This window comes from Desmodus rotundus, chromosome 6, assembly GCF_022682495.2.
Source record: "Desmodus rotundus isolate HL8 chromosome 6, HLdesRot8A.1, whole genome shotgun sequence".
Classification (NCBI taxonomy): Eukaryota; Metazoa; Chordata; class Mammalia; order Chiroptera; family Phyllostomidae; genus Desmodus; species Desmodus rotundus.
Window position 1 is genome coordinate 135672013 of NC_071392.1, and position 135546 is coordinate 135807558.

General features: G+C 42.2%; 1 protein-coding gene and 1 long non-coding RNA gene across 2 annotated transcripts; one reads left to right on the forward strand and one right to left on the reverse strand.

Annotated features, from left to right (window-relative positions):
* Positions 1 to 9640: 9640 nt before the first annotated feature.
* Positions 9641 to 92691, reverse strand: LOC123479656 (uncharacterized). The gene is made up of 4 exons (XR_006655338.3): positions 92334 to 92691; positions 13211 to 13332; positions 12768 to 12876; positions 9641 to 10597 (listed from the first exon to the last, which is right to left on the reverse strand). It is a non-coding gene; the product is annotated as an uncharacterized lncRNA (long non-coding RNA).
* Positions 92692 to 92880: 189 nt separating this feature from the next.
* On the forward strand, positions 92881 to 96183 carry NXT1 (nuclear transport factor 2 like export factor 1). The gene is made up of 2 exons (XM_024559532.3): positions 92881 to 93208; positions 95436 to 96183. The coding sequence occupies exon 2, from the start codon at positions 95496 to 95498 to the stop codon at positions 95916 to 95918; it is 423 nt and encodes a 140-aa protein (XP_024415300.1). The 5' UTR covers positions 92881 to 93208; positions 95436 to 95495; the 3' UTR covers positions 95919 to 96183.
* The last annotated feature ends 39363 nt before the right edge of the window (positions 96184 to 135546 follow it).

Consider the following 135546-nt stretch of genomic DNA (forward strand, 5'->3'; position numbering starts at 1 on the left):
TACATCTGAGCCATGATGTCTTGTACTACTTGCTTCAGTCCCACTCATGGGCAGTCTGAAGACCTCGCTAAGCCATAGGGGTTTGAGAGAAGATAGTGTTGACTTCAAGGAGTTCACAGGTTGAACAAATCAGAACAGAGCTTGAAAGATATAATAAGAGAAAAATTGAACTAGAGTCTGGGGGAGGGAGGAAAGGAGGCATGTCAGGAAAAACCTTGGGGCCTTAGATCTGAGCTGGTTTTGAAGGGCAATCTGGTCACTGAGCAGGTTCAGAATAAGCAAAGGCTCCTGTCTTATTCAGAACAAAGAACATGACAGATTCAGAACCCAGGCTTCATCTTGGAGTAGACATGGGGTAGAGCCAGATAGACTCATTTATGTTCCTCTCAAATTCAAACTTGCCCCAATGCCCCAGCAGGAAGCTGTAGGTGCATGGTTGCATATAAGGAGCAAAGGCAGAACCCAGGCATGGGCACTGGGACTTTGGTCCTGAGAGGTGGGCTTCCTGCACTCAGCTTCCAGCTCTGGACACATGTAATTGGCCATCCTGCCTGCTCATCAGGGGCCTTTTATTTGCTGAAAGACTGCTGACTTTTCTCTTCTTGAAAGCTGCTCACCTACCATGTAATCCAAGAAGACTGTACTTTCACCAACGGGAACACTAATGCAAATGGCAAGGTTTTCCAGAAGTGGTCCTCGTGTCCATGTCCAAGGACAGGAACCAATGATTCAGTTTCCTGTGAACTCACTTTAGCATGGCTCCGAGAACAAAGAGATCTAGAGGGCCTTTCCAGAGGTGTAGGTGGCAGTGGCTTCTGTTTAATCTGAGGGCCTCAGCTGTCCACCAGTTTATGTTGGGCTCCTTTAGGTGCCCCCTTCCTCTGACAGTGAGGGGTCCTATTGGCAAAGTGTTGTAGTGACTGTTGGTGGCCATGTGTTCCTTATATACATTCTTTAAAATCACCAAATTTTTAGAAGTTGAATATGAATATAGGTATGTGATTTGAAGTTCTAGCCTTATTTAGGAGGATACAATGCAATTAGTTCCCTTCCTTTTCCAGAGCTCCAGACTTCCTCTCAGAGGCTCCCCACAGAGAGAATGCCTAGTACATCCTTCCACAGTTCTCTTCAAATATAAACATATCCATATATTTGCAGTCCTGTCGAGCCCATACTTTGTCACTCAGAATTATGTCTTAGAGCTTGTCACTTAGTCCCATAGCTCTGGTGCTTTTCCCCTCTGCATTCAATGATCTAGCCTAGCATATTCCTTTAACTAGACCCTGTGAAGTGGTTTTATTTTGGTGGGGGAGTGGGGCAGGGGTGAGGGTGTCTATTTTCCTATTAAGATTTTGGTGTTTTTCTTACTGAAATGTAAAGCATATTTATAAAAGTAATCCTTTGTGAGGGGTGTGTGTGTGTGTGTGTGGTCACTTGCATTCTTTTTTCTCAGTTTGTCCTTTGCTTTTTGACTTAATCTATGGTATTTATTTTTATCTCCAGAAAATTCTAATTTTTATCTAACTAAATTTATTACCCAAGTCCTTTATGGCTTTTGAGTTTGTATTTTGCTTAGAAAGGGCTTTTCTTACTCAATACTCATTAAAAATGCTTCCATATTTTCAATAGTTTAACAGAGTTGTTTTTACTTAATTTTTTTGGTTACATCTTAGAGTATATTTTGAATGATGATGTTAGTTAGAAATCAGTTTCTACCTGATTTAATAATCTTAGTCCAAATGGTTATCTAGTTGCCTGACTTTTTTAAATAACCAAATCTCATACTGTAATGATTTTAAATGCCATCTGTATTATAAACTTAATTCTGTAGTTTCTGATACACTCTGTACTTTGTTTTCTTCACTGGCCTGTGTGTTTATTCACAGCCCAAATGCTGCATCATTTATGCCTCTGCAGATTACAGTTTTTCAGTACATCTGAATCTTATGTATCTGAATCTACTCTTGATCTGAATTATTCTGGCTATCTATTTACCTCATTCTTCTTTTTTTTGTAAGAACTTCCCATAGATAAAAATAAACTTATCTAGTTGAAACCAAACTATCTTTCTATTTTTATTTTAAAAATAAATATAGATTAATTGGAGAAGGGTTTCAAATTCATAATGTAGAGCTTTTCAACCCAAGAAGAAATTGTACTTTTCCATGTAGTCCTGTCTCAAAGACCACCTCCCCTTCCAGCTCAAGCCCATAGATCTTATAGTGATAGGAAAGGGAGGGCTTTGTTTTCTATCCAATTAGCTTTCTAGCTTTAGATGAACTCTGGGTGTTATCCATTCATCTTTCCAGCTTCCATGGGCTGGGGTTTTATCCACGCATCTTGCTAGCTTTTGGCATGTGTGGGTCCTGTCCATTCATCTTTCTAACTTTTAATGAGCACAGTGTAAGAACCTCCCCCTGCCACCATCTTGGCCAGTTGGGGAGGCTCCTCTGTGCTCCAATTGTCTATGGTAACAATATCACTTCTGGTAAGAAGACTGGTGCCTTGAGAGGCAAGGGGAAAATTGCACTGTGTAAATCAACTGAAGCTCCTTTATGAGTCCTAGAAAATATATTGCACAGAATTGTACCATTAAAACTAAAGGACGAGGCTTCACAGGCTGCTTTCAAAGGAAAGACTATACCAATTCTATATTGGCAAATGACTACACACAAACAAAGCTCTAAGGATGAATCGACCTTTGTTTTGTCCCATCCCTACTGTAATAGTGGTCCCTCTCTTTTAGGAAATTCATTCTGGCTTTCTTGTTCCCTTTTTTAAAATGACTACTTTTCAGCCTAGTGTCTTAATAGAGTGCAATGCACCTTTTTCTGCAGGTCTCTTCTTATGTGTGAGAGAAATCCAGCAGTTAACAGTTAACATATTTCTCCACAAGACTTTCATAGTAAAGTTGTTCTGCCTCACATTAGTTAACTCCCAAAGGAGTCAGTGATAAAATAATTCTAATCAGTCTAGCTAAATTCATATCTTTTCATTGGAACTAAAGTTGCAACACTCAATGAAACAGTCACATTTATTTCATTCCTTCATGCCTCACATTTTAGGAATGTTCACTCTTGGGCATATTATGTCAGAGGTTCTTTATATTAATGTGCATCAGAATGACATAGGGTTCCTTCTAGAAGCAGATGCCTTACCTCCACCTCACACCTAAAAGAGCCAATGCCAGGCAGCTGGAGCAGGTACACCTGTCCATCTAATTAGAGCCACAGGTGATTCTGGTTGAAGCCTCTGTGAACTCTAACAGGGAAAGGCATTGGGACAGTGGCACTCACAGGGTTTATGTAGCATTCAGAGGGAGGTAGTGGAGGGGAGTTTGGGGGTCAAAAATCAATGTTCTTGAAATAAGGTGAAAGGGAAAATTTGCACTGAATTCTTTTTTTTGATATATTTATTGATTATGCTATTACAGTTGTCCCATTTCCGCCCCTTCACTCAACTCCATCCTGCCCCCCCCTCCCACATTCCCCCCCTATAGTTCATGTCCATGGGTCATACTTATAAGTTCTTTAGCTTCTACATTTCCTACACTATTCTTACCCTCGCCCTGTCTATTTTCCACCTATCATTTATGCTATTCATTCTCTGTACCTTTCCCCCCTCTCTCCCCCTCCCACTCCCCTGTTGATAACCCTCCATGTGATCTCCATTTCTGTGATTCTGTTTCTGTTCTAGTCGTTTGCTTAGTTTTCTTTTGTTTTGGTTTTAGGTGTGGTTGTTTATAACTGTGAGTTTGCTGTCATTTTTACTGTTTATATTTTTTATCTTCTTTTTCTTAGATAAGTCCCTTTAACATTTCATATAATAATGGCTTGGTAATGATGAACTCCTTTAACTTGACCTTATCTGAGAAGCACTTTATCTGCCCTTCCATTCTAAATGATAGCTTTGCTGGATACAGTAATCTTGGATGTAGGCCCTTGCCTTTCATGACTTGGAATACTTCTTGCCAGTCCCTTCTTGCCTGTAAGGTCTCTTTGGAGAAATCAGCTGACAGTCTTATGGGAACCCTTTTGTAGGTAACTGTGTCCTTTTCTCTTGCTGCTTCTAAGATTCTCTCCTTCTGCTTAATCTTGGGGAATGTAATTATGATGTGCCTTGGTGTGTTCCTCCTTGGGTCCAGCTTCTTTGGGACTCTCTGAGCTTCCTGGACTTCCTGGAAGTCTATTTCCTTTGCCAGACTGGGGAAGTTCTCCTTCATTATTTGTTCAAATAAGTTTCCAATTTTTTGTTCTTCCTCTTCTCCTTCTGGCACCCCTATAATTCAGATGTTGGAACGTTTCAAGATGTCCTGGAGGTTCCTAAGCCTCTCCTCATTTTTCCGAATTCTTGTTTCTTCATTCTTTTCTGGTTGGATGTTTCTTTCTTCCTTCTGGTCCACACCGTTGATTTGAGTCCCAGTTTCCTTCGCATCACTATTGGTTCCCTGTACATTTTCCTTTGTTTCTCTTGGCATCGGCTTCATTTTTTCATCTACTTTTCAAACAAATTCAACCAATTCTGTGCGTGTCTTAATAACCAGTGTTTTGAACTGTGCATCTGATAGGTTGGCTATCTCTTCCTCGCTTAGTTGTATTTTTTCTGGAGCTTTGAAGTGTTCTGTCATTTGGGCCTTTTTTTTTTTTGTCCTGGTGTGTCTGTTACTTAAAGGGACGGAGCCTTAGGTGTTGCTGGGGTGGGGCCGGGTAATGCTGGTCGCTGTGCTGTGATGCTAATACATGGGGGAAGGAGCCGAGAGGGAGCAATGGCGCCTGGTCCACTCTCCACCAGATTTCAGTCTTTCACTCCGCTACCCACAATCAAATTGGGCCCCTATGGTGCTGGTTCCCGAGTGGGTGGGCTTGTGCATACTCTAGGCCCCTGTGGGTCTCTCCAACACCCTCTCCTGTGAGGCTGGGAGTCTCTCCTGCTGCCGCCCCAACCCCCACGGGTGTTTTCAATCAGAGGTTTGAGGCTTTATTTCCCTGTGCTGGAGCCATGGGTTAAGCGGTCTTCTTAGCTCCCCGCCGTTCGTCCCAGTTTATCTGTGGGTGAATGTGGGGCCGCGGGGTGCTACCCACCCCTATGCCTGCCCCATTCTCTGCCACTCTGAGTCTGGCCCTCTCGGTTTATCTGTGCACGAATGTGGGGCCACAGGGTCTGCTAGTAGTCAGACTGCCTGCCCCGTTAGTCCCACACTCCACCAGTCTTGCTCCCGCCATGGCCACACGAGTCCTCTCCACCCCGGTGCCCGTGTCCGCCCCTCCTACCAGTCTGGATGTATGTTTCTTTTTTATCTACTTGGTGTCGGACTTCCTTGCCATTCGATTTTCTGTCAGTTCTGGTTGTGCAAGGAGGTGCAGTGTGTCTACCTACGCCGCCATCTTGGTTCTGTCTGCACTGAATTCTTTAGTCAAAAAGTAAGCATAAAATAAAAACATCAAAAATGTTTAAGTCTAACTGTCTCAGTTCATAATCATACTAAAAACAAACTAAAAAAATAAAGCAAAATTATTAGACATAGGTGAAGAGATCCCACGGAGGCCCCTGGAGTCTCTTCCTCCTGGAGTCAGACCCTTCGTCTTCTAATCACAGTAAGTGAATTCTTCCAACAGTCTGAGTGAGCTTAGAAGCAGATTCTTCCACAATCGAGCCTCTCTCTAGATGAGGCTGCCATCCCAGTGACACATTGACCACAGCCTGTAAGACTATGAGCAGAGGAGCAGATAAGCAGAGGAGTAGAGGATCCACTGTGTAGATGTGGTCAGACTCCTGGCCACAGAAACTGTGAAATAATAAATGTGTGTTGCTGTAAGCTGCTAAATTTGTGGTCATATGTTACCCAGCAATAAATAACTTATGCTCTCACCTTTGAAGAATTCTAGAGGAATGCCTCCACATTTAAAAAAAAAGTGAATAAGAGAATAGAACCAAGTGTTTATCTTGTCTTTCCTAGAGTACCTTGGGGCAACACAACAGGTGATGAAACAGATTTTCTCCATATGAAAGTATTCCAGCTAAGAAATGAGAGTAGTAACACATATAAAATATCACTCTTTTACTGCCCCCCTAATCAAGTAATGACAATGATCATCAATGTCTGCTCACAAAGCAAAAAGAGAGACAAGTGGACATTCTGGGCCACCTGACAAAAGTGCCCCATGTCTCTTGTGAAGTGGCATTGAAAATAACCAAACAAACAAACAAACTCATTCCTGAAGTGTATCAAGGTTGTAGAGCCAATTTTCAGACAATACATAAGATAGGAGAACATGGTTAAAAAACAAAACACTATGAAGATGCAATCAGCAAAATTCAGACTATAAAAAAATCTACAGAACAAATAATAGCTTTTTTAACCAAGGTGTGGGAAAAGAGAGAGAGAGAAACAGGAGATGCTACACATGTCATCCTAATTCAAACAAGTTGAAAAAAACTGATCATAGAAAAATTAGTGTAACAGGAACCTAATTGGATATTTGATGATGATTATAATAGTTGGGTAAGTCTATTGAATTACATATTTTTTAAAATTCTTTATCTTTTAGAGATATTTTCCAAAATATTTGCAGATGAATTATTATCCTGTGTAGAATTTGATTCAAAGAATTGGCTGGGGGGATGGATAGGGTACAAATGAAATGAGATTGGCTGTGCAATGAACTTATTGAAGGTGGTGATAAGTACATGGAAGTCATTAAATTATGAGTCATTATTATCTGATTCCTTTCACTTTTATATGTAATTTAAAATGTCCATAATAAAAGGTTAAAATTGCAAAGAAAATTGGCAAAGGCACTGGCTGTCTTATAGGACTACAGTTTAAGGTACTAATTATTTCTTTCCATGAAAATTTTCTCCTCCATGTAAACATAGAAATAAGTGGAGAAATTAGATTTGCTCTGAAGAAAAAAAAATCTGGCCAATTGCACTGGACCACATTTATTACATAAAATAAGGAATGACTGAATAATAGTCTTAGCATGAAATTAGGAATCAATTGTGAAAAAGGTTTTCTCTCTTCCCAGACTGCTTGTAAGTCATCAGTTTTCTCTGTATTTAATTATTTTAACTTTTATATCAGCCTCTTGGTTAATAGCACATCTCTGCAAAATCTTACTTCACAATAAGGGAGATTTTATTGAAACAAAAAGGTGTTTTACAAACATTATGCTTGTTTTGGTGAAGCTATGCTGATTCAGGTGCCCAATTATTTGCCAGTTTCCAGTGGACAGAAATGATCAGATACAGGGCTGCCCAAGGAGGAAGGTGACTGTGAGATGAGGTCAGGGTCTGCAAATTGAGGGTGGAGGGTAAAAGGTAGGGGGTGAAGAAATAATGCAGAATGAGGGTCTGTGCTGATTTGGCTCTAGAGTTCATGGCCTGTGATCAGCATCATTAGGATTTGTGGTATAATTTGATTGACACTTCACCTCTCGAGTTTTCTGATCAAATAACTTTTGCTTTATATGATCCAGGCTTACTGAATTCTACTTTGGATGCCAAATTCAAAGAGCTTCTCTGTATTCTACTTTATTTCTGTCCACTGCTCAACTAAGCAACACCCCTGCAGTGCACTTTACCTGTCTGGACCCCCTAGGTTCGCTCACCTCCAGCATTGCTTATCACATCTGTGGAAGCCAGGTAAGGCAGCCCTGGTAAGGGGAACCAAGGCACCAATAAGACCAACCATGACTACTTTCGCCATTTCCTTCTCATGCTTTTTATCTTCATAACAACCTTGGGAGAGAGTCCTAAATTGTCCTATTTACAGACAAGGAGACTGAGGATGGTAAGTGGGAACAAGTTTACTTTACCAAGGTCATGGCCGAGGAGGGTTTTAAACACCAGGCCCTTTGCCTCTCCTATGCTGCCTGGTCCATGACTCCTGGAGCAGAAGGTCCAGGGAGAGGCAGAATGAGCCAGAGACACCAAGCTGAAATGGTCACCACCCTGGTAGAGATGACTCTGCAAGTATCTCAACTCAGCACTTCCCTCAGAGATGCCCAACAAGTTCTTCCACATTAACAAATTTCACAGAAAGCTTGCAAGTGTTTCTCTGGAGGAAACTGTGGGAAATGCCTGACCTTCAAGTGCCCAGCACTGTGCTGGGTGCTGTAAGGCATAGCAGTGACCTGTGAGCAGTCTCATGGAGGAATCGTGGTACATTACTAACTACTTGCTCTCCAGGAAAAATAAAAAGCCCCTACTGGTAGTGTTTGCCTCTCTCCATGGTGTAAACACCACTCTGGTGGAAATTTCACACTGCCAGATGACATCCCTAAGCCTGGAGTAAGGAGGGGACACAAGTAGCACACATACAGTATTTCCACCATTCAGACACCATAGGTGTAATAAATAACATCAAAAGCCCAAGTTGTGGTAAAAATAGTCAGCAGGTCATAAGTTTTAAATATTTATTGCTGTTGTTTTTATATAATTTATTTAATTATGTTTACATAGTTTATTTTTAATAATGGCTGTATGTAACAACTAGTTTGTTCAACTTCCTAAACTTTTTCAATCAGCTTTCACAAGTAAGTGGGAGCCAGTGCAGGCTCCAGCACACTGCGAATGAAGCACATGACTGAAAATTTCATTGGCAGAGAAGGTAGCATATGAAACAGAGATCCATTAAGGTTTAAACCTTAATGGTGTTGAGTGATAGAGGGATAGCATGAATGTGGTAGAGTGATTGAATCTTTTTAATTAAATTTATTGGGGTGACATTGGTTAGCAAAACCATACCGGTTTCAAGTGTACAACTCAATAAATCAATAAAACAAAACATCATCTGCACACTCCATTGTCTGCCTATTTCCCTAAGCAAAGTATTTTTCCGCCCCCTTTTTCCCCTCCTTTGCTCACCTCCACCTAACCCACCCCCAGTCCCCTTTCCCTCTGTCTAGATACATGTTTTGTTTTGTTTGGTTTGGTTGCTTAATTCCTTCACCTTCTTTCATCCAGTCCCTGAAACCCCCACCACTCTGACAGTTATCAGTCTATTCCATGTATCTATACCTCTGTTTCTGTTTTGTAGTTAGTTGATTTTGTTCATGTAAGTGAGATCATATGGTATTTGTCTTTCTCTGACCGACTTATTCAATTTACCATCATCATCTCCAGGTCCATCAATGCTGTCACAAAAGGTAAGATTTCTTTTTTTTTTAATTTTTGTTGTTATTCAGTTACAGTTGTATGCCTTTTCTCCCCATCCCTCCACCCCACCTCCACCCTCCCCCTTGATTTTGTCCATGTGTCCTTTATAGTACTTCCTGTAATCCCCTCTCCTCACTGCCCCTTCCCCACTCTCCCCTGGCTATTGTTAGATTGTTCTTAACTTCAGTGTCTCTGGTTATATTTTGTTTGTTTTTTTCTTCTGTTGATTATGTTCCAGCTAAAGGTGAGATCATATGGTATTTGTCCCTCACTGTCTGGCTTATTTTAATTAGCATAATGCCCTCCAGTTCCATCCATGCTGTTGCAAAGGGTAAGATTTCTTTCTCTCTTTCTCTCTTTCTTTCTTTCTCCCTTCCTTCCTTCTTTTCTCCCTCTCTTCCTCCCTTCCTTTCTTTCCTTCCTCCCTCCCTCCCTCCCTTCTCTTTCTTTCTTTTTTTTTTCTTTCTTTCTTTCACCCCTGAGTTGAATTTCATTGTGTAAATGTACAATTTTTTTATCCTCTCATCTATTGATGGGCACTTGGATGTTCTCAGATCTTCATTACTATAAATAATGCTGCAATGAACATAGGGATTGTATATATTCTTTCAAATTAGTGTTTCCAGTTTCTTAGAATATATTCCCAGAAATGGAATCATTGAGACATAAGGCAGTTCCAATTTTAGTTTTGTGAGGAAACTCCATGCTGCTTTCCACAGTGGCTGCACCAGTCTGCATTCCCACCAACAGTGCACTAGGGTTCCCATTTCTCTACATCCTCTACAACACTTGTTTGTTGATTTGTTTATGATGGCCATTCTCTCCGGTGTGAAGTGGTATCTCACTGTGGTTTTAATTTGCATCTCTCTGATGGCTAGTGATGTTGAGCATCCTTTTATATGTCTATGGGCCCTCTGTATGTCCTCTTTGGAGAAGTCTTTCTTCAGGTACTTTGTCCACTTTTTTTTTAAATTTTTTTTTGTTATTCAATACTTTGTCCACTTTTTAATTGGGTTGTTTATCTTCCTGGTGTTGAGTTGTGTAAGTTCTTTTTATATTTTGGAAATTAACCCCTTATCAGATGTATCATTGGCAAATATGTTCTCCCATTCAGTGGGTTTCCTTTTTATTTTGTTGTTGGTTAAATCTTTGTGTGAGGCAATCATGCAGTCCAATGCCTGCAGACAAAAGTGGATAAGAAATCTTGTTTGTCCAGCTCATAGGCTGAGTATGGTTCATACCTTATAGAGATGTCCAAGGTTTTCCTTTGCAGGAAGCTTGTCCAATTGTTCATTCGATTAGAACCAAGGGACCGGAAACAATGTCAACTTTGCCCATTAGCTGTTGTTTATGGCACACAAAACCTGTCTCTCAGCTTGTCTGCCAGGGTTCTCCTGTTTGTGGATCACTTCTGACCACCCAAGCAATTGAACAGAGGCTGTGGTAGAAAGTGGTGACAAGGGCTTATTAGAAAAACTGGAGACAACACGTGCTCTGAAGCAGAGTGGTTGTAGTGTGTGGTGGTGGTGAGGACAGTCTGTGGCTCAGTGTGAGTGCTGTGGCCCATGCCGGGCCTCTGGATGCCTATACTGCCCTAACTTAGGGCTTCCTTCTTTCTGCCTAATTGTAGTCTCATCAAACATTACTTCTTAAAAATCTGCTTTTAGAAAGACCACTATCTTTGGAAGCAGAAATGCCAGTTTATCACCAAGCTGGTGGCAATTTTAAAACTTTGAGATAGGCTTGCTTTCACTCTGAGCCTGAGTTTGCAATAATACCCAGTTAAGTTGTCAATAAGATTTAACTCCCTGATGCTATAAGAGTAAACTAGCAAGATGTAGACAGTTTTTGAATTCAGTTGTATTAACATCTGTTAGTTATTCTCAACCTCACTACCGAGCACAACTACTTCATCTGCTTTTGACCTGGAGAGGATTTATTGAATATCCTGGAACTTCAGTTGTGGCACCTGACCTAGTGATACCCCATCATTTGGGAAAACTTTTGTGGGTTTCATCAGTTTTCAGCAACATACCAATGTTAGGAGACTCAGCTCTGCAGTGATAGTAAGCATGGCCCTGAGCTCCCAGTGCTATAAGCAGGAGATGGCCTAGCCCTCAACACACAGAGCTGACTGCAGGTAAACAAGACAGCCAGGTAGAGATTAAATGTCAGGCCCCAGGGAAGACTTCGGGAGCTATAAGGGTCCAGAATTTGGAGGGGTTGCTCTCCTAGAGCAACCTCAACTCTCCCAGATGTCCCTGGAACTGGGCTCCCTGCCCTGCAGCTGGTCAGTGAGGCTCCCACTATCCCAAATCCACAACCAAACAAGTCTACTAATACTTTGTAGCTTCTGTACATTATTCATGATTTAAACTGTTAATTTCTCTACCAAGTTTAAAGTGAGGAGCCTACAGAATTTTCAATAACTCTTTCCTTCCTGACCCTCATGAAAATGTTGAGTCAAAAGAGAATGAAAATGAGGCATAAACCATTGAAATGACCTTCAGCATTTCATGCTGTGCCAGCAGTAGTACATCTGTTTCAAACCCTCCTCTCCAGGATGGTCAGTGTCACAAATGCTCACTGTCTATAGAAAAGGGAGGTTTAGAAAGGTCAGACCAGGCCCAAGTTGGTCTTCTACACTAAGAATGTGTGCTAGAACTGGGCTTTTCATTTGCTTATACTTTAGTTGTGATTTTCAAAGCCACTGCCTTTCCCATACCCATGGTCCTCAACATGAACTTGAGGAAAGCATGGGCACTGCTTTGGAAAGTCCAAAAAGAGGCAACAAGGCTGAGGTCACATAATGGGGAGCGCAGGCTGGTGGCTTTGTTATTTTCTAACTAAAAAAATCAGACAAAAACTAAAATAAGACAAAAACAATGTGTAAGTTATTAACAAATACACATTTACTGAAAGTACATAGAAGAAAGTGTTTTAGGTAAAGGAGCTTACTAAGAAACCCTCAAAGATCAAACGTGCAGATATACAGTTATATGCATTTTTTAAGGTCTACCATGGAAAGAGTTATGTGAACTCAGGTAGAGGGAACCCAGAGGTAATTTGATCTGATCTCTCATTTTACAAATGCAAAGAAACAGATCTAGCAAGATTAAGAGACTTGACTAAGCTGAACTATCCAGTTAGCAGCATAATCCAAAATAGAATCCAAGGGGGGTGGTGTGCATGCCTGTGTATCTGTGAGAATGTGTCAATGTGAGTGTATGTGTTTATGAGAATGTGTTTATAAGGGTTCACATGTGTGCACATGTGTACAGGTATATGTTCATGTTTAAACAGTTACGCTTTTTTATATATTGTTGCTCTAAGGGAATCTATCCTAAGGGAGTAAGTTGAATGATAAAATTAGTGTTCCTCATTAATACCATGGAACTATTTTTGAAATAAAAAAATAAGGTCTTATACCAATCCAACAATAATAGAATAGTTAAGTAAACTATTATGCATGATGTATTTTACACAAATTAAATTATGTTCACAAAAAGTTTGTACACATATACAGAAATGTTTATTTTTTAACTTTCAAGGTTTGAAACTACAAAGTAACCTTAATTATGCCTGAAACTGCACAGAAATCCACTAACCTTCCAGTAGTGACCTTCTCTGGGTGGTGGCATAAGGATGACTTTGTCCCAAATACTCCTCTGTCCATTCCAACTTTCTACAATAAGTATACATAGTACTTTCTTAAAACTGGAAAAGAAATGAGAATTTGTAACTGGAAACTTGCATCACAGCCTTCTGACCTGGAATAGTGTGGGCAATCCTGCTTGTGTCCAGCTTCTCTTTAGCCTGCAGATGCTCCTGGGTACACAGAGGCAGAAAGTGGGGCACCTGCCTGACCTGGGTCTTTCTTAGAAAGTCCACAGTTTTTGTTCTGAATCTAACACGTGTTTGTATACAGCGATGGTTCTGGAATTGAAAGTCTCACTTTTCTGAGATAGAAAATCCCATTTTCTCAACTTCCTTTGATGAACTCCCCTGGACATACATGGTGGACATCGCAGATCCCCAGGCAAATACTTACCTGTGCCTCAGGAGAGACATTTGACTTTGAATTCATCTTTGTTTATATCCTAAAGCATCCTGAGAATTCACAAGCTTCACAGTTCTTGTTGTGATCTCCAGTGATCTTAGAAGTACAGGGCACTGGAGAAGGGAGTAGAAAGAAGGAGTGAGTCAGGTGGTCCCCACCCTTGGCCTCAGGTATGCAGGAAAACTTGGTTTTCTTCCCTTTCCTCCTTCATGGGACATAAGTTTTGTGCCTGATAGAAAGTCATAAGTTTTATTCTGTGTCCACCTGCTGAGTAAAAACTGGGTCCTTTACTGAGGTCTGGGTGGGCCATAGGAAAGTTGAGTTTTGTCAGTTAACTGCAGTCTCTGCTCTTCACTTTCATAACTTGGAGAGACTTTCTCTGGGCAAGCAATGGGCCCAAGTCATTTATTAGTCATCACAACATGTTCCCTGGTGGGCTCAGGTGGTTGCTGGAAGGCAAGCTGAAAGCCCCTTCTCTACTAAATTTACAACTCTGCCCAAGACACACAAGGACTCTGCAATGAATAACAAACCCTCCCACTGTAGACTAAGTAGAGATGGGAGGGATCAGAAATGGAGCTACTTTTAAGCCCCAGGGAAGTTACTTGAAACAACCTTGACCTGAAATACTCTAGGAATATGTGTTCACCATGTATTGTGGTACCAGTGAACAGCCAGACAACAGTTGGACACACAATTTTTTATTTTCTCTCCTACTGATTCCAGAAACACTGATGAGTTTCCAGGATGCACCAGATGCTCTGCCATGTAAATTGGCACCAGTGAGATTCCAGATGAAAGGGGAGACAGATGTGTGGAGTGTAAGTGTGGCACGTGTGGCAAATGTGGCAATGGCTGCACTCAGCAGGTTCCTGACAGCATAGACCATGAAGCCTAGGGTGAGAGGAGACACAGGCATGCATTCTCAGAGGGTGATAACTAGGTTGAATTTAAATGTCAAGTTGGAGCATTTCAGATTAGGGAGGAAGGATTTGCAGGCAGAGGAGAGAGTGTGTGCATGTGCACAGAGGGTGAGCCACCAAGGGCCTGTGTTTCTAAAGAGGGCTAAGGGGAGGAAGTGTCTGATGGACAGGCAGCCAGCTGCATGCATGGAGTTGAAGACGTGCCTGGATGAAGATTCTCTCCCTGTGCATGTGTGCAGTGATTAGGGATGACCTGACCTGACCTGACCTGACCTGGGTCAGTGCTCATCAAAGTGACGTCTGACCAGCTGCATCAACATCACCTGGAACTGTGTTAGAAACACAAATTCTAACCCCTCTGCATTTGATTCCAGTGGCAGCCATAACAAAGTACCACAAACTGGGTGACTCAATGTAACATCAATTTATTCTCTCATAATTCTGGAGTCTGGAAGTATGAAATCAAGATGTTGGCAGAACTGTGCTCTCTTCCCAACTCTGAGAGAATCCTTTCTCTCCTCTTCTAGCTTCTGTCAGCCTCAGATGTCCCTTGGCTCTCTGTCTTCAGATGACCTTCTTCTCCCCCTGTGTCTCTGTCTTCACATAGTGTGTTCCTCTTCTTGTAAGGACTCCAGTCACACTGAATTAGGGTTCACCCTAATGATCTCAAAAAACCTATGTCCAAACAAGATCACATTTACAAGCACTGGGGGCTAGGCCTTTTTTTCTTTAGAGGCTTAAAAAAAAAAAAGACCACCAAACTTTCCTTCCACCTTCTAAGTTCCTCCAATTGGGCTAATAATCAAATTAACAGACAGATTAACAGGACAAAAATCAAATTTTAATACATGCACTGCAGAATTCACATATGCATGAAAATTCCACAGACAATGAGGTAACTGGTATTTATGACACTTTGGGACAAAGGAGAGAGGAGAAATGGGGTATTAGATTTCAGAACTGAGAATAGGCCATCTACAGGTAGTTAAGGAAGAGCAGAATGTACAAGGCAACAAATTCTTGCTAGGCAAATTTGAAACAATGGGACACGGTGGGCATCTAGCTAATAGGCTTGGAGTCTTCCTGACTAATGCTAGGGTGAAAATCCTTAAGGTTATTGTGCCAAAGCTCCCTTCCTAAAGCAGGTTTCTCTGTCTGAATCTCTTGGACTGGTAAGGGGGGAGGGTCAAAGTTCTTCCCAAGTTGCTCGTTTCTTAATAAACAGCATAAAATCAATATCCCAAAAGCAGCTTCAGGGTGGAAAATTTTAGTTCCCTTCAACTTCAATAAATCCTTTCAGGGAACACAATTCAACCCATAACACCTTCCATCCACAGAATCAGAATATCAGATTTTAGCAAGCCCTCCAGTTTGAGAAGTGTTGGTCTTAATAGGTAGAAAATGTACTTATATCTTCCCAGTAAATGTCTTGAGCCCAAAGCAATCAAACAGCATGTCTGTGGTTTGCATCCTACAAGGTTACACAGATTTAGGCTTGGTACCAGCAAGAGTTGGGTTCAGGAAGTTATTGTGTTTGATCATAATAATAGTCATAACCTTCGCTCTGCCATTTCCAATGCACAAAGTTCTTGCACACCATTACTTGTTATGGACCCCCCAAAAGTGGACCTTGAGAAAACCTGGATGCAGGTGTTTTATCTGGGACATGAGGGGTTAGGAAAGTAAGTCAGGAGGGGAGAAGCCAGTGTAGGGACATCACTGACACTATAATCTACAGACAAAGGGAGCAACCTCCCTCCACAACTTTGTCCTAATGAAATTGTTGCTGATGAAAATGTGGCTCTTTCAGGGAATCTGGGGAAAAGCATTTCATAGACCCATGCATGAGAGATTTTGGTGTGGCAAGATTTATTCAGGTGGAAATAAAATGTTGTAGATTTAAGATTCATATTAAAGCTTAGTCCTTTGGAGCCCACAGGCAGCTGCTAAGTGGTCTCAGTTCCCACCCAGGCAGCTTAGTGCTGTTCCCAGCAGCACTGCTGTACCCAGGCTCCTGCTAGACTCGCATGGTCACTATGGGGAGGATGTGCAAATAATCAGGCTGAGCATGTGTTCCTGAGAATAAAAGAGAGCTTTTTTGTTGAGCTGGGTTATATTATCTTGTGCTTAGGATGGAACAGGCACTTTTTCAAAATAATTTCCCAAGTTTTCACAGGCTTCTAATGGGTCCGTCCCCTGACCAATTGATCCCTTTTCCAGGTTAAACTGACAGGGCTCTCTGGTCTCCATTTTGACTCTTATTGAACATGTGCTTTTTTTCCCTCCATAGTCTGGGCAAGTGGACCAGGGAGATTGAAAGGCCAGTCATTCTTCACTGTACAGAGGAGAGAGGGTTATTAGTCCCCTTTGTGGGGCAATGCTGCAATCCCTTGGAGTAGGTACAGATAGGCAAACTGGCTTATGCTCCCTAGTTGATTGTGCTCAACAGTGTCTGATTCTCTTTGCTTCCTTCCTTTATTAATAACTAGCTACAGCAACAAAATCAGATTCTGTACAAGCAGAGGCAGCCTTGAAGAAGAAATGATGGTCCCAGAACTCAGGTTAGCCTCCAGCTATGTGCCAGGTGTTGCCTTTTGGACCCAGATCACCTAATCTGTGCCAGAGGCCACACACCACTCACTTTTGTGGTGTTATTACATTCTTACAACCAACTGGTCAATGCGCTTTATTATTATTATTTTAATCCCCATGTTATAGATGAAGAAACTAAGGCTTAGATAGTGAAAGGGATTTCCTTGTCCATAGTCTCACAGCTAGTAACTAGCAGAGCTAAAGGACGACCCAGCTTCTTTCAGCTCCAAACCAGCTCTTTCTCCTCTGTTTTTCTAGAAGCCATTCTGGAAACTCTCCTGGAAGCTACTTACCACCTCTTACCCTCGAGCACATGTTCTGAGGTCCACACACTTTCTCTGGTTCCTAGAGTTAAGAAAGCACCATGTTTCCTAGTTCAGTGTGTGCAGGGACCGAGGGGAGAAAGCTTAACACTCCCTTTTGTGGAATTGCTCTTCATCCATTCCCACATAATTATTTGGGACATGAGGGGATGGCAAAGAAAGGCAAGGAAGGGAGAAGAACCAGGCTGCAGTGTTCCTTCAAGGAGGTCCTGATCCCAGGTGCTGGCCAATCGTTTCAAGCAGGGGCCACTGACCCAACCTAGGCCATTTAATCCTTGAACAAAGAACTTTTTTTTCTTTCTGAATCTGAGAGGGCAAGCTCTTTTTGAGCCACTGAGATGTATCCAGTAATGTTTGAGCTTTTAAGGCCATGTTTCCCACCATAGTACTTCAGTAGAGAAGTACTGTAGTTCTAGAAAAGCAGGTGTCATCACTGTACAGTTTAACTCTCATGTAACTACTAAACCAAAACATTTACAAATAGGTTTATAAGCAAGACTCAAAATTCAAAGTGGTCTCATTTAATAACATTGATTTAATGTAATAATAGAAGATTGTCATTACTGAAACTAATCTCAACTAACAAGGTGCCTGAAGAAATTTCCCTTCAATTTTGGGTTTGGTGCCCCTGCCCCATTTAAATTACTGGAAACCCTCATTTATCAGCACGTAGCTGTGGCCCCACGTGTCCCTCACTTGAAGAAGAGGTAACCTGTAACCTGAAGGACTGTTTCTGTTTTTTTTTCTGCCACAAAGAAAGCAGTCTTGTTTGGCCCCTACAAAAATAAAATGGGCTGCCCTTACATGGGCTGTGGCAGTTCTGAGCTGCAGCCTCCAGTTCATTCTTATTCCTACTGCTGTGTTATTAGAGAGAAAAAAAAAGATCCATAACTAAAACATTTCTGCAGAAAGTGAATTATCTCTGAATCTAAGATTGAGATCTATGAGACACTGATCTAAACTTTGATTTCTTGCTACTTTTGAAGTTTTCACTTCCAACTTTGGGAAAATTATTTTTAATACAAGAAAAAAATCAAACCAAAAACAGTAACTTATCTGAATTAATTTTCACATGAAAATAAGTCTATTAAAATTGATAACTTATTCTTCAGTAAGTTACTTACTTACTGAAGAATAATCTCATTAATTTGACCAGAACTCAGCTTTCTTTGGAAAATGGCTATGTCTTTACTGTTGTGTGAGAGTGATTGACTAAAGTCATTTCCCCAAAAGTTTTTCCCAGAATAAACATCAAAAGCCCAAAGTAAATAAAATGTAGTTGTTATCTTGGCTATGGGTAACTTACAATGGGGGCCATGGCATTTCTGGGCACTTACATGAATATTGCAGCTCTAAATTCAAGAGAGAATGTGACATCTTACAGGCAGTAGCCCCAGTTTCATTGACCCCTGTTTATACTGTGTAGTGTACAAAGAATCAAAGGCTCAAAGAGGTCAAGCAAGCTGCCTAAGGTCACATAACAAATTGATTGCTAGGTCAGGATTCCAGTTTCCTGATTCCCAGTGTCATGTTTCTGCCTGGGCTAATATAGAGGCTGGGCTTACAGAAAAAAGAAGTGTATTAAGCAAGCAGCTGTCATCATTCCCAAAATCATGTTGTGCTGGATCATCTGGGTACACACAGGAGAGGGCAGCTGGTGACTCAGTGCCCACCAGACTCCCCATGGTCAACTCCATATGCTGATTATAGTCATACCTGTTTTCTCTAGCATCATGTGTCTTCGGCAACTTTCTCTACTTATTTACATGTGCATTCTAGGGGAACGTTATCCCCAGAAAATGGCAAACAGTGTGGACACCATGGCCCAATGATCTGATTCAAATCCTGTTTCTGCCTCCTGAGAGCTGTGTGATGTCAGGCAACTGGCTCAAAGTGAATACCAGGAAAGTTTTGGGGGCTGTGCTGATCCCAGCCAAGTGGTCCTCAGCCTTGCTTAAGAAGACTCCCATGTGTCCTCTGATGAAAGTGGCTTGGATGCAGTTCCCCCAATTGCAGATTCAAGTGACTGGAGGTTATTTAGAGGTGATTTTAGAGACATTGTTGAGAGCCTGGGGAAGTGAGACAGGGAAAGGAGGAACCAACACAGATGAGCTGATAAACTGCTACCATGGGCAGAAGGCTCACTCTTTCTGGGCACCTCTGAGCATGGTGTGAAACAGGCCTCAGAGTTATCCAGTGAGCCAGACCACTTCAAGTTAGGCTGCTGTGTTTGTGTGTTGCCTCACTCACTAGCACCATGTCTCTTGATCTAGATGTTGGCCTCCAGAGCCTTCATCTCTCCTTCCTGTCCATGCACCAGTCACTAAGATAAGGAATGCTAGGCTTACAGGAAACTGGTGACTTTGAACTGGAGACTTCCTATCTGGGCCAATTTTCCGCAGAAATAAAGGAGTTGGCCAAGATGATCCTCTGACTCTAAGAACTACGAAGCCCACTTTTCATTCAAATTCTATGGCTTTTCTCATGTGGAGTGATGGCCCACCTCTCTCCAATAGTGAGGGTCATCACTGACTTTAAAAACTGTGCTTATATAGGGTGTGGCAAACTTGGCTCACACTCTGAGATCATGTTACATTCAAGCCAGTTGGTGGAAGTGTCACTCCTTGGAGACACCTGCCCCAAGAATGTGCACAGTGGATTTATTGGGGCACAGATCACAGACATGTATGCCTCCCATGTTTCCTCATCATTTCATTCCAAGCATTTTCTTTTTCAAGTTTGGCTTCCTAGACTTCCTAAGAGAGAGGGGTCATAATCACAAACATATTGGTGTTTGAGGAAAACAGTCTTGTTTTAGCAATGGTCCTAGGGAGGGTTGCTAAAACCACAAGTGAAGGCTTGCATTTGGTGTCTTTCTGAGGCAAAGTAGAAAGGCCTTTGCCACTCGTGTTGGGACTGTGGGTCGTGAGTTCAAGGGTATTGCCATGGAAGAATATGGTATTTTATAGGCACAGCCTTGTTGATATGCAGGTGCCATATGACAATATTTACCCTACATTGAGCATGAGCACAACCCCTTGGAGTAGAGGCTGCAGCAAAGGTCTGGCCCACTGCAGAGAGTTCTGGGGTAAGGGTCTCAGGGGAAGGGAGGTGTGAGATGGGGAGCATTCAGGACTTGGAATAGCAGCTATGAGCCCACCAACACAGCAGCACTGATGCTTGCTAAAGCACCCTAGCCTGGCTTTCACTGGTTGCAGTCCTTGACTTCTAATGGAATATTCTAACCATGCCTGGGTCTCTGTCAGGCTGCAATTTAAAGAAATGTTGCCTAGCAGTGGTTGCATTCCATGGCGTGGTGACTCAACTTGACTGACATGGTGGAAGAGTGCAGGGTTTGCCCTGGCTTGGGGTTTGTCTGCTTTAGGGCTGACACCTTCCAGTGAGGTCCTGGGGAGACCTACATAGGGCACCCTGGGGCTATGTTAGGTGTGAAGGTTGGTGGGCAGGTGTGAGCCAGGTATGGTAAGAATGGCAGTTTATTCCAGAAATCCAAAGCAAAAAGTTTGAAACAAATACACTGTCTTTCTGAAGGAGACAGCAAAGAGGGAGATTCACATGACAGCAGGCCCATGGAGGGAACCTCAGTAAGAGGCCAGTGAGCAGGGATGCTCAGGAAGGCTGGTCCCTGAACCTGTGGGGTGTGAAGTGTTTTCAGAAAAACTGTGCCTTGGAACTGGGTAAGAGGGAATTCCAATGGTGCTGAATGAGAGCTTCAGAGAAGCTTTCCCATCGAAGGGGCCCTGGCTTTGACCAAACCAGGGACACTTCCCGGACCAGCCTAGAAAATATTGGGAAGGGTAAAAAACAATGTTTAGGTCTATCACACTTTATCCTTGAGATCCCTATTATCACAAAAACCATGGGCTCCTCATACTCTCTCCAGGTACCCAGGGCCCCTGCTTTCAAAAGAACACTCCACTTAGTTATACTAAAATGTAAATGATTGGTTACAGCTTTGGGAAAATAGGGCCAGATTAACAAAATGTCCCAGCCCAGTGAAAAAAACTATACAAGTTACAATGAACATACCAGCAAAAACCAGTTAAGATAATATTTTGACAGCAGAGAACCCCCCTCATTTTTCAAATCATCCACCACACATAGGTGGAAAGTTGGTTTGAGAAAGAAATATTCCATGTTGGCACATAAGAAAGCCACTTATGATCATGCCTTTAACTGATATCCCTTTGTTTCTGTCAGGCATTGCTGTCAAACAAACCTCCCCAAGTTTCAAATATATAAACAGCAGCATTTATTTTGCTCAATTACAGAATCTGGACATGCTTAGTGGGGATATCTCGTGTCTCTCCACTCAGTGACAGCTGGAGCTGGGCTGGAGTTATCAGAAGGCTCCTGGCTCCTTTGTCTGGAGCCTAGGCTTGCAGCAGGGTGAGGGGTGGGGGGATGGGGAGCATGGTTCATCAGCAGGAACTTCTCAGGTATCTTTCTGTATCTCCATGTTGTCTCTCCACAAAGTTTATGCAGCATAGAAGCCTAGCGGAAGCTGGACTTCCTACTATCACCTAGGGCTGTCACCCAAGGTACATGACCCATGAGATCTAGACAGCAGTTTCATGTCTTTTACAACCTAGTCTGGGAAGTCACACAGCATTACTTCTAACACATTTTGTTCATTAAGGTGGCACAAAGGTTCACTTGGAGTGCAAAGGGCAGGGTCATAGACTCTAACAAAGTGTGGGAAGAGTATAGAACTAGAAATTTGCTGGGGCAAATTTTGGAAATTACCATGAGCTTTGCTCTGCATTGCCAAAATAAAATTATGGTGCTGTGGTCTACATATATCTCCCAAGTTTCAAATGTTGAAACCTAAGGCCCAATGTGAGCATGTTAGGAGGTGGGGCTTTTGGGAGACAGTTAGGTCATAAGCGTGGAGTCCTTAGGAATGGAACTAATAAAGAAGGCACCAGAGACCCCTGGCTGGTATAGCTCAGTAGATTGAGTACTGGCCTGCAAAAAAAAGGGTCACTGGTTCAATTCCCGGTCAGGGCACATGCCTAAGTTGCAGGCCAGTCCCCAGGTAGGGGCACTTGAGAGGCTACTGCACATTGATGTTTCTCTCTCTCTTTCTCCCTTCTTTCCACTCTCTCTAAAAATAAATAAAATCTTAAAAAAAAAAAAAGACACCAGAGAGATTCCTAGTCCTTCTACCATGTGAGTATACAACAAAAAGTCAGCTGTCGGCAACCCTGACCATTCCAGCACCTTGATCTGGAGCTTTCAGCCTCCAGAACTGTGAAAAATTCCTGTTGTTTGTAAGCCCCTAGGCTGTGGTGTGTTGCTATAGCAGCCCCAACAGACTAGGGCAGTCAGACTCCCACATCCCAACTCTCCTTTTGGTAAGAAAATGTATAGTAATTTTTCAAGATCTTTTTTATTGAGTACCCTCTATGTGCAAACACCTGGAGTGTCTGATATCTTAATACAACACCCTGATTCTATAATAACCCCATAAGGTGGTTATTACTGTGCACATATTAAAGATGAGCACAGTTCACTCTAGAAAGAGGTAACTTATTGCAGGTCACACAGCCAGTGAAGGTCTGACTTCCAGCTGGTGTGACACCAAAGCCACATTCTTTCCATCACACTGCTCTTTAATTTTTTCTGTACAAAGGAAAGGGCAGGGGAGAGGTCTGGGTGACCCAGGAGACTGGGTGCATTGAAGGCCCACAAACCCTCCACTGGGAAGAAGCAACACAGTCCATGCCTGTCACTCAGATATTACATCCACTGTGAATTTTGTGGGGACACAATTTAACCTATACCTTGGCAATCCCTTCTTGGTGTCTGCTTCTCAGAGAAACAGACTTGATTCAGATGCCATAATTAAACTAACATATATTATTTCCGATAACTCATACAGTCTTAAATCTGGAGTAAAGCACCAAGCCTCATAGGTTTTTAGCGATCATTGCCACAGAGCAGCGGGTAGATCCACATTAGGGAGCAGAAGTGTAGGTCCCAAATCAGTTACCCAGTGGACCACAGGGGAGGTGCCCCAGGCTGGAGCCTGGGACAGAAAAAGAGATTGAGGCAGGCCAAGGCAGATGAGGAGCCCAAGAAGGAAGAAGCCTGGATTCAACTCAGGCATCAGGCTGAGCCAGGTGCCTGCCATGCTGGGGGACATGATGGGGCAGACAGAGCCCAACCTGCCAGGCCCCACTGAGAGCTGTGACCTGGATGGGCCCACATTCTTATCTGTAAATGAAGCATCGCCAGCATCACTTCCGATTGAGAGTGGTTGTGGACATCATCTCCTAGGCTAGGGTGAGTGGGGTCTGTGCCTGCTCAGTCAGAGGACAAAAACCAGAGCCAAGGGGAGGAGGAGGCATTGATGGCTCCTGGCCACTGCCCCTAGGCTCTCCATGGTTTCTCTGCCTGGACTCTCTGGTCAGGGAAGAGGTTTCACACACTAGTCCTTCATTTAGTCCGTAAATGCCTTTGGACTGCTCACTGGGCTCCAAGCTCTTCTCGGGAATGAGGCAGGCACAGCCCCCACCCCTCCCTCACAAGTCATTGGAGGAGGGTGGGATTAGAAACAGAAAGAGAGTCAATCAGTCACACCCTATCCCCAAAGGAGAACAGTGGGACAAGAAGAGGGGGCAAAGTGGGTAGATGCCAGCAGGCAGTCTCCTTGGTACAATAACACCCTTCCTTCCTGTGTCTGGAACAATAAAGCCATCCTGTACTGAATATACAAGTTGGGAAAGCCTATTTGTCACAGGGCTGAGTTACAGAAACTGTGGACTTGTCAAGAATGAGATCTGCTGCTTAGCACAAACATATAATAGGATCTGCCCCTCATCCCCAGTGTCCTCAGCAGAAGTTGATGCCTCTCCCTGCACACATCACTGCCCACTTCACAGCCCTGGGCAGGCTTAGCTGACAGTCCAGCTCTCCATGTCCACAGAGATGCACATGAAACAAGAAGACATTCAATCTGACCTCTAGCTGTGACCTCCCATAGCTCTCTGTCCACTTCCATGTCCCATGGCTCTCTCATCTCTGTGTAGTTTGGCTACCCAAGCTTGTTGTTCTCTCCACACCCACCCCATCAGTAAATTCTAGTGCTTCAGTCCCCAAATGTCCTCTTCTCACCACCAACACTGCTCCCACCCTACCTCAGTCTTCTGGCCCCAGACCAGACTATGGTTGCAGATAATTAAGTGGTCTCCCCCTCTCCCTGCCTGGAAGCTTTTTTCCTCAGCAGCAGGCAGAGTGATTCTTTCAAAGTGCATCTCAGACAGTGACACACCCAAACCAAACTTGCCCAGCTTCTCTCATACTTGGGATGTAATCCCATGTCCTTCCATGGATCACCCTCAGTTCCTTCCTTACTCTCTGCCTCCCTCTGCCCCAAACATGCATATAGTCTCTGCACTGTTCTAGAAGCAGCAAGGTCTTGCCTCGCTGGCTCCTCTTCTCCCAGACACATTAGCTCAGCACCTGCTCAGAAGCCCACCTACCACCTTCTTCACAGGAGTTTGTTACCCCTCCCCGCCAGTCTCCTCTGTTTTTATTCATAGGCATATTTTCTCTCTTTACTGTCTGTCCTGTCCTAGAGTGAAGACCCTGCAAGGCAGAGATGCTTGTCCCTACTGTGATATCCCCAGCAGGGTAGGTGCTTCATCAGTGCTGTCAGATAGCGGAATGCATAAATAAATTTTCTGGGTTAAAAAGCTAAAGAAATACAATCCCTTCAGCCTTTGCCCCTGGATGCTCCCCTGGTAGTGTTGTAGAAGGCATAGCCATCTCTCTGTCCCTGGAGCCCCTGGACTGTTTGGAAGGAGCTTGAGAGCTCACCTGCCCCACAGCCTTGATGACCATGTATTCCAGAGCAGTCACCATGGGGGCTTGGCCCTAAGGTCCTCCTCCCCCTGGGAGTCTGTCTGACACTGTGATGGAGGCAGGAGCTGGCCTCCCTGGGGCCCTCAATCTCAGCTTCCTCCTGAGGCCTTGCTCAGTCTCTGGTATGGCAAGCAGAGGTACTTAATCCCCAAAGACACCTGTCAAACAATGGCTGGGTTCAATGAAGACTTCCCATTGCTGAGACTACTCTCAGATACATCCCACACAATTACCCAGAAGGACCCATGGCACTCAGCCTAGGGGTCCAGGAGTAACTCACACATTAATATACCATCGTCCACTTTTCCAGTCTCACTTCTCACTGACCCCTCACTGTGCATCCGGGGACCACCACCCACTAAATCACTTGTGTTCTTATCTCAGGGTTTGCTTCTCAGGGGGTGGGTTGTGTGGGGTACTAACTAAAAGGAGTTCTGAGCAGGAGACTATACACAGAGCAGAGCCCCAGGATTCCTTCTGGCCTCAGGCTCCTGGCCACTCTAACATGAGCCCTCTCCTATCTTAGGACACTTGCTGCCAAGCTGCCATGTTTTGGGACTGGCTGTTGAAGAAAAAGTTTTCCAAAGGCTTTCCCACCCCTTTCCACATAGCAGGGAGAAGTAGCATTGAGGGTTAACAAACTGAGGGTTAACAAGCATGTGCTCAGCCAGCGCCCCTCAGCTGGGAGCTCACAAGCTGGTTTTGTTCTCTGCTCTGCACTGGGCAGCAGGTACAAAGGCTGGCAGAGACTTGACTTCCAGGGCCTGCTCCTGGTTTTCTTCCCATTCACTGGAGCCCCCTCTCCATTCTTAAAGCTGCTCCTCATTTTGTAGAATGAGGGGATGACCTGAGAGATCAACTAATGGAGAAACAGACATGTGAAAACTTGCCTCAAAGCCAAAAGGCCAAACTTCCCTTTCAAATCTATCAGTGCAAGGAGTGACCACCTCAGCATGGGTTGAGGTTCTAATGTTGGTCCAAGTGGCCTAGATGCTGCCCTGCAGACAGGGTTTGGAAAGGCTGCACTCAGAGACAGTGAGAGGTAAAAACTCACAGTTCCATGTGGCCCTGCACACATCAAAATGGACCTGCCCTACCGATGGTCAGTTGGTTGTGTCCCTTCTTCCTGGGCTAAACACACAGGCTCCCCAATCCTGTGCCTGCAGAACCATTGCTCTCCTCCCACCACTTCACTCCACCCCTGTGTTCTCTCCTACATGCTTTCAAGAGCAACTCCAAAGATTCTTCCTCCATGATTTCTGAACTCAGTGGCATGTCTATTCCTCTGGAAACACATGGCACTGTTCATTTTCTCCCCCATAATACAATTGCACATAGCAATGTCTTATACCCTGGTATGTCAGTCAGCAGTGGCTGTGTAACCAACCACCTCAAAACTCAAATAGTACTCATATTTAATTATGGCCTACATGTCTGAGGAGCAGATGGGCACTGGCCAGTCTTAGCTGGGCTCACTCATGCTTGCAAAGGGGTAGGACCTCTGCTCCAGGCTGACTTGGCTGAGACCAAACCCAGTGCATATATCCAATCTGTGCCTCTGCCACATCATAATTACTAATGTACTGTTGACAGAGCCAGTCTAATGGGCCAACTCAGGGTGGGGAATCAGGGCAATCACTCTGCCCACAATGAGAGGGCACAGCAAGGCCAGCTGGCAAAGAGCAGGGGCCCAGCCATGGAGGAGAATAGAATTGGACCAGTAATGCAACCACCATGTCTATGAAGCTATAGTTTCCTTGAAGGGTGGAGACAGCTACAGCTGTTCTGCACACAGTTTTGACACTTCACACTGGACATTCACAAGATTGCTGTCAAGGTAGGGTATTTTGTTACTTCATTCTGGTCTGGTTTGCATTTGGTTTCTTGTTTTGTTTATCCATTTTACAGAAGAAGCCACTCAGACCTAGAGAGGAAAGGTGGCCTGACCAAGGTCTGTAGCAGGGAGTAAAGGGGCCTCAGAATTTGGTCAGGAGCCCAACCTGGCTCCCGTATCATCAGATCATATTGATGTGTCTGACATGCTTTGGGAACTTGCTAGATATTGCAGTGTGGTTTTTGAACCAGTGACCCACAGCTGCCTCAATGTTGGAGTTTACTGCCAGTTACAAATTGCAAGTAAACCTTTTGACATTATAAGCTACAATGAGGGAAAATCGTCTGTGTTTTTATGATGAAAGCCAAAGATTTAAATATTTTATCTAATCTGATTTTTGTTAACTTCACCCTTAAAATTGACCTGAAGAAGTAAAGCTGTGGAAAACTACATTGTGAGACAACTGGAATATTTATAGATGGCTGATACCTGTGATTTCAGTTGTGTAACGTGTGTGTAACTCTACAAGGAAATATTGTGTAACTTGGTTCCCTTGCTAAGCTCCAGTGCCTAGCACATGTGGACTGCAGGCCACTTCTGTCCACTGCCCACGTGATGCCCTGTTGGAGAAGTCATTGAAGTGTGTTGAAGATCAGGCAAGGGCTATGGTATGGCAAGGGCTGCATGGAGTGTATGAGAGGCCTGCAGCCATTTTCAAGGGGAAAAACTAAATAGCTCTAACAGTTGTGCATGTCATAAAGACATGCACTCATTTGTTTTCCAACCATCTGGGTAGCCTCAGGTGGGATACAAGGTGTATTGTAAACTGTAAAGAAACTGCTAATGGTTTTCCAAAGTGGCTGCAGAGCCTCGGCAACACTTGGTATGGAGAGTCTTCTAATTCTAGGTGTGCTGGTAACTATGTAGAGCAACTCATTGTGAATTTCAATTTGTATTCAGGAATAAAAAGAAACAAACCACATATCTTCAGCAAACTTTAGTTCATTTGGGCTACAGAAACAAAATACCATAGACTGGCTGGATTATAAATGGCAGAAATGTATTTCTCACAGTTCTGGAGTCAGAAGTCTGAGATCAGGAAGCCAGCATGTTTAGGTGAGGGCCCTTCTCCAAGTCACAGGCTTTTCCTTGTGTCCTCATATGATGGAATGGGTTGGGGTATCTCCAGAACCTCTCTTATGAGGCACTAATAAGCTCCAATTACAGTGCTGAATCCTCATGACCTAAGCACCTCCCAAAGGCCCTACCTCCTGATACCTCCAACACATTGGGAGTTAGGATTTCAACATATGAATTTGAGTGTAGCAGCTCTGGTGCATACAACAATTTGAATCTCAGAATGGTTATACTGAGTAACGTAAGTCAGACACAAGAGTCCATATGTGATTCCATTTACAGAGAGTGCAAACTAATTTCTAATAACTAAAGCAGGCCAGTGATTGTCTAGGTCCAGGAATAAAAAAAGGGCATGATCTGCAAAGGATCACAGAAATATTTTGGAGATAATGGGAATGTTCAGTATCCTGAGTGTGATGTTGGTTCCACAAGTGTATAAAATCATCAAAATTCCTTGAATTGTACATTTTAAATAAACACTTTATATGGATGTAGCTTATTACCCATAAATTACCCCTCAGTAAAGTCCATAAGAGGCCTAATATTAGTAATAACAATAATGGTAAAAATTGCTAAAAGCTAAGAAGTACTTACTTTGCACCAGGGATGGTCCTCTGTTGTCATTCCCAAATTACAAATGGAAAAGGGAGGCACAGAGACTTTGAGTGACTTACCCAACACCACAGGCTACTTAGCATCAGAGCCAGGATTCAAACCCCAGCGATCAAGCTCCAAACTATGACTGCTCAATAATTTGGGAGGGGGGCGGGGCAAGTAATCAAGTCCAGAGACGTGGAAACCAAGGTGGATTCCACCCTTGAAAGTACTTCTCCATGTTTAGACTCCATCTCTGGCACTGTCTGGGGTGAGTTCTCCCTTCAGAAAAGCAGGTTTCCTGGTGCAGGTGGACACTTTGTTCATCTCTCCACTCTTCTCTCAGTGAACTGATCAGGAGAGGAGAATGGACAGAAAAACACAGGGGTCATTCGCCCACCAACATGTGGCTGACTGTTGCTATCACTTGGACAGGGAGGATGGGGATCACTGGGGATGTGGGGGCATCTTCCCTTTTCCTGTGGGATGGCCTTGGGGGAAATCTGGGAGTTGAAGGTCTGGACCACCTTGGACTTGAGTACAACCTCGATGTGGAGAGGTGGGTTTGAAAGGTGAAGGAGGGACACTTTCCAGAGGAGAGTCCTATATGGAATTAAACACCATGCCCTCTGGTCATGCTGCAATACAAGGCCCACCCCATTACATCACGCAAAGACAATGCAACCAGTGCCTCCCCTACTGCACAGGCTCCAGCTGCTCCATCTCCTCATCCAGTTTCAATTCTCTGCAAACCATGAGCACTTGTTTGAGAAACTTTTCTTCCCTACTTTTATAAAATACATCTTGGAGGTCATAAAGGAACAATTCTCACAGTGTAGTTTGACTAAAAAACAACCAGGCTCTAGTTAAGAGCACAGATCTCTATACCCATTCCTGATCCACACCTGATCTGATTTGAAGGGGGCCCAGAAGGTAGCCTTTGTAAGAGCTTCTGGGGTTTTTCTGTTCATGGTCTCAGGCCAAGCTCCGGAGATATACTTGGACCACTAGGACTGGAAGGGATGACACAGGCTGGCCAGTCAGGGGTTTTCAGCTGTGCCTCTCAGACCCTGTAGTGCCTGCCCCTTGGGAGGGGTGAGAGTGTGTTGGTAGGTCAAGGCCTTTTCTCAACAACCAGATCCACTTTACATTTACATGTTTTTGTATCAGGGCTGCTGCAACCCTCAGGTTGAAAAAGAATTTCAGTGCTTAAAAAATCAAATGGAAAATTATAATCTGTCCCAACAGTATCACTTTGAGTCAAGGCACCAAGGCCCAGATGGCAGGTGGTGGAGTGTCTGCAAGACCCTGGGCCTGGCAGATCAGACCATTGTCAGGTAGATGGGCTAAATCCAGGGACATTGGCTCCCTTCCCTTGTCCAGGACATGCAGGTAGCCACTCCCTTGTTTCTTGGCCCATGCTCAGTCCTGTGAGCACTGTGGGAGGGCAAGAGGCAGCTGAAAACTCATTCTGTTCCCTCAAGACATTTTTGGTATAACTCAGTGAGAATAGATTGCTTGACCCCTCTTCAGGCCACATAGCAGAGAGGCCACTGAGGACGGGGTGATAACAGGCTTCCTGAGCATGGTGAACTTGGGGCCAGTCTGGGAAGACAGGTGAGACATGGAGCCTGGGAGGCAGCAGCAACCAGTAAGAGGAGTTTGGAAGCAGGGATGTTTCTTGTGGGTGTTTTGAGTGAGGTTTAAGCTGGTGTATGGAGAGGAGGGGTTTATAAGGCTAGACAATACTGTGAGTGACCAGTGACCGAGAAACTCTGATCTAAAAATGCTGGATAACTGTCACTTCAGGCTCCATATGCAGGCCCTTGTCACTCCCACTCCTGACAACCCTGGGATTCCTGGGCCAACATCAGCATCTCCCCCAGGGCAAAGAACCTGGCAGCCAACATTCCTGGCAGCAGGTGCTAGCCAGTGAGAGATGAGGCTGGAGGAGGAACACCATGCTCTGCCCATTAATATGCCCTGTCTGAGTTCTTTTTACCCCATTTCATTGTCTCACTTCTAAACTGACATTTCTGGGATTCATCTTCCAAACACATTTATCTCAGGGACAGCTTATGGGGTCCCAACCTGAGATTCAGGTGCCCTGTAAGTCAGCTCACCCTGAGCCTAAGGATGGAAGTGGGTCCATGTGTAGGATTCAGGGACTGAGGCCCCCCAGTTCACATGCTTGTAATCATCAACCTAAGTAAAAAGAGCTAGGAAGGCAAAATTGTAGGCCAAAACTTACATCAGGCTTCTAAAGCCCTATGGTTCCTTTTGTTTATCCAGCAGTTTTGGCTTCCTGTGATATGCTTTCCCAGAAGCCCTAGAACAGCAGAAAAGCTGAGGGCAAAAGAGGCCCTATCCTCAGGTGGCCCAGCATCTCAGGCTTCCCACTTCACAGGCTTGGAAAACTGTAGTCTGGGCATGAGTTTTCTAAATAGTGTACAAATGCATTAGAGAAGTCAAAGGACATAAATCCTAACATAACTTCCTTTGACTCCATTTCCTTGACAAGGATTTAAATGAAACAAAATAAATCAGGCTTACAAACAGTACAACTAAGTGTGAAATCATTTTTTTTATCTTTTCCTAGCTGTAAACTGTTGTCCTTGAATCCTATATTTTCCACAATAAGTCAACAGATATTCCATAAAAATGAAAAAGACTGAGTTTTGTCAAATGAATTTAAGTACAGCTGTATATTCACCTCCTCTGGATGGTTATATACATATTAACATATTAAAGCAACAACAACTCCTAAATAAAGAAAACTGTTTTACTTTAAAGTAGTGTTTTCCCAACTCAGTAGACCTTGGAAATTTTTTTTAAAAGATAACAGTTATTAATTCCTTTAGGACACTTGTGTTCCAAGAAATACAGATTGATTAGGGAACACTGATCCTCACAGATCATGCTATGGATTTGATCAACAAATTCTGCATTGAGGGCCAGTGTGATCCACACATGGTTCGCTCTGTTTAACTAAAGCAATCTGGAATGTTCTTATTCCAGTCTTAATCCAGATGTTTGGCATTTGAGAAGCATAGAGAAGCCAATTCTTGTGTTTGTGCTATTGGTGGTGGAGGGGTAGCGGCTTCCAGTTACCTCTTGAAGGCATTCCTAAAGCAAACTAAAGAATAGCCCCACTTTATATTTTCCTACAAATTGGTATTTATTCCTGCAGTAACACAAGGATTCAAGCCATATGAGCGAGCATTGCTTGTTTTTCTGCAGTGGGCAATTGTCATATTTGTCAGATTGATGTGGTATCCTCCAGCTGAAATTGACCTTAAACTTCAAGAACCTGATAATCTGACCTCAAGTTGGAAACACAATCAACAATGTCTTTACCACATGAAATGATTGGTCAGGCCTTCTAAGAATCACAAAGAACTTTAAGTGACCCCCTGCCTGCTTAGACAAGCAACAGATAATGTTACCATGGCCCTTTCCCTTTGCCTGGTCAGTCCCACTACTTTTCGTCATATTGTCAACACAATTACTATTTGTTTTCTGGTTGTGTGAATCATACACTATTTAATTTTCTGGCTCTTATCTTTTTTTTCTCACACCCAAGAAAAATAGCTCATACATCAAGTCAGCCTCAGCATGGATTTATTCTGCCTGGAAGGTGGATTCCAGTGAACTCGCACAGAGCTCATACAATGACAAGTGTGCTGCATTTGGGTCATGAAGTTCAGTCTAGTCTGAGATGTAATCCTCTCATTTAGTCCCCAAGGAGTTGCTAAAGTCTCCAGCTCATCTTCCAGGGGAGGAGCAGTGACCTGAGTGGTTTGTGAATTGCTTTTGCAGCAACAGCTATAGCTCAGACCTAGGGCTAAGTCCACAGCTCATCCTTCCTGCTCATATTTGCACATGCCTCAAGGATAGCATTTATTAAGTACCATGAACCCAGGAGAGAAAAGACTAGTTCCTAATTGCCAGCAGAAGTGCCTCCTACTCCATGTTCCAAGAAGATCCAAAAACTTTTCTTTCAAAGCATTAGTAGCAAGCAGTTCTGAGACAGTGGAAAGCTGGGCCCATCCCCTCCATGTGGAACCAGTCCTTACCCCATTCCATGGTGAGAAAAAATTTGACTCGGAGCTGGGAAAGTGAGGCTTTCTCCTGGTCCTCTAACAGGGGCACTTGGGCCTGACAGGCTGAACCAAAGCGGGAGGTTGTGGGAGCAAGAGAGTTCACTCACCAACACCAGCTCCATGCTGCCACCAGCCCCAACTCAGAGAATATTTTTGAAGTGAATGAAGAATTGCAAGACACTACTCACAGGGAACCAGTGCAAAACAGAAGGAAAAAAATCCATTTGAAATTAACCACAATAACAAGGTGGTTAAGAGCTTTGGCCTCATGCACAGGCTTCCTTCTTCATTTGCTGAGATAAGCCTGGTAGACAGAGACTTCCCAATATGCTGGCTGTGGTGTCACTGGGCCATGCTCAGAGCCCCTGTATTTGATTTAATGCCCTGCTGTTGCTGTCTTAAAATTCCTAATGATTTGTGAACAAGGACCTTGGAGAGGACAAGACTGGTCCTGGGTGGGCAGCTACCTCACACCTTATTTGCCCATGGTAAAATGGGGGTAATAAGCAATGGCTGTCTCACAGGTTACTCCCAAAATAAAGTGAGGAAATTGAAAGTCAAGTCCTTTGCACAATGTCAGGTACATAATGAGAGCTGGAAAGTTGCTGGCTTTTAATACTTCTTTTATGCTTCCTTTCTGTTTTCTCCATTTCTGGGTTTCATATTGAAAAATGGGTGGCTTTTTAATGAGGTATATAGTACCCTAACTTGAATGTTTCCCTTTGAAGGGCTTGGGGCCAAGAACCAGAGAATAATCTATATCTGTAGGACCTGGGATGCTTTCACATTTTGGGAACCACAACCAGCAGAAGGAGACAATTTAAGCCTCCTTTGGGCCCCAGGAGTGGTGGGTAACAAATCCCCATAGTCAGGCCAACCTCTTTCTTTCTCAGTGCACAAGCAGCAGCTCCAATGGTCCCAGCCATCCTCAGATTTCAAATGGTATTTTCCTAACAATTTCAGGAACAGAGAAGTCAATGGGGGAGGTCATGTTTGGAGTATGGTCACCAGCTTTGCTCCATTAGTGTGGCTGCAGACAAGGATCCTCCTTTACCAAGCTTCTATGCCCACACAGTCTGCCTTTGGGGCTTCTGTTTCAGGATGCAGAGTTTAGAGAATCAGGGGAGATGATAGGACTGACAATGGAGAGTGGGCCTTCTCCACACCCGGAAACTACTGCCTTTGCCCTGGAGATAAGGCCTCTAAGAACATAGGCCATGTGAGGAGCCCACATTCAATGACAGCAAAAGCATCACCCTCATTGCCCAGGATGAGTGTCATATGCAGCTTCTGGGTCAGTTATCTATCATTTTTGTAGATGGAGAGGATGTGGCTTTTTTCTAAGGGGCCACAATGTGATTTCAGCCAAGGTTTTTCCTAACACGTTTTTTTTTTTTTATCAATACAGTTCATTCCAACTAAAGCCTGAAAGAAACTGGCCAAGATTTAGAAAGTATTAGAATCAGTTTATTTTATTTGCTTTTATAGGCATAATTGATACAGTGCAGACTCATTTTTGAATATCAATAGTCATCGGCAGCTGTAGATATTAAGCTTTCAACACCTTTTATTGGAAGGCATAGATGCTGAGCAGGGTGGAAGAGAACTGGAGCTAAAACCCTCTTCTGTGACACGGTTCTGTATGGAAGCAGTGGATTTCTCTGGGTTTGAGTCCCTTTCTATGGAAAAGTCTGAGCCCTGAATCGGGGCCTAAATCAAGGTCTCTTCCAGCTGTGCAAAATCAGGGTTCTAAGATCTTACAGATATAGCTGAGTTATACTGTCCAGGCCTACCTCCATGCCCATTCACACAGAACATGCTAACAATGAATAATCTAAAAAGGAAATTATTAAAACAATTCCATTTGCAATAACATCAGAGAGAATAAAATACTTAGAATACACTTAGCCAAGGAGGTGAAAGACTTGTACACTGAAAGCTATAAAACACTGATGACAAATTAAAGAAGACACAAATATAACAAAGTTGAAGGATGGACCTTTTCTGATTTCAAAACTTACTACAAAACTACATTCATCAAAACAGGTGATTCTGGCATAAAGACAGACCTATAGGCCAATAGAACATAATTGAGAGCCCAGAAACAAGCCCTCACATATATGGTAAATGATATTTTAAAAGGGTGCCAAGATCACTCAATAGGGAAAGGATTTTCCCTATTGTGTTTTCAACAAGTGACGTTGGGAAAATTAGATATCCACACACAGAAGAATGAAGATTCTTCTTACTTTAAACTATATATAAAAATTGTTTCAAAATGGATCAAAGATCTAAGAATAAAAAATGCTTAGAAGAGCCCTGGCTGGTGTGGCTCAGTGGCCAAGTGCCAGCCTGGGAATCAAAGGGTCACTAGTTCAATTCCCAGTCTAGGGCACACGCCTGGATTACAGGCCAAGTCTCCAGTTGGGGGCACATGAGAGGCAACCATACAATGATGTTTCTCTCCCTCTCTTTCTCCCTCCCTTCCCCTCTCTAAAAATGAAATATATAAAATATTTTTTTTAAATGCTTAGAAGAAAACAGGGGGAATGTTCATGACATGATTTCTTAGATATGACACCAAAAGCAACAGCAACAAAAGTAAAAATAGATAAATTGGAGTACATCAAAATTTTAAAAATTTGTATGTCAAAGGATACAATCAATGGAGTGAAAAGACAATGTATAGAATGGAAGAAAATATTTGCAAATCTTATATCTGATAAAGCAGTGGTCCCCAAAATTTTTGGCACCAGGGACTGGTTTCATGGAAGATTTTTCCATGGACAGTGGGGACAGGAGTCAGGGAGACAGGAGGCAGAGCTCAGGTGGTAATGTGAGCAAAGCTTTGCTCCCTTGCCTGCTGCTCACCTCCTGCTGTGTGGCCTGGTTGCTAACAGGCCACGGACCAGTACCAGTCCACAGCCCACAGCCCTGAGATTGGGGACCCTTGTGATAAGGGATTAACATTCAGACTATATAAAGAATTCCTACAACTCAACAACAACAACAAAACAATTTTAAAATGGGCAAAAAAGCTTGTATAGCCATTTCTCCAAAGAATATATACAAATTGACAAAAAGTATATGAAAAGATGTTCAACATCACTGATCATTGAGGAAATGCAAATCAAAACCGTAATAAGATACCACTTCACACCCATTAGGATAGATACTATCCAAAATAACAAACAAAAGCAATTAAAAAAATAGAATATAACAAGTGTTAGAGAATATGCGGAGAAATTAGAAATTGGTTCATTGTTTCTGGATATGTAACATTGTGCAGCTGATGTATAAAACAGTATAACCATTCCCCCCAAAATTAAAAGTTAAATTACCAAATATTTCAACAATTCCATCTGTGTATGAACCCAAAAGAATTGAAAGCAGGGTCTCAAAGAGATATTTGTATACCCATGTTAATAGCAGCATTATTCACAACAGCTAAAAGGTGAAATCAACCCAAGTGTCTATCAACAGATGAATATATAAACAATACTATGTTATATATTATATATAATATGTATAAACATAATATTATATTGTATATTATGTTGTATATTATATATGTACACACACAATGGAATGTTATTCAACCTTAAAAAAGAAGGGAATTCTAACAGGTGCTACTACACTGATGAAACTGGAGGACATCATACTAAGTAAAATAAGCAAGTCACAAAAGGACAAATACTGTTTGACTTCCTTATATGAGTTACCTATAGTAGTCCAATTCATAGAGACAGAAAATAGTATGATGATTGTGAGGGGCTGTAGGAATGATGAATGAGATCTTACTGTTTAATGGAAACACGGCCTCAGTTTTGCAAGAGGAAAGGATTTCTGGAGATTGATTTCACAACAATATAAAATGTACTAAACACCACCTAACTATACACTTAAAAATGGTTGATGTTGAGCTCTGGTTGGGTATGTCAGTTGGCTGGAACATTGTCCTGATACACCAAGATTGTGGGTTTGATCCTTGGTCAGGGCACATAGAAGAGGCAACCAATTGGTCAATGTTTCTCTCTCTGTCTCTCTCCCCGTTCCTCTCTCTCTAAAATCAATAAACATATAAAAAAAGCATTATGTTAAGTGAAATAAGCCAGACGGTGAGGGACAAATACCATATGATCTCACCTTTAACTGGAACATAATAAATAGAAGAAAAAAGGAAACAAAATATAACCAGAGACATTGAAGTTAAGAACAATCTAACAATGGGCAGGGGGGAGTGGGGAGGGGACAGTGAGGAGAGGGGATTACAGGAACTACTATAAAGGACACATGGACCAAATCAAGGGGGAGGATGGAGGAGGGGGAGGGAGGGGGGTTCAGCTGCGGTGGGGTGGAGGGATGGGGAGAAAAGGCATACAACTGTAATTGAATAACAAAAAATTAAAAAATAAAAATAAAAATAAATAAAAAAGGAAAAAACTCATAAAGAGAAAAATGTAACTCAAGTGACAAAAATTACATTCACATTTATTATGTTTTAGAAATGTTTTCATAGTATAATGGTTTGTTGGGAAGAGTAGATTAAAGCAACTAATTTGACAGTGAAAAAAATAATTTTAAAAATGGTTAATGGTGAGTTTTATATTATGTATATTTATCAGAATTTGAAAAATAAAAACTATAAATACAAAAAAAATCCACACAGTAACACTGCTGCTTAAGAATATACACCCATTGGGCCCTGGCTTGTGTGGCTCAGTGGACTGAGTGCCAGCTTACAAACCAAGGGGTCTCTGGTTCGATTCCCAGTTGGGGCATGGGCCTGGGTTGCAGGTCAGGTCCCCAGTTGGGGCATGTGAGAGGCAACCACACATTGGCATTTCTCCCCCTCTTTATCCCTCCTTTATTTTCTCTCTGGAAATACATAAATAAATTCTTTTTTTAAAAAAGGAAATACACCCATTAAGCTGTGAGTCAAACTTGGGCTCATGTTCCTCATACCTCAGTGGACCATGTCCTCAGTAGTTCCAGAAGTAGCTGAGGGCATTAGTGTGAAGGGAGGGCCTCCTTGCTCTCAGCTGGGGCCCACTGCTTCAGTGAAGCAAACTGACCTTCCCTGCAGGATAAGTAGATGCTTTCTTATGCCCAGGGTAAGGGAAAGAGTGTGGTTCACACACATGACATATTCACCTGGAGCTCCACTAACTGGACTACTAGTTAGCTCCACTAACACTGGACTCTCTAACTTCTAAATAGTCTGATTTATCTAAGAGAAAGCCAGTTTGTAGGAATAGAAGTGCTCCTAACTCCATGTTCACTGCCTGTTTATTATGTGAACATAAATGACAGCAATAGCAATTTGGCATTTACTCTAATGTCCAGAATTCTGTGTTGAACTATATTATCTCCATTCTACAGACTGGGAAGTTGAGACTTCAAAGGGTTAAGAAACTTGGTCAAGGTTACACAAGCAGCAAGCAGCAGAGGTAAGATGGACCTGGCTATTGGACTCTGTTGGGGTTAATACTTACTGTTTAACAGACCACCCCAAATCTTAGTGGCTTAAAACAATACCCATTTTGTCATCTCTCTGGGTTGCTAGGGTTCTTGAACTCAGCTGGGCATGGCTCCTTCTGATATCTCTGGGGTATCCCATGTCGTTGTAAGTCCATGCTACAGGGATCTAGAGGTCTGATTGGGAGAGAAGGGCCACTCTCCCTCTCCACATATTCTCACGGCTCATCTCCACGTGGCCTCTCTGCACGGGCTCTTGAGTGGTTTCACTAGCAGGGTAGCTGGGGAGTCCCAAGAGAGTCTTTCAAGCTGCTTTGCTGCTAGAAGGCAGGACTGGCACCAGCAGAACATCATTTCTGCTGCATTCTATTGGTTAGAGTGGGTCAGAACCCAGTCCATATTCCATATGGAAAGGACCACACCAGGGTGTGAACTGTGGGAAGCCTGCTTCACTGGGGCCCTCTTTGGAAACTAGCAGTCCTGTAAGCACCAGCCCAGAGTCTAAACCACATTGTACCCTGTCAAAGGGAGAAGTGCCAGCCAGCACCTTTTCCCCGTGTACTGGACTGGGGGGTGCCTACACCTGTGGTCTCTGGGAGCAGGGAGGCTATACTTATGACCACCCACCTCACACTGGCTCCCTCACTTACTCTGGTTGACTCACAGGATGGTAACAGGAGAGGTCACTCTTCTGATCAGCCTGCGGTTGTTCCATTATTTTCTCCATTTACACTGATGAGTAGACAGCCAGGAAGCAGGAACAGGACCTATCTAAGGTCATGAGAAGCATGCAAACCTCACCTGCTAAGGCATCTTATTCCTCTTTTCATCATGTGTCACTATCAAAGGGCCACAGGGGAACCATGAAGATTATCCTGAGTAGGGCAGAGTGCCAGCTCCCTGGATATTTAACAGTGCCTCTCAGGGAGGTCTGTCTCTATTAGGAAGGTGGATCCGGCAGCACGGCAGCACAGAAAGAGTAGTGACAAGCAATACATAAGAAGATGCGTGGGATGTGTCTGGCCTTAGCCCAACAGGGATTCCAAGGAAAGACTGAGCAGATTTGGGGAGTGGGAAGGACACTGTGCAGAGCAGGATCCGTCTCTGTGAGGAGAGAAGACATTCCCAGAGGAAGGGTGAATAAAGAATAAATGAAAAGAATGCCTAAAGTGGTGGAAGAAAAGATATTTGTTGTTGAATCTTGTGAAGAACTTTGAATATTGAGCAAATCCATTCAGATCAATGAAAACATTTTCCCACTGTTCTTCACATTCTACTGGAAGGCTGAAGAAGGCTTACTCGAGTCTTCCCTTAGTCTGTTCTCTCCTTGTCACAGGCTCTACAACCAGTATAAGTGATCCCTGTGTTTCCTGGGGGAGGCTCTCAGCTGCTGAGGACAGCTACTGGTGGGGTGGAAGCATACAGGTTTTCTGTCTCATTCGTGTCTCACTCATTATATGTCCCATCTGTCACCCCAGCACCTTTGCATAAGTATTCTGGCCTTACCCTGCATTTGAGGTCAAGTTTGGATTCTCAGAATCATATTTCTTTCTTTAGTAGACAAAAATCATCATCTGCCTTAGAGTTGGACTAATTAGACCTACTGCCATTTTTCTGAGCTAACCAAATAATAGTAATAATTTGCAAAAAAAAAAAAATCTTAGGAATCCAGATAGGGCAACTTACAAAAGCAGTATTAAAAATGTCAGAGCAGGTTTGAAAATCTACATTATAAATATTTCTTTCATCTGTCTGATCCACCAAAGGTTTCCATCTGCAGACACACCTGGCGTTTCCTGGCTCACCTCAAGTCTCCAAGTTTCCCATTTAATTCTTGAATTTCTCCAGCTCTTCAGTACCCCCAGCTGAGACTGACAGCCGGCCTCCCTTCACTCCATCCCCAGGTGAGGAGGGAGAGAGACAGGCTGAGAGACATCTACAGAGGAGTTGCATAGGTATTTCTTGGTAAGTGCACATTGGCTTGAATGGGATAAAGGCCTGGCTGCTACAAAGTTGCTCTATGTCTGAAAGCTGTCTGATTCAGGATTCCCCAAAGTATGGAGTCTTGGACAATAGAGGAGCAGAAGTCAAGCTGAGGAGAGGGGATGTGCAAAGCCCTGGAACACTTGTGGGATGCCAAGCATGCCCTCCTCATGTGGCTGCCTGCAGGGTGGCACCTCAAATAATAGATTATTCCGTTAACCAGAAGCTGAAGTACATGTTTGGTCACCTTGTGTGTGTACTACCATAACATCAGCAGGATGTTATTGGGAGTGTGCTAGAGAGTAAGACTATTTTCTTAAAATAACTATGCCAGTGCTACCTGCTATAGTGTTCTCATAACTAGGCGTGGACTTGGTGTTTCAGAATTTGGAAGGCAACCTCCTCAGCCACAATGGCTCTTTGGCTCTTTTGTATGCACACAGAAGCACAGACAAAAAAGCATTCAGCTTTTAATGATATCTTTTCAACCCCAGGATTCAGTGTAGTGATCTCTAAAGTGTTCAGTGTAGTATTAGGAGTTCACAAGATTGTTTATTTGAAAGAAAAATAAAAAATATACTTTAAAAATTGTTTAACTGGGAAGCATGGGACATAACAGCATAAATCAAATGACCTAATGTTATTAGCTAAAGCTGGGAGGTGTCCTCAGGGTCAGCTTTTCCAGGAAACAGCATGGGCCTGGCCTTCCCCTACTCACTCAGGAGGACAAACCAGGGACCTCATGAATGTCACAGGGTGTGGACATCTGGGGCACGTCCCTCCACTGAGCTCAATAACCTCTCAGCACCCAGCCTGGGGACTCTGGGTCAGCCTGAGAAAGCTTTGTCACAGAGCTGTCTTATAGCTTTTGGAAGCGTGTAAGGGAAGAATGTAGGAACATTGTGTTAAACCAAGGCCTTGCCCTTCAAGGAGGGTTGTGTTTCAGTAAATGAATCCCAGGCTAAAAAGTTCTCAAGAACAGCTGTCCTGGGGAGAGACCTTCCCTTCCTCCCATCCTGCCTCCAGTTTTTGGCCACCAGCTCTTGTTCAGGGACATGAGCCTATGGACACTTATTAAACATCTGTGTCCTGGACATGGGGTTACAAGCAAAATGATACCTGGTCCTGACCTCACAGTGTTTTGAGAGCAGACACTTATGTAAAGTGACTAAAAGACAGGTACAGTACTGTGGGGATACTGACAAGACCTTGAGTCTGCTTTCAAGGGAAACTGAGGGGAGGATCTGGAATCTGAGCTAAGGCTTAAGGGCCCAGTAGGCAGATGACCAGTCATTTGGAATGAAAGTGGGGCTCTGCTGCCTCTTGCCCCCATATCCTGGGACCACAGCTTGTCCCACTTCCCAGTAACCCCTGCTGGAATCCTTTGAGACAGGATACTAGACAAAAGTGTTCACATGGCCAGCTCAAGCACCTGTAAGAACTTCGGTCCTCCTTTCCTCCAAGTTGGGAGCAAAGGAAGGGACCCATTTGGAATGATGGGTTTAGTTACACCCCTTCCTGTGGGGAAAACAATAAACAAGCAAGGCCACTCCCCTTGCTCAGGGTTCACCCACTAGTGGGCAGCAGTCAACAGGCAACTAGACATGGTGATGGGGTCAGGTAGGTAAATGCTATAAACAAAAATCCAAAAAGGCAGGGAGCTCTAAAGGGATGGGCCATGATGTTTTGGGCAGGGTGGTCACAGAAGGTCTGAGGAAGTTTGAAGCCTAAGTATCCATAACTGATAGAACAGGTTTGATGGTCAGTCTCAAAAAAGGGCCTCTAACATGACTTCTTAGACTAAATAACAAACTTTGCTGAAGGGCCTAAGGACCAGGTACTCAATCAAGTATTGTGTAATATCTTGGCTTCCTAAAGTGGAAAGGGGCCACAAAGAGAGAGAGAACCAGATGTGGAGAGACCCTTGCAGAAGGGTCTTAGATTAACAGATGTCAATTCAGGGAACATGCTAAAGCAGGGATTTTCAACCCTTTTCATCTCATTACACATATAAATTAATAACTAAAATTCTGTAGCACACCAACAAATATATTTTTTTGCTGATCTGACAAAAAAATAGGTAAGATTTTGATTCACTCACATGACATTTATTGTTGTGTTCGCTGTTGTCATTTTTTATTTGACAATCTAAGGGAAAAGAAGTTAGCGCCCCTGACTAAATAGTCAAGTATGGCACATTTTAAAAATTTTACCAACAAACCAGTGTGCTTCTTGCAGCACACCATTTGAAAATCTCTATGCTAGAGCAATGCCACTGGTCAGGCTCCAGACCAGCATGGTAGTGTCTGGCCTGGCCAGGACAACCCATCAGCCTGAGGCTAAAGGATGTCAAGCAGGTAGCTTTCCCAGGGACACCACAACAAGAAGGCCAAAGGCTCTGCGACATGACTGCTCTCACAGCTGGACTGACAAGGTATAAACAGGCTCAGGAAATATGTTTGTCAGACAAGTGTATGATAGTTTTTTCCCTTTTCTTCTATTAATATTTATTCCCTACATGTGACTCACATATTAGTGAGAATCAAAGTCCACATCAGCTGAACCTTATGTGCTGTAGTGATTTTTGCTGGTTTCTGGTAGCAAATTGAGCCAAGAAAATGACCTCTCTGAAGGTAATGGAGGTCGTTCTTTCCTTGGTGGTATGGATTACAAATCTCAAGTTTCTGTCTCCTTTCAAATGATAATGCCCTTCTGGGTTGCTGAACATCTAATAATCTCACCTTCTTGCATGTGCTTTTCCACTTTGTTTGAATTTTTTACTTCAGCATGCATCATTTAAAAAGGAAGCTCTTTCTTAAATACTAACACTCCTGATTTTCATAAAATAAATTACCAAAGTAGAAACAGTGGTTCTCTTTGTGTGGAATGATCAGGAGAACCTCAGATGACTGGGCACAACTGAAGCAGGTGATTTGCTGTGTTACAGCAGACTGAGCTCCCTGCTTACAATATTTCATGTGATGATGACACTAGCTAACACTATCAGCTAGTGTTAGGGGCAGTGTGGCTGCTTGTTTTCTTAGAAGGACATAGGAGTCTGGATAAAAGGGACCTTTAGAAGGGATGTAACACCAGGAACTCATGGCATTTTGTGGGAAACATTAAGATTGTTATTTTGAAAAACTATTTTGAACCATCAAAAAGAGAAAATTATCCTTGGTATTCTGTTATCTCATAAAAGAACAAATAAAGATTGATGCATATATTTGTGCATAATATATTTTTTCATAATTTGCAAAATCAACTTCTGATGTGCAAAATTTAAGTGTCTATAGAAGGTACATAATTTATGGGAGCAGAAATAATTTTATTCAAACTGAAAGATATTGTATATACAAATAGACAATAAAGGTCTAAGAGACTTTGGATTCTTAGAAACTAGTGATACTGGACAAGTTTCATTTTCAAGAAAAAGAGGGAAGGAAGTAGAGAAGAGAGATAGCAGAAATATATATATATATATGATGTCTGTCCAGAAATAGTCCAACCATTGTTAATACAACAAGGGCCATTTGCACAACATTGATGTAATCTGGCAGCCATAGAGTGTGGACTGGAATGTGCATGCATGAACAATGACAACTTCACTGTACTAGTCAGTGAGGGTGGTAGATACCATTGAGTGAGCATGTGTACTGTGTGGCCATCACAATCAAAATGACTGAGTGAGTAAAGCAATGAATCTGCATCAAATATTGCATTAATCTTGGACATTGCTCCACAGAAACTATTCAGATGATTCAGAACGCGACAGCCATGGGCAACTGGTGACTAGCAGCTTCATTACAACAATGTGCACACTCACGCATCACATCTCATGCAGAGCTTTTGGCAAAACATCAAATAACCCAGGTGACTCAGCTCCCCTACAGTCCAGATTTGGCACCCTGTGACCTCTGGCTTTTCCAAAACTAAAATCACCTTTGAAAGGGAACAGATTTCAGATCATCCGTGAGATTCAGGAAAATATGACAGGGTTGCTGATGGAGATTGGGAGAATTGTGTGAGGTCCCAAGGAGCCTACTTTGAAGGGGACTGAAGTGTCATTGTCCTATGTACAATGTTTCTTGCATCTTCTTCAATAAATGTCTGTTTTTCATATTACATGGTTGAATACTTTCTGGACAGACATTTGTGTGTATTTGTGTATATGTATATGTTTTTGTGCACCTTTTCAATGCCATCCTAACCTAGCATTAACCCCAACTGTGTATGAGTCACACGCACTATGCTCTTCCCAGGTGGGGAGTTGTCCCTGTGTGCAGGGTTGGTGGAAGAATGAGGTAAAATTTGACTTGGCATCTTCATGTTAGACTTATGACAAATTCAGTTCTCATGGTTTCTGACATGATATAGATTGCCTGTCTCCTGGCTCTGAGGAAGTCCTGTTTGTCCCAATGCAGTATTGTAGGAACTTAGCATGAGAGACCTGTCACCTGAGCCTTGAACAAGTGTAACCACCTGACCAGCCACCCACCTTGAACAGGCTCTTGCCACTGACTCAGGCAGATGAGCCATTCTGAGCAGTGATATCTCCCCAGGACTATCAGCCTCTATTTCTCAGACTTCAGGGCTTTAGAGGTCAGGACTGCTAACTCTGGGAAGAGACCATTACTGCAGGGCTACAAGTGAAAAGTGAAACTTCTATCTTCCCAAATCTGAGGGACTGATTCTGGTTACCTAGTTCCAGAGGGAAGGATGTGTAGGCTCGACGACATCAGGTGGCACTGGACTTAGGCCCCAAATAAGATGTGCTCTAGAACACAGCAACACAGTCACACTATTATTTCCTGTCTTAAAACTGAATTTTCTGAGATAGTCAACTGATTTCCAGTTAAGATCGAGATGTAGGTAAACATTGCTCACCTCCTTCCACAACCACATCAAAGTTACAACTAAACTACACAGCTATCACTCACAGCTGTCAGAAATTGAGTTGAATGGAAGTCCTACAACTATGGAATTAAAGAAACCACATGCATCCAGACTGGTAGGAGGGGTAGAGATGCAGAGATGGGGAATAGGCTGGTCTCACACGCATGTGTGGTGGATAAAAAATTTGGGAGGGATACCCCGAGAAAGAGAGGTCCCAGCCCCTCAACAGGTCCCCCAGCCCAGGGTTCCAGTGCCAGGAAGATAAGTCTCCATAACTTCTGGCTGTAAAAATCAATGGGGATTGAGTCAGTGGAAAAACTGCTGGATTCCCAAGCACTGCCTCTCAAAGAATGTGCACATGGACTTATTCAGACTCATTACCTCTTAGCTCTAGCACCGGGGTAGCAGCTTGAAAGGCACCAGTGGCATATGGGGAAGAACTGAAGTGTCTGCCATCAAGGTGAGAGCTGGGGGAAAGCTTTTCCCCAGACAAAATGGTGGGCAGAATTCATTATTCGTTTTCTGAACCCTTCCCCCTCAAAGCCATAGAGCCAGCAGGGAGGCGCCATTTCTGAGACTCCATCAACCTGGCTAATACACTTTGCTCCACCATGGTGATTCCCTGAGGCTCTGCCCAACCCAGTTTACAGACCAACCAAGCTGTTAACAGTGGCTTTTCCATATAAATGACTTGTCTTGTGTCATGCATCACATCTTCCTAAATCCTCTCAAAAAAGCAACAGCCGGCCTCAGTGAGCACCCAACCTCTGAACCTCTTGCTAATTTGCCCTAGGCCTTGCACTAGCAGCAGCCAGACTAGGTTCACAGCTTGACTTTGCCTGGGAAACTCCAAGCCCACCACAAATAGCAGCCATCTGAAGATTGCTTTGTAGCTCATGCAGTGTGTCTGCATGACCTGGGAAATCCCAGAGCGTGTGCACCCAGTGGACAGCTACAGACCATGCTGGAGCACCTCCACACTGTCCCTACACAGCTGATCCTCCACAGAGGGCAGAGGTTGGTATGGTAAAAGCCAGTTCTTGCAGCTGACTGGCCTGAGTAAATCCCTCCCATTGACCTGCCAAGAGCAATCAAGGCTCAACTCTTGAGGATGGTGTACTTAACCCACATAGAGGGCACACCTTGAGTACCCAGCTTGGGTAGTAGGGGGGGGCTGTGCCACTGGACCCTACAGGACATCTACTACATTAGGCCACACTACCAAGACAGGGAGTCATAGCAGCTCTACCTAATACATAGAAACAAGCACAGGGAGGCTGCCAAAATGAGGAAACAAAGAAACATGGCCCAAATGAAAGAACAGAATAAAAATCCAGGAAAAGAATTAAACAAAATGGAGATAAGCAATCTATCTGATGTAGAGTTCAAAACACTGCTTGTGCACAATTTACAATAGCCAAGTACTGAAAGCAACCTAAGTGCCCACCAGCAAACGAGTGGATCCAAAAACTGTGGTATATTTACACAATGGAATTCTACGCAGCAGAGAGAAAGAAGGAGCTTATACCCTTTGCAACAGCATGGATGGAACTGGAGAGCATTATGTTAAGTGAAATAAGCCAGACGGTGAGGGACAAATACCATATGATCTCACCTTTAACTGGAACATAATCAATAGAAGAAAAAAAAAAAGCAAACAAAATATAACCAGAGACATTGAAGTTAAGAACAATCTAACAATGGACAAGGGGGAGTGGGGAGGGGACAGTGAGGAGAGGGGATTACAGGAACTACTATAAAGGACACATGGACCAAATCAAGGGGGAGGATGGAGGAGGGGGAGGGAGGGGGGTTCAGCTGGGGTGGGGTGGAGGGATGGGGAGAAAAAGCACACAACTGTAATTGAATAACAATAAAAAATTAAAAAAAAAACACTGCTTGTAAGGAGGCTCAAGGAACCTAGTGAGCACCTCAACAGCATAAAAAATATTCAGTCAGGAACGAAGGTACACTAATTGAAATAAAGAACAATTTACAGGGAATCAACAGAGTGTATGAAGCCAAGAATCGAACCAATGATTTGGAACATAAGGAAATGAAAAACAACCAATCAGAACAACAAGAAGAAAAAAGAATCCAAAAAAAACAACAACTGAGGTTTGTGTAAGGAGACTCTGGGAAAGCTTCAAATGTTCCAACATTTACATAATAGGGGTGCCAGAAGGAGAAGAAAAAGAGTAAGAAATTGGAAATCTATTTGTAAAAAAAAAAAAGAAAGATAACTTCTCTAACTTGCTCGAGGAAATAGACATGCAAGTCCAGGAAGCACAGAGAATCCCAAACAAGATGAATGCAAAGAGACCTTCAAGACACACCATAATTAAAATGCCAAAGGTTAAAGACAAAGAAAGAATCTTCTAAGAAATCATAAGAGAAAAGCAGTTAGTTACTTACAAGGGAGTTCCCATAAGACTGTCAAGTGATTTCTCAAAAGAAACTTTGTAGGTTAAAGGGACTGACAAAAAATACACAAAGTCATGCAAAGCAAGGATCTTACAGCCAAGATCGTTCTGCCCAGCAAAGCTATCACTTAGAATTGAAGGGCACATAAAGAGCTTCCCAGAAAAGAATAAACTAAAAGAGTTCATCATCACCAAATCATTATTACATGAAATGTTAAAGGGACTTCTTTAAGAAAAAGAAGATCAAAACTATGAACAATAAAATGGCAATAAATACATACCTATCAACTATTGAATCTAAAAAAAACCAAACTAAGCAAACAAGAAGAATAGAGACAGAATCATGGATACAGAGAGCATTTTGATGGTTGCCAGATGGTGGACCACCTACTGGACCACGTGTCTGGTATCTATCAAGTGTTTTACAGATATTTAACAAATTAATGTTATTGGATGAATAAAAGCACTATTCCAAGAAATCAAGAAAATGATAGAGCCATATAAGATGTGGCCCTTTCTCTTGGACGATCAGGTTGATAGTCATCAATTCTTCCACTTCTCGGAAGCCAGAATAACTTAGCTAGAGGTCTTCTTATCAGAGCCAAATCGCCTGGGCAAAGCCAATATAAACCCAGAGTAATCGACAAAGACTTGTTTATTCATGCCACACAGATTTGCAAAATCTTCCTCACAGGACCTGGGTAACATCTGCTCCAATTAATCAAGCAATCGATTTAAGTGCACCCCACACAAGGATCATCATTTTTCTTGTCTTTTCTCTGCAGGCTCTGTCCTGTCCTTGGGAGGAGGTAGGTCTCAGAAGACAGTTTCTGAGGGTCAGGGATTAGTCTGGGCCAAGATCAGGGCAAGCTTTAAAATCAGTTAGTATATGGGTAGGTAAGGACGTTCTGAAAAGAAAAGTAAGGAGAAAAATTCATTGTGCAGAACTGAATAAAAGAAGGATTCTGCGTAGAACATTGGGAGAAACATATCAATTCTCATCTTTGTTCTTCTCCCTCCTGTTCGCCCTCTTTTACTCTAGGTCAAACCGACAGCAAGCAATCGACAATTAAAGGTGCTTTCTAGTGCAAAGCCCTCGTTAGGAGAAATAACATGTTAAGAATAGAATAATGGGCTAAGTCCCCTCATTCCCTTTGGCAAACTTTAAGCATGCTGGTTACAGCATGTGAATGGGGTTACACCCAAACAGGTTCCAAAGCAGAGCAGCTTAGAATGTACCCAGGAGGTGTGGATGCAATGTCTGTGGTATGATTCTGAGGCTGTGTTAGCTCCCATTCTATTTATTCTTCCTCTCCAAAGGAGAATTGCTGCTATGGGCCAGTCCTGCAGGGGGTTTGAGTGATCTGGAATATCCTGCCTGTGATAAGCCTGAAGGTACTGTTCATAATCATCCGGGGCAGGTCTTCTGAGGCTCATTTATGATGGGGAAATGGAGTCCCTTTCATCACCCATTCTTGCTCTACTCAAGAGTAGCTCTCATTCAGCCACAGTTAGCTCTTGCCCTTTTGTATGTATTTCACCACTTTGGACCTTATTTTCCTTAATTTTATAAAGTGGAGGGCTTCCTACCTGTGCCTCAATGCTTCCTGCCCCTAATAGGCCTGCAACTGCTTTCAGGGTCTTCTTTCTCTGCCTTATAGACAGAGGGGCATATGACAACCCATGTGCAGAGATTTTCCCTCACACTCCCAGTCTTGGCCAGTCCTCATCTTGGTTTCTGATTCTGGGAATTCTGTTTTCTACTGAACACTGCCTTATTGAAACTGCCTGCATGGTTCACAATGAACCCGAGGACCTACAGAGATAAACTGATATCAGGTTCTTCCTAGGATTAGGAAATAGAAGAAGAATGCAGGAGACTCTTTGGTGTGACAAATTTCAGAAAGATTTCTTTAAAAGTAGTTGCAGTCTTAGGAAAACCTATATTCATAATGACTGAGTACTGGGCAGCTTTAAAATTGATGACATAAACTCATTGACATAGAAAGACATTCACAACATATTTTATGTGAAAAGCATGCTATAGTTAAGTTTTATTGCACTGACACACATGGTCACACATGCACTCATACAAAATCTGAGGAATATCACCATGTTACCATGGTAATAAAAAATTGTTTTTAGGTGGTGGAATTTAGGGGAATTTATGTATTTTATCTTGGTTTTGCTCATCTGTATTGATAACTTTCCTCTCAAAAAATGTGCAGCATTTTTGAAATAATTTATTTATTTTTAATAAATGGAAACAAGTGTAGGTTTTGTTACCTGGTTAGCTTCAATTGTCTAGAAGATTCATCCCGCTGGGACTATCTCCATGATGAGATATCCAGCCTAGTTCCTTACCCAAGCATGGAGTCTGCTGTATTCTGAGTCCCAGTGAGTGACTAATGTGACAAGGGTGACAAAAGATGACTCATAAAAACCAAGAAGGTAATGTCATCATGTGTAAGAGGAAGTTGCCACAGTCCTCTCACTCAGTTTTTTGTGTAATATGCACATTCAGGTTTTCCTATCTTTATCTTCTGTGCTGTTTGGAGTTCCACTGGGAAATGTCAGGACAAGAGTCACTGGAGGTGACTCAGTGTTTGGTTGTCAAAACAGACAGCCAAGTCTAGAAAGGCTACCAGGACTTCACAGAGTTGTGGATACATATCAGTGGGGACAGGGAGCCCACATTATGCTTCCATTCCTATCACCAGTCACCTTGCAAGCTACCTGGTCCCACTGTTCAACACATGTTTGCTAAATAAATGAGTGTCTAAATAAGTAATCTCAGTTGAACTTTCTGCATGATGTGGTAATTTTTTTGTGTGTGACATTTCTAACTGATGGTTATTCAGCCATCCTTAGCATGCTTCTGGAGACCAGGCACTCACTGCCACATGTGGGAAGACATGGCAATTCCTAGAGTCATATCTGTTAGAAAGACCTTTTCTTTATGATTAGAAGAATGATTCTCACACTGAAGCATGAATCAGAACCACCTGCAAGGCTTGTTAAAACATAGATTGCTGGGCCCCACCCCACAGTTTCTGATCCAGCAGGTTTGAATGGGCCCAAGAATTGGCATTTGTAACAAGTTCAGCTGCAGATGCAGCTGGTTCTAGCACCACACTTTGAAAGCCACTGGTTTTCAGACTGTTTAATGGTTTCCTTTATTTTGACCCCATTCTTAGACCCTATGGGGAAAAGGCAGAGTCCCCAAAAACAAAACCACACACACACTCACACAAACATCTCACACATGTACCACACTGTCATGCACTCTCACTCACACTGTCATGCACTCTCACTCACACTGTCATGCACTCTCACACTTTCACATTCACACACTCTCCCAAACACTCTTTCATACTCACATTCTCATATGCACACAGGCACAACACCCACTTGTGTCTCCAGCTTTATCCCCTGAGACTACACATGATAAGCCCCTCCTATGTGGAACTGTTTAAATGTGTACATAACTCTCACATCTTCTTAGTACTTTCCTGACAGACATCTTACAAAAGAAACAGTACATATGGGAAACCAGAGCAGAAGATGATGTATGTTTTGCCTAAGGCCCAAGAGCCACCATGGTGATGAAGAACCATGGTGATGAGTATGGATAGAGCCTGGACACTGGTCAGTGGTTCTGCTGGCCCAACTTCCTTCTCGCTGCTGTCAGAGTGAGGTGGTATGTGCCTTTGCCTCAGTAATGACCTCTACCCAGCCTCCTGCCAAAGGGTCCACATTTATATTACTGTGTCCTCCAAAGGTTCAGATCAGGATTTGGGTTAAGGGTTGAGAGGCAAGATCTTACAGCCAGCCAGATACCTGGGATGGAGATAGCAGTCATAATGCAGCCCCACAGCTGGGTGGGTCCACTTTGCATCCTGATTTCACCCTTTCCCAGCACACCTACTACTTAGTCCAGTGCAGGCACCACCCTGTGGGGTATGTTGGAGTTCCCCCGCCCAGTTAGAAGCTAATGAATGAAGGCAAGTCCTTGAGAGGGACAGTTTCAGGAAGCAATTGGTCTGCTTTCAGAGGCCCCTGAAAACATACCCTTGAGCTGTGTTCTCTGACTCTCTCTGACTCTCACTCCTGGTCCCTAGGATCACCTTCCAAATAAACTTCTCTCAAGTCTTCATCTCAGTAAATGTTAGTTAAATGAGTGAGTGAACAAAGATGTGACTAGGCCTGAATTCTCTGTCTGATGAGTGAAGGCCTCCAAGGAATAGGATCTTTGCAAGAGAACATCAGGCACAGCCAAGCCCACCTGGGCTACAGATTCTCAAAGACACAATTTACAACCAGCAAGAGATTCAATCTTCTCAGGGCCTAAGACCAAGCTTTGCCCAAGATTTGTGTCCTTTGCAATGCATGGATAGAGGTAAATCTAACCTTTATGTGTAGGAGTTTATTTGCCCTAGGGAAATGTACTCACTATTGTTATACGTGCTACAATCTCTGTTTCTAACCTTCAGATGACCCTCCTGGGCACTATCAAGTTACAGGAACACACACATTAAATGTGTGGCCAGGACAGGCCTGATTCTCACGTAAGATTTGCACCTGAGATAACTGGCCTAACTATCATATTATTCTGTCTGTCTAAGCTCCTCTTGTTATATGTCCTAAAAAGAGGTGGTCAATTTTGATGGTTGATTTTGTATGTCACACTTCTCATAATCCACAGCAGTACTAACAAAGGCTAGAAAATCTTGAGAAGTGGCAAGAAGACACCTGAGCATCTAGTATTGACTTAGAGAGGAAGATAGACTAGAGTAGAGATTTTCAATGCCTGAGTCCCATCTTATGCCCCCCTCTTCACACTCCAGCAGGCAGTGCTAATTCTGCCCTTCAGAATATTTCTCAACACCTAGATCCAAGCTCCTCCTCTAGTCTCCTAGAGCTGGTTTCAGAGAGGAGCCACATACCTTTTATTGGACCTTTAAAAATTTAGCTGAATGCACTATGCCAGGGCCTGTGAGGGGAACATGGGGCCATACCATCCAAAAACTTAGAAGATATAGAAACACAGAATATTTAAAGGAGCTGTGAGAGGTCTCCAGGAGCAGAGAGAAGGCTCATCCATAGGGAAAGGTCTGGAACAAGATGTGGCCGCAGAAGTGTGTCTTGAAGAACAGGTTGGATATGGGCTGGCACAAGTATGAGGGTAATGTTTAACCCAAAGAACACAGTTGATAAGCAGATGACTGAAGAACAGAGAAGTAAGATGAATGAGGGACACAGAAGTCTCAGCTAGCAGGGAAGGGTCAATCAACTTCAGGGGTAGAGGACTTTTGTTCTTCCCAGAGACACACTTCTAATTACTGAGTAAGCAGGGGTACCTACTGTCCCATTAGGCTAACCACACAGAAGAGGTGAGACTCCATCTTGTCCTGAGGCCAGGGATTTCTGTTCACAGGGACTAGCTTGAGTTGCCTTACTGATAACTAGAAATCAAGAAGTCACCTGCAGTCTTCCTAGAGGTAAGCTGCATGGAGTCCCTGATGCTTCTGGGGCAGGCATCAGACATGAGGGAAGGATGGAGAGAGTTCCCACTGTTATCCTGCCACTGAAGTGTGATCTCTCAGTGCACAGTCAGTCAGTGGGCAGCACAAATCTGGCCCTGTCCTCACAGGCAGCTCCAGGAGGAAGCAGGTCTAGTACCTCTGAGATAATCACAATGAAGTCACTGCCCTCTCTGCAGATGCAGGAAAACTCCCTTACAGAGGTACCAAGCAGCTGTATCTTTTCTTACCCTGGGTCCAGGGAGGACAGAGGCAGCCCTGAAGCTTGCCTCAGCTCTACTATTAAAGGCCTACTCAGTTAGGGGGAGAAGGATCTGCTCTTAGTTGTACTCTTAGAACTCAAAGGTTGGTCTTTAATCAGACTGGTGCTGACCAAGAGAAGAATTCTTTCTGCACTACACACCCCTACAGACACCCTATATCTGGCCTTGTTCATTGTGATGGACACTGAAAACTCAGAGAACTGGCCCCCTGTTTTTTGAAAGGTGGATGTGGGATCCTTCTGGGGATCCTTCTGAGATGGTAGACTAGGCTGGGGATGTTGAGCACCTGGAGAATGCTACCTGAAGCATCTTGACCCAATAAACCAAAGACCTTGGTCTCTGTGCCTGCAGCAATCCTGCTGACTGTCATTGAGTTTGGTTTGGGGACACACCTACTGTGAAGCTTACATTATTCACATCATGAGAGCTTCCTGCCCAGATCCCTACTGACCCAACCTCATCCTCCTTTTTTTTTTCTTTTTATTGTTATTCAATTACAGTTGTATGCCTTTTCTCCCCATTCATCCTCCTTTTAATGTGGTAATTTACCCTCATCTTGTCCCAGGGAGGAAGTGGTGTCCTCTGTGCCACTGTGGGACAGGCAACAGAGTTGGGTTTATTGCACTACTGCATGGGCTATGGTTGAATTATTGCCCAAGACTTGCCTGTATTAGCTATAACTATCTCAGTTATCTCTTGCTGCAAAGTAAACTACTCCAAAACTTAAATCAACACTAATTTATCATTTCTTACAAGTGTGGGTTGACCAACCATGTGCTAGTTTGCTGTTCACAAAGCTGGTTGTAGCTGTGTTAAGAGGGCTTCACCTGGAGTGGAATATTCAAGACAGCTCAATCACATGCCTGGCACCTTGGCAGACAACCAGGGGATGCCACAGCCAGGAGAGATCTCAGGATCTCTCCCTCTCCACGGAGACCTACTTCATGGCATCTCAGATTACCAAAGCACAAATAAAAAGGCTGCCAGGCCTTCTAAAGTTTTCTAAAGGTTCAAGCCCTGAGTGACAGGGTCACTTCTGCTGTAGCAAATTGGTCATATGTCAACTCATATTCACTATGGATTGGATGACACAAGAGTATCAGTATTGTGAAGTTATCTTTGAATAAATTTCCCTTCACTGTCTCAAATCTCAACACAAATAAATCCCAGTTTCCAATTAAGGAGATGAGGACCATGCCAGTGACATCATCGGAGGTCTGCTTATCCTGAGGGATTATTAAAATACTAGGAAAAGACAATTTCTCATCTTAGCTACTTAACAATTCTACTTTAGTTTTATTATATTTGTTAAGGCCCTGACCAGCATTTTATCTTTGAAAATATCTATCTGCCAAATGCCACCAAATAAGCACTTACTTTACAGGAAGCACTTGCATGGGGGACATGCTGTTCTTTTCTACTGATGTCACTGTGTGTCATCCTCTGACGTGGTTCTGCCATCTGAATGGGGTAGAGGGAGCTTCATGTAGTCAGCTGGGTCACTGTCCAGTCTTGCACAGTCCCTGAGGTCACTTAGCTACAAATGTCTTAAAACAGCAACTTTTAGTCAAAATCACAGGCTCTAGTGTCTCAGATGTCAGCCTGACTGACATCACTGACATCAGCACCTTCCCAGAGATGGAGCCTTCCTACAGAGGAGTGGCCTCATGAGTCAGTTGCAGTTGCCCTCCCTGAGCACAGACCCCTGTGAGATGTGACTAAAGGCTTCAGAATTATCTTTTGGAGATGAGTCTTGATTACTAAGCATTAATTATGTCCCTCTTAAGTAAAATAATTGAGCTAATTTTGGTTTAAATTATAAATAAAATTTAAGCACTTGGGACATATAAAAGCAGTATTCAGTGAATGCTAAATAACTATTTTTAGAAAAAGAAAAAGGACCATGTACTTAGAATTTAACTCAGGACTTTGTGACAGTGTTTGGGATTTCTCTTTGGAAGTCAACCTGGAAAGAGAGGATATATCCAGGAGCTCATGGCTCTGAAGGCAAGGTGGAAGGTGGTGGGAGGTGGGTGAGGAATGCTGTGGGATGAGACTCACCAGCCCAGCATATCTGCCAGAACCCATCTGAGGATGTCAAACTAACAGAAGAAAAATCATGGGTTCTAGTGGCATTATTTTTCTAAATTGTATTATTTCATTTGCCCATAGATATAAAATGCCTGTTTGTGTTAAACTTAAGGTCATATTAGAATTAGAACCTTTCTGAAATTTTCATGGATGACCCAAAGAAACATTAATTACCTCCTAGATATTGTATCTTTTTCTTTACAGTGGGGATATATAAATAACATGAGTGGAATTTTACTTGTAGCTCTCCCATGAACTGTTAGCCCCCAACATGAAACATGAAGACCATTTTTCATGTTCCGGAAGTTAAAATGGACCTTTTCCTACAGAAGTAGTTAGCCAAGCCCCCACCCCCACCACACACACCTCACTTCTGTCCCAAGCCTTCTTTCCATCTTGATGAATGGAGTCAGGCTGAAATCTGCAAGATCCCTGGGCATTTAAGATAAATTGTAGTTGACATCATTCCTTAACCTCCTTTCTCCCTCCCATGGCCTGAACAAATCTTCCCCAAATCAAGTCAGATAGAACCTTCTGCTTTAGGGCAAGGGAGGGGTCTGCAAAAGCAGCAGGCTGAGGTTCCTCCCCTTCCCAGAAAAAAAAGAAAGCCCTTTTGCTCCTGAGAATTGGCTTCCCTGTCTATTAACAGCTCCTGGGCCAGCCTGTGCTGAGGAAAGGCAGAGTCCCAGCTGGACACAGTTCACCCAGGTAACTAACCACTTTTCTAGTTAGAGTTGGTCCCATCAAACCCCTGGACTAATAAGAGGAACATCTGTAGGTGCTGTGGTTGGGAACTGGGGGCAAAGGGAAGTGAGTTCTAGGTCACTGCACCTTTGTGGAATTTAAAAGAAAAGAAATACCATTACCACCACCACCACCTCCCTTGCATCATGGACCAGCCGTGTTCCCTCTAGAGAGGCTCTGACAGGGCCCTTCCAAACTCTCAGGATGCTGTGAGACAATTAAGTCTAAAATTAGGTCCATTTGTGGCTCACAGAAAAAGATTTAAAATCAGAGACCCTGTTCCCCATGCTTTTCATCACCCAGCAGAGAAAATAGTGAGAAGCTTTTTCTGTGTCTTTCACCTACTTCACAGCAATAGCTGGGGATTTGTTTCCTTGTAAGGGAGTCTCAGTACATTGATTGCTTTGTCTCATCACTGAAGCTTTTGTCTGGAGGGAAGTGGGTGCGGAGCCAGGGCTAAGTCCTTTACTCTTGCATTCTCTCACCAGCCAGGATATGGCAAAGCATCAACCCAATGCAAAACAGCCCACTGAAGAGTGGGCTCCCTGAAGAAGCTATTGTCATTAAGGGCATGAATGCCTGTTTCTTCTCACTCATAGGCACGATAAAGAGTTCATCAAATATCATGGAGAAAGCTTAATTGGGGTAAGGGACTAATTGGAGTAATTTGGGATGCTCCTGTCACCCCAACCCCAGTCTGTCATCTGACTGTCTTTTTTTAGCCAGCTTGAGTCTGGCAGAAGGCACACTAAGTCTATTCTCAAGGCAATTAGCAATCTGTAGGGACCTGACTGTTGGGTACACTTGTACTGTGTCCTTCTGTCATCATCATTTCCAAATAAACACTAGCAATACTTTGATTTGAATGTCCAAGCCCCATCATTGGATCATAACGAAAGCCAGAACAGGGGACTAATCTAACAGAAGAACTTTCATAAAAGTAAGTTCTCATACTGTCAGTAGCCAAGGATCTTGGCAGGGACCTTCTCTTAGGGACTTAAATCTATTATTGAAGAAAAGACAGAAGTCTGAGCTGAAAAGAAACTTTTACAGTCTTTTAACACAACTTCTCCATTTCTCCAGAGATGCTGGACATTTGTCCCAGGTGACCCTACTAGGGAGCAACAGACATGAATCTGGTAGATGTTATCAGGAATGTGGAGGTGGGTAGTATTCAAGCTACCTGGCTTATGCCAGGGGTGAGTGATATGGGAACATGTGACAGGGTGGGAGGCAGAACTTTCCAGAGCAAGATGACAACCAGAGACATCAAGTCAGCTGATCTTGCAAGGTGGATGGTGTGGGTTAGGTGGCATTTCAGAACTTTGGCCAAAAGTGGAATCCACCCACCTCAAGGACTCACAAAGCCAAGTCACTTAATAACTGTCCATAAAAAACAGTTCCTCAACATTCTGTTATTTTCATTGCCATCAGGGTCTATCAGTCAGCATTTTAGAGGACTCAGAAATAATGAAAATTCAGAGGCTCTTAAAAATAATGCTAGGCTAGATAAATGACCACATGGACAATATTTCTAGTTAAATGTAAAACTGTTGAAGATCCCCATCTGCATTCATTATGTTTTATATGGAGAGGTAGGGAAGGATACCCTCTGAAATCCAGCATGGGGGGAAGTATATCTCTTTACAGCTGTATAATGTGCTTTATTTAGTTAGCTAATGAATAAAAGCCATGTAACTCATAGCATTTCACCTTTCCCTCTGTCTACCAGGGAACTAGATGTGACCCATATACATGATTCAGTAGTCATTCTTAGAACAGATTTCATTTTATGGCTTTGTCTCCCTTTTCAGTACATGTTTATTATTTATTTTTATTTTTGACTCATCTTTCTCTATTTGTTTTATCATGTAATTCTCTTGAAACTTTTTTGAAAAAAGGAGAGTGCAAATTGCATTTAAAGAATGTTTTAACCCTTCCTTTAAAATCTCTTTCATATATATTATTTAATTTTTTCCTCAAAACCCAGCAAAATTGCTGAGAGTCTTCTGAATCTTCCAAGTGTTAGATAATATTCCCTCTATTCTGGAGGGTCTATCTTGTATGGAGGTTCTCTGCAGATTGCTAACGCACCTGGCTGCACTGTGAAACACTGAGCCAGCCATGTGGAGATCAGAGCACCTACACCTCTGGTCATGAAAGCCAAGCCCCAGCTCCAATGTGTATCTCAATGAGGCAGAAAATCTATAAAGGACAGCTTTGTTTACTTGGAAAGTAACATGCAGAGAAATGCTATATTTGCTCTCAGTTCCATTCTGTGCTTAGTTTGTCATATCCTCCCACTCTCAGGAAGCCCAGGTGCAGCCTGTAGTGCCAGGAGGACAGGGAACACCGCTACTTTTCATCCCCACATGCCTGCAGCCACCTAGAGTCTGTGGTTCCTCCCCTTCCTTCGGCAGATGATTCATAAATATTTGCTCAATGAATGTGTCAATTTTTGCAAATCATTTGCGTTCTCTGAGCCTCAGTTTCAACAGAATAGGGAGAGTAGTTTAAATAAGATTCAAGGACATGAAAATGTCTGCAATGTGTGCAGCACTAGAGAGCACATGACCATGAGTTTTTGTTACTCATGATGAAGAAATAACCAACAATCAAAGATGTCCAATAAGGCCCCTCCACCCTGCCAACTTGCATCTCCACTGACCCAGGAGCATCTTATGTTTTAAGAAAGTGTCAAAATATTTACTCAGTGGAAATAAAATTGTGCTGATCTGAAAAGACTAAGAAAAAAGAAATCCCGGATGGCTCCATGTTGCCTCTGAAGCTTCTTTCAGCCAATGTCTCTTCATTGAGGTGGGAAGTTCAGGTCAGTAGGACAGTGGGGGAAAGGCAAATGATGCCATGAGCCTTCTGAATATGTCAAAATCAGCCCTCGAGGGTTGTACTCTGCTTCCACACATCATACCCGTGGAGGACCATCCTGTAATCCTCCTTGATGGGGAAGACCCAACTTCAGGCCAGACCCCTCCACTGTCCCCAACCCCAGCTGTGTCTCTGGGTAAAAAAAGAAAAAGAAAAATAAATCAACTGTTATAATTGTGATTCTCTACCAGTCATGGAAGCAATTCTGGAAAACCTACATTGAACTGGTGCCAACATTTTGGGACAACACACAGCAGTACTGCCCCAAAATAGGGGACAAGAACATGGCATGAGTGTCCAAAATTTGTCTTTGGTGATATTTGTGTTTTAAAGGTAGAACATAACCTAAAAAAAAATAGAAATCACATTTTATTTATTATTTTTCACAATGTTTCACTGTAATATCTGAGGTTGGAAGCCATTAAACTGTTCTATCATTAAAAGTGACTAAAGCTTGTATTGTGGTGATAACCTGCTGCTTTGTCCTGGGTGCAGCTGTCTCCACACCCTGCACAGTTCACACTGGACTGGAAAACTAGGGGCCCAGGGTATCCTAAGACCTTCTGAAGACAAGTACTAGAATGAATCCTTGGGGCACTGCATTCCATTTTTTAAACACTGAGGCAGTTCTTCCCTCATGAATTTGATCTAGTACTAAAGAGGTAGCACAAGTAAAGGCAAAGAAAAGTGTTTGGTATAACATTTCCTTTCCCTGGGTTGGACTCTTTAGTGACCAGGAAAACAGGAAGAGGGTGAGGCCTCATCTAAAGAAGGGAAATACTGAGGAAGTGTGGGCAGAGTGCCTGGAGGGGTTGCTTAGAAGAAGGCCACTCCTGGACTAGGGAACAAGGTTTAAGAGATCTGCAGGCTTGGGTAAAGCAGGGAGGCCTGGCCTTGGGACGGAGGATGGGACAACCACTTCTAATATTGTTTCCCAAGGACAATTTATAGTCACCATTGTTGGCCTTTCCTCTGGGTAATTAGGCACTCAGGGGGAGCAGGGAGGCTCATCCATCTTGTCAAAGGTTTTACTTTTCCTGGCATGTCAGCTCTTGGCTGCAGGGACAACTGTTCCGTACACAAGTGCCAGAGTGTTTGGCAATACTGGTCTGAACTCCCCTCACCCAGAGCTGACAGGATCCCTGAAAAGCAGCTTTAATTTGACAGGGCTAGGTGTACTTTGGGTCTGTCTATATGCAGATGAGGAAAGAGTATCTCTTTCCATAATTTATTTCTGCAGCAGGTTCACTATGGAAATTAAAGCAGAGAGGAGACTTACCTCCTTGGCCCAGGCAGCATGCCTTTTGAAGGTAGCTGGAGTAAAATGCCTTTACCTAGCAGGAAAGACTAAATGAATCAGTAAATTGAATGAAACTGAATTTTAATCCACCTTTGAAATAGATATGTTTGTTTAATAGTGAATGAACAATTGATTGAGTGTTGTAATGAATAATCTCAGTTGTTTTCTGAAAAGTAAATTCTTGAGCTATATTTCTGTATTGTGCATGTGTGTGACCCAAATGTAAACTGGATCCTCATGTGGCCCAGTGAAATAAGCAAAATAAAAAGTACTAAAAATTAGTTTCAGTTTTTACTCGTGCATGTAAGGATACCAAAGGGAATTCAACTTACAAACCAGGGGGACACTTCTTAAAACTCAGATTCTCTTGTTTCTCTAGAATTCTGCAGCTTCTCACTTTAAATGACAAAAATTCTGATTACTGTCATATTGTAATCCACTGTATGCTTCCATCAGCATTTTACAGTGGCTGAGAAGTTGCCTCTCGTCTTTATTCATTACCTAAATTTTTCAAAACAGTCTCAGAGGCTGATCCAGGATGCAAGCCTCTCCTTCCCTTTCTGTCTTCCTGCTTATCTAGGCTCATCTTTCTCTGTCCTCTCCACAGTCCTGACCACCTAACACAGAGCTCACCTGGGGAGAAGGAGACGAGGCTGAAATGGAACATTCAGAACTCTCCTTCTCACGTGATGCCTTGGAGAGAGACAAGGAAGAGGATGCAATTTGGAAATGCCATTTTTCATGGGAATAAACCTTGTTGCCATAACACTTCCTTGGCAAACTCTGCAGGTTTCTGCAAAGAAAAGCCAATGCTCACATGTACCAACCCTGGCTGTCTTCCACTCACAGGCAGACCCTTCTTGCACAGAGTCTCCTTCCCTGGGGGTATGTTGCCCTGGAGAACCTCCCTGAGACTCTGAGAATAGCACAACCCTGAACCTTCACCATGTGTTTTCATGGGTCTCAAGGTCGTGGGATGGGATGCTACAGGGTCTTTGCCTATGGAAATTCGTGAAGGAAACTGTGTCACCAAATAAGTGTCCTCAAGGTTTCAGGTTGCTTTTGTGCCATCCCTGCCTGTACCCATCTCAGCTGGCACCTTAGCAGGTATGGGGAGAGACATGATTGAGGGAAGATGAATGAGGCAAATACAGGAGGTACAGGTGCCATTTCCAGCTCCTGATATCCTGGACTGCATCAAGGGAGCCTCCTCAGACCCCAGCCTGGTGTCTGACAAAGCAGGGACTTACATTGTTTTCAGATTATAGGGATTCCACAGAGGGCGAATACATTGTGATTGAGCAGTTGGAAGTTCTTGAGTAATACTGGCATGTGAGCACTAGCACAGGAAATGTCTGTCCAAACATGTGACATTAACATAGATGTTTGCCTTTGGCAGACTCAGCCTTCCTTAATCCCAGGCTGAGATGATAGAACCCGGCTTCCTGGCTCCCTCCACATTTTCCTTCACACAGGTGGTTCCCTGAAATCTGTGCAAATTTAACCTTATCTTGGCTCACCCATGTTACCCTCAAGGCCCTACATGGGCTGGTGCATAGCAGGAGCCCAATAGATAAATAATGAGCTAAGGGACTTGGTAATTGTGAGACATCCAGACCCTCTCTAACATGCAGTACCCTTCCTCAAGTAATTCACACTCAACATGCAGAAAGCAGAGTAACATATGTCATATCACCAGAAAACTGCTGAAAATGGTACAAATTTAGTGAAAGGAGCCTCCGTGGAACTGAAGTGGCTGCAGGCGTATGGAGTGGATGGGAGAAGCAGCTTCACAGCAGAAAAGGGTTTTAACTTAGGCTTTGGAAGGTGGACACAATTATTCTGCAGGGAGAGTGAAGCCAGGACATCTGCTAAAGGGACAACAGGTTCAGAGGTGTTAACCTTGGAATGAGTGAGGTCAAGCCCTGGTATTTTATCTTCAAAAGGAGGAGGCTTTCATTGACCAGTCCTCCCGCCCCTAAGAAAGTAGAACCTCAAGTTATTCTTTCATAGCACCCTTTCTTCTTTTTTGTTGTACTGATCATATTTGTAATTTACAGTAGTTCATGCAAATATGTGTTGAATATCTGTGCCCCCTAGACAGCATGGAGCATGAAGTAAGGGCCTGAATATTTTGATTCACTCAGTGCCTGGCTCTGTGGCCACTAAGTTATAGGTACTCAACAGCATTTGTCAACTAAACATGTGATCACTTGGGCTGCTGTGCCCCCCTAATCCCATGCCATGGCAAACATGAAGAATAGATCAGAGATCTCTCCTTGAGCCTCAGAGTGCTCCTAGCCTCCATGACCCACAGACAGATGCATAATCCAGATGGACCCTGGTCTGTTCCTGGGACAAAGGGGCTTGAGCTAGGGACCAGTACTAATGGCAGAAGCAGTGGCAGAGGGTGTACCTGGACATCCAGCTTGGAGGAGCACTACCTGCAGGATCTCCTCTCAGGGAGAAAGTCACTGCTGGGAAATTTCCTTGGGGACACTGTCCCTCTGAAAACTCCTGATAGGCCCCTCCTTCACTGTGGCTAAGGTAGCTTTGAAAGTGTGAGACAGGAACAACAAAGGCCTTGAGAGCCTGCTGCACTTGACTCCTGATCCCCAGACATAGGAGACTGCCCTCTGCTGGCAAGGCTTCACAGAGCCCTTAGAAATCACCTGGTGGGAATCTGAAGCATTCTGTAGGAACAAGGCAAGAATAAGAGGACCTCCCCCAAGACTTTATCTTCACCCTCCCTGCAAGGTGAGGAACGCGTTTTCTGAAGAGGAGGAGGGGGGTAGAATTGGCTGGTCATGAGGAACACACTGGGTCTTGGGCCAGTGTCCTGTGAGGGGAGCAGAATGAGGATCAGAATGGCCAGCAAGTGCCCAGCATGTGATGGCTGCACTGCCAAGTACGGCTTGTTTCCTCTGAAGCAAGGCTTTCAAACTACAAAAAAATCACAGTGCACATGTTTTTTTTTAATGTTTTTTCTTCTTTTAAATATATTTATTGATTATGCTATTACAATTGTCCCATATTTTTCTTCCCTTTATTCTACTCCACCCTGCACCCCACTCCCACCAGCATTCCCTCCACCTTAGCTCTTGTCCATGGGTCATGCATATAAATTCTTTGGCTTCTACATTTCCTATAATATTCTTAACCTCCCTCTATCTATTTTGTACCTACAATTTATGCTTCTTATACCGTGTATCTTTCCCCCTATTCTCCTTCTTCCCCTTCCCCGCTGATAACCCTCCTTGTGATATCCATTTCTGTGATTCTTTTCCTGTTCTGGTTGCTTGCTTAGGGTGTTTATGTTTTTTTAGGTTCAGTTTTTGATAGTTGTGAGTTTCTTGTCATTTTACTGTTCATAGTATTTGATCTTCCTTTCCTTAGATAAGTCCCTTTAACATTTCATAGAATAAGGGCTTGGTGATGATGTACTCCTTAAACTTCACCTTACCTGGGAAGCACTTTATCTGCCCTTCCACTCTAAATAATATCTTTGCTGGCTAGAGTTAACTTGGATGTGGGTCCTTGCCTTTCATGACTTTGAATACTTCTTTCCAGCCTCTTCTTAACTGTAAGGTTTCTTTTGAGAAATCAGCTGACAGTCTTATGGGAACTCCTTTGTAGGTAACTGTCTCCTTTTCTCTTGCTGCTTCTAAGATTCTCTCCTTCTGCTTAATCCTGGGTAATGTAATTATGATGTGCCTTGGTGTGTTCCTCCTTGGGTCCAGCTTCTTTGGGACTCTCTGAGCTTCCTGGACTTCCTGGAAGTCTATTTCCTTTGCCAGATGAGGGAAGTTCTCCTTCATTATTTGTTCAAATAAGTTTTCAATTTTTCGTTCTTCCTCTTCTCCTTCTGGCACCCCTATAATTTGGATGTTGGAATGTTTCAAGCTGTCCTGGAGGTTCCTAAGCCTCTCCTCATTTTTCCAAATTCTTGTTTCTTCATTCTCTTCTGGTTGGATGTTTCTTTCTTCCTTCTGGTCCAAACCATTGATTTGAGTCCCAGTTTCCTTTGCATCACTATTGGTTACCTGTACATTTTCCTTTGTTTCTCTTAGCATAGCCTTCATTTTTTCATCTAGTTTTCGACCAAATTCAACCAATTCTGTGAGCGTCTTAATAACCAGTGTTTTGAACTGTGCGTCTGATAGGTTGGCTATCTCTTCCTCGCTTAGTTGTATTTTTTCTGGAGTTGAAGTGTTCTGTCATTTGGGCCTTTTTTTTTTTTTTTCTTGGCACATCTGTTACTTAAAGGGGTAGAGCCTTTGGTGTTCCCCGGCGGGGTTGGGTAGCACTGACAGCTGCGCTGTGATACTGTATGTGGAGGAGGGGCTGAGAGGGAGCAATGGCACCCACTCCACTCTCCACCGGGTTTTAGTCACTCCCTCTGCTACCCACAATCAAATTGGGCCCCTCTGGTGCTGGTTCCCGAGTGGGTGGGCTTATGCACGCTCTAGGCTCCTGTGGGTCTCTCCAACGAACTCTCCTGTGAGGCTGGGAGTTTCTCCCAGTGCCGCCTCAACCCCCATGGGTGTTCTGAATCAGAGGTTTGAGGCTTTATTTCCCTGTGCTGGAGCCCTGGGTTGCAGTCTGTTTTGTTCCCCCGCCATTCCTCTGGTTTATCTATGCACGAATGTGGGGCACAGGGTCTGCTAGCTGTCACACTGTGTGCCCCATTCCACAATCCGCCACCTCGCTGGGTCCACCAGCCGCCACCTTGCCACAAGTCCTCTCTGCCCTCTCTGCCCCGGTTGCTGGTCCCCACCCCTCCTACAGGTCTGGATGAATATTTCTTCCTTATCTTCTTGGTTGTGGGACTTCTGTGCAGTTCAATTTTCTGTCAGTTCTGGTTGTTTTTTGTTTTTAAATTGTTTTTGTCCTTCTTTTGGTTGTGCGAGGAGGCACAATGTGTCTACCTATGCCTCCATCTTGGTTTTTCTCTGTTTTTCTTATTTTCTTGCTCTCTTCTCTTGTACATTAATGACTTTCTATAATGCTGTGCTTGGATTCCTTTCTTTTTATTTCTTGTCTGTCTTTTGCAGATATTTGGTTGTGGTTACCCTGTGCTTCATATATACCAAAATACAAGTATATGAGCCAGGTTAATGGAGACTCAAATTTGGGGCCCATATTTGCCTACTGGCTATATATGGGAGAGCTTAACAAAAGAAAAATGGTGCCTTCCAATACTTCAGTCCAGAAGAGAGCTGCTCCACTATCCCTAATTCTAAAGCCAGATAATTTAGTTTCTCCCTGTAGGTCCCTGGCACTTTTTGAGCTTCCCTCCCTTTGCTGTAGCTTAGTGTGAGTGTGTGTGAGCAAGTGACTCTGTACGCAGGCCCTTTAAGAGAACACCTGAGCCTGCCCACCTTCTGAGGCCACCTCTGCCTGGTCTGGGCCTGGAATGGCACACAACACAAGTCCCTCCAAGCTATGGCCCTAGAATGTGGTAGCACATGACAGCTACAGCAGCCATGAGCATGCCCATGGTCAGCCTCAGACCCCATAGTGCCCACTTCACTGCTGTTCCACACCTGCAACCTCTGCACCCATCGTCATGCAGGGCTTCCAGGACTACAATGAGAAGCAATGCCAAAGTGCAGTGGTACAGGTGGAGCTGCAGACGCTTCCTAGGGCACCCTGGTGGGCAGCAGGCAGCAATGGCCCTGCACACACCACTACATCTGCTGGTGGACACTGACAACTGCCTGGACCACCTCTAGGGCAGCTTCTACACTGATAGAGTTGAGCAGAGCATCAAGGACCATCATCAAGAAGTGATTGGTTTCTGCAGAGGAAACAGCTCTTATGGTTTGGTTGCATACAACTCTAATTACAAGATGTGAAATATCCCCTACTGTTTCAGTGCCCATGTCTTAAAACTGAGCCAGAAGGAGAAAAGTCCCACCACAAACCAATACTTGATGAATGAATTAGCCAAGCATCTGGACCTAAACCCAAACCTCTTCCCTATCTTTGTTGCTCTTTTAGGAAATCACATTCTACCTGATGAAGACCTGGCTTCCTTTCATTGGAATTTATGTGGTCCAGAACACCCAGTAGCCTCAATTAAGGTCCTGGCCCACCAGCTGATCTTGGCACTGTGTGATGTGGTGATCAAGGCAATGCCTGACTACATCTACAAGATCCAGGACACCTTGAACTTGGAGACCATAACTAAAGATGTTTTCTAGCATTCCCAGTCTAGAACAGATGACAAAGTTATTTGACTTAAGAGACCAATTGGATATTACTCAGGGGCTAGCAAGCCTGTGACATTACATCCACCACACTACTTTGCACTTTATGTCCATGTCACCTCACCCTGTCTAAATAAAAGCACAAGTAGTATGTCAAAATTGAGTTGTCAGCAACATTTGGTTTCCTGGTTGAACCAGTAGTTCTCAAACTCTAGTTGTGCTTCAAAAGCACTGAAAAAATTTAAAAAATAACACAGAGATGCTAGAAGCTACCCCAGGTCTGTGAATATAAACTTTGTAGGCAAGAGCTAATCCTAGCATATTTTTTAAAAGTTGCCCAAGTGAACTCAAGGCCCAGTGAGTCTTAAAAAACATGTATGGTGTCTTCCTGGTATTCCTCAGTGAAAAGTAGATGAACTCTCACTACACACCTATTTGAATGTCCAAAATCTAGAACACGGACTCCACCAAGGATACAGCAAGGATATGGAGCACACACACACAAAACCTGTAATTCATTGATAGCAGGAATGAAAAATGGTGCAAGTTAGCAATTTCTTACAAAACTTAACATGCTTTTACCATAGAATCCAATAATCATGTTTCTTGATATTTGTCCAAAGGAACTGAAAACTTATGACTACACAAATCATGCATACGGATACTTACAGCAACTTTGTTCGTAATTGCCAAAACTTGTAAGCCACAAGATGTTCTTCAATAGGTAAATGGATTCATAAACTGTGGTACATGCAGACAATGGAATATTATTCAACACTAAAACAAAATGAGCTGTCAAGCCATGAAAAGACCAGGAGGAATTTTGAATGCATATTACTAAGTAAAAATAGCCAATCTATAAAGGCTACATACTATATCATTCCAACTATATGATATCCTGGAAAAGGGAAAACTACAATAAAGTAAAAAGATCAGTGGTTGCCAGGTTAAGGGGAACGGAAGGATGAGCAGGAGGAGCACAGGGGATTTTAAGGCAGTGAACTATGTTTTATAGTATTATAAAGTAGATACATGCCTTTGTAAATTTGGCTAAATTCATAAAATGCACAGCACCAAGAGGAAACCTTGATGTTAACTATGGACTTTAGTTAATAATAACATATTGATATTGGTTCATCATTTATAAGAAATGTACTACAATAATGCAAGGTGTATACTTTCTGCTTAAGTTTTCTGTAAACAAAAACTGCTAAAAAAATAGTCAGTTAATCTTTTGTGTTTTAAAAAAAAGGATGCCCAAGTCTACAGCAGCCCTTTACCTCACCCTGACAGAGTCTTCTCTGATTTTCACATCCCGATGTTGTGGGAATTCCTCTTCCCAGAACTGGAACTTTGGGCTGAGCATCCCAATGTGGAACTGGGACCTCTCAGTCCTCTAGGGGAACTTCCATAGCTGAAATATCCCTCCTAATTCTTAGCTTCCACATGTGAGTGTGAGACCAATCTGCTTCATGTTTTCACTCCTACCAGTCTCAACATAGCTTCTTTTATCCTTCACTATAGGAGTTCAGTTCAGCTGATCTTTAGGTGGCTCTCAAGGGCTTTTGTTCTATAATTTAGTGGTAATTTTGATGAGGTCATTGGAACACAGCATTTACCTACTTGAACATCTTGACCAGAATTTTCTACGATGTATATTTTAATGAGTATAAATCTTAAAAAATGAATGGTGCTGATGGAAGGGTAAAATAGAGTTATTATTTGATGGAGACAGGTTTCAGACTAGGAAGATAAAAAAGTTCTGGAGATGGATGGTGGAAATGGTTGCCAATGTCAATGTAGGAATATTCAAACCTGTAGGGAATTTTTATAAAATTTATTTGAGACAAACTGGTGACATATGCAGTGGAGCAAGATAGCAAATGCTCTGGAGCAGGGGTGTACAGCCTGTAGCCTGCAGGCTACATGTAGCCCAGGATGGCTGTGAATGCAACCCAACACAAAATCATAAATTTACTTAAAATATTGAGATCTTTTGTGATTATATGTAGCAATATATTTCATGTGTATCCCAAGGCAACTCTTCTTCCAGTGTGGTGCAGAGATGCTGAAAGGTTGGAAACCTCTACTGAGTCTGGAGGATAAATTTTGCAGATTCTTTTATGCATTTGAAATTAAGAAAGGAATGACAGGAAGATTATATGAAGGTGAGAGAAAACAAGTGGAAATTAGATTACAGAATAATTAACAAGATTATGTGGTCTTTTGAGGGTGGATAAGGCTTATTCCAAAGCTATAAAATGAACACACAGAATGGACAGGGCTTGCTTAAGGCAAAGACAAACCTTATACTAAAAAGTTATTTTCCTGGGGATTACCTATAACTACCCACCATGATCTGCTAAGTTAAGAATTTATAATCAGATCTCCCTAGAACCCTTTTTCCATCCACAACAATGTGAATGTACCTAATGCCAATACACTAAAAATTTAAAATGACTAAAATGCCTGAATTTTGTTTTATGAGTTGTACCACAAGGAAAGAGACACATAAAGTTATTTGTTAGATAATTTGATGGACTTCTCAGTATGTTTGAAATACTTGATAACATAAATAAGTGAATAAATAAAATTAGCATTCAAAGAGCACTCCTGAAACTTACCCTAAACAGTCCTCTAGGTAAACAAGCATCTTCTAAAGTACAGCTTATTGAAGGGTTTTCAGTATTTGTGCACTCACATATATTACCTCCTGACCACTGGTTCTTTTCACCAACCTGGAAATGAGCTATCATTGGTAAGAAGTGGATGACAGAAATTGTGTCTGGGGACATTGCTCACAGAAGGCAGGTGGAACATCAGTGTGGAGGACAGGCTACTCTATGACATGACCACTGCTGGACCTTCCTGCTAGATCCAGTTAGATTTGGGCCAGAACAGAGATTGCCTCCAGTAAATCCCCTTAGAAACTGTCTAAACTTTGCCTTGTGCCTGAAGTACACTGGTCCCTGGTACTGGCCATCACCCTTCCCTGGATAAGTATGTACAACATTTTCCCCTTATCTGGAGTGAGTTATGCCCCTGTACTAACCATTTTGCCTTGTCCTGTAGGACCCCTTCCCACTTGCCATGTGGTACAGAGGATATCCATGCCACCTTGCCACCACCTAAGATGTGCCTTGTATGTGCAGTAAGTTCCTTTAATAAACTCTTGGTGTAGTGATGGAGTTGTCAGCTTCTTTCTTTGGTCTCTGAGCCATAGGGGAATTTTACAGATCAAGTGGGTTGATCAGGTGTTCGAGGGGAGCAACCCATGTGCTTTTTTTTAACTCAGGGGTTTTGTGAAAGTAGGGAGAAAAATGTCTGAAAATGGAACTGTGATGAATTCAAGATGTGTGGGACCATCCATCTTGTCAAAAAGACCTCCCTGACTGAAGCTCTGCTCACAATATTCCATAGAGCCTTCCACTGAATATTTGCAGTGAACTGAAGAGGTTGCAGTGGTGTCATTGCCATCAGACCAAGGATCTCTGGGCTTAGATCTGCCATCATTCCAGGCACCTGGTCTCATGCATTTTCTCCCAGAGTTTCTCTTAAGCACTATTCATCCTTAGCTTCAAGATTTGTTTTCACAGCTGGCTGCAGAAACATCTGAGTGATTGCAGAAGCAGAAGGTTCCTGCTAATGAATTAGGTACAGGGGATTGGCCTACACCCTTCTTTTTCCTCATGGTTGACCTGATGTCCTTGCTGGACAGTTCAGTCAAAAACAGAGTTTTCAAACTTGTAAAGAGCAGATAATAGATACGTCAGGCTTTGTGTGCTATTTGGTCTCTGTTGCAACTAGTTTTGCCATTGTGACTTGAAAGCAGACCTATGCAAAATATAAATGAATGGATGTTGCTGTGTTTCAATAAAACTTTATTTATTGATGCTGAACTCTGAATCCATATAATGTTTGTGTCATGCAACATTAATCTTCTTTTGATTTTTTTCTGCAACTATCTAAAAATGTAACAATCACATGCTGTGCAAAACCAGGTGGCTGACCAGATTTGATCCAAGGCTCATAGTTCACTAACCCCTGGTCTAAATGTTCACAATTGTCATTGATCTTAAAACCACAAGATGTCACCACAAGGTCCACGAGCATGAGTAGGAGCAGCTCATAAAAACAGGAAGAAAGTGGAAAGGAAGAAATGCAGACTTTCCCCTTAGGAACCATATATCCCTCCATGGTTAGGCTAATTGTTCATTCTTCACCCAGCTATGGAAGCTGAAGATGAGATATCAAATTCCAACAGTGAAAACAGCTGACATTGGTGCCTCTTCCTGGCACCTACATGGAGCACCTAATTGATCTTTCCTACAACCAATAAGGCAGGTCCTGTTATTGCCCCCCTCATTCAGAGGAGGAAATTGGGGTACAGACACAATGAAGAACTTGCCAGTACCACACAGATAGACAGATTAACTCAGCACTGGTCACAGGCAGTCTGGTCTCAGCCTCTCTGTTATTCCCACTTCCATGGGACTGTTCCTTGATTCTTTTTTTTTTTTTTATAGGCAAAATATTTATTGTGGATTTTGCAAATCAAAACTGTATTGAAAATCAATGAAAGTGAAAGCTAAGCAAGTATAATACATTTCTTTTGGGAAATGTTCCTTGATTCTTATTTAGGAATGTGTCGATGCCATCATATCTCCACCCAGAGTCCTGAAAAGTCTGTTCTATTGCTTTTTCCCAAAGTATTTCTCCACCCCTTCTGTAGGTCCACAGGCCCTATAGAACATTTGGAAGTCTATGTCCAGGCTGCTTCATGGCTGCCATGGTCCATCACACTGGGTGACAATGTGTGCCAAGTTTAGTCACACATACACACACATATGCACACACCTACCATCCCCTCTCATCCCCTCTGGGCTGGGTTTCTGCCCCATTGTGGGAGATGATTAGGATTGGATCAGTAGGCAGGACATGGGGATGCATGGCCATCTTCAGAGGGGATTAGCATGAGTGTGTAAGGTCCAGTGAAGCCTCTGGTCTTGATGGGGCAGCAACGGGAAGTTACAACCAGGGTCAATGGTGGAGGCCCAAGAGCACTTCTGCTCACTACCTCTGCTGTTACAGCCCTCATTCTCACCTGCACAGCTGCAGTCACTTCCTGCTTGCTCTCCTTGCAGCTGCCCTTCTGTCAGGTGCATTTCTACTCCCATAGGTAATGAGAATTTCCAATTCTCCACCCAGTCCCTAAGAGTTGGATCCTTAAATTTTAAATTTTTGTCACTTTGCCAGAATGAAGTTGTTTCTCATTGTTTTAATTTGCGTTCTGCCTCTACTCCTTTTTTTATTGTTGTTCAAGTACAGTTGTCTCCATTTTCCCCCCACTATTCCCCCCTACTCCCGCCATCCCCACCTGCCACCCTCAATCCTACCCTTCTTTGGCTTTGTCCATGTGTCCTTTATACATGTTCCTGATAACCCTTCCCCCTCCCCCCCCATTATCCCCTCTCATCTCCCCTATAGTTACTGTCAGCTTATTCTTAATTTCAATGTCTCTGTTCTATTTTGCTTGCTTGTTTGTTTTGTTGATTAGGATCCACTTATAGGTGAGATCATATGGTATTTGCCTTTCATTGCCTGACTCATTTCGCTTAGTATAATGCTCTCCATATCCATCCATGCTGCCGCAAAGGGTAGGAGCTCCTTCTTTCTTTATGCTGCATAGTATTCTGTGCCTCTACTCTTCGTCAAGTAGCTAAGAATCACCCTATCCAGGTGTTCTTGCCTCAGCACGTTTGCACCTGCCATTGACTCTGCTTGAGTGATTTTTCTCGATATCCACATGGCACTTCCCTCTAATTCTCAGTCCACCCCTCATATGTCATTTATGCCTTGGACCTTATGACCTCATGAAGAGGATGACAGGATTTCCCTCCACAAAGGATCAAAGACTCTCCCCTAGGAGATGCTTGGCTTTCATTCTCTCCCTTGCAGCACTATAATACTTTTGTGAAAATGAAGCACAATGCTCCCAGCAGCAGAGCTACAGGGGATGGACAAACCACATGATCATGAGACCTTTATGTTACATTTATTTAGAACCAGGACAATATGTGTCCACAGTGAAAATAAAGGCAGGACATGAGGTTCCCTCTTGAGATTGAAAAGAATGCCCAGAACCCCAGTTGTTGTCTCTTTTATTATTTTTTAATTTTAATTTTTTTATTGTTGTTCAATTACAGTTATCTGCATTTTCTCCCCACCCCTCCACCCCACCCCAGTCAAACCCACCTCCCTCCTCCCCCTTGATTTTGTCCATGTGTCCTTTATAGTAGTTCCTGAAAACCCCTCTCCCCACTGTCCCCTCCCCACTCCCCTCTGGCTATTGTTAGATTGTTCTTAACTTCAATGTCTCTGGTTATATTTTGTTTCCTTTTTTCTTTTGTTGACTATGTTCCAGTTAAAGGTGAGATCATATGGTATTTGTCCCTCACTGCCTGGTTTATTTCACTTAGAATAATGCTCTCCAGTTCCATCCATGTTGTCGCAAAGGGTATAAGCTCCTTCTTTCGCTCTGCTGCGTAGAATTCCATTATGTAAATGCACCATAGTTTTTTGATCCACTCATTTGCTGATGGGCAATTCGGTTGCTTCCAGTACTTGGCTATTGTAAATTGTGCTGCTATGAATATTGGGGCATTGTCTCTTTTCAAATGCATTTCCATGGAAGTTAAAATTCTCATCTCTTTATTTTGCCAAATTAGGCTTTGCCTATTTAGACAATGTGTGATTGTTCACAGCTTTCAAAAATTAAGACATTTAAGCCTCATGGAATTTTCAGCAATGATGAAGCAGTAAGTGAGTGGCCTCCAGAGGGCTGGAGCCCAAAGATGATGCCCTAAAGGAGGTTTAAACTATCCCACACCTGGAGGGCCACAGTCCAGGGCAGGTTTCAAGAAGTGTATGGCCATTGGCAGGAGCCAAGCCCAACAAGATGGGAGGAGGGAGCTGAAGTGATACTGAGCTGAGTGTCTCATCTCAGTGAGAGTTGCTCCCGTGCTGCCACCTCCCACCTCAAATCAGCTCAAAACCCCATAAATTTTCATTCATAAATATGTTTCTAATACCCCATATTCCAGTCTAAACCATGATCCTGCCAGGACTGCTACAATAGCTTCCTTCCTGATGCTGTATGATCCCTACCATCCCTGGCCTCAAGGCTCCACTCAGAGACCAGAGATCTTAAAACAAGGGTGGGACTGTGACACAATTCCTAAAAACTCAGGGAAAATGGGAATAGCCTTGTCTTCACTCGAGGCCTTTGTGAATGCTGTTCCTTCATCCAGGATCCCCCCCTGCCCTGCCATCCATCTCCACTGAACCACTACACCCCAGGAACTCTTCCTTGGCCTCCTCTGACAATCAGTCTCTAACCTCTACATGTCTCTGTGGCATTCACCTCTCCCTGCAGTCTGAGTGAAACTGGCAATACCATCTTGTTTCTCTCAACTGTTCAGTTGGTTCTTGCCCACTTCCAGTGTCCTTGTTTTCAATTCTGTGCTTCACAGCTTTCTTTCAGAACTGTAGATGTGTGTATATATGGACACACAAGTGTGCACACACACACAGGCCCACATCCAACAGACTGGAGGCATTTGGAAATTAACATCACTCAGTAGCAACCTTCAACCAGTGACTGAATGGGTGTGAAATCCTGGGTCTTTTTGGCTCTTGGGAGGGGCATTGCTGAGGTGTGTGTTTGTGTATATCTGTATATGAGTGTGTGTGTGTTTGTGTGTCTGTGTACATACCTGCACTGGCTCTTGAAATCTCACAGGACTGATCTCTAGTCACCCATACAAGCACCTGCCCCCTCACCCTTCACCTCCCCATCTCTTACTTGTGCTTCCTGGCATCACCTCCTGTGCAAACCACTTGTTTAATGTAAACTTAGCAGCTCAGAGGACAGACCCAGCATCTGCCTGGTTCACACTCTCCCCATAGTGTCCAGTTTAGGGACTGGCACGGACATCACCCTGGGGGAGGGAATCACCCTGGCCTCCACCACCTTCACCAACAAAGTCAGGCAGGTGTCACTTGACTGATGTTCTGTCATGAGAAGGAACTAAACCTCTCTGGTAGTCACAAGATAACATCATAAAAATCAGACTTCAGCATTCTATCTATGTAATTCAGAACAGAATTGGAGTCTCCAACTGGCTCAAGAGGTGAGTTGTAAACACTTCTATGCAGTGGGGTGCTCTCAGATTTTGAATCACAGATCCGGTGACCTGGTTCCCACACAGCCTGAGATGAGCTATGTGGGACTCCAGTAGGCCTGAAGTCCTTAAGAGAAGGTCTGGTGGGCACAGGCTCAAAGCTTAGTTTTCCTTTGCCAGAACTGCCCCCCGCTGTCTCCTGGAGGTGCCCATGGCTCTGAAGGGAGAACCACTTGGCTTGGCTTATCCATGATGTGTATGCCTTGCCAAGGCACAGGAGCCCTGGAATGCTACTCTGTGCCTCTGACAACCCCAGGTCAAGAAAGTTCCCTCCCTTCTGAGGAAGGAAAGAAAGGAACACATTAGGTGGGATTTATCACCTCTATAGTCAAGTAGGAAAGGTAGCCAGGGGTGGGCAGCCTTGTGCAATATAAAATCTAGGCCAGGACCAAGAGCAGGTGTCACAAAGAAAGTAAGTTTTCATATGACCCAACAGGCCAGCATTCTGACCAAGTAAACTCCAAATAGTGCTGAGTGGGTGAATTGGTGTCCTAAGAACTGCTGTTAGAAATAACCACAAACATAGGTGGCTTAAAACAACAGAAATTTATTCTCTCAGAATCCCAGTGGCCACAAGTCCAAAGTCAATGTGTTAACAGAGCTACCTTCTCCCTGGGTTCTCCAGGAGAGGCTCCTATCTTGTCTCTTCCAACTTCCAGTAGTCTCAAGCATTCCTTGGCTTGTGGATGCATCACTCCAACACCTGCCCCACCATCACATGGCCTTCTTTTTATTTGTGGCTGTATCTATGTTTCTTTTCATATTATGAAGATACCAGTCATATTGGATTAAGGGCCCATCCCACTCCAGCATGACTTTGACTTAACTAATGTCTGCAGTGGCTTTATGATATGTGATTTTCTTTGGTCACATTCTGAGATTCCAAGTGGACATGTATTTGGGGGACCACTAGTCAATCAGCACTCATAAAGTAACTTCCCTTTTTCCAAACCTGTAGGACACAACTGCACCAGAACAGAGACCACGGATCCCCTCATTGTTATTGTTATTGTGTTAATTGTGGATTGTTAACTATCCTGTACCCCCATAGGTAAAGGAATTATGTCTCTATCATTTTACCTTTTCATCCAATCCCAGAGATTTCCCCCTGCTTTTCCTTCTCCCACCTCTCTAATCTATCACCAATGAATTCCATGTAACCCACTTATATCTTCTCTTTTGATTGTAACATATAAAATAAAATGCAGAATATATTCTGACTTCTGGCCAAGATGGAGGCATAAGTAGATACACTGTGCCTCCTCACACAAGCAAAAGAAGGACCACTAATTTTAAAACAAAAACCAACCAGAACTGCCAGAAAATCGAACTGTATCGAAGTCTGATAACCAAGGTGTTAAAGCAGAAACATTTATCCAGACCAGTAGGAGGGGCAGAGACAGGCAGCTGAGTAGAAAGGACACGAGGCAAGGCAAGGCTGGTGAACCAGGCAAGGTGGTGGCTTGTGGACTGGGCGGTCCCACTTTCGCATGCAGATAAACCGGGAAGAACAACTGGGAAGCAAGACAGACCAAGCAACTCAGGGTGTGAGGAAATAAAGCCTCAAAGCCTCTGACTAAAAACACCTTGGGGGTTAAGGCAGCAGCGGGAGAAACTCTCAGCCTCACAGGAGTTCGTTAGAGAGACCTACACAGTCCTAGAACGTTCACAAACCCACCCACCTGTTAGTGGAAAGTGTTTTCTCAATATGAATGTCCTTCTTAGTAGTAATAACTGCATAACTCTCAAAACAGCCAGGCATCATTAGTGACTGTATAGGGCACTATACAGTCTGCTGCCTGAACAGGGCACTTCACAGCCTTTTCTTACTATAACCTTTACAGAGCAGCTGTGCTCCCTGGAGGTCTTGTTATGAGTACTAAAGACAGAAAGAACAAAGATATACAGATGAGAGGGTAGGTATTCAGCTAGGCAGGGAACTTGGGGGTGAGATTAGAGGTGAACATTGTCTGTGCTGCTGTCTTGTACTAGTGTTGAGTAAGTTTCCCCCCTTCATTCTCACTATTTGACCCACTGCTAATGCTGATTTCTCCAGGGAAGCCAATAACTAAAGGGCCCCCTTCTCAGCATAGGTCCCCAGATCACACCTGCAGGCTACTTAGTGGGATTACTGCTCTGTCCCCCAGGGGGTCCCCCATTGCACCACTTAATGGCCTGTTTCCATGACACCATGAACATGGAGCAGAACAACCTTAAAGATGCCATGGTGTGATTGTATTTGAAGTAAGTTTTGCTCAAAATATGTTCTTTAAAATGTTTACGATAGTGGGGAGAGGGGTCTATAGGAACTACTATAAAGGACACAAGGACAAAATCAAGGGGAGGGTAGAGGTGGGGGAGGGAGGTGGGATTGGCTGGGGTGGGGTTGAGGGATGGGGAGAAAATGCAGACATTTGTAACTGAATAAAAATTTAAAAATTAAAAAAAATAAAACAATACCAATAAAAAATGTTTATGAGAATAGGGCATAGGCCTTTTAAGAAAATTGTGTGCATGAAAACAAAAATCAGGGGACCAGTCTCAGGAAAGGAAATTCTTTCAGAGATAGGAAAGCATTAATTAGGAAAAAGGGGTTGGACTCCTGGGACAGGACCACGGGGGGGGGGGGGGGGTTGGGGGAGAATGGGGGAAAAGGTACAGGGAATAAGAAGCATAAATATTAAGTACAAAATACACAGGGTAGGTTAAGAATAGTATAGGAAATGGAGAAGCGAAAGAACTTATATGTACAACCCATGGACATGAACTAAGGGGGGCAATTCTGTTGGGAGGGGGGTGCAGAGTAAAGAGGAATTAGGGGAGAAAAAAATGGGACAACTGTAATAGCATAATCAATAAAATATATTTCTAAAAAAAGGTGAACATCCCAGCTCAAGGATAAAAAGCAAATTCATCCTTCCTCTGAACTTTTGGTTCTATTCCAGATCCCAGTGATTGGATGATGCTGCCCACATTGGTGAGGTAGATCTCTGGTATCTCTTTACCCAGCTTACCAATTCAAGTGCTAATGGGTAATGCTCCCACAGACACACCCAGAAATAGTGTTTTACCAGCAATCTATACCCTTAGGCCAGTCAGGTTGACAGGTAAAATTAACCATCACACCAAGGCATAGGCCTTTTGCCTATGGACCATTCCAAAGGTCTCTAAGGCGTGACTCAAAGGGTAATGGGCATGTGAGTCAATAAACCATGTTCTTGAAATGCTGGTATACTAGAGGATGTAATTAACTCACATCATGCAAAAGCAACAAAGATAAAAACAATTAAAAACTCCAAGGAAAACAAAATCCTGCACCATAAAGACATGGTCCAAATAGGAAGCAAAATAAAGCAAACATGATTTAAGGAATGCAGGAAAAGAGAATAAATTGGACTTTGAATTTGGGAGCAGTATTCCTGGAGTGGTACAGATGTAGTAAGGGTGAGCAAATCCTCACATGCTGTGTGATTCTATAGTGATCAACACCTACATAATAATGCAAACTGGTGGTCTGTATTTCAATATCTAGATTCAATCTAGATAAAAGCTAAAAGCTATAGTCATTGTTATATAAAAGAAGAAAAAAGGAGTCAGTCTTGACACTGTAAATACAAAGATATTCCTGACTATATTGGTTAGAATTAGATTTGATGGCATTTAACAAATAAACTCAAAATGACAAAATAAAATTGCATTTTTTCAGTCACATAAAAGACATCTGTGTATGGTATAGCTCAGCAGATTGAGCACAGGACTACAAACCAAAGGGTTGCCTGTTTGGTTCCCAGTCTGGGCACAGGCCTGGGATGTGGGCTGGGTCCCCAGTGGGGGGCGTGTGAGAGGCAACCACACATTGATGTTTTTCTCCCTCTCTTTCTCCTTCCCTTGCCCTCTCTCTAAAAATAAATAAATAAATAAATTCTTTAAAAAATAGACATCTGTGTGTAAACCATCCAGAGCTTTTGTGGCAGCTTCATGAAATCACAACAGAGCCAAGTCCTTCTACCTACACTTCACCATCCCTAGGACATATTCCATTATCTGCCTGGTCCAAAGGAGCAGCCAAAGCACTAGTTATCACATCTGCATTTCAAGCAGTAGAATAAACGGCCAAGCCTCCTTACTTTTAGGACGTGCCATGTAACACTGCAAATTACATGTCATCAACCAGAAAAGTAATATGCCACAGCTAAATGTGAGAGAAAAGAGGAAGCATGGCCTTCAGGCTGTGTGGCCATGTGTGACATTAGAAGTACAAAGCTGACACTAACTTGCTGACTGTGTACAAAGAAGGCCTTAAGAAAAGATGACTGAGAGAACTGCTATTCTTATCCAAGAGAGCAGAAAGAGGTGATATGCTCTATCATTGATAGAATAGGGAGTAGAAAAGTAATTACTTATTTAAAGTTATAAAAGTAATCACTGGAACCAAACATAATGAAATTAACTAAATTACAAAGGGTCCACTTTGTAAGTGAGCTTTCTTATAATAAAGTCATTAGAGACTGTCTAAAGTTGATGAATCAGCCAACTGAATCACAAGTTCATTACTCAGAATTACAGAGGTAACAGTCAAAGAAACAAAAAATAGAAACAGTAGCAAGTGTTTGTCCTAGAGACATGGATTAGAAGCCAGGGTGGGAGAGTAGGACAAGAGGCAGTAGCTTTACCTTATATAAACTCTTTAATAGTATTTGATAACCGGAACTTAGACTAAAAATTTTAAATTAAAGACAGGTTTGCCTGCACTTACAGCAGAGGAAAGGAGTTACTAGAAACTAGACTGAACCATCTGGCCATTCTCTGACAGCTGCCCTTCTTCACCCCTAGAAAGTCAGGCCCTCCAAAGACTCTGGAGGATGAGACTAGAAGGCTTGGGACCCTATCGTCATCCTGAGCCAATCCTTCTATTCATGCATCATTTTTGTCATTTTTTTCCCCATCACCTTGAAACCATCCCTGGGCCAAAGTTCAAAATGCCAAATATTTGACCAAAACACTAACAAAGCAGCAATTTGAGATAGCATATTTGAAATTCTCAGTAGCACCGAAAGTATAAGTGCTGCTGCTTCAGGGAGGCAAAGAAACATTTAATTTCTCAAGTGCTTCTAAGACTTCCTCATGAAAGAAAGAAAGAAACAAACAAAAGCCTTTCAGCACACCCACCTGTGAAAACACAAGAGCTATCGTTGGACTCTGTAACATTTTCAAATTTTTGATCTAGGAACTGAGCATTTTTGTTTCATGATGAGAAAAGCCTAACCAGCCACAGGCAACAGCTCTTTTTCAAAAGTCTAGCCCACACTCTTGTGTCAGTTCCTTTGAATAGCAACTCAGAATCTAAGAGCAGGATAAGTTTGGACAGCTTCAAACATGAGAAAACTATGCTCCACAGTTAGGTCTGAACTAATAGCCAGGTAAGTAGAAAATATGTTTGGTTTAATACTTTAAAACCATGAGAGGTATAAGAATTCCAGATGTGGGTTTGGGGGCTCCTTTTTATCAGCAAAAAATAGGAAACTTCTACTTCAATGGCATTTCCCACCAGCCCTCACCCTCAAGCACCTCTGAGCCCTGGTCCTCGAGTTGAGGGCAGTGGTTCTCTAAGTGTGGTCCCTGGACTAGCAGCTCTAGCATGCCCTAGGAATTGGTTAGAAGTGCAAACCCTGGCCTCACCCCATCCTACTGTGGCAAAACTCTGCAACTAAGGCTCTGGCACTTGTGACTTAAAAACCTTCCAGAGGGTTATGATATGCTCCCTCAAGTTTGGGAACTTCTGTTTATAATTTGTTAGTATTATATGTGTTTGGATTTATTAATGCCTGTCACTGAAACAGACCTGATAATTGAGGTACCCTGCAAGGGACCAGGAAAACCCCTCTAGAGATTCCCCAGGAGTTTCAGTGTTGAGAGAGAGTCCTATCTTCTTGATCACTGCTTAGGCTGGGTTCTCCCAGGAGCAGGCCCTGAGACAATCATTTAAGAGCAAGCAGGTATCCTAAGACACACCTATTGGGGCATGAGGAAGAGCCAGCACAAGGTATGTCCACAGGCAAGTTGACACTGTGGGCAACTGGGGCCACTCCTTGGGGAGCTCCAGATGTGCCACCTGGAGCATGGAAGCTGAGATATTTATCCTCCATTCCCATGTGTCATTGTTGAGGGCAGCTCTTGGGTATTGATCCCAGCTATCCTGCCCTGCCCCGGCTGAGGCTGGAGTCTGTGGCCAGAGGACCCTTATCCAGGAAGGAGAGTGGAAGGCACTCCACCATCTGCCCCACAGAGCTCCCTCAGGATGCCAGGGGAAAAACAATTATTGTAACTCACTTATGAGTTCCTAAGACTCCATGTTCCTTATTCAATTCCCCCCCCCCCAACCTTGATTAAGGCCTCTCAAGTCCCATCTTCCCTGGACTCTTCAGTGTCTCCAGATTGGGTGCTGCCTCTCCACTCAGTGCAGCCCTGGAATCAATTAATCAGTCAAATATCTCTGTGACTCCTTGCCTGTCATGCTCTGACCTCAAGTGGGGGACAATTTTCCCAGAGATGATGAACACTGATGAGGCAGCAAGACATGGGTGCTGTAAATGGGCACAAGAAATGTTCCAGAGCCATCCTGGAGGGTATGAAATGGGACCTTGGGGTTTTGATTCACATTCCTAGGAAAGGCCTTTTTACAAGGTCATGGTTCCCCGAGGACCTCATGTTGATTGGCATCATCCCCTTGGTTCAAAGATCAGCTCACTGAGGGCAGGGGTCAAGAGATACCTTACTATTTCAAGTGTGGCCTGCTGGATCATCTACGGCTTAAGGAGATACACGTAGGTGTTAGTGCCCAGTACCTCTCACCCCACCCCACCCCCAGATCTGCAATGGACTCACATGGTTGGATACCTAATGGTGATAACCCTGGCACCAGCCACCTCACAGGCCACACCCAACTTCACCAAGGAGTGGCCTGTAAAAGACAGTGTACAGGCCATCCAAGGACACCTGTATCTACCAGTTACAATGCTTGCCGCTTTCTACACTACCTTGCCCACCCATGGGTCTGGAACCTCTTTTTTCAGTGGGTTCCAACTGATTTTCAAATGCCTGCATGCTTTTTTCCAGACTTGTAAAATGAAAATCTCTTGGCCCCTCTAGTCAGCAGTCCAGAAGTAACAGGAAATGACACCCTGCTCTCTCAGGAGTTGGTGTGTGAATGTTCCAGGTCCCCCTTCCCCACCTTTCCAGCCCTCCTGGTGGGATCCTTACATGCTGTTGCTCTATGCTTTTTGCAGCATTTTTAGGCTACCACTGCCCACAGTGGAAGCTGGTTGAGTAATCTACTAATATTCTATTCCTACATCAATTTCAATTGGTGGGCTTTTGCCCCACACCAAACAATTCTCAGACACCAGCTGGGTGTCCTGTAATTCCACTCAATTTTGACACTAACTGGAGATGACATCAGATCCCAGAGGTTAAAGGATCTGTTCCACAAGACTGTCTCCACTTCAAATGACAATCACAAGTCCAGGTTATCACTTGTGCTTCTGACCTACTGGCTATAAATCAGGGTTCTCATGGTCCCCTCCTTTTATTTGATTAATTTGCTAGGAGACCTTAAAACTCAGAGAAACATTTTACTTACTAGATTAACAGTTTATTATAAAAGATACAACTCAAGAACAGCCAGGTGAAAGAGACACATAGGGCAAGGTAAGGGGAAGGGGCTCAGAGCTTCCATGCTCTCTGCTAGCACATCACTCTCCTTGAATGTTTGTATGTTTCCCAACCCAGAAGCCCTCCAAACCCTGTGTTTTTGCATTTTATGGAGGTTTCATTACTTAGGCATGATTAGCTAAATCCTTGTCCTTTGGTGATTGAAGTCAACCTCCAGTTCCTCTCCCTTCCTTGGGAGGTGCAGGGTTAGAACTCAAAGTTTTAGCCCTCTCATCACAAGGTTGAGTCTCCTGACAACCTGCCTCCAACCTTAAGTGCTCTCTTAAGTCACCTCATTAACATAACAAAAGATATCCTTATCTCTCTCATCACTTAGGATATTCTAGTGTTTTAGGATTTCTATGCCGAGATGGGTGGTAAAAACCAAATCTGTATTTGTTATGATAAATCACAGTATGACATCCACTGTCCCTGTCTCAATTCCCCACTCCTAGACCAGTGCTCTTGCACTTACCAAATCAACAACTTGCATTGAATCCCTGCTCCAGATCCCCTTCTTGGAGAGTCCTAACTAAGTTTACCACACCGCATAATTCATACACATTAATTCATGGAACCTGCTTAGAAGCTGGTTCTGGCTGTAGATAAACAAATTGACACCCCTGCCCCCATTGGAGGAAAGCCATAAAAATCTAAATTCTGTTTCCAAAGAACTGACACATAGCTTTATTCAAATTCACAAGAGCTTTAACAGTAGAAACTTACAAACATGGGCAAAGCGGCTCCTGATGCGGATCCGGGCCCGCGGGATCTGTGTGCTGTGGCACCAATAGACAAATACACATGGACTACATGATATTTAGAAATCCTGTGGAGAAAAAGGGACAGCATGACCGCTCTCTAAGTGAGACAGAAGGCTAGAGGGCCAGAGAGAGCCCAAGAGGGACGGACCCCTGCCTGGACAGGCTTTTATTGCTTTTCTGGGCACATTAAATCAAGAATGGTCCTCATTTACTATGCACAGGTTCACTGTAGGTGATTACCTTTTATAGACAACACAGGAAAGAATGCTGCTAATTACTTCAAAGAGAAGGATGTTGCAGATCAAGGGGGAAAGTGTTTGAACTGGTTACACTCCATACTTGGGAGGTTTAGCACAGACTTTAGGAAGTTAAAGATACTCAGTAAACATTTGCTGCCTCAATTCAGGGTGAGGGAGTTTTAGCAAAAGCAAGCCTCATAGTAGCTTAGGTACAATGCAAGCCTGATTCCCCATGGGAGAACCTGTCCATGGGCACGGGTCCTGTGTGCCGAACCTCGCACCCATTGGCTTTTCTGAGTGGGAGCTGGGCTACATTTCCCACATGTGGAACAGTTCCCTATAGCTCCTCCCAGTGCTGGCCAGTTGGGAAGAATCCAACCCCCCAACCCACACACAGGACAGGGTCTCTTTTTTATGGGGGCTTAATAGTAAAACCATATGGTGAGTAGCCTGGTAGACCACTGGAAAGAACAATGCATTCCTAAGTTAACAGATAACATCAAGCAGTTACCACACTCTATAGATTCATTAACCTCTTTCCCGGGGGCATGACATTTATCTTTGGGCAGCATTTGGATTTTCTGGGTAGTCAGCCAAGCCTGAGGCTACAAAGAGTTAAAAGTCTAATATTTCCCAAATACCTTTGCTGCTAGAGCCATATTGCATCTCACTGATTTACCCTACACCCTCTCAACTGCAGTTTTATAATTCATTTTCAGAGATCAGGAGAGAGCCAGCCTCAGGACTATGCTAAGTTCAAGTTCTTCATGGTAGTATCACCTTGTAAAGCCTGGAGTGAAGAGGGTGCTGTCTTCAGAGTTGCTTCAGTGGCAAGCAGCAAACCCAGATCATACAGAATTCATACAGTTCAACGGGAGACAGTATTGGCTGGAGACTGTGTCTCAGAAGTTATCTAGCATCGTTTCTTCTGAACTCTCTGTCAAGGGCTGCCTCATATGGTCACATAGGCCCCACTGAGCCAATGGAGAGAACCTTACACTATCTCTTGATGGGGTGCAAGGCAAGGTTCTGGATGAGCATGTGGGACTAAAATATGTTTGTGGCCATTTTTGGAAAATATAATCTACCACAATAAGGAATGAGAAACCAATAGAGATCAAGACAGCCATTCTCCATAGCTCATAAGTGAGTGTATATACATGTGTGTGTGTCTTACTCTAGCTCTCCCTCTACTTCTCTCTCTCTCTCTCTCTCAGCACAAGGCTTTTCTCCTCTAGTTCATTAGCTCCTCTCTGCATTCATGGCCACACCTCACCTCTTAAGATTATGGGACTCAGTTCTTCCTGCCTTCCCAGAATCTCCCCAAAAGCCAGATTCTCAAGTGACTTCCCAGAAATGTAGTCCCAACTCACTCTTATCCAGCTGTGGCTCAGATAATTTTTTTTTAAGTCAGGAAGGTAAAAACAACACACATTTGGTTTTAGTGGTGATGCATTAGAAACACAACTGCCCAGTCATCACTGTAGATTGCCTGGCTCTGATGCAGACCCTGACCTGCAGGGTCCATGTGTTGTGGATGTGATGAACAAATTCACACGGATTGCAGAAGTCCTGTGGAGAAAAAGGGATGGCCTGGCCACTCTCTGAGTGAGAGAGCACCCTGACCCCTGCCTGGACAGGCTTTTATTGCTTTTCTGGGAACATTACATGGAGGATGGTCCTCATTTACTATGCACAGGTTCACTTTAGGTGGTTACCTTTTACAGAAAACAAAGGAGAAGATGTTGCTAATTACATCAAAGAAGAAGGATATTTGCAAATGCAAAGGGAAAAGTGGTTGAACTGGTTACACTCTTCCTTGGGAAGTTTAGCATAGGTTTTAGGAAGTTACTTTAAAGATATGCAGTAAACATTTGCTGCCTCAATTCAGGGCGAGGGAGTTTTAGCAAAAGCAAGCTTCAAAGCAGCCTAAATACAATGCAGGTCTGATTCCCCATGGGAGAACCTATCCATGGACGTGGGTCCTGTGTGCCAACCTCACTCCCCATTGGTTGTCCGAATCAGGGGCTGGGCTACATTCCCCACGCCACGTGGAACAGTCCCCTATATGGCTCCAAGTCACACAGTCTCTTGTGGCAAATGTTCACTCCTGCACCACAAAACTGTATTGAAAATGAGGACAAATTCAGTCCTGTGTTTACAGATCAAAGGTCCAAGAGTCACCTGTCTTCAGAGCTGCCAGAAGCTTGGTGTAACCAGATGTGGCCTTCTTCCCTGAATGGACTCCAGATAGCAAATGGAGCAACTGGCTCTGCTGCTGCTTAGGCCAGACTCATCTTTCAGAAAGTGCTCATGCAATTTGGTTACAAATCCTACCAATTTGTCAGTATTCTTGTCCCAAATTTAAAAGCTAGGCTTTGGAAGAATTATTGGCATGTAAGGAATGTGCTGTCAATGCAACGTGTGAAAACATATTAACATTTTCTGAATGCTTCTTTTGTGATCTGTCCTACACTAAACACCACATATTATTTCATTAGCTCTTCACACCAACACAAGGAGATAGGTATTATTACTGTCCCCATTCTACAAATGAGGCAGCTGAGCTTCAAGGAAGTTAACTCACTTGCCACAATTACTGCTAGTATGTTAAGTCACAGAAGTTACCATATTTTGCTATGTATAATGCACAATTTTTGCCCAAATTTTTGAGGGAAAAATAAGGATGCGCATTATAAGTGGGTAGTACTAATTCTGTATCTATATAAGTGTTTTTAATTATTTTATTTATACTTATGCATTAAAAATGTAACTCTAGAAAGCAATAACAATATCTGTATGCAAAATAATACCCTGGAACATGATAATCGGTTTTGTCTCTAAATATAAATAATTACAATTTTTTTCAAAATTACTTTATTGTTGTTCAAGTACAGTTGTCTGCATTTACCTCCCACCACTCCCTCCCACCCCAGCCAAATGCACCTCCCTCCCTTGTTTCCACCACCCCCCTTGGTTTTGTCCATGTGCCCTTTGTAGTTGTTCCTGAAAACCCTTCCCTCTATTCCCCCTCCCACCTCCCCTCTGGTTACTGTCAGATTGTTCTTAATTTCAATGTCTCTGGTTATATTTTGCTTGCTTTTTTCTTTTGTTGATTAGGTTCCAGTTAAAGGTGAGATCATATGATACTTGTCTCTTGCTACCTGGCTTATTTCACTTAGCAGGATGCTCTCCAGTTCCATCCACGCTGTCACAAAGGGTAAGATAATTAAATTAAAAAATTAAAATGAAAAAATTTTTTTCCTGAAAGTTTGGGCCAAAAATGTGGGTGTGCATCACACACAAGAGCACATTACACATGACAAAATACAGTAAGTTACAAAAGTACTTTTATGTTTATGCCCAATTAAGAGTATTTTTAAAAGAAATTTACTGGCTTAAAACTGAGAAGTCCAAACTTCAGGGCTGATTTCATTCCCAACACAGTCATCAAATGTTTGATTTCTCCTTATCTCTCCTGTCTGCCTCATTATAAGGGGCTCCCTACTCAGGGAATAATATGGCTGCAGCAGCACCATCTACACAGCACATGTCCAGAAGGAGAAACAGAAAAAGCATCTTTCCCAAAATCCCCTATAAAATCCTCTAGACTGGATAGTCCAAACTAGGCCTCCCACTACTCCACAACTGTGTTCAGTAAATACAGTGCTTGTGTTTTGCTCTGTAGATCCAGGAGTGTCTCTAACCTCCCAAAATCAAAGACCATAGTGGGAATAAAAACCAGACTTGCTTCTGAGAGTACAGGAATAACTAACTGTTAGAGGGGAATAATGACAACTACAATGTTGTGGAGCAGTTATTTCAACCGGGTCAGACACAATTTTAGATGATGGCAACACGAACCTGAACGTTTCCTGCTCTCCCATTCTCCTGCTACTGGCTCTGCTGGCTCTCAGGGCTAAAGCATTGCATTTTTACTAGACCATGGAGCTGGACAAATGTTCTCCTAACTAGGTTTTTTAGCTTTGAAGCAGGTCTCTCAGCCTCCTCACCTGCAAAATTGGTAATAGTTATTTCTACCAAAGTTATAAAAATGAAAGTGTGGACTCCAAGAAGAGATACAGCCATCTGTCAGAAATGGGTCCTCCTGGTTTATTGGGCTCAAATTCATAACCACAATCTGGCAGCCATTGCTGACAGAAGCCTCTCATGCATACTACATCTCAGGGAAGCACAACAGATCAGGGTGCCAAGACTTCTTGACATCAGAATAAACCTTTATAAAGAAGTTTCTGGAATCATACTTTGACCAATGGGCTGAGGCCTCCCTGACTTGTTCAATCAGAACTGTGCAACTATATCATCATTTGTGCATTTACAAAACAAACAGAAAATCTCCATAAAGACCAGTTGGGATGCCTAATTCCAACCAATCAGGGCAGTGCTATGTATACCAATCAAACTATGTAAATTTGGATTCTCCATTTGCATAGAAATGGACTAATCAGGGTCCAGGGCAGAAACTTTCTCTATAAAAAGTGTGCCTTCCCTTTGGGAAGGAGTGGGAAGCATACTTTTGGGTTTCCTACACTGCCTGTGTTTCCTAAGTTTATAAACTATTCACCTGAATAATGTCTCTCATTTTACCTAACCCATATTGTAGATTCCTGTTTGTATTGGCTTGGCGGCAGAGATAATTTACTAACAAAATAAAAAGGGCTTACATGGGAAACATGAGGAAATAAACCTAGACACCCAACCTAGTGGGCATGTAGAAAGTCAACTCTCATTCTCATTCCATTAATGCCAATTTGGGGTTTTTTTGTACATTACATCTGAATTTTATTTTCTCGGGATTTATAAAGACATTTTAGTGTGAATACTCTCCATAGATGCTAGTTTATCTCAGCCTATAATTCAATTTTTATAATCCCAATTTTTCACCTATTTAATTTAAGTGGGTGGGAGGGGGCACCCATAAAAGACCTCACCCAGTTTCTAAATATGTCCTGAAATCTGAGAGCAAGAATCCTCTTAGGAATGCAAGAAAATGTACGCCATTGAGTAGCTAACAAGGTATGAGTTGAATGCAACACACTCTAAGGGTGCAGGAATATCAGTAAAACTCACATGCTCAGATGGCTCCCACAGGTTTGCAAAGAATTATTCAGTCTTTCAGACCAGTGGGCATACCTAAGAATCTTGTGTCTACAAAACAAGCCTCAACAAATTCAAGAAAATTGAAATCATATCACCCATTTTCCCTGACCACAAAGGATTGAAACTACAAATCAACCTCAAGGAAAAAAACCCAAAACACTCAAACTCATGGAGATTGAATAGCATGCTATTAAACAATTAATGAGATTAAGGAAGAAATCAGAAAGTTTCTAAAAACAAATGAAAATGAACTCACAACAGTCCAAAACTTACGGGACACAGAGAAGGCAGTCTTGAGAGGGAAGTTCTAAGCAATACAGGCCTACCGTAAAAAAAAATAGAAACATTTCAAATAAACAACCTAACCCTACACCTACAAGAATTCGAGGAACAACAACAACAACAACAAAAAGCCGAAAGCAAGTGGAAGGAAGGAAATAACCAATATCAGAGCAGAATTAAATTACATAGAGAATAAAAGCACAATACTAAGGATCAATATATCCTGGAGCTGGTTCTTCGAAAAGATTAAAAAAATCGACAACCTTTTAAGCAGGCTCATCAAGAAAAAAAGAGAGGACCCAAATAAGCACAATCAGAAATGAAAGAGAAGAGATTACAACTGATATCACAGAAATACAAAGGATTGTAAGAAATTACTACGAAGAACTATATGACAAGAAATTTGAAAACCTAGGTGAAATGGACAAATTTCTAGAAAGATATAATCTTCCCAAACTGAATGAAGAAGAAGCAGAAAGCTTGAACAGACCAGTAACAGCAGACGAAATTGAAGCAGTAATCAAAAAACTCCTGGCACACAAAAGCCCCAGACCAGATGGTTTCACAGGAGAATTTTACAAACATTTAAGGAAGAGCTAACACCCATTCTTCACAGACTATTCCAAAAAATTCAAGAACACAAGACTCCCAAATTCTTTTTATGAAACCCACATCATCCTAATCCTAAAACCAGATAAAGATAGAACAAAGAAAGAAAACTTCAGGCCAATATCACTGATGATAAAATCCTCAACAAAATAGTGGCAAACCTCATCCAAAAATACATTAAGAAGATCATACACCAAGTGGGATTCATGACTCAGTGGGATTCATCCCAGGGATGCAAGGATGGTACAATAACTTAAAATCAAAAAACATAATTCATCACGTAAACAAAAGCAAAGATAAAAATCACATGATCATATCAACAGATGTGGAAAAAGAATTTGATAAGGTACAGCACCCATTTATGATAAAAACACTCAGCAAAGTGGGAATAGAGGGAGCATTCCTCAACATAATAAAGGCCATATATGAGGGACCTACAGCCAACATCATAGTCTATGGGCAAAAACTAAAAGCTGTCCCCAAAAGATTAGAAACAAGACAAGGATGCCCACTTACACCACAGTACTGGAAGTCCTAGGCACAGCAACTTGACAGAAAAAGAAATAAAAGGCATCCAAACTGGAAAGGAGGAAGCAAAACTGTCATTGTTTGCAGATGACATAACAGTTTACACAGGAAATCCTATAGACTCCACCAAAAAACTACTGGACCTAATAAGCAAATTTGGCAAAACAGCAGGATACAAAGTCAATATTCAGAAATCAAAGGCATTTTTGTATACCAACAATGAAGTATCAGAAACAGAAAAAAAATCCCATTTTCTATAGCAATAAAAAAAATGTATCTAGGAATAAACCTAACCAAGGAGGTAAAAGACCTGTACTCAGAAAACTATACAACACTGAAGAAAGAAATTAGGAAAGACACAAATGAATGGAAGCATGAACCATATTTACGAAGTGGAAGAATTAACATCATCAAAATGTCCATACTACCCAATTTACAGATTCAATGCAATCCTTATTACAGTACCAATGACATATTTCACAGATATAGAACAAATATTTCAAAAATTTATATGAAACCATAAGCAATCCCAAAAAGCTGCAGCAACATTGAGAAATAAGAACAAAGTAGGAAGGATCACAATACCTGATATCAAACTGTATTCCAAGGCCACTGTAATCAAAACAGCCTGGTACTAGCATAAGGACAGACAAATACACCAATGGAACAGAATAGAGAGCCCAGAAATAAACTAAAGTCTCTGTGGTCAATTAATTTTTAACAAAAGGGATAGAAGCATAAAATGGAGTAAAAATAACCTCTTCAACAAATGGTGTTGAGAGAGCTGGACAGCTACATGCAAAAAATGAAACTCGACCTCCAACTTACACCACACACAAAAATAGATTCAAGGTGGATAAAAGACTTAAATATAAGTAGTGACACCATAAAAGTCCTAGAGGAAAACATCAGCAGGAAAATCTCGGACATTCCATGCAGCAATATTTTCACTGATATGTCCCCTAAAGCAAGGGACATAAAGGAAAGAATAAACAAATGGGACCTCATCAAAATAAAAAGCTCCTGCATGGCTAAAGAAAACAGCATTAAAATGTAAAGAGGACCGACTGTGTGGGGAAAACATATTTGCCAATGATACCTTGGATAAGGATTTAATCTCCAGAATATATAAAGAATTCACACGAGTTCTCTCTAGGCAGACAAACAACCCAATTAAAAAACAGGCAAAAAATCTGAACAGACACTTCTCCAGGGAGGACATACAGAGGGCCCAGAGACATATGAGAAGATGCTCAGCATCACTAGCCATCAGACAGATAAAAATTAAAACCACAATTAGATACCACTTTACACCAGTGAGCGTGGCCATCATAAACAAATCAACAAACAAGTGTTGGAGAGGATGTGGAGAAAGGGGAATCCCAGTGCACTGTTGGTGGGATTGCAGACTGGTGCAGCCACTGTGGAAAACAGTATGGAGTTTCCTCAGAAAACTAAAAATGGAACTGCCTTTTGACCCAGCAATTCCACTGCTGGGATTATATCCTAAAGAACCCTGAAACACCAGTCCAAAAGAACCTATGCACCCCAATGTTCATAGCAGCACAAGTTACAATAGCCAAGTGCTGAAGGCAATCTGAATGCCCATCAGTAAATGAATGGATCAAAAAACTATGGTACATTTACATGACGGAATACTACACAGCAGAAAGAAAGAAGGAGCTCCTACCCTTCAAAACACCATGGATGGGACTGGACAGCATTATGCCAAGTGAAATAATCCAGGTGGTGAAAGCAAATACCACATAATCTCATGTTTAAGTGGAACCTAATCAACGAAACAAACAAGAAACAAAATATAAACAGAGACATTGAAATTAAGAACAATCTGACAGTAACCAGAGTGGAGATGGGAGGGGACAATGGGTGCGAAGAGGGGAAGGGTTTTCAAGAACAACTGTAAAACACATAGACAAAACCAAGGGGTGATGGTGGAGACTGGGGGGGGGGGGGGCGGAAATGTAGACAAGTGTATTTGAACAACAATCAAATGTAAAAAGTCACTAAAAAATAAAACAAAAGAACCTTGTGTCTTAAGAAACCAAAGTTTTAAATTTACGCTATAAACTATAAATTTCCTGAGTCCCATGCTAATTGGTTTCAATCTATTGAGCTTGTTTTAACAAAATTTCAGTTAAAAAAAACCAAAAAAATCAAAACAGCCCCAGGTTCCAGATTAGCTGAAATGCAGCTAGTTTCAAAGACAGAGAACAGAAAGTATCACATAGGATGTTCGGAGCCAGAGCCTGAGCCGGTCCTCTTCGGCCCTCAATTCACTGGATACAAGAAGGTTAAGTTTCCGTATTTGGCATATGTGGGTTACTTCAAGCCCTACCCACACCCTTAACTCTTCTTGCACTTTCAGTTTAATTTCCCACTTACTATAAATTGGTTTTCCTCCATGTGTACTTGAATTCAATAGACGCTCTGCAGGCTTCACTCACAGAGTCGTGGAGTTTCCCTGGTGCTCCCCGGGGTGATGTACTGACTCCCCACATGTTATCTCCGTTTGAAAGCCTTACGTTGGGTCGCTGCTGGTTTCCCGGGACTGCATCAAGTAGTGAAGCTTCACTGGTCTTAACTGGGATCACCCCACCTGCTAGAGAATGAGAGATATCGCGAGAGTGTCCTCATATTACCTATCCTTCCTCATTAAGCGACCTTCTGGGGCATGAGAGCCGCTCTCACCCCCGTAATTCCCGGGCTCCGAAGACGGAACTTGGAAGTTTTTATCCAATCAGGAATCCCACCTAACAAGTAGGCCTGCGTCTGTGATCCGCTTAGACCAATGAAAACGCCAGCGCGGATTTGCAGTGGTGTTCTGGGAAAGCGCCTTTGCCGGAAGTCCCTTTCTCCTTTCAGTCACAGCTAGGTGGAGCTAGCCTCGGAGACAGCGGTCCCACTGGTTGGCACAGGTGTCCTTCACGGGAAGGTGGGAGCGGGCGTTGTCGGGGCGCTGGCGTGATCGCGGAGCACTGTGGACGGCACTGTGAAGTCTCCGGACTCAGAGGTTCTGCAGCCCAGGCCTGGCCTCCCGGGGAGAAGAAGCGGGGCGAAGGGAGACTCTTTTCTGTCTCCTCCTAAAGTGACCGGCGGAAGAGCGCGGAGCCTCGAAGGGCCCGCCCTGAGACCTTCAGGGGCGGGCTGTCTGTGGAGCTGTGGCCTGTGTTCGGGTCGCTGGTCGGGCCACCACGACCCACGCTGACCGGGCAGACCGAGGTCGCCATCCACGCCGACCCCTGCCTTCGCTGGCGCAGGTAGGTGATCTGCCGGACAGTCTGAGGGACTCACTAGCCATCTCCTACGTGTGTCTCCCACGCACTCCCTCACTCCCTCCATTGTCAGGATTAAGCTAGGTTTTGTCCCTTCTTCAGGTGGCAGCGCCGCAGTTCTGTATCGGGTTTTGGCCTGTGCGAAAGCTGGACAGTAAGTTCGCTTGACGACGCAGTGGCCGTGCACAGGAGCAGGTTTCTGTCCAGAAGTGGCCGAAAAAAGCGTGCTTTACGTTTTGGGGTAAAAGCCACTCACCAAGACAAATGAGGCCTATTTCATATTCTTTGGTACAGCTCCAAAGAACTAGACGACAGGGTCCTTAGAAAGCGGCGACCTTCATAGTCGCTTTTATTTCCCTTTTTTTCGGTCTCATTTTCTCTGACTTGATGGAGACGAGCTGGCCTTAAGCTGTATACGTGACTGAACCACAGCAAGTTGAAGTGGTTGTTTTATTAAGCATCCAGCGGGGCATGTTGTTAAAACTGTGTTTGGAAAGCATGCTTTGGCCGAACCGAAAATGTGTGCCGGCAACTGGGTTGGAGATGAGGGTCGTTTCTGAGATTGAATTGAGATGGTAGAGAGACTGAGGAATGTCAGGGTGATGAATAATGTGGGCCTTTGGTGATTTAGAATTCCTGCAACAGAGAAACGTGGGCCCTTGAAAGGAAATTTTCAAACTAACAGTCCAGAAACTGTGCTAATTATGAACTTGATTTCATAAGTTCAGGAACTTAAAAAATAAGCAAGTAGAAGGACAGCATAATCCTGACAACATTTGCAAGATCCACACACGTTCTTATAAATGATAAATTAAGAGGGTCCTTACTACCAAGATCCAAATCTAAGATTTAATTTTCTTACTAGTATAATTATTATCATAGTACTACCCTCTCATCCATTTGTGGTGACCATTAAATGAGGTAATGCATGTAAAACACTTACCAAATAGCCAGCTCACAGTGTTGTTGAGGCTTGATTTTAGGTTCCTGAAGGGAACAGAAAAACAAAGTCTTCATCTGTCCCTCGAGCTCCTCTTTCCTAGGACCATGCTCCCTCCCAGCTCCTTGACAGTTCTTGACAGTTCTTGACAGTTCTTGACAGGAGGCAGAGGTCTCCTCCTTTCTTAACCCTTAAAAGTACCTGACTCCTTCCCAGTCCAGTGTGGAATTTTTTTAATCTATTTCATTAAAAAAGTTAAAATCTGTGAAATGAAAAATTTATTCAATATTTAATTTTGTAAGTCTAAACATACCCACTATTTTAGTAATGTTGTCTTCTGTTGGATTTTTCTGGTGAAATATTTTAATCATGCAAAAAAGAACAGAGAACTCTTAGTTGTATCATACCCTGGGGGAAAAAACAATAATATTTCTTTATGCTTTTGGACTTTTTAAAGTAAATGTGGCATCTCAGTTACAGTTGAAATTATTTTTTGCCACCCCTACTCTCTACTACCACCCCTCAGAATTTCTTCGATTCTAACTTATCTTTCCATTGTGGCTTACAGGACTTACCAGGTGAGTATTTGTGCTTACAGATGCTGGGTGTTCTCCATTCTCATTCCCAGTCAACTGCCAAATTTCTTATAACTTATCATGAGGATTATGGCCATCATTTTGGTTCTGTCTTTGTGGCATTTGTTCTTCTACCCTCTTAAGAACCCTGCCTTAAAAAAAAAAAAAAAAACCTCCAATATCTGTGGAGTGAACTAATGCATGATATGCTGTCACAGACTGTCACGAGCATATGCCATCTGATTGGCCTTTATTAGGCCACTGTTGTCTTCAACAAGGTCCACTGTCTTTTTACCCAGGATAAATTTTCCTCACTTCTCTAGGGACAGGAACACCTGTTCCACACTTTTAGGAAAAAGTGGCCTTCCACGATCAAGTATGCTGTTTTATAAAATGAAATTTTTAACATTCATAGTAATGGCTACCATTTTCTGAGCATGTAGGTATCAGGCTTTTCTAACTAAGTACTTAGTATACAGTCTTATTTAATTCTCACTTTACAACTATGCCACAGGTGGTGGTAATCCTGTTTTAAGATGAAAAAACTGAGGTTTAATAAGATTAGGTGTCGGCAGCAATTTGAGACTAGAATCATCTCTTTATAGTATGTAATTGTTTTGCCACCAATAGAGAAGTTGTCAGGACAGAATGAAGGTTGGCGTTAATGTGGGTTCTTTATGACCTTCCTGCCCCACAGCCCCGGCTCCCTCAGGTGCAGGAAGCACCTGGAAGGAGGCCTCTTTCAGCAAAGCCAGAGATGGCATCAGTGGACTTCAAGACCTACGTGGATCAGGCCTGCAGGGCTGCTGAGGAGTTTGTCAATGTCTACTACACCACCATGGATAAGCGGAGGCGTCTGCTGTCCCGCCTGTACATGGGCACAGCCACCCTGGTGTGGAACGGAAACGCTGTTTCAGGGCAAGAGTCCTTGAGTGAGTTTTTTGAAATGTTGCCTTCCAGTGAGTTCCAAATCAATGTGGTTGACTGCCAGCCTGTACATGATGAAGCCACTCCAAGCCAGACCACAGTCCTGGTTGTGATCTGTGGAACAGTGAAGTTTGAAGGCAACAAACAACGGGACTTCAACCAGAACTTCCTCCTGACTGCCCAGGCTTCACCCAGTAATACAGTGTGGAAGATAGCAAGCGACTGCTTCCGATTCCAGGACTGGGCCAGCTAGTAGAGGTGGAAAGGCCTCTGCTTCAGTCCCAGCTCTGGAGGGAAATGCAGATCTCAAAATGTGGGTACACAATTTCTTTTCTGTTGTTGTAAGATACACCACCCAGGCTGAACTCTGCATTTTTTTTCAGTCCAAGGAGCCCCTTTTGGAGTATACTTATTTGTCATAGTTGCCTTTTCATAGTAGTAAAATCTTATATTTTTCTACTTGTCCAGTAGACACCCTACTTCTGGAAATTCTGACAAATAAAACAATAATACAAATGTTCCTTTTCTCTTGCCTGATGTATTTGACCAGGTTTTAAGGAGAAGGTAAGTTAAAGGCAGTAAGCTTTGTAAAAGACACTTGCAGAATTATGAGGTCCAAGGCCAAGCACCTGCACCAGGCACAGGTGTATACCCAGGTGTAGTGGAGCTGGGCTTCACAGCCATTTCCACACTGTAATTCCTTGGGACATTTTGAAATTACCTTTGCTCAGGTCACACATCCTAGACCAACTATCCTGAATGTCTGAGAGTAGGACTAGGCATTGGCATTTTTCAAAAGCACCTTAGGCGTCTTAATGTGTAGTTCACTTTAGAATACATCAGAATCACCTAACGAAGGTGGCTGGGCCCTACTTTAAAACCTTAGCTGAGAGTTACATGAATGAGAACAGGTGAAATACTAAAGAGCTCATAACAGCTTTAAATGAAGCAGCTATATTAACTAATCTCTTATAAAGACAATGTGAAGAACCACTTTTATGAGGAAGAAGTACTGAGGTTGGGGTAGGGGAGGCATCAGAATTAAAAGCTAGTTTTATTGACACTGAAGATCAACTCTATAATTGTATTTCTCCAATGTAAAAAAGGAATAGAAAACTAGAATGTTTCATCATCCTTTGACCAATAGGTGAGATCTTGTGGCTACATGACTTCCCCAGTTAAATTTTCTTTGCTAGGTTTGGGGTAGGGTTGTGGGTTAGATTTTGGAAAGGGAAAATTGAGAAGGAAAAGAATACTGATGTGTACAGTGGCACAGATGAGATTTTCCTCCCAAAACCCTCCCCCTTCTCTGTCTCACAAAACATTGAGCTACTGAAACTCAATGTTTTGTGAGACAAAGTACCCACCTAAAAGAGAACTTCCCAGCTCAGTTTATAGCTATGTTTGACATTTGATCAAGTCCCAGCCAATAATGTAGAAATGAAAGGGCTGGGCTTGTAGGAGAATCTTGCTTCAAAAGACATTTCCTCTGTCTTGCTGCCTAGAAGGCAGCAATGATGGCTGGACCACTGGTTTGTGTTGAGCTGGTGGGAGCCTAGGTCCCTGGTGATCATGTGAAACCACCAAAAAACCCTATCATTAAGCCATTACTGGCTCAGAGCCTATGTTACATAGTGTAGCAAAACCTGTTCCCAAGTGAGAAAAAAGGTTTGCAATGGGCGTACAGCGGGTATGCCCCAAAAGGGAATTTGTCTGCCAAGGCACTATGGGGAACCAAAGTAGGCACAGGTGCATTCCTTCCCTCAAAGAGTTTGTAATCAGGAGGTAAGATATTGAAATGGTAAATTCAGTATCAAAGACACATAAAGAGTGGTTCAGCTGGTCACATAGATGTGTGCATAGTAAAATGAGATAAGCAATTCAGCTGGGATCCTGGTAAAATATTGTACATACGAGACATGAGAGTAAGGTTCCAAACCAAGATGTAGAATTATCTGAAACCCTGGAGCACTGTCCTTCAGGAAGAAGGTGGAGTGGGGTGGGAACATTAGTGCAGAGATTGATTTGGAGGGAGATGCTGCTGGCCTTCAAATCTCAAAAAGTCCTCCTCTTTAAGGTACCAGGTGGAATGCCACCTCATTAACACAGGCCTGGATAGAGGGCACAAGTCCGTCAGGCTCTGAGAGAGCTTGACACGTACTCGGGTCTGAATCATTGGCCTGACAAGCTTCAAGACAACAGCTGTTGTCCCCATGGAGCAATAGATTTGGGAAATAAAAAGTACAGGTGGCATATTCTGAAGGGCGCTAGGGTAGACCTCTAGTGGCCCCCCAGTATCCATTCATCCCTCCTTCAGGAACAAGGGAAAAATGGGTTTTTGGTTCAGAAAGTACTCAGAAGAAAGACTAGCTTTCCTTCAACCACCTAGTTAGGGTAGCCCTGTGACTCTGGAGCGAGTGAGACACTTGAGGGAAGTCTTAAAAGATTGGGGCAGCCAATCTTCCGTCCCAACCTTCATACTGTTGTTTGGGAAGCAAGTGTGAGGACTGATGTTCTAACAGTTCTACAGGGCCAATGAGGCCCATTTTGTGGCCACATGAAAGGGATGGAGGAATGGAAAGCAGGCACTACTGGCCCTGTCAACCTCATGGGGCTCCTCTAGCTTCTCTCAGGGGAGCAAGAAATACAATTCCATTTTATTGAAGCCACTATTCAGGGATCTTTCTACATACAGCCAAACATAAGCAGTGACAAACTGGAGAAGGGTATGTGCAACAAAGGACAGGCCATATTTCCATAAAGGCACAAGAAAAGAATTCAAAAGGCAAAACACAAAAATACATATGGAAGAAAGGTAGGAAGGAAATGATGCATAAACTCAGTTTAATAGAATTAGTTAAGGTCTGTGAAGAACACTGGTGGGTTCCCCACATCCATCCCCCCCACCATTGCATAGCAGCCACCTAGGTGATAGCAGGAGGTACCACACCCCCATCAGACTGACAACAGCAAGGAAACCCTCAAATCCCTAGTGCTTATCAGGATGGGACCTCAGGGTGCCAGTGTCCATTGACTCATAAAGAGGGGAGGCAGGGTGTTTTGGGGAGAGATTTCCTGGGAGAAAGCCTTTCCCCTGCTCCAAGGTCCCTGTTCTATCTCCCCACAGGGAAGAGTAGCGAGGTGCCATCTCCCTTGCCTCTGGGAGAGAGGGAAGGGAATTCAACAGAACCTGCTGAGTTAAGAAGAGGCCTGGAGTGTACATGACCCCACTGAACACAGTACATAAAATGCAGATACCCTATTACTGTCTCTTAAGGAGAGGATGTCTCTGGATAGTAGAGACCACTGAGGCAAGGCTGGGAATACCTTGTTCCTTGACTTCCCAAGAACATCAGGAGCCTTACCTGCTTGAGGCATAAGATGTATTAAAACTACTCTTGAAAAAACTGCCCAATGTAAATGTAGATGTAGTTTAGATACAGACATGAAGACATCCAGCCATGCCACCCTCCGTTAGAGCCAAGGCCCTACTCCCTGCCTTTGTTTAGCCACCATCCTGCTTAGGGCTTCACAATTACTATTTAGTTGTCATCTCCCAGCTCTGGGGAAGGTGAGCCAGATGATCACTGACTAGCATGAAGTGTATAAGGTGACCCTATTCCCAGAACACTCTGTCTTTTAACAGGAGAAGTGTGAGCAGAAAGGATAAAGCTTTAGACCTTAATCTCCTGCTTTAGGCTGAAAATGAGCTATTTCACTTTCTACCACGGTTTGCAGGTGTGAGAGTGTGCATGTGTGTGAATTCCTGTGCATGCAGCTCAGCCAAGGAACTCATCCCCTCCCATCCCACCACAGGAGTCCTCCCCTGAAACACCCCTCCAACCACCCCCAATCCCAAACACACAAAGCTGGCAACATTTCTATTGCATTTTTATTTTTCAGAATTTCAGAACTTAGGCCTTTTATAGGGCAAAGAAAAAAGAAGGTTACTAAGGGGTACTAAACATAACATCAGCAGATAGGCCGCTAGTATGCAGTGTGAACAGCAACTCCACCCTCCACAAGGAAACCGTGGCTTCCACATTAGAAACCACAGGGAGGGTGTCTGGTGCCCACCACCTCCCTCAACTGGCAGCAACCCTGCACAACCTCATTTCTGTGTGGTTGGACCCGGTAGCAGTTTCAAAATGAAGATCTGGTGGGAGTTGCATTGTAGATGGCCCTCATACTTCACTGTCTCACAGGGCACAATGAGGACCCTCATCTTGTCCATTTCTGGGTGCTTCACAGGCTGGCAATAGACTTGCTAACATAGAATGAGTTGGAAGCAGTAAGCTGAAAACCTCACCCGGAACTGTCTGCCTGGAGATGGGGCTTCCATCCCACATCAGCATGGCCTCCTCCATCTCCAGCAGGGACAGCTTGTCCCTCTGCTCATCCATTCTGGTGCAGTAAACATTGACAAGCTTGGTGGCAGCCTTGCACACTGGCTTGTGGCATTTCTTGAAATACAATGAAAAGATCATAATCTTGGATGCTAGACAAGGCAGCCTAGGAAAAGCTTCCCTTTAGGGATGTTATAAACTGCAAGCCTGGAAGGAGCCTCAGATGGTATCTTCAAAGCCTGATCCTTATTTCCAGATGCACTCTAGACACCTTCTAGAGCAGTGCTTCTCTGGACCATCACCTAGGCATTTGCCAAGAATTCAGGTTCTCAGGTCCCACCACCAACCAAACCAACCATCCATGAAAGTTCTGATGCTCAATAAGGATGAAGGACCACTGATTTATTGGAACATCCACTCTTTTCTTTCACTAGGAGACTGTGATTTGTCAGAGAAGTGTGAAGGTTAAAATGGGCATTGCAGAGCCCTGGATGGTGTGGCTCAGTGTGTTGAGTGCCTACCTGCAAACCAAAAGGTCACCAGTTTGATTCCCAGTCAGGGCAAATGCTGGGGTTGCAGGACAGGTCCCTAGTTGGGGGCATGTGAGAAGTAGCCAACTGACGTTTCTCTCGCACATCAATGTCAATGTTTTTCTCTCCCTCTCTTTCTCTCTCCTTTCCCCTCTCTCTAAAAATAAATTTTAAAAATCTTTTTAAAAAATGGGCATTGCAGAGGCACAAACAGGGCCCAAATTTCAGCTGCTGCTTAGCTTCTGCAAGCTTCAGTTTCCTCATCTGTACAGCAGGGTAGTATTATCCCTGACATCAGTGTGTGTAGTATTTGTAGGACAGAGCCTGCTACATGGATCATGGTCAACAAAGATGAGCAGGATCAGTGTACACCTGCTGAGTTTGGAACTGACCACATTTAGAAGCTTCTTGATTTCTGGAATTTCCTGAATAATGAATCTGAGTGAAAATGGTCCACCAGCACCCCCTTAGTTTTTCTCACTGTCTGTTTCACAACCCTACCCCATTTCACTTCTACCAAAATGCTCTAAGTAACTCTGCTCTTCACCTCCTACCCTCCCCAGACCCAGCTCCTATCCCTCCCATCTCTGCCCAGTCAGGGCCTTACTACTTCTCCCTCAGACTATCTAAGACTTCCCTCTGCTCCCTGCCCACCCCTCTGCTCTGCCTCTGTGGTTTCAATCAGACTGAAACCAAAGCCACAGTACGAAACCAACAGACCTCGTTCTGTTATAGCCTCCTAACTGCAGTTTCACCTGAGAGCTGACCTGTCTCAGAGACCTGGAAATAACCATAACCAGGAGAGAGTGAAAGACAGAAAAAGTGAGCCCCTCCCTTCCCCTTCTCCACACCATAATGTTACTGTCAGTATTTAGCTAGGAATGGGAAGCAAAGGGAACTAGATATTGAGCTTAATAAAACGGGGAGCACAAGCCTATTTGCTTCTCCAGGAAACTACAGGTTTCCACACTCCAGGGGCCCACAGCATTGCTCCACCAAGGGATTAACACTCTTTCCTTTCTCCCTCCAGTACTAGATTGTTGGGGGGCAAAGGGAGAGGTGCTTGACCAAAGAGGCCTGTCAGTCTAACTAGGGGGTATAAATCTATTCAAAGCCCATGAAAGCTTAGAAAGATGACTGCTTCTTCAGAAACGGCATCTGGTCCACCCCAAACCCAAACTAATATAGTCCCAGGAAACAAGTCTATCTCAGACCTGCACTTGTGCTGTGCGCACTCACATGTCCTCTCTCCATAGGCATATGGCCTTAGCAGTAATGTGCCCAGGGCCGCATGGTCTCCATACACAGGATCCAAGACAGAGCCTGAATATTGCAGCATAGCAATGGACTGCAGCGGGAAACACAGGCTAAGCTCACGAGATGCTGGACTAGACACTGGCTTTTGTTTTGGCCTTGCTGAGGACAAGATGGGACCTTTTCCATGGCAAGATGTGTGGTGGGACTCTGCCCGCAGAGCCCTGCGTCCGCCACAGATGAGAATAAGTCTACCAAGACATGATCTGCTTGGGGAGGAAAGGTAACCGATCTCTCAAAGGAGAAGGGCCAAGAGCCTTTTCCTCCATGGGCTTTTATTAGGTTCATTTTGCACAGGAATTCAGATAAAGCTCATCAATCATTGTCAGGCAGTAAGGGTCAAACAATACATAACTTATAGAGAACTTTGAGGGCTTATTCTGAGTTACGGTCAGTTAGTTAAAGGGCTATAAAACTTTGGAAGACAGACTCATTTCAGGCCTGGACCCTTATTATTTAAGCTGAGGGTATAAACAAAGCAGGTTTCACAGGATTGTATGCATTCTTTCTTAGGCCTGATTCCCCAGGGAATCTGCCCCTCCCAGCACAGGACTGCACTGCCCTCTGTTATTGTTTCAGGCTTAAGTCAAGCAGGGGAAGTAAGGCAGCCAAGAGATTAGGAGACTTCTTGCAGACAGAATGAGGACTCAGGCTATTTCAAAGCCAAGGGGCGAGGGTCTATCACCCCCTTTTTCTATAGCCCCCCGAGTACTTCCCTGTGGGCCTTTTTCATGACCATGCCTGTCTTAGGTTGTTCCTCCCTTGAGGAATCTTACCAGTCATTGGCTAACTGGCCAAGCTCAGGGCCAAGCAGGGTAAAGTGGGAAGAGATGGCACCCCTGCCAGGGAGATAAGCTTTGTTTAATGGCTTATGGTCCTACCTCTGACTCAGCCTTAACCATGGGGGGTTACAGCTTCTGAAACCAGGCAGGGCAGTTCCCAACAAAGATGGATGGAGATGAAACATTGAGAAGTCAGGAGGGGAACCCACTTAATTTTACAACATCAATAAAGTTCAGTAAAGAGCCACATCCTCCTGTACAGGTCTTAAGAAACTCTTTTCCTACAGACACCACAGGAACTCATTTTCCACCGATAATAAGTTTTATGGATTTGGGCGAAAATAAAAAAAAACCCGCACATGGATTAACATCACTCCTCAGCACAATTATTTTTTTAAATAAACTTTAGAATTAGAATAATTTAAAATTTATAAAAAGTTGCAAAAATAAGAAAAATTGTAACCATTTCATCTATATTTGCCTTACAATTAATTTTCTAAATTGAGTTTATAAATTCATGTCCACTTTCATCTGTATTCACGGGCTGCAAATATAAATGCATCCACATCATTTGTTTCAAGGTTCCATTGCTGGTATGAAGGCAATGGACAGGGAGGGATGAATAAACATTTAAAATTCAGTCTTTCACTTCCAACTTTGTGAAAACCTTTGTCTGAATGTCCTGTAATCTCAGGAATGATGGAGGTGGGGGCAGAACTTGGCCCTCAAACTGGATTCCTTTCCCATCCTTCCTGCCCCACTCCAGCTTAGGGTTCCCTCCTTGGCTCCAACCCTCACTGGGAAGGGCAGGGTTCTCTCCTAGGAAAGGGTGCAAAGCAAAAACCCCTGGTAGGTGCATCCTGGAGGCAGAGCACTGGGTGGATGGGAGAGATGAAGGGACTCCTCCAGGTGGGCATCTCTGCTGGGTAGTAGTATCTTCTCTGAGGATCCTAGTTGCTCTATCTGGGTGTGTCCAGGAGGAGTGGGCCCAGTGCCCAGTGTCTGGGTATCTGGTCATGGCCAGGGCTGATCATCCTGTAGAACCCTGCCTGCCATCTGTATACCCAGGCAGGTGGGAAGCAGGGACCCTTGGGCATGGGGTCTTATCCAGACCAAGAATGGCTGACAGGAGAGGGTCTGGTGGCCTGCCCTTCCTACCACATGGTTCTCCAGCCTCTCTCAAAGCCCCTCACAACTCCTGCAGTTGTTGCTCCAAGCTTAACTCCTCAGAGTGGCCTCCCCGACCCCTATTCAGAAAAAGTCTCTGGCTGCCCTGCCTCCAATTTTGCAGGCATCATTTTGCTTTTTTTTTTTTTTTTTTTCTCTTTTCTCTCTTTATTTTTTAAGCCTCTTTTAAAATTGTTGTTCAAAACAATTATCTTCATTTTCCCCCTAACACTCCCCCCACCAACCCCAGCAATCCCCAACTCCCACCCTTGATCCTACCCTCTTTGTCTTTGTCCATGTGTCCTTTATACATGCTCCTTGACAACACGTCCCCCCTTACCCCCATTATCCCCTTCTACCTTCCCTCTAGTTACTGTCAGTTCGTTCTTAATTTCAATGGCTCTAGTTATATTTTGCTTGCTTGTTTGGTTAGTTGATTAGGTTCCACTTATAGGTGAGATCATATATTTGTCTCTTACAACCTGGCTTATTTCACTTAGCATAATGCTCTCCAGATCCATCCAAGCTGTTGCAAAGGGTAGGAGGCCCTTCTTTCCTTCTGCTGCATAGTATTCCATCATGTAAATGTACCACTGTTTTTTCATCCACTCACTTACTGATGGGCACTTAGGTTGTTTCCAGCACTTGGCTATTGTACATTGGACTGTTGTGAACATTGGAGTGCATCAATTCTTATAGATTGGTGCTTCAGGATTCTTAGGGTGTACTCTGAGCAATGGAACTACCAGATCAAAAGGAAACGTCCATTTTTAATTTTCTAATGAAACTCCATACTGTTTTCCACCATGGCTGCACCAGTTTGCATTCCCACCAACACTGCACTAGGGTTCCCTTTCTCCACATCCCCTCCAATGCTTGTTTCTTGAATTGTTTATGATGGCCATTCTTACCAGTGTGAAGTGGTATCTCATTGTCGTTTTATTTTGCATCTCTCTGATGGCTTGTGATGCTGAGCATCTTTTCATATGCCTCTGGATGCTCTGTATGTCCTCCTTGGTGAAGTGTCTCTTCAAATCCTTTGCCCATCCTTTAATTGGGATTTTTGTCTTCCTGGAGTGGAATCAATTGAGTTCTTTATATATTTTGGAGATCAAACCCTTGTCCAAGGTGTCATTGGCAAATATGTTTCCCATATAGTTGGTTCTCTTTACATTTTAATGCTGTTTTCTTTACCATGCAGAAGCTTTTTATTTTAATGAGATCCCATCTGTTTATTCTTTCCTTTACATCCCTTGCTTTAGGGGACATATCAGTGAAGATATTGCTGCATGGAATGTCTGAGATTTTCCTGCTGGTGTTTTCCTCTAGGACTTTTATGGTGTTACAACTTATACTTAAGTCTTTTATCCATCTTGAATTTATTTTTGTGTATGGTGTAAGTTGGGTGGTCAAGTTTCATTTTTTTTGCATGTAGCTGTCCAGATCTCCCAACACCATTTGTTGAAGAGGCTATTTTTACTCCATTTTATGCTTCTTCCTTATTTGTCAAATATTAATTGACCATAGAGATGTGGCTTTATTGCTGGGCTCTCTATTCTGTTCCATTGGTCTATGTGCCTGTTCTTATGCCAGTACCAGGCTGTTTTGATTTCAGTGGTCTTGTAATACAGTTTGAAATCAGGTTTTGTGATCCCTCCTGCTTTGTTCTTCTTTCTCAAGATTGCTGCAGCTTTTCGGGGTCATTCATTGTTCCATATAAATTTCTGAAATGTTTGTTCTATATCTGTGAAATATGTCATTGGTACTTTAATAGGGATTTCATTAAATCTATAAATTTCTTTGGGTAGTATGGGCATTTTGATTATGTTAATTCTTCCAATTCATGAGCATGGTACATGCTTCCACTTGTTTGTGTGTTCCTTAATTTCTTTCTTCAGTGTTGTGTAGATCTCTGAGCACAGGTCTTTTACCTCCTTGGTTAGGTCTATTCCTAGGTACTTTTATTTTATTGCTATATCAAATGGGATTTTTTTCCTGATTTCTGTTTCTGATATTTCATTTTGGTATATCAGAATGACTTTAATTTCTGAATATTGACTTTGTACCTAGCTGGCTTGCCAAATTCATTTATTAGGACAAGTAGGTTTTTGGAGGAATATATAGGACTTTCTATGTACACTGTCATGCCATCTGCAAACAATGACAGTTTTGCTTCCTCCTTTCCAAAGGCAATTTGGATGCCTTTTATTTCTTTTTCTTGTCCAATTGCTGTGGCTAGGACTTCCAATACTATGTTGAGTAGAAGTGGTGAAAGTGGACATCCTTGTCTTGTTCCTGATCTTAGTGGGAAAGCTTTTAGTTTTGCCCATTGACTATGATGTTGGCTGTAGGTTTTTTGTATGTGTCCTTTATTAGGTTGAGGTATGATCCCTCTAATCCCACTTTGCTGAGTGTTTTTTTTTTTATCACAAATGGGTGCTGTACCTTATGAAATGCTTTTCCTGCATCTACTAATATGATCATGTGATTTTTGTCTTTCCTTTTGTTTATGTGATATATTTATTGATTTGTAAATATTGTACCATCGTGCATCCCTGGGATGAATCCTACTTGACGATGGTGTATGATCTTTTCAATATATTGCTGGTGTGGTTTCCCAATACACTGTTGAGAATTTTAGCATCTACGTGCATCAGAGAATCTTGCCTGTAGTTTTCTTTCTTTGTTGTGTCTCTATCTGGTTTTGGGATTAGGGTGATACTGGCATCATAAAAAGAGTTTGGGAGTATTCTGTCTTCTTGGATTTCTTGGACTAGTCTGTGAAGGATAGGTGTTAGCTCTTCCTTAAATGTTTTGTAAAATTCTCCTGTGTAACCATCTGGTCCAGGGCTTTTGTGTGCCGGGAGTTTTCTAATTACTGTTTCAATTTCATCAGCTGTTACTGGTCTATTCCCGCTTTCTGCTGCTTCTTCATTGAGTTTTGGAAGATTATATTTTTCTATAAATGTGTCCATTTCACCTAGGTTTTCAAATTTCTTGTCATATAGCTCTTCGTAGTAATTTCTTACAATCCTTTGTATTTCTGTGGTATCAGTTGTGATCTCTTCTCTTTCATTTCTGATTGTGCTCATTGGGGACCTCTCTCTTTTTTTCTTGATTAGTCTGCTAAAAGGCTTGTCGATTTTGTTTATCTTTTCAAAGAAACAGCTTCTGGATTTATTGATCCTCAGAATTGTGCTTTTAGTCTCTATGTTATTTAATTCTGCTCTGATCTTGGTTATTGCCTGCCTTCTACTTGCTATGGGCTTTTTTTGTTGTTGTTCTTCGAGTTCTTGTAGGTGTAGGGTTAGGCTGTTTATTTGAAATGTTTCTATCTTTTTTAGGTAGGCATGTATCACTATGAACTTCCCTCTCAGGACCGCCTTTGCTGTGGCCCATAAGTTTTGGACTGTTGTGAGTTCATTTTCATTTGTTTTCAGAAACTTTTTGATTTCTTCCTTGATCTCATTCTTAACCCACTCATTGTCTAATAGCATGCTATCAGTGTCCATGAATTTGCATGTTTTTTACTTCTTTCATTGATATTGGTTTCTAGTTTCAGGACCTTGGGGTCTGAGAAGATACTTGATATGATTTCAATTTTCCTGAATTTGTTCATGCTTGTTTTGTGTCCTATCATGTGTTCTATCTTTGAAAATGTTTCATGTGCATTTGAAAAGAATGTATATTTTGCTACTTGGGATGAATGGTTATATATTCAATGAAGTACATTTAATCTAGGGCATTGTTCAATGATGTAATATCCTTGTTGATATTTTGTTTGGAAGATCTATCCATTTTTCACAGTGGGGTGGTAAAATCACCTAGCATAAATGTGTTGCTGTCAATATATTTCTTGAAGTCCTCCAAGATTTTCCTTATATATTTGGTTGCCTTAATGATTGGTGCATATATGCTTATAATGTTTATGTCTTCTTGATATATTCTTTCTTTGAGTATTATGAAATGCCTTCTGTGTCTCTTTTAATGGTCTTTGTTTTAAAGTCTATTTTTGTCTGATATAAGTATTGCTACCCTTGCTTTTTTTTTTTTCCTGTCAATTTGCTTGGAATATTTTTTCCAAACTTTCACTTTCAGTCTTTGTAGTTCTTTTCTTCTGAGGTGGGTCTCGTGAAGAATATTATAAGAAAGGAGACAAATAAACTATAGTATAAAATCTAGTCACTTAATATGCGCAAACTTTCTGGAGAAGAAATGAATGTTAAAAAGCTATGCAGAAAAGAAAAATATCACTAATCATGGAGAGACCACAGTGGATTTCGTCTTAGTAGCCTCTGGTATTTAGCACTGTTTTTTCTTTCTGAATCTGCCTCTGGTGATGTCAGATGTTGGCCCTGTCTGACCTTAGGCAGCCTTCTCTGAGACTGCCAGGGGCCTACTGTGTGTGGCTGTTCCCTTCAGTTGTTAATCTAGTCACTCTGCACTCAGCAGTGAGGCTTAAGCCCCATAGGGCAGGGCAGAATCCCCTGTGGGGTTGGGACTTTTGTTTCCCCTCAGGCTGCTGCTGCTCAGAGGGGAGTGGTCTGCCTGAACAGGATGGTTGCTGCCATAGAGGTGATGACTCAGCACTGGGATCCTGGATCAGCTTTCTCCTCAAAGCTTACGTCCCCAGTCTCTTCTTAGGCATCTCTAGCCCACTCTGCCCCCACCTTTGCTGGAGCCATGGGTAAATGGCTACAAATGAATATTTGTGCGTTGGCCCTTTAAATAGCTCTTTTCATCTCCAGCCATCCATCTCTGGCAGAGAGCAACCTACAGGCATAATTTTATAAAACAAAAATCTGCATTTCCAAGTCTTAAAGTCTTCTTAAAAGAAAGGGTTATTGGGTCATTGCTAACAAGAAAAAGGATCAGGGCCTGGGGCAAGAAGTCCAAACCACCAGTAGCAGCACCAGGGGGGAAAGGTAACATACATGTCCTCTGGTCCCCCATCCTGGAGTTGATGAGTTCTTTTATACATTCTGTTTCAGGTGAGAAAATGTAAGTTATTTTGAAAGATTTCACATTGGCTACTGAGAAGGGGGATGGGGGTGGGAAAAGGTGAAACACGGTTTGTGAGAAAGAAATATTTAGTACATTTGATTGGCTACAGGCAATGGTCTTGAAAGTTCATGCAAATGAAGGATGCCATGCTTCTCATGGTCAGTTAATTGACACCTGGAGGTTGATTCAAAGCTCTAACATATGTTCAGGAATATGAGCAGTCTTTTGCTAGCTGGCCTATAGCTCCTAACTGGTTAATTATTCCTGCCTCTTTCACTCTCTGGCCACTGTAATTTAATTTAGACCACGGAATTTTTTTTCTTATAACTGTTTTAGCTTTTCTATGCATACTGTCCTATTCATCATGCTGTGATCACCCAAGACAGAATGTGACACTGAGGGCCAAGGACTTGTCTCATGTTTTGTTCATGTGACAGACACCTAATAGGTCCTTTGGGAGTCATACATGCAGGAACCCTGCCCAACAGATGCCAGGGTCCCTGGGCTGTACCCACCATGTGTTCAGAGCCCAAGCTGAGCACAGAGACCCTGGGCTAGGCTGCCAGCCTCCACAAGTGTGTCACACCATACCAGCAGCTACTAGGTAGTGCCCACCCAAGTGTCTATAAATCAGTAAGGCTTAACAAAATGGAAAGCTTGGAAAAGGACTAATGCATGCAAATCACAAAATATAGAGGGCCTATTGATACTGAACAAGGTGCTCACCCAACCTCATTTTTAAATGCACATTATAAAGGAGTACTATAGTAGATGTTGTGGCAATTTCCCGGGAATACCACTTTGTAACATATTTTTAGGGGGTGGAGCCCCTGATCATTTTTGAGTAGACCTCCTATTGAGTCTCAGGCAGAGTAAGTCTATTGTCCTTGCAAGAATGGCATGTTCAGGAACCGGGGCCTAGCAAAAACAACCAAAGGACAGAAGGAAAAAGGAAGCTTTGATCCAGTACAGGACTAAATCAACCCCAAAGCCCACATACTCCACCTCCAGGTCTTTTGAGAGTCAATAAATCCTTTTTAACATGTAAGACAGTTTGATGGGCCTTTCTGCAACTTGCAAAGTTGTCCAACCAATATGAATCACCATTTCTCATATATCATAGTGATAATGGACCAAAACATTTTGCTGTACCCCATGTTGGCCAGGGTCCATGAAAAGGTGCACTCCTGCTCAGTTTTTTGTGGTGTTTAGTGGTACAAGGTCTTCTGAGGGCAAGTGACATTTAAAATTCATCCCCCTTATCTCTGTAGTTCCATTCCTATATGTATTTTGCAAATGCAGTTGCCTGTAACACCCATGTTTATACAAGATAATTCAGTCTTTGTCATAATAGTGAAAGTACCCTAAGAGTCCAACAATAAGAAATTAAACAGGTTACGCTATTTCCACAACATGCATTCTTATGTAGCCGTGAAAACAAGAAGCAGACCTGTCCATGATGTGAATATGAAACAATCTTTGAAATTCACTGGTAGTCAGAAAAGCAAAGTTCAAACTCTTTAAAAAATATTAGCAATAGTTGTCAGAGGCAGTAAGAACATCTCAAGAACTCTTCCAGGTATTCTGCACTATTCTGACCATATTTTACAGATGAAGAAATTGATTTTTTTTAAAGGGGCAGGAGTGAGATTCTATATAGTATAGGCTTGCTCTGTATGTATGGACATTCTGGAAAAATTGGCAAAAACTTAATGATGCCTGTCATTGGGGATTGGATTCTGGGAGGTGAATATGGGAACAAGACATTTGTTGTTGTATATACTCCTAGACCAGTGATTTTCAACTGGTGTGCTGCAAAAATTTTTAAATGTGCCATACCTGACTACTTAGTCAGGGGCACTGACCTCTTTTCTCTTAGACTGTTAAAAAAATAACAACAGCCAACACAACAATAGTTGTCAGGTGTGAATGCCCCGTCTTGAACCATAAATATATAGGTCATATAATAGAAATGCATCTTATTGGTCACATTGCATAAGGTTGGATCTGACTGGCTAATTCTTGGTACCAGAAATCCTTATATACAAGTATAAACACCTGATTTTTTAAAAAGTCACTTTGGGACATGAGAGGAATGGCAACATGAGAGATTCGCCTTGGTCTCTTTCCCTGAAATTTCAACAAGTTGATCAACTATGACGCAACAAATGATTCCCTGCTCAACATACAGGCACATCTGAGAACTGCACATTGAAGCATCTGAAGGTAGACAAACAGGAACAACCATGGGAGGTGAGAAGGGAGGAAAGCTCATATGGTCATGGTGGCAACCCTTCAGCCCAAAGTTTGTGGTGAGCTTGGCAAGGAAAAGAGAGGAGGCTGGCTATAGCCGGCACTTCCTTCAGGCAGCTGGGAGGAGCAGAGAGTCTCAGTGTATACTACTGCAAGAGTGAGGGGTGTGAACTGCCTGAGCCAGTCAAAAGGCCTGGACAAGGACATAGCACAGGGGTTCTGCCACAACTAATGTCTATCAAGTGATCAGTGTCACAAAAAAAGAAATGAAGCCACAGAGCACTGACGTCTTTTAGACTCCCCAAACTCTCCTCCTGTGGCCCTTGGTATCGGGTTTCAGAGCACATTATCTCCAAATCTGAGAACTTTTATGTCAAAATCGCTATTTCCCTCTGTGACTGATCCCCAGCTGTGGGATGTGGCAAGGGACCCTGGGGAGGTCTGAGGTGTCCATTACTGAGAGGGCAAAAGGAAACCCGCCTACACTGTGGCTATATGGGCTAAACTGATGGAAGACTCAGAGGTCAGCTTTGGGATTTCGGAGAGCTTAAAAACTTGTGATTCAGTGCCACCTACTGGAAAATAGTAGAAAGACCTCTTCATAGGAATCTAGTGAAGTGCAAATTAATACAATAGATGCCTAGACAAAGAAGCCCATCCAATACCATGAATACCCAAGGCAACAAGGAAGCTCAGGAAGAAATTGAAAAATCTCCAGAAAGCAAAGTTGTACACATGGAACTATGTGACATAAATGAGAGAGAATTCAGAGCATAGAGGTAAGATAGTGGCAAAGTAGTAGAGTTTATTTCGCACCACCTCCCAGAACCAAGCTGAAAATAAAAAAAAAAGAGGGGACTATCTACCTGAAATAAACAACTGAGGACTACCTGAGGAGGAGATACTTAATAAAGGCCAGGTGGAAACCAACTCATGACTATTGGAAAGGGCAAGGATGTGAAAGGGGCCAGCACCAATTTCACGGGCAGTGGCCATGGAGGCCGAGGTGGCCACACAGCTGAGGGAGCTTCCCCCAGAGAGGAGTGAGGCCTGGACCTCACACCGGGCTCCCAAACACAGAGTATTGGGATCACCTGCCCACACAGCATCCAGCTGTCAAAGGCCATGGGGTTTGCCAGAAAAAGACAGAGTCTGCTAGAGACAACACCACCTTTTTTCCTCCTTCCTTTTGTTCTAATGGGCCAATGCCCAGGTTTTGCATTACCAGCCACTCACCTTTGGTTTGGGCAAAGGGAGGGAAGCACAGTCTGCAGCCACGTGAGGAGGGTCTGGGATGGAAGGCTTGGGGGAGAATAATAAGGGAGCAGCTGCTGAGTTCCTGGGGCTGGGATATAATACCATGCCACAGCAGCCATTTTTTTTGAAAAAAGCAAGCCTTTCCCAGGAGAAAAAAACAATGACCCCACCCTGTAGAAAAACCTCTCACAGTCTCAGAAAGACTCCTAGCCCCATCCTCTGGAATCCTGCTTGCCCCACCTGGCATCTATATTATTTTCTCCCAACCTGCATCTTATCCCCTGCTAAGGAGACAGCAACATAGTCAGAGTCAACTGTGTCAGAGACTGGATTTAGGGCATGGACATTCCATACACTTTCCTGGGAACCAGACTGGCACCTCCCCCTCACAGGAGAGCCTAGGAAAGCCATCAGACCCAAAGTCTGGGCTCTGGAGACCCCACCTACTACCCTACTAGGGGCCTTGCCCTGCTGAGTTCAAGAAAATAACCTGGGAAAGACTCAGATGTTTGAACACACCCACCCTTATCCCTGAAGTCTGAACAGCACCTCCCACAGGAGATGCAGGGGTCTCATTCTCCTGATTCCACCAGAAGCCCTCCCAGAAACAGACATTTCAGCAGTTAGACTATAACAGGACTGAAAGCAGAGGCAGGTGGAGGTGGTATCTGTGGTGATTTTGGTCATTAGTTGATTCACCTGTGGGCCTTGTGCTGCTAAAAAGCCAGCAGTACAGAGCAGTGAGGACCATCTCAGATGCAGCCAAGCCAAAGGAAAGAGCCACAGACTGTGGATCGCTTGTAGCTTTGAACAGGCTGCCTAGAGCTAGATTGAATATCATCTGGCAATAGTTTACACCATCATCAGAACACCAGAGGCATAGCCAGAAGGAGAAACCAGCAAGCAAGCACTAAACTCTGAGGAGATGAATTCTACCTCAATCTTTTTCATTATCTTGCATTATTTTCCCCCTCATATGGCTTTTTAATATTTTCTTTTTCTTCATTTTTTCCTATCTTCATTATTTTCTAATTTCAAATCTCATATTTTACTCTTCCCTTTTCATACTTCATTTTGCCTTCTTTCTTCTCTTTCTTATACTTGTTTTAAATTTTATTATTCCCCTTTCCTCATCTTGTTTATATTCCTTACTGTAATTATCCTCCTCCCTCTATCCTCTCAAAATGATTTCTTTCCTTTAGTCATCTCATATTCTATTTTCTTTCTTATAATATTCTCTTTCCACCTTTATTAATCTGTACTAATTTTTTACTGATATTGCTGGGGTTTTTGGTGGGGAGCATTATTGCTGGTGTGAGTTTTGTTTCTTGGGTTATTTTGTTTTGTTCTGGAAGCACCTGTACAACAGCATACAAGATGTAGTGGGGGTTGAGACTCTCAGTCAGTCCACCAGAGGAGAGAACCCAATAACAAATGAGCCAACAACAATCAAAGTCCAAATACAACTGGAGAGCCCAGATAAACTGCATAAAGGGCATCCATAGAGCATCCAGCTCAGGAGATCGAGAAGACTTCACCCCTGAGTCCCATAGGACTCCAATCACAGAAGGCCACTGATGAAGAAAAGTGGTCAAAAGCAGATAAATCTAATATGTAGAAACAAACAAACAAAAAAGAATCCTAAAATGGGAAGACAAAGAAACAACTCCTAATCAGAAGGAAAAGAGGAACCCCCAGAAAAAAGGCTAAATGAAAATGAGGCAAGCAATTTAGAGTTCAAAGTAATGGTTACAAGGATGCTCAAGGAACTTAGAACTACAAGGAACTTCATGGGAGATATAAGGAACTTAGTGGTAACTACATCAGCATGAAAAAAGAAATAGAAACTGTGAATAAGAACAAGGTAGAAATGAAAAATACAATATCTTAAATGATGAATACACTAGAATGAATTAAAAGCAGGCTAGATGAAGCAAAGGATCGAATCAGCAAGTTGGAATACAAGGAAGAAAAAACACCCAGTCAGAGCAACAAAATGAGAACAATACTCAAGAAGAATGAGGATAGATTAAGGGAGCTTCGGGACATAACAATAACAATATTCAATATAAAACATAACAATATTCACATCACAGGGATACCAGAAGAAGAAAGGGAGCAAGGGATAGAATATCTGTTTGAAAAAATAATGAAACAAAACTTCCCAAACGTGGTAAAGGAAAAAGTCATGCAAGTTCATGAAACACAGAGAGTCCCAATCAAGATGAACCCAAAGAGGCCCACTCCAAGACATATCACAATTAAAATGGCAAAATAAAATTACAATAAAAATCTTAAAGGCAGCAAGGGAGAAACAGATAGTAACATACAAGGGAGCTCTGATAGGGCTATCAGGTGATTTCTCAACAAAAACACTATTAGCCAGAAGAGCCTGGCATGAAATATTCCAGTAATGAAAAGCAAGGACTTGCAACAAAGACTACTCTATAGAGCAAGACTCTCATTTAAAATGGAAGGTGAAATAAAGAGCTTCCTAGACCAGAAAAAGAAGAAAAAAGGCTAAAAGAGTACATGTCCACCAAACCAGCATAACAAGAGATGCCAAGAGAATGCTTTAAGAGAAAGAAGAAATAAGAGAGAGGAACACAGGCACAAAGGGAAAATATGGCAATGCATAAGTACTTATCAATAATAACATTAAATGTAAATGGATTAAATGCTCCAGTCATTGGGTAGCTGAATGGATAAGAAAACATGACCCATGTATATCCTGTCTATAAGAGACCCACCTCAGAACAAAAGATATACACAGGCTGAAAGTGAAGGGATGGAAAAAATATTCCATGAAAATGGGGTAGCAATACTAATATAAGACAAAATAGACTTCAAAACAAAGGCCATAACAAGAGAAAAAGAAGGTCAAACATAACACTTAAGGGAGCATCTAACAAGAAGATATAACCCTTGTAAACATATTTGCACTTGATATAAGATCACCTAAATATATAAAGAAAATCTTGGAGGACTCTAAGAAAGAGATTGACAGCAATACATTCATTGTAGGGGACTTTAACACACCACTGTCAACAATGGACAGATATTCCAAGCAAAAAACCAATAAGGATATTGTGGCATTAATGACATTCTAGACCAAATGGACTTAACTGAAGTTTACAGAACATGTCACCCCAAAGAAGCAAAACAAACATTCTTCTCAAATGCACATGGATCATTTTCAAAGACAGATCACATGGTAGGTGAGAAAACAAGCCTTAACAAATTTAAGAAAACTGAAATCACATCAAGCATCTTCTCACATCACAATGGCTGGAAATTAGACCCAACCTGAAGAAGAAAAAAAAAATTAAATACATGGAGGCTGAATAACATGTTGTTAAACAATGACTGGGTTAACAATAAGATCAAAGAATAAATCAAAAAGTATCTGAAAACAAATGAAAATGAACACAAAATAACCCAAAACCTATAGGACACAGTGAAAGCCATCCCGAGAAGGAAGTTCATAGCATTATAAACTTCCCTAGTGAAGGTAGAAAAATCTCAAATAAACAACCTAACTGTACATCTTTAAAAAGCTGGAGGAACAACAAACGAAGCCCAGAGTGTGTAAAAGGCAGGGAATAATCAGGATTGGAGCAGAATTAAAAGACATAGAGACCTAAAACTTTTTTTTCAAAACATCAATGAATCCAGGAGCTGGTTATTTGAAAAGATAAACAAAATTGACAAATGTTTAACCAGACTCATCAAGAAAAAAAGAGAGCAGACCCAAATAAATAAAATGAGAAATGAAAGGAAGAAATAGCAACTGATACCACAGAACACAAACGACTGTAAGGAATTACTATGAACAACTATATGCCAAGAAATTGGACAATCAGGGTGAAATGGATAAATTCTTAGGAGCATACAATCTTCCAAAAGAAAATAAGGAAGAATCAGAGATCTGAACAGACAGATTATACCTAGTGAAATTGAATCAGTAATCAAAAAAAATTCCCAACAAAGAAAATCCCTGGGCCAGATGGCTTCACGGGAGAATTTTACCAAATATTCAAAGAAGAGTTAACACCAATACTTTTCAAGTTATTCCAAACAATATAAAAATAGGGAAGACCCCCAAACTCTTTTTACAAGGCCAGTATTATACTAATTCCAAAACCAGGTAGAGACATGACAAAGCAAGAAAATTACAGGCCAATATTTCTGATGAACATAAGATGCTAAAATCATCGACAAAATATTACCAAACCAGATCCAAAAATACACTAAAAAGATCATACATCATGATGAACTGTGACTTATTCCAGGGATGCAAGGATGTACAATATTTGCAAATCAACAAATGTACTGTATCACATAAACAAAGTAGACAAAAATCATATGATCATATCAATATGTGCAGAAAAAGCATTTGATAAAATCCAGCACCCATTTATGATAAAAACTCTCAGAAAAGTGGAATAGAGTTAGCATATGTCAACATAATAAAGGACATATATTAAAAGCCTACTTCCAACATCATACTCAATAGGCAAAAAATAGAAGCATTTCCCTTAAGATCAGGAACAAGACAAAGGTGTCTGCTTTCACCACTCTTATTCAACATAGTACTGGAAGTTCTAGCCATAGTGATTAGACAAGAAGAAAAAATAAAAGGCATCCAAATTGGAGAGGAGGAAGTAAAACTGTCATTATTTGTAGATGACATGATAGTGTAAATAGAAAACCTTATAGGCTCCACCAAAAAACTACTCACCTAATAAGTGAATTTGGCAAAGTAGCAGGATACAAAGTAAATATTCAGAAATTGAGAGCATTTTTATAAACCAACAATGAACTATCAGAAATAGAAACCAAGAAAAAATCCCATTTACTATAGCAACAAAAATAATAAAGTACTTAGGAATAAATTTAACCAAGGTGGTAAAAGAATTGTACTTGAAAAACAATAGAACACTAAAGAAAAATATTGAAGAAGATACAAATAAGTGGAAGCATATACCATGTTCATAGATTGGAAGAATTAATGTCATTAAAATGTCCATACTACTCAAAGCAATCTATAGATTCAATGCAATTTCTATAAAAACAGCAATGGCATATTTCACGAATCTCAAACAAATATTCCAAAAATTTTGTGGAATCAAAAAGGCCCCCAATAGCCTCAGCAAACTTGAGAAAGAAGAACAAAGTTGGAGGGATTACAATACTTGATATCAACTATTGTATAAGGCCTCTACAATTAAAACAGTCTGGTACTGGCATTTCTCCATGGTCAATTAATATTTGACAAAGGGGGCATGAGCATACAATGGAGTATATATAGTGTCTTTAATAAATGGTTTTGGGAGAACTGGACTGGTACATGCAAAAAAAAAAGAAACTAGACAACAACCAGCTTACACACTATATACCAGAATAAAATCAAAATGAATAAAATACTTAAATATAAGTCATGATATCATAATAATCCTAGTAGGAAACATAGGTAGTAAAATTTCAGATATCTCACATACATAGCAATATTTTTGCCATTATATCTCCTAAGGCAAGGGGAAAAAAAGGAAAGAATAAACAAATGGGACTACATCAAATTTAAAAGCTTCTGCACAGTTGAACAAATCATCAAAACGAAAAGGGAACCAACCATATGAAAGAACATATTTGTCAATGCTGGAATACTATACGCTACCAAATTCAATAACCTAGAAGAAATGGTTAAGTTCCTAGAAATATATAACCTTTCTAATATAAATAATGAAGAATTGGAAAATCTAAATAGACTAATCACAAGTGAGGAAAATTGAGGCAACCATCAAAACCCTTACAAAAAATAAAAGTCCAGGGCCAAGACAGTTTCAACAGTGAATTATAACAAACATTCAAAGAAGATTTAAAACCTATCCTCAAAGTCTTCCAAAAAAATTGAAGAACAGAAATATTTCCTAACACATTTTATGAAGCCAACATAACCATGATACCAAAACCAGGCAAGAATAACACAGAAAGTGCCCATCAGCAAATGAGTGGATCCCAAAACTATGGTATATTTACACAATGGAATTCTATGCAGCAGAGAGAAAGAGGAGCTTATACCCTTTGCAACAGCATGGATGGAACTGGAAAGCATTATGCTAAGTGAAATAAGCCAGGCGGTGAGGGACAAATACCATATGATCTCACTTTTAACTGGAACATAATCAACAGGAGGGAAAAGCAAACAAAATATAACCAGAGACATTGAAATTAAGAACAATCTAACAATAGCCAGGGGGGAGTGGGGAGGAGACAGTGGGGAAAGGGGATTACAGGAACTACTATAAAGGACACATGGACAAAATCAAGGGGGAGGGTAGAAGTGGGGGAGGGAAGGGGGTTAGGCTGGGGTAGGGTGGAGGGATGGGGAGAAAAGGCATACAACTGTAATTGAAAAACAATAAATAAGTTAATTTATTAATTTATAATAATAAATTAATTTATTTATTAATTTTCCACTTCGATCTCCCTGGGTTTTCCACTTCGTCCTTATTCCCCTCCCTGCAACTTCAGGCAACCAGGTCTCTCACAGTATTGCTCAGGCCTTGTTTGGCTGTGGAGGAGGCCATTAACCCGGCTCTCTCCCAGGAGTCCTGCAGCAGGCCCGCATGGGTGGGCCTGGGGCTGCAGCCGCCCTGGTCCCCGCGTTGGTCCCAGGGACCTTTTTGTCTTGAAGCAATCCCCTTACCTTCTGTTTTCTCAGTGTCCTCTGTACTTTTTGGTCTCCTATCTTCATAAACGCTGGGCTGGTTTTGGCTGTTCGCTTTGTTTCTCAGTGGAGTGGGTAGGTGTTTCACCCAGGTGCAGGGGGAAGTTAACTCCACTCCCACCTATCTCGCCGCCATCTTCTCTCTCTACAAAGCATTATTAAAATAAATAGAAAGATATTCCATATTCATGGATTGGAAGAATGAGCATAGTTAAAATGGCCATATTACCCAAAGCGATATAAAGATTTAATGCAATCCCCCATCAAAATCCCAATGTCACTTTTTAAAGAAATAGAACAGAGAGATCCAAGATGGTGGCAGAGTAGGTGGAAGCTACACTACCTCCACCCTGGACCAAACTGGAATTATAAGTAATTATAGAAAAGTCATCCTGAATAACTGACTAAACACTAGCTGGAGAGAAGCCTTATAATGAAAATTTCATGAAAGAAAAAACACCACCACAGTGAGACTAGAAGCAAGATGGCTGGCTGGGCTCCCACAAGCAGCAGTTGAAGTTCTAGAGGATATATTTCAGCTTCTGAGGAGTTGCCCCTGATAAGTGTAAGGTCTCAATCCCAGGCCAGTCTCCCCCGCCTAAAGAAACAGAACTGGGAAAGGAACCCAAATAACATCTGGCTGTGAAATGCAGTGGGGTTTCTATCTGTAAGGGAGAGATGACTAGGGCTACAGAGAGACCCTTAAAAGACCAACACACAAAAATTCATTTGCAGCCATTTACCCTGGGCACTGGCAGAGGGAGGGCACCATGGACTAGAGATGCATGAGGAAAGTCTGGGTTGGTAGATCAAAGGAGAGAGCTGAATGGTCAGCCACCAGGTTCCCTGTGTTGAGTCATTCCCCATACTGCAGAAGCCATCTTTCTCAGACGAAGCACTTCCTTCCATGTGGAAATAGCTTGGGGAAAAGCAATAACCCTATCTACAGGAATCACTCACTCTCTCTATACCCTGTGTGGCTTAAGCCTGGCTGCTAAGGAGTACAGCTGGAGGCAACTTCAGAGAGTAAGCCTAACAGAAAGCCTACAGGTCAAAGTGGATCTCTGGGAGCTCTGACACTTTTGTTGATCTTCCGCTGGACTCAGTGCTGGTAAAAGCAGGCTTTGTTGTGCAGCTGGGATTGGTCTTCACACACTCAGGCTCAGCAGAGGGAGCCACAAGCTTTGGATCGCTGATAGCTCTGAATGAGACAGATTGCCCATGGCCAGTCACAGGCAGCATCTGACATAGGTTTGCACCAGAGTTTTTGCATATCTACCTAATACATAGAAACAAACACAAAGAAGCAGCCAAAAATGGGAAGACAAACAGGTCCCAAATGACAGAACAAGAAAATTTTCCAGAAGAACTAAATGAAATGGAGGTAAGCAATTTAGCAGATGTAGAATTTAGAGTAATGATTATAAGAATATTCAATAGCATAAAAAAGACATAGAATCTATAAAAAGGACGAGTCAGAAATAAAGAATGCAATATCTGAAATAAATAATACACTGGAAGGAATAAACAGTAGGTTAGATGAAGCAGAAGATCCAATCAGTGATTTGGAATACAAGGTAGAAAAAACACCCAAGCAGAAGAGCAAAAATAAAAAAAATTTTAAATGAGGAGAGTAAGAAATATTTGCAACAATGTGAAGCATACCAACATTCACATGGGAATACCAGAAGGAGAGAGAGTGAGCAAAGGATTGAGAACCTATTTGAAGAAATAATGACTGAAAAGTCCCCTAACCTGGTGAATGAAAGAAACACACAAGTCGAGGAAGTGTAAAGAGTCCCAAACAAGATGGACCCAAAGAGATCCACACCAACACATATCATAATTAAAATGGCAAAGCTGAGAGACAAGGAGAGAATCATAAAAGCTGCAAGAGAAAAGCAGTTAGTTACTTATAAGGGATCTTACATTAGACTGTCATCTGACTTCTCAACAGAAACATTTCAGACCAGAAGGGAGGGGCATGAAATATTCAAGGTGATGAAAAGCAAGGACATACAAATAAAGCTACTTTACCCAGCAAGGCTATCATTTAAAATTGAAGGAGAACTAAAGAGCTTCCCAGACAAGGAAAAGCTACAAAGAGTTTGTGAATACCAAAACAGTATTACAAAAAATGTTAAAGGGCTTGCTTTAAGAAGTAGAGCCCTGGCTGGTGTGGCTCAGTGGATTGAGCACTGGGCTGTGAACCAAAAGGTCACTGGTTTGATTCCCTGTCAAGGCACATGCCTGGGTTGTGGGCTGGGTCCCTGGTGGGGGTCATGAGAGAGGCAACCACACATTGATGTTTCTCTCCCTCTTTCTCCATCCCTTTCCCACTCTAAAAATAAATAAAATCTTTTTTAAAAAAGAAGGAAAACCATCAAAATAGTTAAAAAATTAAATGGCAATAATTATATATCTATCAAAAATTACTTTAAATGTAAATGGCTTAAATGCTCTGATCTAAAGACAAAGGGTAGCTGAATGTATAAGAAACAAGGCCCATATAAAAGTCTGTCCAGAAAATTCCCAGCCATTATTAATATATAGAGAACTGTTGGCACAACATCAATGTAACCTGGCAGCCAAGGAGAGTGGATTGCAATGTGCATGCATGAACAATGATGACTTCACTGTACTAGTCAGTGGGGGGTAGTAGACGCTGTTGAGTGAGCATGTGTACTATGTGGCTTTTGCATTCAAAAAGACTGAGTGAATGGAGCAACAAATCTGCATCAAATTTTGGAATAGTTCCCCTTGGGTACCATTTGGATGATTCAGAAGGCTGCAACTATGGGCAACTGGTGATTGGCAGTTTCATCATGAAAATGTGCCCACTGAGGCATCATGTCTCCTGTAGATTTTTATGGCAGAACATCAAATCAATCAGGTGACTCAGCCCACTTAACCTCCCAGATTTGGCACCCTGTGACTTCTGACTTTTCCTAAAACTAAAATAACCTTTTAAAGGGAAGAGATTTCAGATCATTGATGAGATTCAGGAAAATATGACAGGGCAGCTGATGGCAATTGAGAGAACTGTGTGAGGTCCCAAGGAGCCTACATTAAAAGGGACTGAGGTGTCACTGTTCTATGTACAATGTTTCACATATCGTCTTCAATAAATGTCTTTATTTTTCATGTTACATGGCTGGATACCTATTGGACAGACCTCATATATATTGTCTCCAGGAGACCCACCTTAGAATAAAAGATATACATAGACAAAAAGTAAAGGTATGAAAACAATATTTCATGCAAATGGAAAGGAAAGAAAGCTGGGGTAGCAATATTTATATCTGACAAAATAGAATTTAAACTAAGGCTATATAGTTAGAGACCAATAAAGACACTACATAATGATAAAGGGAACAATCCAATGAGAGGAAATAACTCTACCAAACATTTATGTACCCAACTTAGGAGCACCTAAATATATAAAGCAAATATTGAGGGACATAAAAGGAGAGATAAACAGAAATATAGTCATACTAGGGGATTTTAACACCCCACTGATTCAATGGATAGATCCACCAGGCAGAAAATCAATAAGGAGACAGCAACCTTAAGTGACACACTAGATCAAATGGATTTAATTGATATCTACAGAACATTTCACCCCTAGCAGCAGAATATACTTTCTTTTCAAGTACACATGGAATATTTTCTAGGTTAGACCACATGTTAGGACACAAAACAAGTTGCAATAAATTTAAGAAGATGGAAATCATATCAAAGATCTTCTCTAATGAAAATGCGATGAAACTAAGCATCAATCACAAGAGGAAAATTTTAAAATACACAAAGACATGGAAACTAAATAACATGTTATTAAGCAATGAATGGGTCAAAAATGATATCAAGGAAGAAATCAAAGATACCTTGAAACTCATGAAAATGAGAACACAACAACCCAAAATCTGTGGAACAAAGGGAGACAGTCCAAAGAGGAAAATTCATACCACTACAGGCCAATCTCAAGAAATAAGAAAAAGCTCAAATGAACAATCTAACTTTACACTTAAAAGAACTTGAAAAAGAACAACAAACAAAGCCCAAAGTGAGTAGAAGGAAGGAAATAATTAAGATCAGAACAGAAATCAATTAAATAGAGTCTAAAAAAAATGCAATACAAAAGACCAATGAATCCAAGAGCTGCTTCTTTAAAAAGATAAACAATATTGACAAATCTTTAACCAGACTCATCAAGAAAAAGAGACAAGAGACAGGACCCAAATAAATAAAATAAGAAATGAAAGAGGACAAATAACAACTAACAGGAAAGAAATACAAAGGATTTAAATACAAAGACACAAAGGATACAAAGGATGTTTAAATACAAAGGATAGAAATACAAATGAAATAAAAATATTATGAATATCTATATGCCAACAAATTGGACAATCTGGACATCATGGATAAATTCCTAGAAACATACAACCTTCCAAAACAAAATCAGGGAAAATCAGAGAATCTGAATAGACAGATAACTCCCAGTGAAATTGAATCAGTAATTGAAAAACTCCAAACAAACAAAGCCTTGGATTGGATGGCTTCACGTGTGAATTTTACCAAACATTCTTAGAAGAAGTAACACCTCTCCTTCACAAACTGTATAAAAAATTCAAAAGGAAGGAAGGCTCCCAAGGCTCCCATTAGGACAATGTCAGTATTATCCTAATTCCAAAATCAGAGAAAGACACAACACAAAAAGAAAATTACAGGCTAATTCCCTTGATTAACATAGATGCTAAAATCCTCAACAAAATATTAGTAAATCAAATACAGCAGTAGATCAAAAAGATCATATACCATGATCAAGTGGGATTTATTCTAGAAATGCAAGGTTGATACAACATCCACAGATCAATAAATGTGATACACCACATAAACAAAATGAAAGATACAAATCACATGTCACATGATCATATCAACACATGCAGGAAAAAAGTATTTGATAAAATCCAGCACCCATTAATGATACAAAGTCTCAGCAAAGTGGTAATAGAGGGAACATACCTCAAAATGATATAGGACGTATATGACAAACCCATTGCCACCATCATACTCAACAGGTAAAAACAACAAGTGTTCCCCTTAAGATTAGGAACAAGGCAGGGATGCTCACTTTCACCTCCTTTATGCAACACAGTACTGGAAATCCTAGCCATAGCAATCAGACAAGAAGAAGAAATAAAAGTAATCCAAGTTGGAAATGAAGAAGTAAAATTGTCTTTATGTGCAGATGACGTGACATTGTACATAGAGAACCCTAAAGACTCTACCAAGAAACTACTAGATCTGATAACTGAATTCTGTAAAGTAATGAGATACAAAATTAATATCCAGAAATTAGTTGTATTTTTTATTTTTTAAAGATTGTTATTTATTTATTTTTAGAGAGAGGGGACGGGAGGGAGAAAGAGAGGGAGAGAAATATTAATATGTGGTTGCCTCTTGAGCACCCCCTACTAGGGACCTGGCCTGTAACCTAGGCATGTTCCCTGACTGGGAACTGAACCAGTGACCCTCTGGTTCACAGGCCGGTGCTCAACCCACTGAGCCACACCAGCCAGGGCTCAGTTGCATTTTTATACACCAATAATGAACTATCAGAAAGGGAAATATTTTTAAAATCCCATTCACAATTGCTTTAAAAAGAATAAAATACCTAGGAATAAATCTAACCAAGGATATAAAAGACCTGTAGTCAGAAAATTATAAGATATTGAATAAAGAAATTGAGGAAGATACAAATAAGTGGAAGCACATACTGTGTTCATGGACAAGAAGAATCAACATCATTAAAATGTCCATACTGCACAAAGCAATCTATTGATTCAATATAATTCCTATGAGATAACAATGACATATTTCACAGAACTAGAACAAATATTTCAAAATGTATATGGAACCACGAAAGGCTCTGAATGGCAACAGTGATCTTGAGAATGAAGAACAAAGTTGGAAGAATCATGCTACTAAATATCACACTATACTATAAGGCCATAGTCAAAATAGCATGCCATAAAAACAGACACATAGATCAATGGAATAGAATAGAGGGCCCAGAAATAAACCCACACTTTTATAGTCAATTAATATTTGACAGAGGCAGCAAACACATACAATGGGCTAAAGTTTATTCAATAAATAGTGTTGAGAAAATTGAACAGACACATGCAGAAAAAGGAAACTAGACCACCTTCTTATAAAACACACAAGAATAATTCAAAATGGATTAAAGTTAAATGTCAGCCCTGAAACCATAAAAACCCTAGAAGAAAACATAGTAAAATCTTGGATATTGCTTGTAGCAATATTTTTTTCTGATATATCTCCTCAGGCAAGGGAGACAAAAGAAAAAAAACAACAACTGGGAGTATATCAAACTAAAGAGTTTTTGCATGGCAAAAGAAACCATTAACAAAATAAAAAGACAATCCACAGAATGGGAAAACATATTTGCTGATACATCTGATAAGGGGTTAATATCAAACATTTATAAAGGACCCGAAAAGACAATTCTCCAAAGAGGATATACAGATGGCCAATAGAGATATGAAAAGATGCTCAACATCACTAATCATCAGAGAAATGCAAATTAAAACCACAATATGATAATACTTCACACTGTTCTGAATGGCTATGATTGATACAAACAACAAGTGCTAGTGAGGATGTGGAGAAAGGGGAACCCTTTTTCACTTTTGGTGGGGATGCAGATAGATGTGGCCACTCTGGAAAGCAGTATAGAGATACCTCAAAAAATTAAAAATGGAACTACCTTATGACCCAGATATTCGACTTCCGGGTATGTACATGAGAAAAGTTGAAACACTAATTTAAAAGAACATAAGCTCCCTTGAGCTCATTGCAGCATTATTTATAATCACCGAGATATGGAAGCAGCCCAAGTGTGCATCAGTAGATGAATGAATAAAAAAGCTGTGTTACACTTACACAATGGAATACTACTCATCTGTAAAAAGGAAGAAAGTTTTACCCTTTGTGACAGCATTGATGGACCTGGAAAACATTATGCTAAGTGGTATAAGATAGTGAGAGAAAAACAAATACCATATGCTTTCACTCATATGTGGAACTAATGAACAAACTGAACCTGCAAGCAAAATAGAGACAGATTCACAGATAGAGACAGGCTGACAGCTCTGATTAGGGGGTGGAGGGATCAAGTAAAAAGGAAAAAGGACTCACAGACATGGACAACAGTGTGGTGATTGCAGAGGGTAAGTGGGTGTAAGGGGGATAAATGGTAATGGAGACAAAAACAATAAAATTGTTTTAAAAAAGAAACATTCAAAAATAAAGAAATGGAACGAAATATCATCAGATATATATGGAACCATCAAAAACCCAAATAGCTAAAGCAGTTCTGAGAAAAAAGAACAAATCTGGATGTATCACACAACCTCACTTCAATTCATACTACAGAGCTACAATAATCAAAACACATGGTATTGGCAGAAAACAGACACACAGATCAATGGAACAAAATTGAGAGCCCAGATATAAAACCACATGTATATGGGCAAATAACTTTCAACAAAGGAGCCAGACATACACAATGAAGAAAAAAAAAAAAAAGAAAGCCTCCTTAATAAAAGGTGTTGAGAAAATTGGAAAGCCACATGCAAAATATTGAAATTGGGTTATAGTTTGTCCCCATGTACAAAAATCAATTCAAATGAATCAAAGACTTAAGATATGAAACAGTAAGTTACATAGAAGAACACATAAGTACCAAACTTATGGACCTTGGTTGTGGAGAATAGTTTATGAATTTGACTCCAAAGGCAAGGGAAGTAAGGGCAAAGTAAATAAATAGGACTATACTAAATTTAAAAGTTTCTGCACAGCAACAGAAACTGACAACAAAACAAAGTGGCAACTGACAGAATGGGAGATCATATTTGCAAACAACAGCTTTGACAAAGGTTTAACATCCAAAACATGTAAAGAACTCATAAAACTCAACACCAAACAAACAATCCAATTGAAAATGGGCAAGAGACCTGAACAGACACCTCTCTGTAGAAGCTATACAAATGGTAAACAGATATATGAAAAGATGTTCAGCCTCACTAGCTATTAGGGAGATGCAAAGCAAAACTAATATGAGATACTAATTCACACCTGTTAGAATGGCTATTATCAACAAGACAAGTGGTAATAAGTATTGGAGAGGTTGTGGAGAGGTTGTCTACATTCACTGCAGGTGGGAATGTAGACTGGTTCAGCCACTATGGAAAACAGTCTGGTGGTTCCTAAAAAAATATTCTGGTCACCATATGACCCAGCAATAGCTCTCCTGGGTGTCTACCTGCAACACTCAAAAACATGTATGCACCCCTATGTTCACTGCAGCATTATTCTCCATGGCCAAGTACTGGAGACAACCAAAGTGTCCTCCCATAGAGGATTAGATAAAGAATATGTGATACATATACACAGTGGAATACTACTCAATCATATGAAAAGACAAAATACTGCTATTTGTGACAAGATGGATGGAGCTTGAGAATATTATGCTAAGTGAAATAAGTCATTCAGAAAAAGCTAAGAACCATATGATTTCATTCATATGTGGAATATAAAACTGAAACTCATGGACACAGACAGCAATGTGGTGTTTGCTGAGGGTAGTGGGGGAGGGTAGAAGGTGAAGGGGGGCATAATATATGGTGACAGAAGATGGATTGACTTTGGGGGGTAGGCACACAGTGCAATATACAGATCTACTATCATAGAAATGTACACTTGAAACCTATATGATCTTCTTAACCAATGTCACTCCAATAAATTTAATTTTTAAAATGTTGGAGGGAAAAGAAAAAAGTCACTTTGGAGCCAAAAAAGGCTATATAATTACTATTACTTTTTTTTGAAATAAATAAAAGTTATACTTATTTTGTCAAGTTGGCAAAAATAGTAATTTGTTTATGTGTGCCATGAGATGAAAAAGGTTAAAAATCACTCTTAGACTCTATTTTTTTAATACAGTGTGTGCATCATACTTTTTAAATTAAAGTATCATTTAAGAATTAGGAATGTTTCACAGGCAGAATTACAGGGTATTCAAGTTGTGGGCATAAATGGAAGTGGCCTCACTTTTCCCCACAGAACAGTCCAAGCTCAGACTAATCTTTTAAAAAAATATTCATATTTTATTGATTATATTAATACAGTTGTCCCATTTTTTTCTCCCTTTAATCCCCTTCTCCCTGCACCACCCTCCCAACAGCATGCCCCCTCTCCTTAGTTCATGTCCATCTAAGTTCTTTGGCTTCTCCATTTCCTATACTATTCTTAACCTCCCCCTGTCTATTTTGTAGACATGAAATAGAAATTTATGCTTCTTACTCCCTGTAATTTTTCTGCCATTCTCCCCCCTCCACATACCCGCTGATAACCCTCTGTGTGATCTCCATTTCTGTGATTCTGTTCCTGTTCTAGTTATGTGCTTAGTTCATTTGTTTTTGATTTTTTAGATTCAGTTGTTGATAGTTGTGAGTTTGTTGTCATTTTACTGCTCATATTTTTGAGCATCTTCTTTTTCTTAGATAAGTCCTTTTAACATTTCATATAATAAGTGCTCAACGATGATGAACTCCTTTAACTGGACCTTATCTGGGAAGCACTTTATTTACCCTTCAATTCTAAATGATAGCTTTGCTGGATGGAGTAATCTTGAATGTAGTCCCTTGCCTTTCATGACTTTGAATACTGCTTTCCAGCCCCGTCTTGCCTGCAAGGTTTCTTTTGAAAAATCAGCTGGAAGTCCTATTGGGAACTCCTTTGTAGGTAACTGTCTCCTTTTCTCTTGCTGCTTTTAAGATTCTCTCTCTTTAATCTTGGGTAATGTAATGATGATGTGCCTTGGTTTGTGTTTTGTTGGGTCCAACGTCTTTGGGACTCTCTGGGATTCCTGGACTTCCTGAAAGTCTTATTTCCTTTGCCAGATTGGGGAAGTTCTCCTTCATTATTTTTCAAATATGTTTTCAAATTCTTGCTCTTCCTCTTTTCCCCCTGGCATCCCAATGATTTGGATGTTAGAGCATTTGAAGTTGCCTCAGACGTTCCTAAGCCTCTTCTCATTTTTTTGAATTCTTGTTTCTTCATTCTGTTCTGGTTGAATGTTTATTTCTTCCTTCTGGTCCAAACCGTTGATCTGAATCTCGGTTTCCCTCCTATAACTATTGGTTCCCTGTGCAGTTTCTATTATTTCAGTTTTCATAGCCTTCACTTCTTCATTTTGTGACCATACTCACCAATTCTGTGAGCATCCTGATTACCAGTGTTTTGAACTCTGCATCTGATAGGTTGGCTATCTCTTTGTCACTTAGTTCTTTTTCTGGAGTTTTGATTCATTCTTTCATTTGGGTCACATTTCTTTGTCCTGGAGCACTTGTTATGTTGTAAGGGGAGGAGCCTTACGTGTGCACCCGGGCAGGGCAACCCACATTGGAGAGGGAACAAGGCCACTTGCTCCGCTCTTGGCTTTTAGTCACTTTCCCCCACTACCCATAAGCAAATTGGGTTTTTCTGATGTTGATTCCTGGGTTGATGGGTTTGTGTACATTCTAAGACCCTGTGGGTCTCTTCAATGAATTCTCCTGTGAGGCTGGGAGTTTCTCCCACCACCACAACCCCCACAGGTTTTTACAGCCAGAGGTTTTGAGGCTTTCTTTTTCCATGCTGGAACCCTGGGTTGCTGGTCTTGCTGCCCACTTGTTTCTCCCAGTTTATCCACATGCAAACGTGGGACTGCCTGGTCCACCAGCAGCTGCCTTGCCACGTATCCTTTCCACCCCAGCTGCCTCTCTCTACCCCTCCTACAAGTCTGAATGAATGTTTATTCTTTAACTCCTTTGTTGTAAGAGTTCCATACAATTCAATTTTCTGGCAGTTCTGGTTGTCTTTTGTTTTTAAATTTGTTGTCCTTCTTTTTGTTGTGTGAGGAGGCAAAGTGTATCTACCTATGCCTCTATCTTGGCCAAAAGCCCTGAGACTATTCTGAACAATGAAGTCTCCAAAGATGTTTCATTGGCATCTGGGGTGGGAGGTGGGGTGTCTCTTGAAATTATATATTCTAAATATTTAAAAGATAACCAACTGACCTCATGATAAATAACTTAAAAGTTCTTCTAATTTGACCAAATTTAACTCAGGTGAAGATACGTGCTAAAACTCAAATAGGGTCTTGATTAATCCCTAAACTTCCCTAAATATGTTTAATTTGATCTAGTGCAATGTAATCTAATTTGTACAATTTTAGAGACTTGGAATCCTCATATTAGGAAAATCACCCACTAGGTGGGGACACTATTCCTCCGCTAGTGCTCACACTGCGCCAGGGCTCCAGGACCCTGTGGCCTTAGCTCCCAGGGCAGCTGCTCTCTCCTGGGGGATGGGTGGAGACTACCCACTACCTGGACACTGTGCCTGCTGTGGTGGCATTCTGGACCACAGTGCAGCGCTGATGGCTCCCAGCACCTCTGCCTAGTGGACTGATGGAAGGTGGGGCTGACAGGCCAACAGGGAATGTCGTGGGATTAGGGGCACCTCTGTAGGACAAGAGGGCTGGTCCAGAACACCAGAACCGGTTCAAGATCGGGAGATGGAAGCTTTTTCCTCCAATGAATGCTGGCTATTTAGCTGTACTTCAAATCTTGTTGAGGGTGGCTTATGACCCAAACTCCTCCTTCCAGGGTTGAACCCTTGGCCCCACCCTTCTGCAGAGCTCCGGCAAGCCCATGAGTGGTGTTGCCCAGTATGCAGGTCCAAAGGTGGTGGCTCAGGAATAGGGGTGGGGTGCGGTGGCGATGGCCAGGCACAGGTAGACTGGATGTAGGAGCTGCACAGCTTTCTCCTGCACTCACCCTTAGTGTAGTTTAGAATTTGTTGTAATTATTTTCAGTGTAGTTTATAGATTTGTTAACTTAAATCATTCCCTATGTAAAATAATGTGTCTTCTTTACTCATAATATAGTGAACACTGCCCTAAGTCATTAAACATTTTTCTAGCTTTATTGAAATATAAATGACAAGTAAAATGTATATCTTTAAAGTGTATAATGTAATAATTTGGTATACATACACATTGTGAAATAATTACAGGTTCCATTGGACATTTTCAAACATTATTTTAGTGACTGCATAGTAAATCAGTGCATGGGTTATCATAAAGTAGTCAGTGGTCTTGTGGGTGAGTAGGTTGTTCCCAATTTTTCACTACTATAAGAGCACTTCAGTTAACATCTTTACATGAAAACTGTTCACTGCTTCAGGATGGCTAAAGGGTAGGAATAGTTATACAAATACTAGGTTGGCCAAAAAGTCTGTTACATTTTTTCTGTACAATGGCTCTAGTAGTGTTTAGTTGCCCTTAAATTCATTTGAAACAATTTTGTTAGATTGTACTGTGACCGCTGTCATATCAGCTTGCATTAAAAAAAAACATTTTAAAAATTGGTGATTTTTTGTGCATCCATTTTAATATTGAAGATGGAAGAAAATACATGACATTTTCAGCATATTATGCTTTTATTATTTCACAAAAGGTAAGAACAGAACTGAAATGTAAAAACAGATTTGTACAGAGTATGGAGAAGGTGCTGTGACCGATCAAACATGTTCAAAAGTGGTTTGTGAAATTTCTTGGTACTATTGACATTTTGGCCAAATAATTCTTTGCTGTGGGGCTGTATTATGCATTGGAAGATGTTTAGCAGCATCCCTGGTCTCTACCCACTAGAAGTCAATAGTGGGAGATAGCTGACATACTAAAAATATCCAAATCAATAAAGTTATTGGTGAAAATGAAAACTGTGTCTTTTATTTTATGGAAAAACCTAATGGACATTTTGGTCAACCCAATACATTTATATATTTTTTTTCTCCCCCCCTTGACCTCACAACTGCCCCTGAGCTTGCATTTCCCATGCAAACTGCTTCACCAACCATTATATTTAACTTTGCGTCAATTTGTCATATTCATTGGTTAATCAATGTTTTTGTAGTGCAGGCACATGTTTTATTGTACTTTGCGTTATTGTGTTTCACAAATATGTTTTTATAAATTGACAGCAAGACCCTCCACCAGCAAAAATACTATGACTTGCTTTATTGCAATACTTGTTTTCAGTGGTATAGACTTGAAACCCACAATATCTCTAAGGTATGTCTGTATTCTATTGTCTCTGCCATGTGTACTCTTAATGGATTGTTTATTTGTGTTTTTTGCTAGTTTTATATTGTGCTTTTGGTTTTTTATTTTCCTTATTGATTTCCAAAGTTTCTTTGAATAGCTTGATGTACTTTCCACCTTGGAACCTGATCATTTATCAATTCTAAAGGTAACTGAATGTAACATTTATAATAATTATGTCTGGTTTCTTCACTTGGTCAAGCACTAAAGATATTATGACAACCAACTAAAGAAGTACTTTCAGCACTGAATACTAACTTAAAACACAGAATCCTAGCTTCTCTTTTTCCATGTATTTTGCTTTTATGTCTACTTAGACTTCTAATACATTCTAAATACTTCATGTGCTTATTTACACACTTAGGATCCTTGATGCTGACAAAAACTACAGCAGTTACTCAACATGGCATTATTCAAAATTATTCTTTAAAAACTGGTGCATCACCTATTGTTTTGAATATTGTTGAAGCAAAGTTGATTTAAAAGCATTTGTGGCTGGTTTAATATTTATCAAACTGTGATGCCCCAATATAAATACAGCCAATAGAAGTAAAAGCAGGGACTCCAATACTTGTACACCAGTGTTCATAACAGCATTATTAAGAGTAAAAAGATAGTATGACCCATCAACAGATAAATAAGGTGTGGTATATACATACAGTGGGCTTTTAATCAAACTTAAAAGGGAATGAAATTCTGATACTTGCTACAACGTGGATGAATCTTGAGAACATTATGTTAAGTGAAATAAGTTAGACACAAAAGTCCACAGTTTGTGTAAATCCTCTTATGTGATGTACCAAGAGTAGTCAAACTCATAGAGAAAGGAAGTATAATGATGGTTGCTAGGAATTTAGGGGAAGAGGGAATGGGAAGTTGTTGTTTAATGGGCACAGAATTTCTATTTGGGATGATGAAAAATTATGGAGAGGGTTAGTGGTGAAGGTTGTAGGACATTCTCAATGCACTTAATGCCACTGAATTATACATGCAAAAAATGGTTAAAGTAGTAAATTTTCTTGTACATTTTAACACAGTTGAAAGAGATTCAGTTCAGAGCTATTGTAAGATGATTTAGGAAAATCTTTAAGGAATAGTGTCAGCAGTTTTAAAACACTTTTTAAAAGGCAAATGACCACCCTGACTGGTGTGGCTCAGTGGACTGAGTTTCATCCCAAAAAGTGAAAGGTCGTAGGTTCGATTCCCAGTCAGGGCACATGCCTGGGTTACAAGCCAGGTCCTGGGTTGGTGGTGTGGGAAAGGCAACTGATCGATGTTTCTTTCCTATATCCATGTTTCTCTCCCTTCCTCTCTCTCTAAAAATAAATAAAATATTAAAAACAAAAAGGCAAATGACCTTTTCTCAACTCCTTCATCTTTAGTGCCTAGAGCTCCTATCACCAATTTCTTAAATGCCTCTAATGACCTGAAAGTAATGCAGTTATTGAGGGCAAAAGTGGAAATATGTATGAGCGTATGCTATGAAGCTCTGTCCTACTCAGGGAGCTGAGGTTGGCTTTCTTGGGTAGGAAACAATTGAATGGAGATTCAGGTGATACATTTGAAGAGGGAAAATCAAAATAAGATGTTCAAATAGCCTGTGCTAAGGGGCCTGTGGTCACTGCCAGACCAGCACCCAGGCCTGTGTGGGCAGGTACATGTAGAGGTGAAAGATGGTGTTGATGCAGTTAAGCAAGTCCAGATCCTTGGGCTTTTGCAAGAAGTTGCCATTGCCCTCTCCTTTCCATTCTACCCCCAGTATCTTAAAAACAACATTTGTCACTTTTGGATTCACGCAAACCAAGGAATTGGAACTATTATGATGTTTTTTATTCACACCCTCTTTAGTTCCCTTTTGATTTTCTACTTGATCTGACAAGAGACATCCCCTTTGTTCTGCCATAGCTAGGGAGCTGATGTGGTCTGGGCAGAGCTCATGGTGTGAAGGTTCAAATTCTGGCTCTGTGTTTGCTCTCTGTAATCTAAGATAATCCTTGTTCCTGAGTTTCTTTATCTGTACAATGGGGTTAACACTACACCTTCAACTTTGGGCCAAGATGGAGGCATAGGTAGATAAACTTTGACTCCTTGCACACCTAAAAGAAGGACAACAACTAATTTAAAAACAAAAAACTACTAGAACTGCCAAAAAATCAAACTGTATAAAAGTCTGACAACCAAGGAGTTAGGAAGAAACATTCATCCAGATAGGTATGAGGGGTGGAGATGGGCAGCTGGGGCAGAGAGGATTCATGGCAAAGCAGTGGCTGGTGGAGTATGCAGATAAACTGGGAGGAACAACTGGGGATTGAGACAGACCATAAAACCCAGGGTTCCAGCGTATGAAAAGAAAGCCTCAAAATCTCTGGCTGTAAAAATCTGTGGGGGTTGTGGTGGTGGAAGAAACTCCTAGCCTCACAGGAGAGTTCGTTGGAGAGACCCATGGGGTCCTAGAACGTACACAAAACCATTCACCTGGGAATCAGCACCAAAAGGGCCCAACTTGCTTGTGGGTAGCAGAAGAAGTGACTGAAAGCTGCCCAGAGCCAAGTAAGAGGCACTGTTCCCCCTCGGACCTCTCCCCCACATAGAGTACCATAATGCAGTAACATGGGTTGCCCCACCCTGGCAAATACCTAAGGCTCTGCCCCTTACAATATAACAGGCACGCCAAGACAAAAAAAAAAAAAAAGTACAAAACTGGCCCAAATGAAAGAACAGATCAAAGTTCCAGAAAAAAAATTACAACTAAGCAATGAAGAGATAGCCAACCTATCAGATGCAGAGTTCAAAACACTGGTAATCAGAATGCTCATAGAAATGGTTGAATATGGACACAAAATAGAGGAAAAAGGGAAGGCTATGAAAAGTGAAATAACGGAAAATGCACAGGGAGCCAACAGTGACAGGGACGAAACCGAGATTCAAATCAACGGTTTGGACCAGAAGGAAGAAATAAACATTCAACCAGAACAGAATGAAGAAACAAGAATTCAAAAAAATGAGAAGAGGCTTAGTAACCTCTGAGGCAACTTTAAACAGTCCAACATCCAAATCATAGGAGTGCCAGAAGGAGAATAGGAAGAGCAAGAAATGGAAAACTTATTTTGAAAAATAGTGAAGGAGAACTTCCCTAATCTGGCAAAGGAAATAAGACTTCCAGGAAGTCCAGGAAGCTCAGAGAGTCACAAATAAGTGGGACCCAACAGAACACACACACCAAGGCACATCATAATTACCTTAGCCAAGAGTAAAGATAAGGAG

Excerpts from the sequence above, each read along its gene's own strand:
- NXT1 (XM_024559532.3), top strand. The coding sequence starts at position 95,496 with ATGGCATCAGTGGACTTCAAGACCTACGTGGATCAGGCCTGCAGGGCT.